Raw genomic sequence first — 144179 nt, 5'->3', positions numbered from 1 at the left:
CTTTTAAGTGATCTAGTTCAGCATGCATTGTGTCTTTCTGCACCTGTATTTTTTTGAGTTAATACCACCAATCTGTCTGGGTCAAGTTTGCAGTCTATGTATTGCATCAGCCAGTTAGGCTTTCACAGCTTTCTGACATATGCAGAAGATGGAGCTGTCTGGATCAGTATTCTACACTAACACCACCTAGGCAACACAACACAGAGCCAACATCATGATCCACACTTGATAAGCTCTGAAAGACTTCCATAGCTCTGCTACAAATGGCAATAAGCGAATCTATTTTGTGCCTTATGCTGAACTTTACAGGACTGCTGGAAAGATACTGGGAAGTAGGGAGGGACCATAATATTGAGTCAAATGAGGGAGTGGGGTTTAAAGCACCTGTCAACTTTTTAATGTCGCTGTTATTTTTCCATCAACGGCGAGGATGCCAAATAGCCCTCCCACCCTTATACAAACTGGGGGTCCTATGGAGCCAAGTAAAAGTTCCCTCCCATTTAGCTAACATTTTACTACCAGCAGTTGGGCACTCTCACATGGAAAGATTGTCAGGTAGACTCTGGTTACCTCTTTGAGGATTGGAGGTGTCTTCCTGATCGGTCACCAAAAGGCTAATGATGCGCAAGGCCTACCCGATAAAAAAGACTTCCTTGCTTTCATGACTAAGACTGACCACCCTCATTGCCTGACTAGCTGAGTGGCCTTGATGAACCCAACTCAACTTCATTTAATTCTAGGGCATCCTCCATGAATGTTGCTCAAGAAAGCACTGCGGTACTAGCAGCAGCATGAGGAACAGGGACCATTGCTAATACTATGGTGCTGCCAGCCATTACATGGACCAGCAATTCTTGTGAGTGGGACCTGGTCCATTAAAAGAATGATTACACCGACTGGAGCTGTTAATTGTCTGAAAAACATAAAATATAGCTGAACCATCCATGACCAGAGGGAGTGGTGACCCAGATATTCCAGATAGTAGACAAGGCCACCGCCTCGCTGCAAAATCCGAGCTTATCTTTTTCAACTGAGGTGCTGATTGTCTGACCAAATCAATGCCAAAGATTTAGTGGCACTTTTTCAATTAATAATTAACGTGAGTTGGTTGTTTCTTCCTTTTGTTATCTCTTTTTCCTTTTATTGTCATTAAGAGGTTTGGATCATTGCTGAAGAAAATTAGACTTTGAAATACATTTCCCCACAATTCTGACATGTGATGACAACTTGTCTCAACTCCAGAAATAACTTAGCATGTTTAATTCCAGTTTGCAGCTTTGTGTTTTCAATGGATTCATCTTCATTAACCTCTGTATAGACCTTAGACTGCATATTCAGAATACTACTTATTCCGAATTCTTCTGCCAATCCAAGTTTTTATCTTACACGATGACTAAAGTAAAGAATATTCATTCTCTCTGGGTCTTATCTCCACCATCTGTGTTTGTGACAGCAAAATGGGAAAAATGAGTGTTGGATATGCAGGATGCTGGCTTTGGCTCAGCCTCACTGTCATCTCCTCCTCTCCACCCACTGAGAGCTTTTGAATACCACTTCTGTGAAAAAAAAAGTGGGCATCAGTCCATTAACTGCTCTGTTAGAAGGCAGAAAGAAACGTCATGTTTTGATCTGCCAAATATTATTGGGTGTTCTTATATTCTGCATTGCTAATTTTCAGCATTATTAATGGCTGGCTTCAAACCACTATGCTGCTTATATACTGTTTTCATCTGTAAGGATCCTTGACCTTAGCTGAATTCTTGCAACAAGATAAAAAGGCAAAGAGTTTGGCTCAACCCAATTAATAGATTTTATTTTGTAAATGATTGGACAAGTATACTTAACAATAGGTGATGCATTCATGCTAAATTTAATCTTAGTTCCTGTTTGCTGCCTTTGTACAGGTGATGTTTGGTTCCTTTGGTTCCGTTCAATATTCCTCCAGTATTCTGCCTCTGCCTGGGTGAAGAGGTCTTGACATCCCTCCTTTCATATACCTCCAGGGGCTGCCTGTGTGCCTCTCTACATTTCATCTTTCTGCCAAGTGTGAGCTGGCTACTTGTTCCCTTGACTATGTGAGGCCATTACATCCCAGATCACAGGCTCTTTTTTTTGTGCTATTTGCTGACCACATGACCTTCTTTCACTCCAAATGACAGAAAGCAGCTTGCTGTGGAAAGTCTGCTCTTTAAAAAAAAACTCTTTAGATCCCTCAAAGCTGTAAAATTATAATTGAGTACCATGACATTCAGAACTTGCCTGTACATAACACAAACAATACATTAACTACAGCATCTTAATAAGTGACTTAAACAACATATTTACAAGTTTTCGCACACCAATTGATTTGTTAGTACTGTAAATGCCCCAATCTAACTATCACAATTAGAAAATAAATTACTCTTCACACGGGGAATACTTGTGTGTTATTTACTCTCAATGGTAAAACAAATTAAGAGTTGCCCTTCGGATATAGTTACATAAGTTTCTCTTTGAATAGACAGAGACCTTACTCTAGTTAACATCTTTGAATTGAGATGTAAATGAAGATGGCCATGGAATTTCATCCATTTTTCCATAGTTTCTTCCATTCTTCATCATTAGTCACTGCTGTAACAGCTTTGACCAGTGAGGAGTTTCCCTGCTGAACATCCTGTCCTGTTGAAGAAACTGTTGAACTCTTAAGATGCTTGAAGTACATACTCAATCAACATTTATTCAACAATGTCAGAAATCTGGTATATGCAGTAGAACATAGAACATAGAACATAGAACAATACAGCACAGAACAGGCCCTTCGGCCCACGATGTTGTGCCGAACTTCTATCCTAGATTAAGCACCCATCCATGTACCTATCCAAATGCCGCTTAAAGGTCGCCAATGAATCTGACTCTACCACTCCCTCGGGCAGCGCATTCCATGCCCCCACCACTCTCTGGGTAAAGAACCCACCCCTGACATCTCCCCTATACCTTCCACCCTTCACCTTAAATTTATGTCCCCTTGTAACACTCTGTTGTACCCGGGGAAAAAGTTTCTGACTGTCTACTCTATCTATTCCTCTGATCATCTTATAAACCTCGATCAAGTCACCCCTCATCCTTCGCCGTTCCAACGAGAAAAGGCCGAGAACTCTCAACCTATCCTCGTACGACCTACTCTCCATTCCAGGCAACATCCTGGTAAATCTTCTCTGCACCCTCTCCAAAGCTTCCACATCTTTCCTAAAGTGAGGCGACCAGAACTGCACACAGTACTCCAAATGTGGCCTAACCAAAGTCCTGTACAGCTGCAACATCACCTCACGACTCTTGAATTCAATCCCTCTGCTAATGAACGATAATACTCCATAGGCCTTCTTACAAACTCTATCCACCTGAGTGGCAACCTTCAAAGATCTATGTACATAGACCCCAAGATCCCTCTGTTCCTCCACCTGACCAAGAACCCTACCATTAACCCTGTATTCCGCATTCTTATTTGTTCTTCCAAAATGGACAACCTCACACTTGGCAGGGTTGAACTCCATCTGCCACTCCTCAGCCCAGCTCTGCATCCTATCTAAGTCCCTCTGCAGCCGACAACAGCCCTCCTCACTGTCCACAACTCCACCTATCTTTGTATCATCTGCAAATTTACTGACCCACCCTTCGACTCCCTCCTCTAAGTCATTAATAAAAATTACAAACAGCAGAGGACCCAGAACTGATCCCTGCGGAACTCCACTTGTAACTGGACTCCATGCTGAATATTTACCATCTACCACCACTCTCTGACTTCTACCGGTTAGCCAGTTTTCTATCCAATTGGCCAAATTTCCCTCTATCCCATGCCTCCTGACTTTCCGCATAACCCTACCATGGGGAACCTTATCAAATGCCTTACTAAAATCCATGTACACTACATCCACTGCTCTACCCTCATCCACATGCTTGGTCACCTCCTCGAAGAATTCAATAAGACTTGTAAGGCAAGACCTACCCTTCACAAATCCGTGCTGGCTGTCCCTAATCAAGCAGTGTCTTTCCAGATACTCATAAATCCTATCCCTCAGTACCCTTTCCATTACTTTGCCTGCCACAGAAGTAAGACTAACTGGCCTGTAATTCCCGGGGTTATCCCTATTCCCTTTTTTGAACAGGGGCACAACATTCGCTACTCTCCAGTCCCCTGGTACCACCCCAGTTGCCAGTGAAGACGAGAAGATCATTGCCAACGGTACTGCAATTTCCTCTCTTGCTTCCCACATAATCCTAGGATATATCCCGTCAGGCCCGGGGGACTTGTCTATCCTCAAGTTGTTCAAAATGTCCAACACATCTTCCTTCCTAACAGGTATCTCTTCTAGCTTATCAGTCCGTTTCACACTCTCCTCTTCAACAATACGGTCCCTCTCGTTCGTAAATACTGAAGAGAAGTACTTGTTCAAGACCTCTCCTATCTCTTCCGACTCAATACACAGTCTCCCACCACTGTCCTTGATCGGACCTAACCTCGTTCTCGTCATTCTCAGGTTTCTCACATATGCATAGAATGCCTTGGGGTTATCCTTGATCCTATCCGCCAGGGATTTTTCATGCCCTCTCTTAGCTCTCCTAATCCCTTTCTTCAGGTCCCTTCTGGCTATCCTGTATCCCTCCACTGCCCTGTCTGAACCTTGTTTCCTCAACCTTATGTAAGCCTCCTTCTTCCTCTTTACTAGACATTCAACCTCCCTCGTCAACCAAGGCTCCCTCACACGACCATTTCTTCCCTGCCTGATCGGTACATACATATCAAGGACACGTCGTATCTGCTCCTTGAAAAAGTCCCACATTTCCACCACATCCTTCCCTAACAGCCTATGCTCCCAACGTATGCTCCTCAAATCCTGTCTTACAGCATCGTAATTTCCCTTCCCCCAATTGTAAAATCTACCTTGTTGTGCGCACCTATCTCTCTCCATAACCAAGGTGAAAGTCACAGAATTGTGGTCGCCATCACCAAAATGTTCACCCACCAACAAGCCCACCACTTGTCCCGGTTCGTTACCGAGTACCAAATCCAATATGGCCTCCCCTCTGGTTGGACAATCTACATACTGCGTTAGAAAAGCTTCCTGGACACACTGCACAAACACCGCCCCATCCAATCTACTTGATCTAAAGAGCTTCCAATCAATATTTGGGAAGTTGAAGTCGCCCATGACTACGACCCTGTGGCTTCTGCACCTTTCCAAAATCTGTTTCCCAATCTGTTTCTCCACATCTCTGCTGCTATTGGGGGGCCTATAATAAACACCCAATAAGGTGACTGCACCTTTCCTATTTCTGACTTCAGCCCATACTACCTCCAGAGGCAGATCCCCCTCAAACTTCCTTTCTGCAGCCGTTATACCATTTCTAATTAGCAATGCCACCCCCCCTCCTTTTTTACCACCCTCCCTAATCTTACTGAAACATCTGTAACCAGGAACCTCCAACAGCCATTCCTGTCCCTCATCTATCCATGTTTCCGTGATGGCCACAACATCGTAGTCCCAGGTACCGATCCACGCCTTAAGTTCACCCACCTTATTTCTGATACTCCTTGCATTGAAGTATACGCACTTGAGCCCATCTCTGTGTCCGCAAGTAGTCCCTGTCAGTTCTTGGCTACTGAGTTGTTTGCCATTGACAGCGTGTCTCCCAGTGACACTATTCTTCATTTACAAATGCACATTGACAACAATAACTAGACAGTGTAAATAAATAAACCTAATGAGTGTTGCATAAAATAGTTAATACTGAAATAAGCTCTAACCATCACTGTATAAAAGGATGTTTCTGAGAGGAACTAGCCAGTATTTAAGGAGTTGTTCAAGTTGTTCAATTGTCTCGAAGTTGTGTACTGGATTGTTTCAGTAACAGCAATGTATGCTTATTCTTAAACTGAGCCTATTGTCTCACAGGAGATGTATGTATCTTTGCTGTAATGTAACTAGATAATAGGTAATATGTAATACATACATCTTTGATCACAATTCTATAGATTAGATTAGATTAGATTAGATTAGATTAGATTAGATTACTTACAGTGTGGAAACAGGCCCTTCGGCCCACAAGTCCACACCGCCCCGCCGAAGCGTAACCCACCCATACCCATACATCTACATCTACATCTACATCTACCCCTTACCTAACACTACGGGCAATTTAGCATGGCCAATTCACCTAACCTGCACATCTTTGGAGTGTGGGAGGAAACCGGAGCACCCGGAGGAAACCCACGCAGACACGGGGAGAACGTGCAAACTCCACACAGTCAGTCGCCTGAGGCGGGAATTGAACCCGGGTCTCCGGCGCTATGAGGCAGCAGTGCTAACCACTGTGCCACCGTGCCGCCCACTACTGACTAATCCTGACTTGAATGCTAGCCATTGTTAAAAAGCTTTCTTATGAGTTGAGTAAGACTGGCTAAGTTAGCAATAAACTTTTTCACTTGATTTACCAGCCGAAGAAGTACTGTACATTAATTCCTCACTCCAACATAAGAAAGTCACTGATTGCTCTTAATGTTCATGGATCCATTGTGATATATTGTTTCTGGATAATGTGTCCGGTATATAACCATCATTCTAGAGAATTAGCATTTCTCATTTTCGGTAAGACCTACATTCTGTAACACTGACCATTAACATTGACTTTTTAACATTTCCTGGAGCCTCTGATCATAGTCCTTTTTTCATTTTACCATGTCTAGGATGTGATCCATATGGCAAAAGGTTCCCCTTCTGGGATTCCAGACATTGTCCTTTGGAAACTTTATGGTGCAGAGGAGATCACAAATAGTAGTTGGTTGAAGCAATACCATTCAAATGGTGTAATAAATTCAATCTTAACTCTTGGTCTTGTAATATCTGCCAGAAACCACTGTTGACATCCACTTTTGTGAAAGGTTTGACTGTTGCCAATTTTGCCAAATTATCACCAACAGGCAAAATGACGTGGATTTCCTTTCTTACTCCTTTCTTTAACTCAGTGAGATCCACACACAAACGTAGCTCTCCACTTGTTTTGGGAATAGTTACCTGCTCTGGGCAACATTGTGTCAGCTGTGTCACTACCTGTGTGATCCTGATTTAATTATGCTGTCTAATTGGGATTTTACTTTTCCCATCGCAGGATGATGCATTTTTTTGGAGTGTTACAAGCAGATGTGTTCAGTGATCTTCTTGCAGGGGCATATAATATTATTGCCTCAATTTGCCTAAACCTTTCAATAACTGATCAAATTTCTCTTCTATTTTTATCCTGCAATATTGTATCCACTCTCTCAAAGAGACCAAGAAAAAAATTCAACTCAACAATAAGGTACTCTGCCTCCACATTTATGTAATATTTCACTGTCATTTTATCCTTTGTGATGAGGCTTCATGGAGAAAGTGAGGACTGCAGATGCTGGAGATCAGAGCTGAAAATGTGTTGCTGGAAAAGTGCAGCAGGTCAGGCAGCATCCAAGGAACAGGAGAATCGACATTTTGGGCATGAGCCCTTCTTCAGGAACGAGGAAAGTGTGCCAAGCAGGCTAAGATAAAATGTAGGGAGGAGGGACTTGGAGAGGGTCATTGGAAATGTGATAGGTGAAAGGAGGTTAAGGTGAGGGTGATAGGCCGGAGTGGGGGTGGGGGCGGAGAGGTCAGGAAGAAGATTGCAGGTTAGGAAGGTGGTGCTGAGTTCAAGGGTTGGGATTGAGACAAGTTGGGGGAGGGGAAATGAGGAAACTGGAGAAATCTGAGTTCATCCCTTGTGGTTGGAGGGTTCCTAGGCGGAAGATGAGAAGCTCTTCCTCCAACCGTCATGTTGTTATGGTCTGGCGAAGGAGGAGTCCAAGGACCTGCATGTCCTTGGTGGAGTGGGAGGGGGAGTTGAAGTGTTGAGCCACGGGGTGGTTGGGTTGGTTGGTCCAGGTATCCCAGAGGTGTTCTCTGAAACGTTCCACAAGTAGGCGGCCACATCGGGTGCAATGGATGCAGTAAATGGTGTGTGTGGAGGTGCAGGTGAATTTGTGGCAGATATGGAAGGATCCCTTGGGGCCTCGGAGGGAAGCAAGGGGGGAGGTGTGGGTGCAAGTTTTACATTTCTTGCGGTTGCATGGGAAGGTGCCGGGAGTGGAGGCTGGGTTGGTGGGGGGTGTGGACCTGACGAGGGAGTCACGGAGGTAGTGGTCTTTTCAGAATGCTGATAGGAGAGGGGAGGGGAGGGAAATATATCCCTGGTGGTGGGGTCCGTTTGGAGGTGGTGGAAATGACGAAGAATGATACGATGTAAATGGAGTTTGGTGGGGTGGTAGGTGAGGACCAGTGGGGTTCTGTCCTGGTGGCGATTGGAGGGGCCTGGGCTCATGGGCAGAGGAGTGGGAAGTGGAGGAGATGTGGTGGAGGGCATCGTCGATCACATCTTGGGGGAAATTGCAGTCTTTGAAGAAGGAGGCCATCTGGGTTGTTCGGTATTGGAACTGGTCCTTCTGGGAGCAGGTGCGGCGGAGACGAAGGAATTGGGAATATGGGATGGCGTTTTTACAGGGGGCAGGGTGGGAGGAGGTGTAGTCTAGGTAGCTGTGGGAGTCGGTTGGTTTATAGTAAATGTCCGTGTTGATTTGGTCACCCGAGATAGAAATCGAGAGGTCTAGGAAGGGGAGGGAGGAGTCTGAGATGATCCAGCTAAATTTGAGGTTGGGGTGGAAGGTGTTGGTAAAGTGGATGAACTGTTCAACCTCCTCGTGGGAGCACGAGGCCGTGCCGATACAGTCATCGATGTAGCGGAGGAAAAAGTGGGAGGTTGTGCCAGTGTAGCTGCAGAAGATGGACTGTTCCACATATCCTACGAAGAGGCAGGCACAGCTGGGGCGCATGCGGGTGCCCATGGCTACTCCTTTGGTTTGGAGGAAGTGGGAGGATTGGAAATAGAAGTTGCTCAGAGTGAGGACCAGTTAGGTGTCAGTGGAAGGGTACTGGTTGGTAAGGCGGGAAAGGAAGAAGCAGAGGGCTTTGAGTCCTTCGTGATGGGGAATGGAGGTGTACAGGGACTGGATTTCCATGGTGAAGATAAGGCGTTGGGGATCGGGGAAGCAAAAATCATGGAGGAGGTGGAGGGCGTAGGTGGGGAGTTCTTGGACTAAGGGGGACAGGACCGTGTCGAGGTATGCAGAGATGAGTTCGGTGGGGCAGGAGCAGGCTGAGACAATGGGTTGGCCAGGGCAGACAGGTTTGTGGATTTTGGGCAGGATATAGAAACGGGCGGTGCGGGTTTGTGGGACTGAGGTTGGAGGCGGTGGAAGGGAGATCCCCTGAGGAGCTGAGGTTATGGATGGTCTGGGAGATGATGGTTTGGTGGTGGGAGGTGGGGTCATGGTCAAGGGGGCAGTAGGAGGAGGTGTCCGTGAGCTAGCATTTAGCCTCGGCAGTGTAAAGGTTGGTGCACCAAACTACTAGCGCGCCTCCCTTGTCTGCCAGTTTGATAGTGAGGTTAGGCTTCATGGCAATTTGCCTACACACTTGAAGTCTGTGCATTCGGCATTTAGAAGTTGTTTGCTTGCTGTCTGATTCTCACAGACATCAACCATGGCAAGCAGTCTGGCAGTATTTAAACAGCATCTTTTGTGTTGAGTTTCAATTCTGTTTCAAAGCTTCATACGTACGAGTTGATAGTCCAGAATCTGTTTTGACTCTCTTTGATCTCCCCTAGGGTTGCTGTCTTCAGATTTTGTTTCGTATCTTTAAAAGTCTTGCAGCGTTTTTCAGATTACATTTTCTGTTGAATAGTGTGGATACAAAACACTTTTGATTCTGTCCTACTGTTTCAAGGTAGTTCTTTAGAACAGCACAGTTTGGGACCGACCAGAGAGCAGGTTATTTTAGGCTTGATATCCTGATGTAACAGGATTAATAAATGACCTTAGCGTAAAGGCATCCCTAGGTAGCAGCAACCACAATATGATTGCATTTTACATCCAGTTGAAAGGGAGGAGAGGGTGTAAGACTAGTATGTCAAATTTAAATAAGGACAATTATGTGACAATGAAAGTTGAGTTAGCTGTAGTGGACTGGAATGTTAGACTATGGGATAGATTAACAGAGTTAGTTAAGGAGCTATTTCAGAATTCTTAAGATAAGTATGTTCCTCATATTAAAAAAAACATTTGAGTGACACCCCACCATGTGTGGTTATCTAAAGAACTGATAGAAACCATATACTTGTTCAAAGCTGACTAACAGGTCAAATGATTGGTTAGAATATAAAGAATGGCTAAAAGGTTAATTAGGAGAAAGAAATTAAGGTATGAAAGGAAGCTCTTTTAATAAGGAAATGTGTAGGTAAAGTGAGTTTGTTCCTCTGGGGAGTTAATTTGGTCATGAAGTGAATAAATATTTTGCTTTTGTCTTCACTGCATATGTTACTCAAAGATTCCAATAACAACTTAAAATCACAATGTCCAATAAGAGAGAGGAACTTGGTGAAACCACAATCACTAGGGAAGCATTAATGATAAAACTGATGACACTGAGGGCTGACAAATTATAGACTTCAATCTTCGTTCTTGAAAGGAGAAACTAGTGAGGTAGTTGATGTATTGCTGTTAAATTTCTAAAATTTATTGTATTCTAGGGAAGTTATATCAGAGTGAAAAGTAACATATATAACTTCCCCTATTCAAGAAAGGAAGAAGGCAAAAACATGAAAACACGAGACCTTGGGCCAGTTAGCTTAATGTCTATCATGTGGAAAGTTTTGTAATTGATTCAGGTAATTGGGTAGAATCAGCATAGTTTTGCAAAATGAAAAACACCTTTCACCAATAAATTGGACTTTGAAGGAGTAACATGCACTGTGGATGCAGGAGGGGACGGGTGAGTCTGTAGATATACTGCAGTTAGATTTCTAGAAGGCATTTGACAAGATGCCACATAAAGGGTTATTATTCAAAGTAGGATATTATAGTGAAGCTGGTAATGTGTTAGTCTGGTTAGAAGATTGACTGGCATGTGGAAACAGTGATTATGCACAAATAGGCTTTTTTTCTGGTGCAGAGTGTGACAAGTGCTGTCCTTCAGGTGCCTGTCTTAGGGCCATCGATTTTAAACCAATGGCTTAGATGAAGGGAGTGACAGTATGGTCGCTAAATTTGCAAATGACACATGATTAGGTAGGAAGAGGATATGAGGATGCTTTGGTCAGATTTGGAAAGTTAGAATGAATGGGCAACTTCGGGCAGATGGAAGATAATCTGGGAAAATGTCATGTTCACTTTGGCAAACTGAATAAGAAAGCAGAATATTACTTAAAGAAGAATGACTTTAGAATTCTGAGGTGCAGAGGAATGAGGGTGTTCTCGTGCAGGAGTCTGTTAGTGTACAGGTACAATAAGGGGTAGATAAGAATGGCTAATGAGATGAATTGAACATCATAGTAAGGTAATTTTGCTTCAGATTTACGAAACATTGGTGAGGCCACATCTTGAAAACAGTGTGCTTGTTATTTAGTCTTATTTAACGAAGGATGTATATATGTTGGAGGTGGATCAGAGGAGCTTTACTCAGTTGAAATTTGGAATAAGCCTGTTGTATTATGAGGAAAGGTTGGATAGATTAGATTTGTTTTTTTAGCAACTTAGAAGAGTGTGGGATGACTTGATTAAAATATATAGTTCATGAATGGTCTCGACAAAGTGGACATTATTGTGGTTCTGTTCGCTGAGCTGGGAATTTGTGTTGCAGATGTTTCGTCCCCTGTCTAGGTGACATCCTCTGTGCTTGGGAGCCTCCTGTGAAGCGCTTCTGTGATCTTTCCTCCGGCATTTGTAGTGGTTTGAATCTGCTGCTTCTGGTTGTCAGTTCCAGCTGTCCGTTGCAGTGGTCGGTATATCGGGTCCAGGTCGATGTGCTTATTGATTGAATCTGTGGATGAGTGCCATGCCTCTAGGAATTCCCTGGTTTTGCTTATGTTGGGTAATGTAGTGTACAAAATCCCATGCAAGGACTGTACAAAACACTACAAAGGACAAACAGGAAGACAGCTAATAATCCGCATCCATGAAGACCAACTAGCCATGAAATGATACGACCAGCTATCCTTAGTAGCCACACACACACACAGATGACAAGCGACATGAATTCAACTGGGACAACACTACTATTATAGGACAAGCCAAACAGAGAACAGCCAGGGAATTCCTAGAGGCATGGCACTCATCCACAGATTCAATCAATAAGCACATCGACCTGGACCCAATATACCGACCACTGCAACTGACAGCTGGAACTGACAACCAGAAGCGGCAGATTCAAACCACTACAAATACCGGAGGAAACATCACAGAAGTGCTTCACAGGAGGCTCCCAAGCACAGAGGATGTCACCTAGACGGGGGACGAAATGTCTGCAACACAAATTCCCAGCTCGGCGAACAGAACAACAACAACGAGCACCCGAGCTACAAATCTTCTCACAAACTTTGAAAGTGGACATTGTGAAAATGTTTCCTTTTGTAAGTGAGTTGAACTAGAAGACACTATTTAAAAATTATGATCCATTCTTTTAGTACAGTGATAAGGAGAAGCTCCCTTAGTACTTCGCATGACATTGAAACACTCTGCTTCAGAATCTATTCGAAGTGAGGCCATTGAATATTTTTAACGTGTGCTAGGTTCTTTTCCTAAGATTTAGCATACCAGATGCAATTTGCAAACAGTTAAAGTTTATTAAAGCTTGTACAAGTTAGGTGACTCCCTTTGACCCTCTTTGCAGGCACACAAAGTGAGGCACTGAACAAAGAAAACACATCCCTTTTATACAGGTCAGTGGTAATGCTTACAGATGCTCTGGCCACTCCCCCACAGTCACATGCCACTCAGGATAACACTGAGTCACTCACAATCACATGTTACCCCAGGTACAATGGCAGGATGAGATCATCCTCAGAGATAATGCAAATACTAATGCCCTAATTCTGGAAAATCATCATGCAGATGATTTCCTGACTCAGTGATTTCCGAAAACATTGCAGGTGTGACATACCTCTGACCAGAAAGCATTTCCAAATGGAAGAGATTGAATGATAGTTTAACTTGACAATAGCAAGGGAGTAATAGCAAATGACTGTCTACATGAAGTGTAAATTGCAGTGGATAGTCATCCGTATTCTTTCATGGCTATCATCCCCACCCAAAGACAATACACTCTTTAATATTACATTAATGTCCAGAAAGATAGTACAATTTAACCTTTTAACATTACAGGTGGTGATAGATAGACAGATAGATAGATAGATAGATAGATTCTTGTTAGGCAATAGAATCAAAGGTTATGAGAGCTATATACACTTTTGCAATCCAAAATACAAATCGATCAGCCATGATCTTCTGAATGGGATGCTGGAGGAGATTAAAGGTGTGCTTTTGTTCCTAATTCATATGTTTATATACATTGGGAAAGAAAATTTATGAAAGAGTTCAAGACATTGTTAATGTTTTAATTATATTTTTAGGTCAATTCAAAGGTTACAGATCATTTATTTGTTTGAGCCACATCTGAACTGAGTTGATGTGTTCTGTTTTCAGCTACTTATAATGTCATATTTAAGAAACCATTGGACACTTTGGAGGTGTTAGATGATTCATTGTGTTCACTGCACTATTTACAATTCGTACATCAGTAATTTGTGCTGTAAAATTCATGGGTCACTCCACAGTCTCACCACTCTAACAATTTGTGAAACACTGTCTTAACCCTGTACCCCTTCGAAATGAATGACAATGTCCAATTTGCTGGATTAATACTGTTTTGATCATCACTGCCATTTAAACTGAACCAGATTGTCACTTGTGATACAGCAACACAGGACTCATCACCAAACCAATGTGATTTTTTTTTGCTCCAGGATTGATATCCTTTTAAATATTAGTTGTTGTTTTTAATTAGCTTTGCTGATTTACTTAGCTAATGCAAACATAATTATCTTCTCAGCTTATTGGCTGGCTGGAATGTTTTCTTTAAATGATACCGATTTTTTTTTAAAAGCTTTCAATGTTTGTCACATTTTTTAATGTCTCGTTCCAAAATGTCAATGGTTAACTTTAACATACCAAGCAGTTCTCTCTGAAGCCAAACTGATAAATAAATAGATTTAATTCTGTATAAATTGAATAACAATTTTGAGAGAAGAATTATGAAATTAAGGCAACTTTAGAGGCTATACGTCTGCAGCTGTTCTGAATTCAAAGCTGGTTATATCTGAGAAATAGATTATTAAAAAAAATTACCCCCTACAGATTTTGCATTGAGTTTTTAATATATTTGAATTGCAAAACAGAGGAAGCGTGCTTTGAAAGCGATTTGCCAACCGCCTTCTAAATGTGATTGTAATTTAGAGAGTTTAATTCAAGAACCTTACAAATTGGGATAGGAGTAGACCATTTGAGCCTGCTCTGTTATTCAATAGTTCTATAGCTGACCTTTCATCTCAACTCTGCATTGTCCCACTATCCCCATATTCCTGGATTCCCTGAGTGTCGAAAAATCTATGAACCTTTGCCCTGAATAGATTTATTGATTGAGTTCACTGAGACAGGAAATTCAGAACCGTTTGAATGAAGAAATTTCTCCTCATCTCAGCCATAAATTATGAATGGATTATTTTGAGACTACTTGCTCTATACTACTCAATCAGGGGAAACAACACCACAGCATTCCCATTGCCAAGTCCTCAAAAGTTTTATGTTTTAATTAGATCACCTCTGATTCTGCAAAAAAATCTCAGAAATATGGATCCAGTCCTCTCAATCTTGCTTCAGTTGAATGAACATTTTTGTTACACTCCTTCTCAGACAAAAATATTATTTCTTTGGTAAAGAAACCAAACCTTTAGTTTGGTTTTAAAAAATGTGATGTGGCAATGCATATATTACTCCCATAACATAAGCAACTCTATATGGACAATAAGGTATTGAAGAAACCATAACAAATTTATTACAGTCAATAATTACATACAAACATTGCCTAGTATTTAATTAGTATATTACACAAAGCAATATATCCTTATACTTCAAGTGATCCCTGGATAGGATGTTGTATGCAACTATACTTATTGTTTATAGCTGGTAACTGTGACAGGAGCAGGACAGCTCAACCCCGTGGAATACTGCTCCTGCAATATGTGGAAAATCAGAGAAACGTCCAGTGTCCATGGTGATTATGTATGCAGGAAGTGTGTTTAGCTGCAGCTCCTGACTGACTGTATGAAACAGCTGGAACTGTGGATGGACTAACTTTGGAGCATCCATGATACAGATGATATCATGGATAGCACATTTATTGAACCTTTCACACCCCAAGTAAGGGCTCCAGAAGCAGAAAAGCATTGGGTGACCACCAGAAGGCTAGTAAGTGTGGACAGGTACATGAGATTAGATTAGTGCAGGAGTCCCCTGTGGTCGTCTCCCTCTCGACCCTTGTTGGATATTGTTGGGGGGAAATCTCCTCCCAGGGGAAAGCAGCAACTGCCAGGTTTGTGACATCATGGTCAGCTTTGCTGCACAGCAGGGGAGGAAAAAGACAGGGAGAGCTTTTGTGATAGAGATAGGGAACTCACTGAAAAGGGCAGCTGACAGGTGGTTCTGTGGCAGAGAATGAGATTCTCAAATGGTATGTTGCCTCCTTGGTGTCAGGGTCAGGGATGCCTCAAAGAGGCTTTAGGATATTCTGAAGGGGGAGGGTGAACAGCCAGCAGTTGTGGTGCATGTTGGTATCAATGACATGAGTTGACAAAAATGAGGTCCTGTAAAAGGAGTTCAGAGAATAAGGTAGTAGATTTAGATAGTAGGTAGACTACTAAGGTTGTAATCTCTAGATTACTTCTGGTGCCACGAGCTACTGAGTATAGAAGTAGAAAGGTAGAACAAGATGAACACATGACTAAAGGGACGGTGTAGGGTGAAGGACATTAGATTTTTGGATCATTCTTCTGAGGAAGGTGGGACTTGTACAAATTGGAAGGATGCACCTGAACCAGAATGGATCCAATATCCTTGCTGGAAGGTTTGCTTGTGCTTTTGGGAGATTTTAAACTAATTCAGCAGGGGATGTAAAGTCAGGAGCAAGGTCCAATCAGACATAGATAGAATGTCCAACCTCTGGAGGATGTGAGCACGATAAAGCATACGGGAGGTCCGGAAAGTTAACTTGCATCTATTTTAATGTAAGGAACTTGGCTGATAAGGCAGATCAACTTAAAGCTTGGATCAGCATGTGGGAATAGGATATTGTTGAACTTCTGAGCCACAGCTGAATGAGAGGCAGGACTGAAAGCTCAACATTTCAGGGTATAGAAGTTTAAGTTCGATGGGATGGGAGTTGGAGTGACCTATGTGAAGTGGATGCATTGTATTATTACTAAGGAAAACCATCTTGAGGGACGATAGAGGATGTCTGAGAAGGCTGTACAAATGAGGTCATCAGGAGAAAATTTGAAATTAAAAAGTGGTGATTATTTTGCTGGGATTATACTTTGGCCTCCCAACAGTCAGAGGGAGATTGAGGAACTAACTTTGCTAACATTAACTGGGATTGCCTTAGTGTGAAAAGATTAGATGGGGTCAAATTTTTAAAATGCGACCAAGAGAGCTTTTGTGCCAGTACGTAAATAGTCCAGCTAGAGATTGGGAAATGCTAGATCTAATCCAAGGGAACAAAGCCAATAAAGTGGTTGAAGTTTCTGAGAGTGAGCATTTTGGGGATAATGACCATAACTCTGAGTTTCAAAGGCATTATGGCAAGTGATAAGGATCATGCAAAGGTTAGGTGACTAAACTAGGGGAAGGTCGATTTCAATATTTTGTCATAGAGTTCCCACAGTGTGAAAGCAGGCCTTTCAGCCCATTGAGTCCATACCAACCCTTCAAAAAGCAGCGGACCCAGACCCCCCCACACCGTATTATCCCTGTAATCCTACATTTACCATAACTAACCCCACCTAGCTGACATATCTCTGGATACAATGGACAATTTAGCATAGCCAATCCACCTGACCTGTACATTTTTGGACTGTGGGAGGAAACTGGAGCTCCTGGAGAAAACCCACGCAGACACAAGGAGAATGTGCAAACTCCACATAGACAGTCGCCCGAGGCTGGAATTGAACCCAGCTCCCTGGTGCTATGAGGCGACTGTGCTGCCTCTATTGTTAGCCGGGATCTGGCAAAGATTGCTTGGAAGCAGTCACTTGCTTTTGATGTCTATATTTGGAAGATGGGAGTCATCTAAAAGAAGCATAGAGAAAATTCAGAGCCAGTGTGTTCCTCTCAGAGTGAAGGGCAAGGGAAGCTTGATGAGATGTATCTCAGGGTGCTATGGGAGGCAGGGAAGGAGATTTCTCAGACCCCGGTGGATATTTTTAATACTTTGCTGGCCATGTGAAGTACCAGATGACAGGAAGATAGCTAATGTGGTTCTTTGTTCAAGAAGGACAGCAGGGATGAGACAGGAAATTAGAGCCAATAATAGGGTAATTATTGGAAAAAGCCTTGTGGGACAGGATTAGTCAACACTCACAAAGGCAGAGATTGATCAGGGATAGTTGGTATAGATTTGTTAGGGGGAGGTCCTGTCTAACTAATTTAACTGAGTTTTTTGAAATGGTGACCAAACATATTGATGAATATAGTGCAGTTGTTATGGTTTACATAGACTTCAGTAAGACATTTGACAAGGTCCCACATAGAAGACTGGTACAAAGCTGCTCATGGGATCCAAGGAAACCGGATCCAAAATTAGCTTGCAAATAGAAGGCAAAGTGTGATGGTGAAAGTTTGTTTTTGTAATTGGAAGCCTGTGACCAGTGGTATATCACAGGGATTGGTGCTGGGACCCTTGCCATTTGTTATATAAATTAATGATTTGGATGCAAATGTTTAAGTTATAATTATAATTAGCAGATGTCATGAAAATTGGTGGTGATGTTGATAGTGAGGAGGAGGGTCTCAGGCTACAGTCTAATACTGCTTAGCTGACAAATTGGGTAGAGTGATGGCAGATGGAAATTAATCTTGATGTATTTTGGGAGGTCTAATAAAGGAAGCACATAAACAATGAATGGTAGGACTCTTGGGAATACTGAGGAACTAAGAGACCTTGGTGTACAAATCTATTGATCCCTGAAGATGCCAGCACACATAGACAAAAAGGTGAAGAAGGCAAAAGGGATGTTTGGCTTCATTAGCTAGGGCATTCTGGTTACCATACTATTGAAGTATGTGATTGCACTGGAGCTGGCACAGAGGAGATTCACCAGGACTTTGCTGGGTATGAAAAGTCTCAGTTAAGAAGAGAGACTGGATAGGCTGGATTTATTTACCTGGAACAGGAAAGGGATTGGATTGAGTTCTACGAAATTATGAGAGGCATAACAAGGTAAATTGTGAAAATCTCTTCCATGTGGCAGATGTGTCTAATGTCAGAAGATATACATTTAAAATGAGGAGTAAGTAGTTTATAGTCGATTTGGGGAAAAAATCTTTTCCTTTCTTCATTGGCGTTGTACATAAAAACAAAGCAGTGTGAAAATCTTACCTTGACACTTAATATCACTGATTTGCAAGTATGTACCATACATTCCTCTCAACCATTTATGTGTGGATCAAGTTGTCATAGTCTTTCCAGACCATAGATTACTCTCCTATTAACCTGAGAGCCAAGGGTTGGGATTGAGAAGATGAATCCTTCACAATAACCTCAACTTGTGTTGGGAATTGAACCCATGCTATTAGCATCCAAGTGCTTTGCAAACCGCCCATCCAGCCAATTGAGCTAAATCAATCCCTTGTGTGTGGATAGTGAGGTAACAATGTGTTATGGATTATTCTCTACTTAGTGCACATGTTGTCAAACAATATGTCAGTGTACTGTGGCCCACAATCTGTTCTGAGATACTGAATAAACTGAAAAAAAGCAGCAATTATGATAGCAACGGCTGCACTCACTGTATTATTAAGTCGTCGAGCAATGGGAAATTTGGAGAAGTCATCCATCACAAGGATATAATCCCTTCAAAGCACTGTGAATCATATCCAGAAGATTTGTCATCATTTTGTGCAAGAGATTCAAAGGCTAGAAAGGCATCTTCATTAGATGTAATAATAAATGGATGAAACCATGTACTGTGCTTAATAATTAATTTCTGTGATATTAGCTGTGCTGGTAAAGCCAGCTTTTTTGACCCATACCTAACTGCGGTTGAAAACATAATGGTGAGCTGCCTTCTTGAAATGGAGTAATTCATATTGAATCCCCAAGTGCTGTTGGGAAGAAAGTTTCAAAAGTTTGACCTGCAGCAGTGAAAGAATGGCAGTATAGTTTCACGTCAGCTTGGTGTGTGGTGTGCAGGTGTGCCTTTGTCCTTCTACATGGTAGTGGTCATCAGTTTGGAAGGTGCTGTTAAAGAAGGCTTGCTGCTGTGTATTCAGTTTATGCCACACTACTGCCACAGTGCAGAAGTGGTGGAGGAAGTGCATGTTTATTGTGTTGGATGGGATAAGGTACAGGTGAGCTGATTTGTCCTGGATGCTCCCTCTATCCAGGTAGGTGAACTGCATTCCATCACATTCATGACTTTGTAGAAGGTGGACAGGCTTTGTAAAGTCAGGTGAATTACTTGCTACAGAATTCCCAGCTTCTTACTTTTTCTTGGAGCCACAACATGACTGGTACAGTCAATTCCCTGGTTGATGGGACCTTCAAAGTTTTGATGTGCTTTAAAATGAGAATTGGTAGCAAGCACTTTTCAATGAGCATTGGATGCACTGCTTTTAATAACCACTCACCTCACAGACATCTACTCTAAAGAATTCATCAACAAAGTTTGTGGTAAATTTGCCTCTGGAGGATCAGGAAGCACAACAAGCTAACTTAAAGCATTTGAAACAGACATCTTTAAAGCACATTTTGAGCTGTTGTTGACAAGGTGAGTTCTGATGAAATATTAATGTGTACTAGCTGGGATGGGCCACTCACCTCCAGAATGAGCAGAGGGAAAATACATAGTTAACAGCTGCACTTCCCATCGAACAGTTTTTGCCAATATTAATTGAATGTCACCACAATCAGGCTCACAAAGTCTTTTAAATTAGTATCTTAATAATCTCTTTTGTAACTATTGATTCAAAAGCAGTTGCAAATAATTGCTGGACATGGATGAAAAATAAATTGTACCTTGGATTTTAGGAAGGATTGACAGTATAGAGAGAATTGAGACAGTTTGACTGACTTACGTTCATACAGACTGAACACTTGATCAACACAAGAGTAGCAGCATAACAGCTAGTCACAGTACAATGACTGTAGGCTATTAAAGGACAGTATACTTGAAAATCTAATATGTTTTTCCATCTCTGTACAAAGTAATGCAGCAAAAATGACCTGCTACAATATGCAAGCTGCAAAATAAAACATTCCAGCTTCCTGATTGCGTGTCATTTGAAGACCTGACTGTAAAGAATATGAATAGGAACCCCATATGAATAGAAATCTGCTTTGAGGGACAACACCAGACTGCAGCAGCTGTCCACAGAATGTGGCTTGAAGCCAGTGGTAAGTTAATAATACAATTAATAGTGTCAATTTTCTCCTGTACTGAGACTGCTGTAATCCGAACAATACACCACGTCAAAACTTGCCTATCCTTTCCTGTGTAATTCTGTTGTAAATTAACAACATTCTCACCAATTTGGTTTAATAAAATTAAGTTAAAATGTTGAGGATAAAACCAACAAATGTGATGGAGACTAAATAACAACATTTTAGATTTGTATCAAATTAACATACATCAAAGAACATGGATGTCTTCATGTATGCAAGTGTCTTCGGTATGGCAAAAGGTTCAAGGTTTGGGGACAGTCGAAGGATTACATCCCATTTCATAGTATCACATAAGATCTCAATACTCTGTAATCTTTGTATTAGTTCCTCTAAGCTACTCAATAGGTATAATCCACTCAGCTAAGGTGGAGATACTTCACAAATAAAAATGAAGTACTGCAGATACTGGAAATCTGACACAAGAATAGAAAATATTTTAGAAACTCAGCAAATGTGGCAGCATCTGTGGAGAGAGAAACAGAGTTAATGTCTTAAGCCTGATATGATTCTTCTTCAGAAGTAGAAATTGCTGAAAAGTAATATTAGATTCAAAACATTAACTCTGTTTCTCTCCCCATAGACGTTGTCAGACCTGCTGAGTTTTTCTAGTATTTTCCATTTTTATGGAAATCCTTCTATTACTGATTATTTCAGGACGGTGGAATAAAACCTCTACAGAGGAACATAGGCACGTGGGAACAAGAATAGGTCATTAAGTGCCTCAGGCTTGTCTCACCATTCAGTAAAATCATGGCTGATCTATGGCCTAACTCAATATATCTGCCCTTTGCCCATAACCCTTAATATATTTTCTTAACAAAACATTATCCAACTTAAATTTAATCTAACAACTGATCTAGCATCAACTGTCATTTGTGGAAGAGAGTTCCCAACCTTTATCACTTTGTCTGTAGAAATGTTTCTGAACATCCCTCCTGGATGATCTGACCCTAATTTTTAGACCGTGCCCCCATTTTCGTATCCTCAACCAATGAAAATAGTCTATGAACTCTTTCTTTTCTTGTTAATATCTTGAAGACTTTGATCAGATCACTACTTAAGCTTCTAAAGTCTGGAGAAAACAGGCCCAATTTGTATAATCTCACCCCATTACTTAACCCCTGAAGTCCAGGTATCATTCTGGTAAACCTACATTGTATTTCCTGCAAGGCTAACCTATCCTATCTAAGATGTGGCACCTGTGTCTGCTCAAAGTACTCCAAATGGGATCCAACAATGGTTTTGTATAGCTGCAGCAAAATGTCTGCCTCCTTATACTCCAGTCGTCTCGATGTAAAGGCCAGCGTTTTATTAGCTTTCACGATTTTTTTTGCTGTACCTGGTCACGGCATTTTAATGAACTGTGCACCTGAACCCACAAGTCTCTTTGGGCATTCACTTTATTTAACTTCATACCATCTAGAAAGTACCCTGATCTATTCTCTACGGTCCAAAATAGATAGCCACACACGTGATCATGTTGAATTCCATCTGCAACAGTTTTAACCATTCACCTTGTCAATCGATGTACTTTTGTAATTTTATGCTATTATCTACACTATCTGCAGTGCCACCTTACTTTTTGTTTTCAGGAAATTTGGAGAGAAGATTTACTCTGCCGTTTTTCAAGTCATTAATAAATAATGTGAATAATTTGAGGCCCTAACACAGATCCTGTGGGACACCACTGGTCAAATCATGCCAATTTGAATACCTACCCATTATCCCTACTTCCTTTCACTTTCTAAATCCCCACATGGTTACATTTATAAAATACTTGGAGCTGCAGGGTGGCAGCAGACAACTGCATTGCAGTCAGCAGGGAGGGTGACAATGAGTGGCTGACAATCTGGTTAAAGATTTCTCACAGATGAAGCCCAGGAGCAGCCTCTGTAATCTGCCTCCTGAGGAACTGAAGTCACATTGAAGATGTTCAACAAAATTAAAGTTGTTATTGCTGTGCTCCTTTTTTGTTATTACTTGCGTGGACTCACTCCAAAATTGAAAAGTGGCATTCTTAAAAAACTCTTTTAAAGTCAGTTAACATGTGTTTGGACCCTACAGAAAACAAAAACTAGGGAATATTATATAAAATCAATATAAACTGTGGATGCTGTAAATTAGACGTTTTCCAGCAACATCTGTTTTTGTTAGGGAATATTATTCATTTCTTCCTGAATTTCTTGGTAATGGTTATTAAAAGTTTTATGAAATGCATAGAAGAGTGAAATCAGGAAATTCTTTGCATGCAATATTTCCATGACATTGCCCTTTCTGGCAGTGTGACTGTTGCACACATATCAGCACACGTTGAAGTTTAATGACCTGAATAAGAGATTTATAAATAACCATACAGCTATCTCAATGGAATGCCAATAATTAGTCATCAAGCCAAGAAGGGAACGAGTGAAGTAAAAACAGAAATTGCAGCAAATGCTCAGCAGATTTGGCAACATCTGTGGTGAGAGGAAAGGAAGTAATAGCTGAAATCCACTTTTGTGAGATAAAATGTGGAGGTGGTCTTAAGGGTGGGAGGGATTTCTATCCAGGTGGCTAAAGTTTGATTGTACAAATACATTCTTCTCAGCTCATTGAATATTCAGGTGTTAGAGATACTATAAACTGGGATGAAGTATACGTTTTTGCCAACCGTATAATCTGTTTTTTTTCTGTTCTGTGCTCAGAAATTCTCCTGCATCCTAGTCACATGTCTGTTTTCATAAAATGTATCATGTATTATTCAGATTGCTTAGCTGGTGAATGGAGTGAGTTGCAGAGTTATATGGACCGTGAGTGGCCCAGATTCTATTCCTAGATGATACTTTAGCTGAACGCAATAGGATGACAATAGAGATACTACAGTTAGTTGATTCACTTTGGGAACTCCAGTTTAACAACAACAATATTCGATCCATGATTCAAGAATCTCCTGGTGAGGATTCTGGGTGGAGGACGGGAAAACTATCAGGCTGTAACAGGCTGCTCCTTTTTTGAGGTATTTTAGGTGTTGGAGGTGATTTCCTTGAATTCCACGAGCAGCAGTTACTTTTTTTTATGCTGTTGCATTGTTTTGGAACTTTACAAAAAAAACAAGTCAAAACAACGGCACTTTTAAAAGGGAGAAGGACAGACAATAGGCAGCACCTGGTCAGGTCAGTGCAGGAGAGAGAGAGAGAGAGAGAAGGAGAAACCCACACTGCTAACTAAAACAACAGTGAACCAGCATAGTTACTGCCTTTGCTGTTTGAATTCATGTAACGCAGGACATCGGAGTGCATCTAGGAAAACTTAACAGTGAAATTCACAACTGATCTTGGAGGAACCTGGTTAGGAGAGGTGTCAGCACAGAAACAGATAAGTGAATAGTTTTGAGTCTAGTCTTGCTGTAAACCTATAATACTGAATAGAGGGAATTCTTTCTTGATTATATGTTTTATTGAGATATGTCTCTTTATTAAACTTAAAAATATAAGCCATAAGTATTAAGTTAGCCTGGAACAGTGTTTGAAGAGGTTGTGAATCCTATCAGATTGAATGGATCAATTGGAATGACAGAGGCAATGATGCAGTAAAAGGAAGAGAGAAAAGTCACAGATAAAGTCATAGATGGGTTAACTCCAGGAAAGGGAAGAGAGGTAGGCAGGTCATGCAGGAGTCTTCTGTGGCTATCCCATTTTCAAATAAGTATGCTGTTTTGGAAAATGGAGGGGGTAATGGATCCTCAGGGGAATATAGCATGAACAGACAAGTTTCTGGTATCCAGACTGGCTCTAATGCAATGATGGGTACATTGAGTTCCAAGAGATCAATTGTGTTAGGGCACTTTCTAGTCTCAGACATTTCTCTGGACAGCAATGAAAAATCAGAATGGTGTGTTTCCTCCCTGGTGCCAGGATCTAGGATGTCTCAGAGAGGGTGCAGAGTGTTATCAAGGGGGAAAGGGCCCAGCAGGAGGTCATTGTACAAAGTGGAACCAATGACATAGGAAGAGAAAAGGATGAAATTCTGAGGGAGGGTATTGAGAGTTAGGCAGGAATTTAAAAAGGAGGTCCCTGAGAGTAGTAATATCTGAATTACTCCTAGTGCTCTGAGCCAGTAAGGAATAGGAGAATAGGAGGATACAGCAGATGAATGCATGGCTGAGGAGCTGGTGTATGGGAGAAGGATTCACATTTTTGGATTATTGAAATCTCTTCTGGGGTAGAAGTGACCTGTACAAGAAGGACAGATTTCACCTGAATTGGAAGGGGACTAATATACTGGCAGGGAAATTTGCTAGAGCTGCTTGGGAGGATTTCAACTAGTAAGGTGGGGGTTGGGGTGTGGGACCCAGGGAGACAGTGACGAAAGAGATCAATCTGAGACTGGTATAGGTGAGAAAAGAAGTGAGTCAAACAGTCAGGACAGGCAGGAACAAAGCAGAGAACAAGGTAGGACTGTTAAATTTAAACTGCATTTATTTCAATGCAAGAGGCCTAACAGGGAAGGCAGATGAGCTCAGGGCATGGTTAGGAACTGGGACTGGGACATCATAGCAATTACAGAAACATGGCGCAGGGATAGATAGGACTGGCAGCTTAATGTTCCAGGGTAGAAATGCTACAGGAAGTTCAGAAAGGGAGGCAAGACAGGAGGAGGAGTGGTATTTTTGATAAGCGAGGATATCTGAGGGAGGATAATCCTGGAAATGCATCCAGGGAAGTTACTTAAGTGGAACTGAGAAATAAGAAAGGGATGATCACTTTCTTCTCTCCGTAGTTACCCTTTTGTCTTATAGACCCCATAATAGTCTACGGGAAATTGAGAAACAAATTTGTAAGGAGATTTCAGTTAACTTTCAGAATAATAGGATGATTATGGTCGGGGATTTTAACTATCCAAACATAGACTGGGACTGCCATAGTGTTAAGGGTTTAGATGGAAAGGAATTTGTTAAATGTGTACAAGAAAATTTTCTGATTCAGTATGTGGATGTACCTACTAGTGGAGGTGCAAAGCTTGACCTACTCTTGGGAAGTAAGTCAGGGCAGGTGACTGAGGTGCCAATGGGGGAGCACTTTGGGGCCAGCGACCATAATTCTATTTGTTTCAAAATAGTGATGGAAAAGGATAGACCAGATCTAAAAGTTGAAATTCTAAATTGAAGGAAGGCTAATTTTGATGGTATTAGGCAAGAACTTTCAAAAGTTGATTGGGGGCAGATGTTCAGAGGTAAAGGGACAGCCAGAAAATAGGAAGCCTTCAGAAATGAGATAACGAGAGTGCTGAGACAGTATATTCCTGTTCAGGTGAAAGGAAAGGCTGGTAGATGTAGGGAATGCTGGATGACTAGAGAAATTGAGGGTTTGGTTAAGAAAAAGAAGGAATCCTATGTCAGGATAGATTGAGTGAACCCTTAGAGTATAAAGGCAGTAGAAGTATATTTAAGAGGGAAATCAGGAGGGCAAAAAGGGGATATGAAATACTTTGGCAAATAAGGTTAAAGAGAATCAAAAGGGCTTTTACAAATATATTAAGGACAAAAGGGTAATTACGGAGAGAATAAGGCCCCTCAAAGATCAACAGGGCAGCCTTTGTGTGGAGCCGCAGGAGATGGGGGAGATACGAAGTGAATATTTTGCATCCGTGTTTACTGTGAAGGACATGGAAGATCTCGAATGTAGGGAAATAGATGGTGACATCTTGAAAAATGTCCATATTATAGAGGAGGAAGTGCTGGATGTCTTGAAACACATAAAAGTGGATAAATCCACAGGACCTGAACAGGAGTACCCTAGAACTCAGTGAAAATCGAGCGAAATGATTGCTGGGCCCCTTGCTGTGATATTTGTATCATTGATAGCTACAGGCGAGGTGTCAGAAGACTGAAGGTTGGCAAACGTGGTGTCACTGTTTAAGAAGGGTGGTAAGGACAAGCCAGGGAACTATAGACCAGTGAGCCTGACATCGGTGGTGGGCAAGTTGTTGGAGGGAATCCTGAGGGACAGGATGTACATGTATTTGGAAAGGCAAGGACTGATTAGGGATAGCCAACATGGCTTTGTGCATGGAAAATCATGTCTCACAAATGTGATTGAGTTTTTTGACAAGTAACAAAGAGGATTGATGAGGGCACAGCGGTGGATGTGATCTATATGGATTTCAGTAAGGCGTTTGACAAGGTTCTTCATGGGAGACTGATTAGCAACATTAGATCTCATGGAATGCAGGGAGAACTAATATGACTGGAGGCCTGTGACCAGTGGAGTGCCACAAGGATCGGTGCTGGGTCCACTACTTTTTATCATTTATGTAAATGATTTGGAAGTAAGCACAAGAGGTGTAGTTAGTAAGTTTGCAGATGACACCAAAATTGGAGTTGTAGTGGACAGCGAAGAAGGTTACCTCAGATTGATCAGATGGGCTAAATGGACTGAGAAGTGTCAGATGGAGTTTAATTTAGATAAATGCAAGGTGCTGCGTTTTGGGAAAGCAAATATTAGCAGGACTTATACACTTAATGGGAAGATCCAAGGGAGTATTGCTGAACAAAGAGACCTTGGAGAGCAGGTTCATAGCTCCTTGAAAGTGGAGTTGCAGGTAGATATGACAGTGAAGAAGGCATTTGGTATGCTTTTCTTTATTGGTCAGAGTATTGAGTATAGGATTTAGGAGGTCATGTTGCGGCTATACAGGACATTGTTTAAGCCACTTTTGGAACACTGCATGCAATTCTGGTCACCTTCCTATCTGAAGGATGTTGGAGGATTTGAGCTATAGGGAGAGGCTGAACAGGCTGGGGCTATTTTCCCTGGAGCGTTGGAGGCTGAGGGGTGACCTTATAGAAGCTTACAAAATTATGAGGGGCATGGATAAGGTAAATAGATAAAGTCTCTTCCCTGGGGTTTGGGAGTCCAGAACTAGATGGCATAGGTTTAGGGTGAGAGGGGAAAGATATAAAAGAGACCTAAGGGACAACTTTTTCACTGAGGATGGTATGTGTACGGCATGAGCTGCTAGAGGAAGTGGTGGAGGCCGGTACAATTGCAACATTTTAAAAGGCATTTGGATGGGTATATGAATAGGAAGGGGTTGGAGAGTTATGAGCTGGGTGCTGGCAGGTGGGACTAGATTGGGGTGGGATATCTGGTCGGCATGGATGGGTTGGACCAAAGGGTGTGTTTCTGTGCTGTACATCTCTATGACTCTGTGACTCTAAGTCATCTGCATATGTGAAGCAGGTTTAGCTGCCAGACATTTTCTGGTAAATTGGCTTTGGGACTGGAACATTATATATACACATACACTAAGGTGCATTGCAGTAACTGACTCATATTATAACATCCCTTTCAAAACCTGTTATATCTACTACCAAGAGGGACCACAGCAAATCTAAGTTCCATTCTTGCCTCACACACTATTCTAACCTGGATATCCATGATCATTCCTTCTCAATCATTGAGACAATATCGTGGATTTTCCAATCTAATGTCATTGGCTGACCTCATTCCAATCACTACAGGGCACTCTTTAAAGGAGAAGAGAGATGCGGAGATTTTAAGGGAATTAATCTCTGAGATTGTTACTTAGGAAGGGGGAAGCCAGAGTAGGGTGAAGCAAGGGTGAAGACTGAGAATGCACAGGAGACCAGAATTGGAGATATGCAGAGGTCTGGGAAAGTTCTAAGGTTGAAAGAGATTGCAGAGGAACTAGAAGGGTTTAATGACATGACAAATTTCTGCAGAAGAAGGAGGATCTTAAAACGATATCAGAGCTGTGTCCCAAGCTTCAGAAATTAAGGACATCCTAATTATCAAGGATTAACAGCAGTGAGTAATTCAGTTGAGCATTGAGTCACTGAGATCTACTGGTTTATTTCATTTTCATCTGTCGATTGTACAGCCTCCAATTAATTATGTGGGCTCCTGTCATATGATGTAAGCTGAGGTAATGTCATGTGGCTTGACCCAGTTTTGAATTTATACTTGACTGTATAATTTTTCAAACCTCATGTATATAGCTGCTTCATCCTACGTTTTCATACATCATACCCCGTTAAGTTTGCAAGTGAGCTTATGGTGACTGATCCTCACGGATTTCACAGAACTCCCCTATAACTGAGGTGGTTGTCCTATTTCCCAGGTAGCTCATTGCTGGAGCCCCATCTTTCCCATACTTCGGAGGCAGTGACTTGGATAACAGTCGTGAGTCTCTTCTTGCATTCTGAAGAGCCTCAATTTTCATGGGTGCACAGTACCCCTTTGTGTTAGACTTTGTCTTCTCGGTGGCTTATTGTCACAGTCCACTCTCCCCACCCACTGACACCACCCCACCCATATCATGGTCATGACAGCAGCCCATTCCTACAGACACCTCCCCTTCCCTCAAATTGAAGTGCTGTTTTTATTTTCACCCTGGACGGGTTGCTGACAGGATCCTATCTTCAGGAGAAAGCCTATCAGACCAAACTAGGCAGCAAGTATCTCTGACAGTTCCACAGTTCCAAAGGCTTTGATGTTCTTCCTCAAGTGTGGTACTTAGAATTGGATGCTGTACTCTAACTGAGACCTAATCACCTACAAGCACTCCATCTCAACATTCTAACACTAATAATGACCCAGCAGGGAAAAAGCAGAAAAACCTGCAAATGATGCACATACCAAAGTCACCCATCTTGTGACCTTCAAATTGGAGCTCAGGTTCTTTAATTTCTGAGTAATGCTGTCTGTTATACTGCTTTTACCCTCTGGGAAAGAACAGCATTATTTTTAGGGAAAGAAATGTTGTATTTATACAATAGTTGTTTATGTATTAGATAACTCCATAGTTCTTTACATGTGTGAAGTTAATTTCAAATTGCAATTTGTGTTGTAAGGAAAAATGGCAGTGATTTTACACATAGTGTGGTTCAACAAACAGCAATAAGTTGAGGGCATTTTGTATTACAAAGCACTTCTCAGACGCATGTTGACATAGAGAGAAAAAAAAAACAACCTTAGAAGAAGTGATCAAATATTTGTTCAAAGAGGTTGACTTTAGGGCAGGACATGCATCCACAAAGGCTGGTAACCCATCACCAAGTCACCCTTTATTTACATATGTATAACACAAGACAGCTAGCTCAGAGCCAACTCCTAAAGTGAGCAGAATGCTTGTTGCTCGCTTTTCTTCTTCTTTTTTTTCTTTTTTTTTGTTGTTGTGTGTGTGCAGGTGTGAGACACAGTGAGAGACACAAGGTGTATGAATCTTTATTCAAATTTCCACCACCAGGAAGAAAGGAAACACCCGAGTGGCCAGTGACAAGCAGTGCCCTTCACATCAAAGGGCAATGCTGCATGATAAAACAGTGAAGGGGAGGGCAGGGGTTAAATCAAAATAGAGTTGGAGGGGGAAATAATGCACTCCACTCCCTGAGGTGCCCACCTCCCCCTGAACAACTCCAGGGTGTTGGTGGAGACAGTGTGCTCCTTCACGCACCTGTTTATATCTGTCAGCCAGGGCTCCCTGATTGGATCAAGTTAACAGGCTCAATCAGGGAACTCATATTCTATGTTAGTGGGTGACAGCAATGAGGGCAGATGTTCTAGGCAATAGGCAGAGTGGTAAGTATGGGTCTTGGTGGGAGGTGGGTACAGTAGCAGAGGTACAGTGAGTGTGGGGGATTGTGGAGAAGATGGTGGCACATACACTGGCAGAGTGGAGAAGGTAATTGGTTGTCTTTATACAAAGGTTTAAACAAGGTGGTAATCTCAGACCCAGTTGGTATGGTCTGGTGCCATGGCCTCCACTGTAGATTCTAGAGGAATCTCATCCAGCAGGACCTCCAGGTCTTTATCCAGAAAGCTGGGATGCTGATATTCCCCTGCCTGCCACATCTTCGATTATAGTGCTTGCTCGGGTGCACAAAGGGCTTTTAAAGGTGGCACATCTTTAAATTGCCTGATGTAAGGAACATCAGGCAATTCTGGACTTGCTGAATGGCGAATTGTTCCAGAAATAGCACATGGTAAGGTGAGCAGAAATCAGATGTGAAAGATGCCATGGTGGTGGTGGGGGAAATAAGTTATTAACGAAGTGAATTTGGTAACATACGACAAGAGAACTCACTACGTTTTGTGGCAACAAAGCTTCCAAAAAACTCAGCACAATTCAAATTTACCTAAAAACACAAGATTCAGCCCAAGGCTTTTCCTGACAACTGTCTCCCTTCCACACTGATATGCTTGACATGAATAAGTCTACTTTTTATCTGTCCTTCTAACCTGTTCTGGCAGGACACATCTATTAATGTGCTGCACAATGACATTACAATGGAAATTCCAGGATATTGTCTCAGTGATGGAGAAGGAATGATCATGTCTATCCAGATTAGGATATGGGATCTATAACATAGACACCAATAATCCTGCATACCCTCCGGTTGCCTAATTAGGACTTGCCCCCTCCTCAAGGAAAGTATCAGCTCTGCCAAGCACTTGGTTTTGTCAGAATTGGAATGGTCCCAATTATAAAAATGTACTTGACCAAATGGAAATTTTGTATAAATACTGATCAGGTTCTGAAACCCAAATTGTTTGACTAACAGGTACAATTTAACTCTTTTCAAAGGAAAGACGGTACATTTAACATATTTACTGTTGAACTTCCGTAACATCCTGGAGTGTATTTTCTGAAATGCATTTCAGAAAATTTCAGAATGATACTCTTAGCAGTTGAATTGCAATAAAGTTCCATTGCTGCATTAGGAATTGGAAATCTGTCATGCTTGGATATCAGGATATAATTTGATAGAACAAAATCCAAAGATATGCAGGTTAGGTGAATTGGCCATGCTAAATTGTTCAGGGATGTGGAGGTTAGATGCATTAGTCAGGGGTAAAATGTAAAGTGGTAGGGCAGGGGAATGGGTCTGGGTGGGTTACTCTTTGGAGGGTTGGTGTGAACTTGTTGGGCCAATGGCCCGTTACCACACTAAAGGGATCCTATGATTCTATGATTCATCTCCTTTAACACCTTATTCCTTCTCTCATTCCAGGAGGAAAGCAGCCTACCGTACTATAAGAAAAATCAGGATAGTTGGTGGGCTGCCTGACATTTGGCTTCTTACCCTTTCTACGATGGGCATCCTGACACGATCTGCTCTGAGCAGAACTTGGACTTGTATTGGAGGATACTCTTGACTCACTGTGCTGGGAACCCCAATTGAAGGCTACCCCTTCCCCTTGCCTGAGGCTTGCTGACTACCATGACAAATGCCTGATGTGCCTGCACTAATTAGCACAGAAATACTGCAGGAGTGTGAGACTGGTAATTATGGCTGAGGTTATAAAGAGTGAAAAGGTAATGCAAGGCAGAGATTCTGTGAGCATCCAGGTAGGCTCAGAGTGATTGAGTACTATGATAGGATGCAAAAAGACTGGTGATGCAGTCCATGACCTGTCTGCAATGTGTCCTTGCTGCAGCATCACAATGATCAACAGTGGTGCAGTTCAAGGTGCAGCATTGAAGTAGTGAAGAATCCTGTAAAGGGACTGGAGATATATTATGAGGCTTCTTAGAGGGTAGCACATGTCAGATGCCAATGTTCCTGGATGAGAGATGCATGTGGTCAGTGTCCATGGAGTTTGCCTTGAGATGCTAGCAGCTAGTTTCCAATGCAGAGGCTGTTTGGAGCAAGCAGTGAGATGAATCTGCCAAGTGCTCATTCAAGTTTCCTTTTTGAGTTTTCCCAACATCGAGCTTGTTTGACAACTTTAGCAAGACTGAATATTCATGAGGCAAGTTGCGTCATTAACAGGGCATTTAACAAGTGTTAATCACTGTCAATTTGTATCTCACCACTGCCTAGTGAGAATCTTGCTTTGCTGCTTGTGGAAAGTATAAAAGATGGTGTGAGTTACTCCGGTTGAGATGGGCATTGATGTTCAATTCTGCCACATGTGTCACCACAGCCCACATCACTCAGACCCCTACAGGACTCCTCCCATAGACCTGAACCTTCCAGTCAGTTGTAAAGAGGATTGTTACCCTTTTATATTGGAGCAGCCAGAAACTCCCCTCCCAGTGGTAGTAAGGACTAGTGTTTGATGGAGGCAAAAGTGAGGACTGCAGATGCTGGAGATTAGAGTCAAGATTGGAGTGGTGGTGGAAATGCACAGCAGGTCAGGCAGCATCCAAGGAGCAGGAAAATCGACATTTCGTGCAGGAGACCTTCATCAGGAATGAGGCTAATGAAAGGATCCTGCCTGAAATGTCAATTTCCCTCCTCCTCAGATGCTGCCTGACCTGCTGTGCATTTCCACCACCACTCCAATCTTGACTCTATCGTTTGATGGAACCCAACAAAAAAAAGTGATCAGACTGAGATGTTGCAAAGTCATATCACTCTTGAGGTTATTAGAGCAAGGCCAATGGAAATTCTGCAGTAGTGGAATAAACATGGCTGTCTTCATCCTTCCTCCCCCTCCACTTCACCTCCTGGTCCCAATTACAGGTATTTCTTCTGTAACACAGTGGTTATGTTCTTGTGCAACCCCACATTGTAGAATAATCATGCTTTAGAAACAGTGCTTAAAGTGTTGGTGACGTAATCACATTAAAACCAACACATGTTTTATAAGTTCACACTTTAGAAACAATTTCCCTAATTCGTCAATCGCGTTATAGTGAATTTGCACGAACAAAACACACATTATAGCAGAACAACCTTCTCCTCTTTCAACATATTGTATGCCTAAATCACAGGCGCTAAATAGATCTGTGAGTAACAGTGTGGCAACTGGAATATTAGCCCATGTTTACACACTGACAAGACCTTAGTGGGACCACTGGAATAGGCTCCTACGGACCCATTTCTGATTAATCAATCGTTTCAGCCTATCTGGCTTTCTGGAAGTTGCAGTTCTTCTCCAGCTCTCAGTAGTGGCAAATACTTTAATGGTTTCTGCTATTGACACTGGAAGATCAGGGTCATTAGTGGGTGATATTTGTTCTAGAGCATGGATTGTGAACAATTGTCAAGTTTCTTCCAACTATTTGGAAAAGTGCATAAAGTCTCTCTGGTTTTCTCTTTGTCTACTTTCTTGTAAAACATCAGCCTTCAAAATCAAATTTAAACATAATTCTTTGTACTCACACTGCACCTCAAGATAATTCTTCAGTATAAAGGCTTTCAGTAGTTATGGAAAAGGGCAAGGAAGAATTGAAGTATCAACTAAGGGAGTTTAACCTTTTCACTTGAGTGAAATATAAGGTCTACAACTCTTTGAAATGTTAGCCTAAATGTTACATTTGTGTCTTGAGAGGGGATCTTATGATCTTACTGCACTGTCAATGTTGACACCAACCTGAGATCAGGGATAAGTGGTTAGATCTCCACACTTATTCAGGCAGGTACGGTGGAGGGTGGAGGGAGGTGGGGAGTTACTGTGGATTTCAATAACCCTGTGGTTTGCCACTAACTGCCTCCAGGGACCCAAGGATTTTCCGTGAGGTGGGAAAGGTCACTCTAATAGTGGAATGGCCCTTATTCCATTGGAAAATGGACTGTACTTAGGCCCTAGTGTCACTGCCAGCCTTCTTACTTGCACATCCAGGGAAGATTTCCTCGCAAGCAGGAATAAGACCATAAGACCATAAGACCATAATATTGTCCTCTGTGACTCCTCCCTATTTTCCTGGCTCCTCTTGACTCTGACCCCATTGTCATGGGGCTGAGAAGGTTTAGTACAACATTTCAGGTTAGTAAACTACCTGGAAAATGCTTGTAATGTGAGAAAGGGATAGGAGAAGAGGAGGAAAGAACAAACGTAAAGATATTGTGGGAGCCAGGAATGACCATATAACAAAAAGTTGGGTGATGACGACACAAAAAAAAGGAAACTATGCATCTGGTAGTCAGGCAAAATCATTATCAGGAAGGACTCTATAGAGAAAAAAAGATGGGTGCAGTGGTTATGATTTAAAGTGGATTAACTCAGTGTACAGTCCAGAAGGTGAATTCTCCAGAGATCTTTTGAAAGGTCCCATTTTGTTACAAGGCAAAGGTAATGAATCCCAAAGAACAGAAATCAGAACTCTGCTTCCAATTGGAACACAAAGGGGATGAATTTCTCTGAATACTTCAAATGCCTCAAGTCCCTGTTATATCCTTGTCCTCTCACTTTAAACTTATACCCTCTAGTTTTGGACTCCCTTACCCTACAAAATGACCTTGGCTTCTCACCCTATCCATGCTCCTCATGATTTTATAAACTTCTACAAGGCCACCTTTCAGCTTCTGATGGTCTAGGGAAAAGAGTCGAGAGTGTGGTGCTGGAAAAGCACAGCAGGTCAGGCAGCATCCGAGGAGCAGGAGAATCGGCATTTCAGGCAAGAGCCCTTCATCAGGAATGAGGCTGTAAGCTGAGGGAGTGGTGAGATAAATGGGAGGGGGGTGGGGCTGTGGGAGAAGGTGGCTGAGAGTGTGCTAGGTAGATGGAAGTGGAGGTAAATGTGATAGGTCAGAGAGGATGTGGATCGGATAGATGGGAAGTAAGATGGACAGGTAAGACAGGTCATGAGGGAGGTGCCGAGTTGGGACATTGGAACTGGGAAAAGGTGGGGGGAGGGGAAATGAGGAAACTAGTGAAGTCCACATTGATGCTGTGGGGTTGGAGGGCCCCAAGGCGGAAGATGAGGAGTTCTTCCTCTTGGCATCGAGTGGTTAGGGTGTGGCGGTGGAGGAGGCCCAGGACCTGCATGTAATTGGCGTAGTGGGAGGGGGGGTTGAAGTGTTCAGCCATAAAGTCATAGTCATAGAGATGTACAGTATGGAAACAGACCCTTCAGTCCAACCCACCCATGCCAACCAGATATCCCAACCCAATCTAGTCCCACCTGCCAGCACCTGGCCCATATCCGTCCAAACCCTTCCTATTCATATACCCATCCAAATGCCTCTTAAATGTTGCAATTATACTAGCCTCCACCACATCCTCTGGCAGCTTATTCCATACATGTACCACCCTCTGCGTGAAAAAAGTTGCCCTTTAGGTCCCTTTTATATCTTTCCCCTCTCACCCTAAACCTATGCCCTCTAAGTTCTGGACTCACCATCCCGAGGGAAAAGACTTTGTCTATTTATCCTATCCATGCTCCTCATAATTTTGTAAACCCCTATAAGGTCACCCCTCAGCCTCCGACGCTCCAGGGAAAACAGCCACAACCTGTTCAGCCTCTCCCTATAGCTCAAATCCTCCAACCCTGGCAACATCCTTGTAAATCTTTTCTGAACCCTTTCAAGTTTCACAACATCTTTCTGATAGGAAGGAGACCAGAATTGCATGCAATATTCCAACAGTGGCCTAACCAATGTCCTGTACAGCCGCAACATGACCTCCCAACCCCTGTACTCAATACTCTGACCAATAAAGGAAAGTATACCAAATGCCTTCTTCACTATCCTATCTACCTGCGACTCCACTTTCAAGGAGCTATGAACCTGCACTCCAAGGTCACTTTGTTCAGCAACACTCCCTAGGATCTTTCCATTAAGTGTGTAATTTCTGCTAAGATTTGCTTTCCCAAAATGCAGCACCTTGCATTTATCTGAATTAAACTCCATCTGCCACGTCTCAGCCCGCTGGCTCATCTAGTCCAGATCCTGTTGTAATCTGAGGTAACCCTCTTCGCTGTCCACTACACCTCCAATTTTGGTGTCATCTGCAAACTTACTAACTGTACCTCTTGTGCTCGCATCCAAATCATTTATGTACATGACAAAAAGTAGAGGGCCCAGCACCGATCCTTGTGGCACTCCACTGGTCACAGGCCTCCAGTCTGAAAAACAACCCTCCACCACCATCCTCTGTCTTCTACCTTTGAGCCAGTTCTGTATCCAAATGGCTAGTTCACCCTGTATTTCATGTGATCTAACCTTGATAACCACGGGGCAGTGGAGTTGGTTAGTGCAGATGTCCAGGAGATGTTCTCTGAAGCAATCTGCGAGTAGGCATCCTGTCTCCCCGGTGTACAGGAGACCACATCGGGAGCGACGGATACAGTAAATGACGTGTGGAAGTGCATTTTCCCTCCCCCACCTTATCTCAGTTTCAACCTTCTAATTCAGCACTGTCCTCATGACCGGTCCTCCCTATCTTTCCCACTCATCCGCTTCACCGTCCTCTTCCTCCACCTCCTCTGGCAGCTCATTCCAAACCCACACCACACTCTGCGTGAAAACGTTGCCCCTTAGGTCCCTTTTATATCTTTCCCCTCTCACCCTATACCTATGCCCTCTAGTTCTGTAGTCCCCCCAATCCAGGGAAAAGACTTTGTCTGTTTATGCTATCCCCTACTGCCCTCTCTTAATGCTGACCTGTTGATCAGGAATAAACAAATTGCTGAGGAATTTGAGCATGATTTAAAGGTATGTCACCGTTTACTATTCACTTGCTGCTGGAGGTTAGAAAAGGACTAACTTGGGGAGAATTTTTGTGCAGTTTATTAATACGTTACTGATTAGTCTATCAATATTCTTCTGTAAATTCTCTGAGAACTTTCTTTAAACAGAGTAAATGCTCCAAAAACATTCCAGAAGCTTGACACCATCCAGGATAAAGCAGCTTGCTTGACTGACACCATATACACAAACTCCACTCCCTCCATCATGGACGTTCAGTTGTAGTAGTGTGCACTATCTACAAGATACATTGAAGAAGTTCACCAAAGATCCTTAGACAGCACCTTCCAAACCATGACTACTTCCATCTAGAAGGACAAGGGCAGCAGGTATGTGGGAACACCACATGAAAACCTGCAAGTTCCCCTCCAAGCCACTCACCATCCTGACTTGAAAACATATTGCCGATCCTTCACTGTTACTGGGTTAAAATGCTGGAATTGCCTCGCTAAGGCATTGTAGGTCAACCTATGGACTGCTGTGATTCAAGAAGGCAGCTCACCACCACCTTCTCAAAGGTAACGAGGGACTGGCAATAAGTACTGATCCAATCAGTGCTGCCCATGTTCCATGAGTGAATTGTTTTTTTTAAAAATCTACATTTTAGGAGTCACAAAGAGGAGGGGAAGGCTTACTCTTTCTAGTTAAGAGTTGAGACCACTACAAAATTAGCTCTGATCCTCATGACCGAGCAGATGTGAAGGGCCAAATGCCTGCAGAGATTGCTGAAGAAATTCAGCTGGTCTGACAGCATCTGTGGGAAGAAAGTAGAGTTCACATTTTGCGTCCAGTGGTTTTTCATCCAATCCAGTGAGTGTGTAGAAGATGACAACTGTAGAAGATGTGTAAGGCTCAGGTGAATATTCAGCCTGTGTCCTGCATGGTAGCCAGTGGCACCATGTGAGTGAGGTAAATGTATTGAACACTGTGATATCTTGGTAACGTTGGTGTGTATGAAAGGTGATTTGACGAAATATTCATTGGCCTTGACCAGACACATGAAGTCATCAAACCTCTTGCAGTTCTGATAATGGGTCATAAAACTGAAACATGAATTGTTTCTCTCCTCAAACCTATTGTAAATTTCCAGAAGACTTTTGTCTTTATTCTATACCAGCTGTAGTATATCTGTTGGGAACTGAGGTCATAGGCCACACGTTTCCACTCCCTTTGGAGCCTGGTTGCCAAGGCTCTTCTGCACAAAAATGACCTCCCCTTCAAAGCTGGATGTGCAGAGCCTCCAATATGCATCACTCAATATTGGAAACCTTTCCTTTGTCTGGTGCGCTATTTTTCTTGAACTTCAGTGTTTCACAGTCAATTTCTGTCCCAATCAAATTCTGAGTTCAGTAATGCAGCTTCTATTCAATGGGGACAGTCTGCCATGAAAAGAAAGAAGTGTGCTGCAGTGAGTGCTAATGTCAGATGCTGCTAAGCCTGCCATTATCTTGCCAAGCTATCAGCAGCATGGCAAATGCTCAGGGCCATTCTCTAATTATGGAAATGAGTTTTGCAAAATGTACATACAGACTCCAATGGAAATAGTGTCGGTAGGTTCACAAATTGATGGCTCGGTAGCCAAAAGATACAACTAAGCCCGTTTTTAGTTCAATGTTTACATCCTTTCACAAACAATGGATGATGAGGATCCCATTTCTCAAGAAAATTTGCATTTGAGGTGTTGATTCAATATAACCCTTGTGGAGTGTTGCCAGCTGGTCTAATGGTGGAATTAGTCTTCCTGTTATAAGTCTACTGATTTGTGCACCAACTCCAAATCGTCGAGGAACGTCGATGGATGGAAACCTGGAATAACTGGGTTCTACAGCAACTTTTAAACTCTTGCCTATTCAGGCTCACTCCATTTCAGATCCAAGTCCCTGGACATATGGTTCCACTGTGAAGGGAAAATTGAGCCAGTACAATCTTCCTCCAGTGGGGAATGTGAAAGCAGCTAGACGTTAGATCCTGGCAAAATTCAGTGTGAAATGAACAGAAGGAAGTGGCACCAGTGATAGAAATAAGCCTGCAGAAATAAAACATCAATATTCAATTCACAAATGCAGTAAAATGCTTAAATGGATATATCCCTGGCTGCTTGAGTAGGATTCAGTAATGATAGGTCAATAACGGTTCAAAGCAGTGATGGGTGGCTTCTAAGTCCGGCAATGAGAATGGATTAATTGAAAACAGATTGAAATTAAATAGGGAATTATTTGTTGAAAAAGTAATTGCAGTGAGTTAAGACAGCTGATCCCATCCAGAATTCTCAATCAAGTCAGATAGTTACAAATTTGATAAAACTGCTACTTTCAGGAATTAATGAAATAACATTTGCTTTTATAAAGAAAATCGCTGGGGATAAAACACCCCTGTTCTTTCTGTATCTCCTAAAGGAGGGAGAGAGTTGAAAACTGAATTAAACAACGCCCAGTACCCACTAGATCCTTCATATTTATCAACATCACTCACAGAGAAAACTATAAGTACTATTACCTATCATTTAATTTGGATTTAAATTATTTTCCTGGCTGAAATCTACCAATATCATTGTGTGTTCAGGTTTATGATAATCAGATAGAAGCAGGTTGGGAAAGTGGTTTTCACTCTCATTGTCTGTTTATTTTCTGCTGGAATAGAATTGCTAATTAGCACATGAGCAATGCTATCTCCTGAGTAACCATGCTGCCTTATGCTGTCCGTGGTGGAACATTTCCAGCCTAGGAGCAATGCTTGAAGGTTGGACTGAGTGGAAAATGAGAACTAAATCCGTGGCCTGATGTTACCTCTGGGCAATCTTGCTGAAGGCAGATCATTAAAGCCAGCAGTAACAGGTATCCAATAATTGACAATTAAAAGTTGATTAGACATCAGTTTGAGTTAGATTGGATATTCTCAAGGTTGTATGAGCCCAATCTGTGCCTGAACCTTGGCAGCTCAACTGAGACGTCGGGACAGAGGGAAAGTAATTATTCAATGAAAGCTGAGTATTGTTATGTGTTTTAAAAAGGACAAGTAATTGGAATGAACCCTCACAGTTTCAGATATCCGCACTGTATTTATGGATGTTCTGACGGTGCTTCTGAGAAGAAAAAGCTCTAAGATTTTTCTTTAGCTGTTGCTCAGTTAGTAGTCATTGGTCCAGCATCAGCAAATCAAGGCTGACTGCTGGACCGCAATGAGCTGTGCATCTACTCACGGGGGGCACCAGTAGTTGGCAAGGATCATGGCAGAAAAGCTGGCTGTATCCAAGTGGAGTTGATAAACCATGTTTCTGCTCCCTCAAGCAGGTCTTGTCAAAGAATATTCCTGTTGTAATGGGTGGTGAACTGAGGCTTGAGAGGGGAGGTAGTCACCCAATAGATAGTCACCAATGGTTCCAGCTGCAGACTCCACTCTTTTCAAAATTCTGGATCATTTAAAATGTTAAGGACATTTTGAGAATTTCTCCATTGGCTGCATATTAGGCAAGTGACAGCTGTTAGGTGTACTCAGGTTTTTGACTTCTTTAAGTCCCTCACCAATTTCAACAAGGTGGTTAATGATAGAAGCTCCTCAGCTGCAGACTTGGTATATTGTGTCAATATGGCCATTAAGACACTGTCTGAGCAGACAGAGGCATTCAAGATCAGAAAGAGCTCCTGTTCACCAAATGTTCAACTATGATAATTGTAAACGCAACAGGCAAGTTTTCAGAAGATTCCCTGGCAGTGGTCATAAATTCCTCACTTTGCAGTTTGCAGAATGTTGATCACCATCGTGTGGCACTGGAACGTTTGTTGTTTGTGGACTATTTCAGTCACCCTCCATGGTCACTTCGGTTTGGGTCACCTTGGTTAGGTGCAAGGACCTTCTGCTGACATTACTGAGTCCTATGTTTAGCCTCTAGTGGACGGCATTTGTCAGCAGTCCTTTTTGACCGTTCTATAGGGAAGTCAGGAGATTTGCGAGTAAACAGTTATTTATGCAAACAAAACATCAGCACAATTAATGAAGAAGTTGCCTACGTATGGTCCTTGGTGAAATTCCTATAATTTGCATGACGTTTCTCCATGGTTACTGTTAGCTCCTTTTGGCTGAGGCTGTCACAGAAGCCATCTGCTGTGTAAAAGGAAATGTCTCTGGCTGCTGTGACCATGAGGGTGCTGCTGCAGACTGCTGCACCTGTGTAAGGTGTAGGGCATCCTTCAGACAGTGTGCGTGTGTGTGTGTGTCTCTGGCAGCAGGGCCGGGATGACAGTTCACCAGGAGGTGGCATTAAGAGGAGCCTGCCACCCTCAGCCCTTTCAGAGCACAATCTCACTTGTGTGCGGTACAGAAACAGGTGATATCTTGACAAAATATTCGTGTATCACTGCACTGCTCTAATCTGATCATCACAATAATAATGCTGAAGTCATCTTGCTGCATCCACATCCAATCATTGCCCTGGTGTTTATGCATGTTCATGAGCTGGTCAATCTTTCAGTGCAGTAATTAATGAGATTCTTTGTCTGAGTTATGACTTGACTTATTACATGTATAACCTCCTCAATCTTTTATCTGAGGACAAGCAAAGCCTCAGGGAATATTGTCAAGCGTCTACATGTTTCTTTTTCCTGTCTGTCTCACTCTTTCACTTACTCACTCACTCACTGTACCAGCCTTCATCACCTCCTCTGGCAGCTCATTCCATATACACACCACCGTCTGTATGAAAAAGCTATCCGTTAGCTATTTTTAAAATTTTTCTCCTCTCACCTATGTCTTATAGTTTTGGACTCCCCTGCCCTGGGAAAAAGACCTTGGCTATTCACCCTATCCATGCCCCTCATGATTTTATAAACTTCCATAATGTCACAGCTCAGCCTCTGATACTCCAGGGAAAATAGCCCCAGCCTATTCTGCTTCTCCCGATAGTTCAAACCCTCCAACGCTGGCAACTTGTTGCAAATCTTTCCTGAACCCTTTCAACTTTCTTAATATCTTTCCTATAACGAGGAGACAAGAATTGAATGCAGTATTCCAATAGTAGCCTAATCAACATCCTGTACAGCCGCAACATGACTCCCCCAACTCCTGTACTCAATGCACTGACCAATAAAGGAAAACACCTTCTTCACCACTTTGTCTACCTGCGACTCCACTTTCAAGGAACTATTTGCCTGCGCTCCAAGGTCCCTTTGTTTGGTAATTGGTCTCCAGTCTGAAAAGCAGCCCCGTGCTATCATCCACTGGAGACTATCAGCAAACTCCACTGTTAAGATGGCTGGGAGAGGGAAAGCAAGAACGTAAGGACTGCACTTTAAGTAGAAAAAGTACTTGCATTATTGTTATGAAGGTTGATACAAATATTTTTAAAAAGATTATGTTGACTCATTAATATTACTTTTAAGTTTTAAATCCGCAAAATGACAGTTTAAACACACAATGCAAAAAGCACTGGGGTACAGTTGTGAAACTTCTCTCAAACTTTCTCCCAAAACCCAATTTGTGGATGGCATAAGACCACTGAATTTTTGAACTCAGTGAGAGAGACTTGCCTCAAAAGCAATAGTCCATTGCTCCACTTCTGTTTCTTTGCAACTTCTCTCTGCAAACTGAGTTGAAAACTCACCAAAAGTTATCTTTACCAAGGCCAGTTCATGAAGTAGATTTTCTTGGAATTAACCTCAGAATCTGAAGCAAAACAAATTCACCCATCCACACCAGGTCCATAAAGACACCCCAGTAGCTTGTGTAGAATAATGCCATTTGGGACAATCAATGACTTATTATAAAAGGATAAGTTTAACTATTACTTGGATGAAGTAGTTTAAAGTTAATACTCTGAAAAGATTTCACTTTTTTATTGTTCTCCTCAGACATATATGTTTTAGTTCTGGCTTCACATTGGATAAGCCAAACTATTTGTCAATAATCGTTGCATCTTTGTTTGGGTAAGTTTTTTTTGTTGATAACAAACATTTATTTGTCACATGACCCATGTAAATTTATGGACAGGTCAGAGGTAGGTTGCAAGATGGAAGGCCACTTGGAAATTTTACAGGCCCTCCTGCCAGAAGCTCTCTGATTGAGGACATTAACATTCTGCCCGCTGCTTAGTTAAAGGGATCTTGTCTTTAACAATTGATAAGATGAACATTATTTTTTAATGTGAAAACTTGATGTATTATTGAGATATTTCCTGTAAGCATATGGGAGTATGTAGATTGCAACACCTCTTTCCTCCAAAGAAATGTCCACATCATTGATACTCATGCTGTCTTCACTCCAAATTCTGGTATAAGCTCCAAATCCCTTTGTTTTTCATCTCTCTAGTCATATTCCTAAGACATAGGAACAGAAGTAGGCTACTTAGACCAGTAAATTCACTCCGCATGTCCTTCCTTAAAAGTTTACATCAGAACTTGGGCTTGGTGGTGTCCCATTTTTAGGTTTGCTGATATCTTGCAATGCTTGAGAATGGCGGGGGCATTATGAAGAGCATCGGATGCAAAGCAGGACTTTACATGATTAGGTTCCCTACAGTGTGGAAACAGGACCTTCGGCCCAACAAGTCCACATTGACCCTCCGAAGAGTAACCCACCCAGTCCCATTTCCCTCTGACTAATTGACCTAACACTATGGGCCAATTTAGCATGGCCAATTCACCCGACCTGCACATCTTTGGACTGTGGGAGGAAACCCACGCAGACACGGGGAGAATGTGCAAACTCCACACAGACAGTCACCCGAGGCTGGAATTGAACCTAGGATCCTGGCTGCTGTGAGGCAGCAGTGCTAACCACTGAGCCACTGTGCTGCCCCTATGTTTTATAAAATGCTCATTCTAATCATTCATTTTGAACTTCAAATTACAAGGGCACAAATGGACGACTCATCCAACAGATTGTTATGCTTAATTGAGTTAGGTTCTTTTGTACTCATCTTTGTAGATTTAGAAAAGGCACTGATGTAAAATGATTACAAAAAATTAAAATGGCTACAGAATGAACAAGTTGAGAAGAAAAGAAAAATAAAATGATGAAAGTAAAATCTACAAGCAAAATCTCTGTCAATGAATGATTAATCAGAACCAGAATAGCATCAGAATGTTCGAGTGTGTTATTTTACTTCTAGCAAGTAAATGCCTTGCATCTTGTTTAAATGTGGTTTTACTATAATCTCTGGAAGTGGCCAGCCCCTCAAGTTGTAGATTGCTCTCCAATGATCAGTCAAACTCTCATGTGCTCTTAAGATTGTCTTTTATCAATTCCATGGATATCTCTTCCTTTGTCTGCAAAAAACCAGTTCCAACATATTCAACCTTTTATACCCTTTGCAAGGAATGAAGTTAGTTTACTCTATGGAAAAGCATATATATGAAACCGATTTTAAAAACACATTGTACACTTATGCTATACCCGTAATGCTTGAACCATGAGAATGCTATTAAAAGAGGAGTGAGTTCAGTGAGCGGAATGAATAACATGCTAATAATGTGGCCTGAAGTTAACAAAAACTATATTTACTGTGCTAAGAGTTAAAGTAAGGCAACAAAGAAAAGTATATTTCTTTCAGCCTTGGGCAATGTATACAAGCTCCGTTGTAGAGTAACTGATTAGTTAATTTGATAAACCAGTTCAATCTGGTTATTGCAATGTAGCTCCATCGAGTATCAATACATGGTCTCTGAGTAGCTTACAAGAGGAGTGGAGATTTCTAGCAGAATGTGTTTGTTGAGTTAGGTCAGTTGGGGGAGGATATGTTCTTATTCCCTTGTTTATTTACTTCCTTTACAATCCAATGTTTAGCTCTTACTTTAATGCAGTGTAAGGTGAGTCACCCTGCATATAATAAATAGCTGGTACAATTAAAATTGGGCAGGGCAGCTTGATTGAGTGTGGAATGCGGACCCATCATCTGTCCGAGAGCAATGGAGATGCAGCAAATGTCATACAAATCAGCACAAGCATAAACTCTGGGGTTTGAAACTTGAGCAGTATTTGGAGTTATTTTATGCATCTATGAGGCTATGTAGATTGCATATATGGGTGAGTAGTCATACCACAGTTTAGCGCTATGCAGGCAGGTAAGGAATGGGTGACTGCCAGGCAATGCAAAAGAACCAGCAGTTAATTCAAAAGTTCCCTCGCTCAAAACCTCACTCACTCACTCAGGTTCCCATATTGGATACTGGGGACAGTGACCGTTCCTCAGAGGAGTGCAGTCAGAGTCAAGTCAATGTCACCAGCAAGAGAGGAAGAAGTTGGAAGAGCAGTACTGATAGAAGATTCTTTAGTTGGGGAACAGACAGATACATGCGTTCCCAAATATGTCACTCTAGGATGGTATGTTGCCTCTTTGGTAATGGGGGTTAAAGATGTCACAGAATGGCTGTGGAATGTTCTTTAGGGGAATGGTAAACAGTGCAAGATTGGTCAAATGGATATCAATGACTTGGGTAGGAAAAGAGATGAGGTCCTCAAAGTGGATTCCAGTGACCTCGGATGAAAAGTGAATTGCAAGATCCCCAAAGCAATGATGTCAGAATTATTCTCAGTCCCACATGTCAGTCAGCATAGAAACGAGAGAATTGAGAGATTGAACACATGGCTGCCAAATTTCTGAGGCATTAGGACTAAGGTGGGTGGGGCCTGTACAGATGGTCAAAATTGGAGACCTCATGGCAGCGTGATAGAGTCCATACATCTGGATTGGATGCTTTAGTTCAGGTCCCACGGCAACACTTGTTGGCCATGGAAGGCACATTCGTAATGTGGTCAAAAGGTTAATTGTTGGCTATAAATCCTTCCAATATACCTGATGACAGATGTTGAGAGTGGGAGGGTTTCCTCGTTAGCCATCCTGCTGTAAGCAATGGAAAACCACTTTCGCTTTGCCTGGAAGTGTGTACCAATTCAATGGAAGTTAATGGCTCAAAGATCAAAATGGGGATGGAAGAAAAGATGGGCAAACTGTTCAAAATAATTTCAGCAACAAATTAAGTAGCAATTAAATAAATACTTTCTCAGGATCAGTATTTAATGCATTACTTCATGAGGAGTCGAGGTTCTGATGTTTCAAGTCATTTGTATTTTAAATCTAATATCCAAATAGCTGACATCAACTTACAGGAACATCAAATTATCACATTATCTCCAGCTGCTCCCATATTGTTTGAACATGAGCTGTTAGGAAAGGAGGTTGAAATTACATTGTATGCATAAAACCTTTTAATTTGACCAATAAACTGATGAGTAAAGGGTGCTACAACAGCAAAATGTAGCATAATTAACCACTTTTGATGTCCCTTCATCCCCGGGATCATTCTTGTGGACCCCCTCCAAGGTCAGTGTATCTTTCCATAGATATGGAGCCCATATTCCTAATGTGGTCTGCCCAGAGCCTCAGCAGTGCATCTCTGCTCTCATATTCTAGCACTTTTGAACTCCCTCTTTCTTTGGTTCCTCATTTGTGGTGTGCTGCATTCCTATTGTAATAATGCTGTATGTCACCTCATTTTGCTGAACTAGTATAACCTCCTGTCAACAGCTCTAGCAAACCCACTCACAAGGATGTTTGTCCCACTCAAAATCATAGGATTCCCTTGCTAATGTAGGGAGTAGGAGTATGATTGGCCTGTTGGCTCCTTGGGTCTACAATGTCACTCAATAGGATTATGGCTGATCTGATGGCAACCTCAATTCTACGTTTTACCTAACCTGACAACGTCTCACCCCACATGAATCTCTCGACTTCTGCCTTAAAAAATATTCAAAGACATACCTTTTGAGAAAGAAAGTTCAGAGCATTATAAGTCTACCTATACCAGCGAGACTGCAGTGGATCAAGAAGGTTACTCAGCAAAATCTTTGCCAGAACAATTAGAAATGGACAAAAAAATGATCTAACCAGCAAAGCTCATGTCCCATGAAATTATTTAATAACAGTTTACATTCATTAGCCAGTTATTATCCAAGCAAGTTGTAGTGATTCTATCGCATAATGTGTTTTATATATGCTAATTACGATGATGTAAGTGATGGATGCTTCACTGACATCAGAAGTAGTTCAGAAGTCACATGACACCAGTTATAGTCCAACAGGTTTATTTGAAATCACAAGCTTTTGGAGCGCTGTTCCTTCATCAGGTGAAGTGACTTCTGACTTTGTCCATCCCAGTCCGACACCAGCACCTCCACTTCATAACATCAAAAGAGCACACTTCCGCAAAGTAGAGAGAGCATGTGATGGGGAAAGAGTGGAACACTGTACTGAAGACCAGTATTCAATAACATCAAATCTAATGTAAATAAACTGTGTTACAGTACTGAGGAGGCTGAGAAACCTTTCCTTTTGAATAAGAATGAGCTTGGGACGCTAGGGACTAAGTGTAGTAAATAGCAGTTTGGTAAAACAGAGCAGCCTTGAAAAGACACTCAGTGTCCAGAGAACCAGGAGAGTCTAGATTATCTAATGGTTCCAACTCTCCTCTCCATTGCTGCCATGATGGTAGCAGTATTCACTCAAAGTAGATTATATGATTCAAAAAAGGAGTTCTCTCTTTTAAACCACAATCCACTACTCACTCGTCATCAATTCTAAGTACAAAGGCTTTAAGCATAATATTCATGGCATTCCCTGGCATTCCAGCCAATGCTGCCAGCTCTTACTGCCTCTAATACCCAGCTTTGGCAATACAGTTGAGCACAAACAAGGCCACCTTTCATTCTCTCTTGAAGAATGAGGTTTCAGAGACACCATAGACGAAAGCAGAGCAAGCTAGTTGCTGATAAGTGTTTCTGCATCTTTTAAGGTTGACAGAGGAGATGATGCTCCACATCATGGGCTGACAGTGACTTTGTTTCCTGGCTTATTGATTTTTCCATGCAACCCCATGGGATCATCAAATTTATAATTTTAGAGTATATGCCACCAAACAGATTTAGTGAATTTAAATGGATAAATGGGCAAAGGGGCAGCATTCGTAATAGCTGCACACTCAACATATACACAAAATCATATAAATGCAGATTATTGTAGCTTTTATTGTTAATTCTGTTTTCACAGAAGACAAAATGCAACAGTTTTAAAAAGCAATATAAACTTGATTCAACGTATCACTTCAGCTGCTACAATCCAAGAACTGCCCGGAGATGCTCCATTATCATGAAGCATGTTATCTAGGAAAGGATGCTGCTCCATACTTCGTGGATAGGAACCTAAAAGTTACACTGGACAGGGTGATGAAAGAGGGGAATACATTATCCTGCTGACCACAAAAGGATGCTAACCACTGATTTGCAGCTTTGTTCAGCATCATGGGTAAAAATAAACATGGGTAAATTTAAATGATCTTCTGTACATCATTGAAATTTGCATTGTACTTATAATGATAATTAGAATTTTATATGTGTCCTGAGTGTGCAACTGTTACAAATGCTGGCTCTTGTGTCCATTTAACCATTTTAATTTAATACATCTTTTTGGTGGTTTATCTAAGTTTAGATTCCCTAAAGGAGGAAAAGTGCTTTTAGCATATACCTTATCCAACTCATCCATTGGATACTGAATATGAACGCGATCACCTTTCATTTTCCTAAGTTCCAATGATCATAGGCCTAAGCTGCCTAGGTGTTTCTTAAAAGTTAACCCCTTCATCCAGGAATCAGCTCCTTGAACATCCCTAGGACAGATTCTTCGGCTAATATTTCCTCCTTTTAAATAAGGAGGCCAGAATGATACATTGCAGTCTAGGTACAATATCACCAGTGCTTTGCATGCATGACTTTCTTACTTTTAAGATTACCATTCCATGGTAATCTTAATGTTCTTGCTGGTGATTATTAATTTACATTATATAGCAACTTCTTTTTAATTAGTTAGTAAAATAAATGACAGACTCTGACTATTTCATGTCTCCATGGAGATTGCTGTTTTCTTCAGAAAATTTGTTCAAAAGCTTTGACATAAAACATTACAAATTGTAAATAAGTAACACAGTATCTTTTTAATATTTATAGAAAAGTAAATGCCAATTTTCTTATATTATTGTTTTCTTTAAAAATATAACAAGTAACAGCTATTGATTAGAGTTTATACTGACTTTCTAACATTCTTCAGGCAATGATCTGATAAGGTTAATTATCTGGCCCGATAAGTAATGCATAAAACCATTAGTTGATGATAGACAACAGGAAAGAGTAAAAGAAACCCCTGTGAGCTATTAAATAGATTAAGGTTTTGATTTGTGTGTTTTGCAGTGATTCCACTGATCTTAACATTGATGGGAAATGCATCATGATTTCTTAATGCTTGTCAGGCAACCATACATATCAGAACAGTACTTTTGGAGTATTAGCTCTCAGGCTTCATTTGAATTTTCCCCATTTCATTCTGGTATAGTTGGAGATAACTTTTAATTTAAAAGTTTATAACATTCTATAGCATTTTCTCTCATAATTCCTGTTGGAGAGCAATAAAGTAGGTTCACAACTCTCAGTAAAACTCCCTGACTGTAGGGGAGAAAGATCCATTACCTTGAAGCAATATGTAAATAGGCCAACCTGGCATTGGGGAATGAACCTGGTTAGGTGGTTAAAATTTCACTGGGGGAGCATTTTGGAAACAGTGACCATAATTCGATAAGTTACTTATGGATAAGGATAATATTTGTCCTTTGGGTGAAAATACTAAACTGGGAGAAGGCTAAGTGCAACAATATTAGGCAGGAACTGGGGAATGTAGATTGGGGGCTACTGTTTGAGAGTAAATCCACATCTGTCATGTGGGAATCTTTAAAAGGACAGTTGATTGGACTTCAGAAACAGCATGTTCCTGTGAAAATGAAGGATAAGGATGGCAAGATATGGGAACATTGAAAAACAACAGAAATTTGAGCTTATTCAAAAATAGAAGGGAGGCACATGTAAGGTTTAGGAAACTGAAGACAGACAGAGGCTTAGAAGAATATCAAGAAAGCAGGGAAGAAGTTAAACAAAGAGTTAGAAGGGCAAGAAGGGGCTACGAAATGTCCTTGGCAAACAAGATTAAGCAAAATCCTGGGGCTTTTTATACAAGAGAGCAGCGAGGGAAAGGGTAGGTCCACTCCCAGACAAATTTATGCTTGGAGCCAGAGGATTTGAGTGAAGTCCTTAATGAATACTTTGCATCTGCATTATCAAAAGACAAAGACCTGGTGGCTGGTGAGTCTAGAGAAGGAGATGTTGACATCATAGGATCTGTTGACATCAGAAAGAAGGTAGTGTTGGGTGTTTTGAAAAACAGTAAGCAACTGATGGCCCCTATCTCAGAATACTGAGGGAGGTGAGGGCCTTATACAAAATCTTTGCTCCCTCATTAGTCACAAGGGAGGTCCCATAAGATTGGAGAATAGCCAATATTGTTCCTTTGTTAAAGAAGGACAACAGGGATAATCTGCAAAATTATGTAAGTGGTAGCAAAATTATAGGAGAGGACTTTTAGGGACAGGATTTACTCACGTTTGGAAAATGCAGACTTATTAGGTATTCATAAGCAGCACAGTGCTGTGTTGGGAGTTTGTGTCTCACAAACTTGTTAGAGTTTTTTTGAGAAAATTACAAAGATAATTGCTGAGGGCAGGACATTAGATGTTATCTACATGGACTTTAGCAAAGCCTTTGATAACATTCCTCATGACAGGCTGACACAGAAAGTGAAGTCACATGGGTTGAACTGGTAAGGTGAATACAGAACTGGTGATACAAGACAGAGTAGCAGGGGAAGAGTGTTTTTCTGACTAGTCATCTGTGACTAACATTTAAAAGGCATTTGGATGGGTATATGAATAGGAAGGGTCTGGAGGGATATGGGCCAGGTGCTGGCAGGTGGGACTAGATTGGGTTGGGATATGTGGTCGGCATGGATGGGTTGGACCGAATGGTCTGTTTCCATGCTGTACACATCTATGACTCTATGACTAGGGATATTGCTCAGAGGTCAGCGCTGGAACCCCTTTAATATATAAAATACATATTAATAATTTGGAGGAGAATAAAGTACTACCAAGGGATACAGTATGATATAGATTGGCTGGAAACTTAGGTGGAGAAAGGCAGATGGAATTTAGTCCAGACTACTGTAAGGTCTAATATATGATGGAAGTATACAACAAATGGCAGAGGGATCTAGGTGCATATGTCTACAGTGTTCTGAAAGTGACAACATAAGTGGACAAGGTGATCAAGCAGGCTTATGATATGCTTGCCTTCACCAGTCAGGGAGTAGATTAAAAAAATTGGCAAATTACTTTGCAGTTGTATAGAACTTTAGTTCGACCACATTTGGAATATTGCACAGTTCTGATTGCCACACTACCAAAAGGCTGTGGAGGCTTTGGAGGGTGTGCAGAAAGATCTAGCAGAATGTTCCCTGGTTTGGAAGGTATAAGCACTGAGGAAAGATTCAACAAACTTGGTGTGTTTCCACTTACACATTGGAGGCTGAGGGGTGAAAGTAGTTTAAAAAATTATGAGTCTTTACTTGGGAAAATGTCAATTATTAGGAAATATAGATTTAAACAAAAAAGGGAAAGTTTAGAGGAGATGTGCAAAGCACATTTTTTATGAAGAGGGTGGTAAATGCCTTGAATGTGCTGCCAGAGGAGGTGGTAGATGCTGATACAATAGCAATGTTTAAAAAGCACCTAGACAGATGAACAAACAAGCAGGGAAAAGAAGGATATGGAGCGTGTAGAGGCAAAAGGATTTTAGAAAGGCTTCACATCTTGGTACAGGTTTAGTGGGTCAAAGGGCACGTTCCTGTGCTGTACTTTCTTTGATGTGGAGGTGCTGGTGTTGGACTGAGGTGGATAAAGTCAAAAATCACATGACACTAGGTTATAGCCCAACAGGTTTACTTGAGATCACAAACTTTCAGAGTGTAGCCTCTTCATCAGGTGAAGAGAGAGGGAACCACACAAATACAGAACTTATTGACAGAGAGATCAATAGTTGGCACAATCACCTTGATAAATTGTTATGATCTCTCTACCTTAATTTGTTTTTTAACAGTTTTAGATTACTTATTACTTTGGTTAGACCCATGAGGCACGTGACTCTTATACCGATCATGTTATCCCAGTCAAATAAAAACTGAAAGAGCTGTGGATGCTGTAAATCAGGAGCAAGGGCAGGAGTTGCCAGGGGCTCAGTGGGTCTGGCATCTGTGAAGAAAAATTAAAATTAATGTTTTGGATCCGGTGGCCCTTCCTCTGAATTTTCTTCACAGATGCTGCCAGACCCACTGAGTATTCCCCCAGCAACCCCTACCCTTGCTCCTGATTTACAGCATCCAAAGTTCTTTCAGCTTTCATTTGACTGGAATAACATGATAGGTATAAGAGTCACATGCCGGACCTGGCTTTTCCAGTGGCTTCTGTTTGTGTTCCATGTTATTTTAGTCATTTGGTTTGTCTCCAGCACCACCTTACTTTCATTTGTTTTGTAATTATCTCTCTGCTTCATTTCATTGGATTATAGGTCATCCCTTCAGTTGTTATTCAGCTGTTGACACTTCACTCACACCATCTGACACTCTTGGTCACCTGCAGAAACTTATTATTTAACACTCCACTCACACCATTTATCTGATCTTTTGATCTCTCTGCTCATAAATTCTGTGTTCATAGTTTGTGAGAAGATTTGTAGCTCGGGTGCTCATTGTTGTGGTTCTGTTCGCCGAGCTGGGAATTTGTGTTGCAGATGTTTTGTCCCCTGTCTAAGTGACATCCTCAGTGCTTGGGAGCCTCCTGTGAAGTGCTTCTGTGATGTTTCCTCCGTCATTTCTAGTGGTTTGAATCTGCCGCTTCCAGTTGTCAGTTCCAGCTGTCAGTTGCAGTGGTTGGTATATTGGGTGCAGGTCAATGTGCTTATTGATTGAATCTGTGGATGAATGCCATGCCTCTAGGAATTCCCTGGCTGTTCTCTTTTTGGCTTGTCCTATAATGGTAGTGTTGTCCCAGTCGAATTCATGTTGCTTGTCATCTGAGTGTGTGCCTACTAAGGATAACTGGTCGTGTCGTTTCGTGGCTAGTTGGTGTTCATGGATGTGGATCGTTAGCTGTCTTCCTGTTGGTCCTATGTGGTGTTTTGTACAGTCCTTGCATGGGATTTTGTACACTACATTGGTTTTGCTCATGCTGGGTATTGGGTCCTTCGTCCTGGTGAGTTGTTGTCTGAGAGTGGCTGTTGGTTTGTGTGCTGTTATGACTCCTAGTGGTCTCAGTAGTCTGGCTGTCAGTTCGGAAATGCTTTTGATGTATGGTAACGTGGCTAGTCCTTTGGGTTGCAGCATGACAACGGAACGAGGACATGCCACAACCCAAAGGATTAGCCACACTACTATTATAGGACAACACTACTATTATAGGACAAGCCAAACAGAACAGCCAGGGAATTCCTAGAGGTATGGCACTCATCCACAGATTCAATCAATAAGCACACGATCTGGACCCAATATACCGACCACTTCAGCGGAGAGCTGGAACTGACAACCAGAAGTGGCAGATTCAAACCACTACAAATGCTGGAGGAAAGATCACAGAAGCGCTTCACAGGAGGCTCCCAAGCACTGAGGATGTCACCTAGACAGGGGACGAAACGTGTGCAACACAAATTCTCGGCGAACAGAACCACAATAAATTCTTTATTCTGTGTGCTCCCCTCTCACTTCATTTGACAAAGGGACTATGCTCCAAACCTTTGTGATTTCAAATAAACCTGTTGGACTATAATCTGGTGTCATGTGACTTCTAACTTTTTATTTTCTTTGTTATCTCTTTGTACCAGTCTTTTTCCCCCTGCCTCACCATATTTACTTTAGTAAATGTAACAGTCACAAATATTTCAATTCCTTTCAGAAGCACTGCAGAATTTTGTGTTCTCAAGAAGACTTTTTTAGTAGTTCATTTGTCATGAAATGGGAGGTGATACACTATTGTGTGGGCTCAATCTCCATTGTGCATGCAACGGCAAAAGGTAGCTACAAAGATCATAAATTTGACCTTGTTATTAATGGCCTTCGATTTTCTGTCTACAGAAACTTTTACTGTGTTTCTGGATTATGATTTTAGAAATGCTAAAGAAAAATCATTTACCCTAATTTGAAAAATGAACATTAAAAGTCAATTCATTAAACATCCAGAAGTGACATCATTACTGTTATTTACTGAAAATTCCTTTGTATCCAGTGACAGCAAGCATGTATTCCAAAATGCTTGGAAGCAAAGTCCAATCTCGGGGAATGGTTTTAAAGGGTTTTTTAATAGAGATGTGTATGTGTGTGTGTGTGTGTGTGTGTTTCCAAATGGGAGTATGATACATTAAACTGATTGCCATGAGCTCCTATGTTGATTAGACCAATGAAAGTTTAGCTACCATAATCTGCCAATTAAAAATATTTTTCTTTGCATCATTTCTTAGCACTGCATTAGCTAGTACTGTATATTAACTGTGCCAAATACAGGACCAGTTTGGGGGAACAAAGTTTCAACAATTTTGGAATTATTGAAATGCAGAAAGCTGATCAAGATGTCACCATTTGCTTTTCCCAATTGAGGGCTTATTTCACACATCCTTTGAAGAAAGTGAGGAATACTTGAAGTCTACTTCCAGATGGCCATGGAGAAAGATTAAAACGGTGGGGGAATATCTGTGACAACATCCTGGGAATGTACAGCACTACTGTTTCTAATGATGCTGCAATAACCTGATCTCTCTTTGGATCGTTTGCCATTTTTAATTGATTTGGAATTCACTGTGGTCAACATGAGAGCAGGTTTCAGTGGAGCATCGCTGGATACTGATCCAGGACACGATTATCCCACTATATGATCACTAACAGCAGTCTAATCAACAGTCCTATTAGTGCTTATTCAATGTAAAGTCAATACTACAACTTTGATTTTGATAACTAGTTGGTCTGTTGATCCATTGTACCAATCGGTTTAAAGGATGGGGAAGGGAAAGCCAGAATACAATGTGAGCAGACTTCACTGCCTGAGTATGGGACGTCTGCTCCTGACTAGAAGGGAGCCCACACCCTGATCACCCCCTCAGGATCTTCTGACTAATCAGATTGTAGTGTGAGCAGATCCATGAAAGAGACTGTATGATATTGGTTAAATGAGAAGTTACTAAAATTCAAAATTTGAGGAGTTGTTTCACATTTCTCCCGTTCAAGCACAACTGAGATTGCTATTAGGCTATTTCTTAAATCTTGTTCTGTACTCATTACTATGGCTAATGTAGTGTGGCTCCTTGTTGAGTCCAGAACATATTGGGCTGGATATTATGTGACCTCATTGGGTGTGCTTTTAATGGATGGGCAGCTCACCATCTTCCTGCCTATTCCTGACCTCACCTCCATAATACATAAGGCAGCCCATTCACCATAGATAAATAAAGAGAGAATTATGACAATTGAGCTTGTTAAAAGCTGTTGATCCTGACCATATTCTGCCCGTACCAAAATACAGTTGGTGTTGACAGTTGGCAGTTTATTTCTTTAAAAGAGTTTTCAAAATGGTATGAAGAAAGTCGTTGTAAGACCATCTTTTGGTGTGGGGGGGGGGGGGGGGGTGTTCTTTATGCATAAAAAAAAGCCCCTGAAAATAATTCACCCTGTTCCCGCCCACACACCTGAACTCGTCTTCAAGACACTAAGATAGACACTGACAGTAAATTTGGTGAACCTATTTATGGGAAAAATACAGAAGACTAGGAGGAGACATTCAAAATGTTAAAGAAATAGGATGGTGTTGAGGATGTAAGTCTGAAGATGGATGAGGGAGATCCAGTAGATGTGGTGCACCTGGACTTTCAGAAAGCTTTTGATAAAGTCCCACATAGGAGGTTAGTGAGTAAAATTAGGGTGCATGGTATTGGGGGCAAAGTACTAACTTGTATTGAAAATTGGTTGGCTGATAGGAAACAAAGAGTAGTGATAAACGGTTCCATTTCAGAATGGCAGGCAGTGACCAGTGGGGTACTGCAGGGATCAGTACTAGGACCGCAGCTTTTTACAATATATGTTAATGATATAGAAGATGGTATTAGCAATAACATTAGCAAATTTACTGATGATACTAAGCTGGGTGGCAGGGTGAAATGTGATGAGGATGTTGGGAGATTACAGGGTGACCTGGACAAGTTAGGTGAGTGGTCAGATGCATGGCAGATGCAGTTTAATGTGGATAAATGTATGGTTATTCACTCTGGTGGTAAGAACAGGAAGGCAGATTACTACCTAAATGGAATTAATTTAGGTAAAGCGGCAGTACAGAGAGATCTGGGTGTTCTTGTACACCAGTCAATGAAGGTAAGCATGCAGGTACAGCAGGTATTGAAGAAGGCTAATAGCATGTTGGCCTTCATAACAAGAGGGATTGGGCATGGCAGGTTGGTTGGGATGGGATTGGTTCTAGGATGGAGTGAGGAAGAAATTTAAAAGGCTGACCTTTGTTCTCTAGAATTTTGTTTCAGTTGTCTTGTTAAATTTTAGGCCTTCTGGACTTCACCCTTGTACCCCATCACTTCCCCCAGTCACATTCCCACTCTCACTCGTTGAATTAATTCAGACTCAAGGGTCTAGTTAGAGGACGGAACTGTAAGAAATGAGTACATGTGGTACCACTGTAAACCAACAACTTCAGAACTGGGTCTTAATCAGCCCCTAGGATCCTGCTGTCACCTCACACTGAGGCCAAAGTCCAGCTCATGGCCTGCTCTCTCTAGTTGCCTTGGCCAAGGGCATGACATTCCTGAGGAGGGTAACATGTTGGTGCGAGGGAAGAAAACTTTGAGGAGATGTTTCACAACACCAGAATGTCCAGGTGGACTTCTGAGAATGTTGGGGAGAATGGGATCTAACCAGGATACTGACTCACAAACTTAGTCTGTAACCAGAGTTGAATCCTGTTGGTAGTTTGCAACTATTCCCCCTGTAACAGAAGCAATAAATGACTTGTGCTGACTTTTTAAAACAACTTCAAAGCTATGCAACATAAAAACACACAACACTGAAGGAACACAGCAAGTCAAGCAACATCTGTGGAGAGAGAAAAACAAAGTTGACGTTTCAAGTCCAAGATTTCAAAACTCGGCTGTGAAGAAGTTTTTGGAATCAAAATGTGAGCTATGTTTTTCTCCCCCCACAGATGCTGCCAGACCTGCTAAGTTTCTCCAGTTTTTTTTCTGGTTTTATTTCAGGTTTTACTGTCCGTAATATTTTGTTTTTAGTTAAAATTACAGGGAATGAAACAGGGAGGGTGTCCTAACTCAGAAGTACTGTGAATGCCAGACCACAATAAGTACAAGACCATAGAGGATGCTGGAGAAGAAAGTGTCAGATAAGGGAGGTTCAACCTGTAGCAGGAGAAAAATGCAGTGCCCAAAATTTATGGGACTGAAAGTTGTTGGGTCTTTAGAGCAATGAAAGTGATGGCTTCAGAGATCAAAGATACTTTTCCGATTTTGTTTCAAAATTCTATTAATTTTGTAGTGGTGCCCGCAGACTGTGAATGTAACCTGACTATTTAATAAAGGAAAGAGAAAATAGGACTAATGGAACCTTAGTTCTGCTCCAGTTCCCTAAGGAAAGATATATTTTCCATTCAGGAAGTGCATCAGAGGTTAACCACATTGTTTCTGAGGATGGTGGGACTGTCCTTTCTGGTGAGATTGAAGAGACTGGGCTTGCATTCTCTGGCATTTAGAAGGATGGGAGATGATCTCATAGAAAATTCTTGAAGGGATAGATAGAGTAGATAGTTTATTTTCCCTAGCTGTGGCACCTAGAACCAGTGGACAGAAATGGGGAACGGGGTAACAATTGGGCGGATGAAATATAATGTAAATAAATGTCTCGGTTTTGGTTGCAAGATTAGAAAAGCAATAAATTAAATAAGTATTACTGAGAAAGAAAATACATTTTGTCAAAGCTTTTTGTTCTGCACCCATCAGGACAGTTTACATGAATACCAATTCAAGGGGAAAATCAACATTTACGCTCCATGAGAGGAGACTGCTGATTTTGACTGGAAGATGTATTAGCATGGAGAATACTCCCATTAAATACTGATTGACAGTTAACTGTCATTTTTCATCATTACTCAAGTTCTGTGCGACCAAATGACTACTTATATATTGCGTAAATGAAGAAAGACTAGAGATTCTTGGGCCCAGTTCTTTCCACCTCCAGACAGTTGAGACTGGAAGCATCCTGAACCATCGGAAGTTCCAATTCATTGAATGCAAGGGCATTGGGAAGTTTAAAATTCTATTGGGCAATTACCCTGCATCCTGAACCCTCTGATAATGTCTGTAACTCTGGTTTCACTGCTTCAGATTCACTTGTCTGGATAGTTACACAAGAAATATTAGAAAGATTAAAATCAGTCTTATCTCTTGGGTGCCTATACTACTCACCCCACCTGACTCCTCATTAGAAATTCCCAACTTCACCCCTGACATGACCTTCTCCCCTGGCCAGATGCTACTGACCCACTAACTCTATCCCCTTGCCCACCTACCACCTTCCTCCTCACCCACCTGTTACTCTACCTGCCATACTTTCATGTGCCACCCTATCCCCATTTTCCCACATGATACCTTACCTTTTCACTCACCGGCCACCCTACACAGCTGTCTTACAAGTCTACCCTCATTCCTAGCCCCTCAAAGAGTATATGGGACCTTTAAACTGCTTAGGTACTGCCATACAGAAGTTAGTGCTGTAGGAAGGGAACGTGGTCGCCACGATGATTCTCAGCTCTGCTCCCTGTGCATGTTGCTGCATTGTATATGTTATGAAGGACCCTGTATTGGAAGCCCAACAACAAAAATGCAAGAAGGCAAGTAATTGTTGTCAGATCTGTGGTGAAAATAAAGATTCTGTGTAGACCAGAACATTTGGGCCCAGAGTTCCAAGGGCACCCTTGTGTTTGCATCATGAAAGCTAACATGCAATTACAGCATTAATTAGAAAGGCAAATAAGGTATTGGCCTTTATTGCAAGGAGATAAAGTATTAAAAAGGGAAGTCTCATTGCAGTTGTATACTGCAGTTAATAAGATTGCATTTAGAGTACTGTGTGTTGTTATGGTCTCCTTATTAAAGGAACAATATACTTGCACTGGAAAGAAGTTTCATTAGGTTGGTTCTCAGGATACAAGGGTTGACATTTGATGAAAGGTAAGCAGGTTGTGGTTATATTGAAACATAAGATGCTGAGTTGACTTCAGAGAACATATGTTGGGAGGGTGTTTCCTGCAATGGACAAATCCAGAACTAGGGAGAACCATTTCGAAAAGGTCTCCTATTTAAGCTAGAGGTAAGGGATAATTTCTTGTCTCAGAGATGTGTTAGTCTTTGGAATTGTCTTCTACAGAGAGTTGTGGAAGTTGGGTGTCCAAGATTACACATTGGTACCAAAGACGTAGGTGAAAAAAGGGATGAGCTCCTGAAGAGGGAATAGAGGGCGTCAGATAGGAGGTTAAAAAGCAGAACCTCAAGAGTAGTTATCTCTGGAGAGGAGAGGTAATGATGTTTTTGATTAGGGAAAACGTCGTGGCAATATTTAGAGAGAATACTCCTGGGGGTCCCCCAGTGAAGCTATATGGGTGGAACCGAGAAATAAGAAGCAGATTATCACTTTGATAGGATTGTACTATAGGCCCCTCAATAGTCAGCAGGAAATTGAGGAGCAAATTTGTCAGGAGATCACTGATAGCTGTAAGAATAATGGGGTTTTAATAGTCAGGTTTTAACTTTCCAAACATAGACTAGGACTGCCATAGTGTTAAGGGCTTGGATGAGGGCAGGGTGGGATGGAATTTGTTAGGTGTGCTCAGGAGAATTTTCTCAATCAATATGTAGATGTCCTGACTAGAGAAGGACAAAAACTCTGCCTCCTTTTGGGAAATAAAGCTGGCCTATTGACTGAGATGTTAATGGGGGAGCACTTTGGGACCAGTGACCATAATTCTATTAGTTTTAAAATAGTTATGGAAAAAAGACAGGTCTGGTTGACAAGTTAAAGTTCTAAAATGGGGCAAGGCCAATTTTGATGGTTTTGGCAGGAACTTTTGAAAGTTGATTGGGGGCGAAAGTTGTTTGCATGTAAAGGAATGTCTGACAATTGGGAGGCTTTCGAAAGTGAGATGGCGAGAGTTCAGAACCAGCATGTTCCTGTCAGTCTGAATGGCAAGGCTGGCAGGAGTAGGGAACACTGCATGACTAAAGATATTGAGGCTTTGGTAAAGAAAACTAAGGAGGCATATGTCAGGTGTAGAGAGCTGGGATATTGAAAAACCCTTGAGGAGTATAGGGGGTGTAAATCAATATATAAGAGGGAAATCAGGAGGGTAACATGAGTTAGCTTTGGCAGATAAGGTTAAGGACAATTCAAAGAGATTCTACAAGTATATTAAAGGCCAAAGAGTAACAAGGGAAAGAATAGGGCCCTTTAAAGATCAACAAGGCCATCTATGAGTGGAACTACAGGAGATGGGCGAGATTCTAAACGAATATTTCACATCAGTATGTACTGTGGAGAAAGCTAGGGAACTCGGGAAAGTAAATAGTGATGTCCTGCAAAGAGTCACATTACTGAAGAGGAGGTGCTGGAGGTCTTAAAACACAAAGGTAGGTAAATCCTTGGGACCTGATCACAAGCATTGTGTGAAGTTCAGGAAAAATTGCTGGACCCCTAGCAGAGATATTTGCATCATTGACAGCCATGGGTGAGGTGCCAGAAGATTGGAGAGTGTTGTGCCATTAATTAAGAAAAGCTACAAAGAAAAGCCAGGATACTACAGATCGGTGATCCTAACATCAGTGGTAGGTAAGTTGTTGGAAGGAATTCTGAGAGGCAAGATCTACATATATTGGGAAAGGCAAGGATAGATTAGGGACAGTCAGCATGGCTTTATGTATGGGAAATCATATCTCTCAAATCTGACTGAGTTGTTTGAAGAGGTGACCAATATGATAGATGAAGGCAGTGTGGTAGATGTTGTCTACATGGACTTTAGCAAGGCCTTCGACAAGGTTCCACATGGTAGTAAGGTCAGATCACATCAGATCCAAGAGAGCTAGCCAATTGGATACAAAATTGGCTTGATGGTAGGAGACAGAGGATGATGTCAGAGGGTTATTATTCAGACTGAAGGCCTCTGACTAGCAGTGTGCCACAAGGATCAATGCTGGGATTCACTGTTCGTCATTTATATAAAGGATTTGAATGGGAATATAGGAAGTGCGGTTAGTAAGTTTGTGGTTGACACCAAAATTTGTGATATAGTGAACAGTGAAGAAGTTTATCTAAGGTTACAATGGGACTTTGATCAACTTGGCCCATGGGCCAAGGAATGGCAGATGGAGTTTAACTTAGATAAATGTGAGGGTGTTGCATTTCATTAAGATAAACTAGGGCAGGACTTACACAGTTAATGGCAGGACCCTGGGGAGTATGGTCGAACAGAGTCCTAGGAGTGCAGTTACATAGCCCATGACATCAGAGGTAGACAGGGTGGCGAAGATGATGTTTGGTATGCATGCCTTCATCAGTAGGAGCATTGAGTACAGGAATTGGGACATCATGTTACGCCTGTTGCAATACCACGTTGGAATACTGGGTACAAAGTTGGTCACCCTGATATAGGAAGGATGTAATTAAACTACAAAAGGGTGCAAAAAGGATTTACAAGTATGTTATCGAGACTGGAGGCTTATAGAGAGAAGCCAAATAGGCTGGGACTGTTTTCCCTGAGCATTGGAAGCTGAGGGGTAACCTTATAGAAGTTTATAAAATCATGAGGGGCATGGATAGGGTGAATAGCCAAGGTCTTTTGCCCAGGGTAGCAGAATCAAAAACTAGAGAGCATAGATTTAAGGTAAGAGGGGAAAGATTTAAAAAGGGATCTAAGGGACAACTCTCTCATGCAGAGGTTGGTGCTGCCAGAGGAAGTGGTGGAGGCTGGTACAATTACAACATTTAAAAGGCGTCTGAGTGGGTATATGAATAGGAAGGGTTTAGAAGTATATAGGCCAAATGCTGGCAAATGGGAAACATTAATTTAGGATATCAGGTCAGCATGGACGAGTTGGACTGAAGAGTTGGCTTCCATGCTGTACAGCTCAATGACATTGTGACACTAAAAAGAGGCAAAGCCCCAGGGCCACATTGTTTTAAAGTAAAAAGTAAAAACATTGCAAATATATTAATTGCAATCTTCCAAATTTCTGTCAACTCAAAGCTCGTTCCCTTTGATTGGAAATTTGCACATGCCACTCCAATATTCAAGGAGGATGAGAGTTTGCTACAAAGGAATTAGAGTCTGATTAACCTAACATTTATGATCAGGAAATTGCCAGAGTTCATAATTAATGAGAGGATGACTGCACACCTTTAAGATTTTCAGTTTATCAAAAAGACAAAGCATGGACTTGCAAAGGGTAGGTCATGCCCGACAAATCTGATTTCATGTTCTGAAGTAGTGACTGGCATGACTGTGTAGTTATTACATTAGGCCATTTTGGAATATTGTGTTCAATTCTGGTTTCCCTTTACAGGAAAGATGTTGTGAAACTTGAAAGGGTTCAGAAAAGATTTACAAGAATGCTGCCAGGGTTTGAGGGTTTGAGCTATAGGGAGAGGCTGAATAGGCTCAGGCTGTTTCCCTGGAGTGTCAGAAGCTGATGGGTGACCTGATAGGGGTTTATAAATTCATGAGGCGCATGTATAAGTTGAATAGCCAAACTCTTTTTTCCAGGGTGGGAGACTCAAAAGTAGAGGGCATAAGGTTAAGGTGAGAGGGAAAATATTTAAAAGGGACCTGATGGTGCAACTTTTTCACAAAAAGGGTAGTGAGTGTGTGGAATGAGCTGCCAGAGGGGATGGTGGAGGCTGGTACAATTATAACATTTAAAAAACATCTGGATGGGTACATGAAGAGGAAGGGTTGAGAGGGATATGGGCCAAGTGCTAGCAAATGGGATTAATTTAGGATATCTGGTCAGCTTGGATGAGTTAGCCCAAAGGGTCTGTTCCTATGCTGTACCTCTCTATGACTCTATATCTTAAAGAGAAGGCCACTCATTCCAGAAAAATGGATGCAATATCCTGCAAAATGGCTTCAGAAGTCACATAATTATTTTTGTAGACACATTACAGCCAAAGAAACAGAGCGACTGATGTGCTATCTCAGCCTTAACTACAAAGGGAAATTTTGGAATCCAAATAACTCTTTTTAAAGAACATGTTGTATTGTTCAAGTGTGAGAATTCAAAGCTTCTGAGAAAATGAGAGTCTGCAAAGATGCTACAGGGAACTTCAGCACAAGTGACTTTACTTTATGAAACAATGATTCATCAAAGCTGAGTAACAGCCATTTTGCTTCAATTGCGACAAAATCAGAATTCTAAGAAGAACTCTGAGAGACACCATCTGGGAAAGAGTGATCTCAGTCAGAGGTAGAACAAGAAAAACTTTGAGAAACCAACTTCCATTCTACTGAAAAAGCCAAAGCAATTTGTGAACATTGTAATCACATAGTCCATTAAGAACAATAAGCCATCTCTCTCTCTCTCCTCTCAAGCCTGTTCCACCTATGGAGTTCATCTATGAAATAAATCTCTACCTATTTGACTACAAAAGCCATCACAACTTTTATTTCTGACTGTAGGTTTTAAACCCCTTCACTTCATCAAGCAAGGAGCAAGCCTGCAATAATAACAGATTAATCTTACCTTCAACCTTAAGTATATTGTATCTGTCCTAACATTTTAAGTTTCTTTATGCATTTCAGCTCTCCGAAAGAAAGACAGATTTACTTTCCTCATGGGCTATGGGTGTCACTAGCAAGACCTGCATTTACCTACACCTAATGACTCTTGAACTGAGTGGCTTGCTAAGCCAGTTTAGAGGGCTGTTAAGAGTTAACCACATTGTTTTGGGACTAGAGTCACATTTGTTTCTGTTCATTTATGTGGGTGGTGCTGGGTAGCATTTATTGCTCTTCCCTAATTGCCTGCAGAGCTGTCCTGTGACTGAGATGATTGACTGACTTCCATCTTCACAATTATGAATTAAACTTGCTCATTAAGATTAATATGAGAAGAAACATGCAAAGATTCTCTGGAAGGTGGAGGTTAAGAATGATTAAATCAAAGTTTTTAAGGTACTAAAGAGAACAGATAGGGAAGATAGAGAGAAACAGTTTCCACTTTTGGGGAGTGTAGGATTAAGGAGTACAATCTTTAAAAAAAAAGCCAGACCTTTCCGCAGTGGAATCTAGAAAATTTTTTTAGTAAAGGTTTTTAACTCTTCTTCAAGTGGAAACTGATTCTTGATCAACTATTTTAAATCTGAAATGGATGGACTTTTATCAACCAACAATTTTGAAAGTCAACATTACCTTCTCAAGGACAATTAGAGTTAGACAAAAAATGCTGTACATTTCCAGAAATGTCTTTCTCAAAATGAATGAAATTAGTGAGGGTGGGATGAAAAATCAATAAAATTAATGAAGTCCAGGAGAGACTGAAAAATAAGATTGTGTTAGAAGCACACAATCAGCATACAAGCAGAAGGAAGGGTGAAATGGCCTAATACTGTGATTTAAATAGTTTGTTTCTATGTCTCACAGGAGTGATTTTGACTCCTGGAATTTTTTTTTAGCTAGGCTGATAAGTTTAATTATGAATAAAACTGGTTCATTGGTTTTACAGAATTCTTTAATTCTGTATTCATTTAGATTAAGGGATTTAATCCTGGCTGCAAAAATTTCATTTTGAACAAACATATTCCTTCTGAATTACTCATCAAGTCCAGATTTTGTACTAATTTAAGACATGCAGTCATATATTGTACATCTTAAATGCCGATGGATTTGAAATTTGTCCTAATGTGTTGAACAGCTGACAACAAAATCTATTTTTGTGAGCTAGTGGGAGATACTTGTCTGGGCTGCAGTCTGAAGAAATTTTATTGCATTTGCTCAAGGATGCAATGGAAGCACAGCAGTAATGAGACGGCATTGTTATTATGCATTTTTTTCACACATTTTAGTTATATGAAAATGTTGGAATAATTTTTTATTAATTCAATTTACATTACATTGCATGCTCAAACATACATACGTTTGTTAATATTTTAACTTTGCTCATTTGGGATATTATAAAGAAAGCCATGATCATCCAACAAGCTCACTTTTCAAAAATAAAAATAAGAAAATGAGACTTATCAACTTTGCAGTGCCTATTAATGTATTTTTACAGGTGATTTAAGAGTAAGCCTAACCTTCAGCCTAACAACACAAGACTTGTCATCTAATTTACAAGGATGCTCAGAGCCTAGCAGGAATGACAGTGGAACAGCAATGGTAGGAGCTTCTGGGAGTAATTCAGGAGACACAGCAAAGATTCATCCCAAGGGAAAAGAAGCATGGTACAGGGATGGAGGCAACCATGGCTGACTTTGGAAATCAGGGAAAGCATATAAGCAAAAGAGAAAGCATAAAAAGTAGCGAAGTACAATGGGAAACCAGACGATTGGGAAGCTTACAAAGGCCAACAGAGGGCAACAAAAAAAAGGAGGGAGAAGATTAAGTATGAGGATAAGCAAGCCAGTAATATAAAGGAAGACTGTAAGAGTTTCTTTGGATATATAAAAAGGGCAAAAGAGAGGCAAAGGTAGACATTGGGCCACTGAAAAGTGTTCTGCACTACTATCTCTCCTGCATCAAAGAAATGGCTGAGGAACTGAATAATACTTTGTGTCAGTATTCACAGTGGAAGATACAAGTAATATCCCAAAAATTCAAGAGCTGATATGGTGGCCATCACTAAGGAGAAGGTGCTAAAAAAACTGAATGGCCTGAAGGTAGATAAATCACCTTCAGAGTTCTAAGGGAGATTCTTTCAGGAATAACTAGAATCAGGGAGGGTCCCTGACACCCCTGTTTAAAAACAGAGTAAGGCAGAAAATGGAAAATTACAGACCAACCAGCCTAACCTTGTCATGGATAAGATCCTGGAATCCATCGTGAAGGATGAGATTTCTGAATACTTGGAAGTGTATGATAAAATAGGCCAGTGTCAGCATAGTTTCATCCAGGGGATGTCATGCCTGACACATCTGCTAGAACTCATTGAGGATGTGACAAGCTGATTAGACCAATGGATATTATCTACCTGGATTTCAAGAAGGCCTTTGACAAGGTGTCACACAGGAGGCTACTGATAAGGGTCTATAGTGTTACAGGCAAAGTGCTAGCGTGAATAGAAGCTTGGCTGTCTGGGAGAAAGCAAAGTGTGGGGATAAAAGGGTCCTTCTCAGGGCGGCAGCTGATGACATGTGGTGTTCCACAAGGCTCAGTGTTGGGACAACAACTTTTCACTTCATACATTAATAATCTAGATGAAGGAACTGAGGGCATTCTGGCTAAGCTTGCAGATGATACAAAGTTAGGTAGAGGGACAGGGAACATGGAGGAAGTGGGGAGGCTGCAGAAGGATTTGGACATGTTAGGAGAGTGGGCAATGAAGTGACAGATGGAATACAATGTAGAAAAGTGTGAGGTCGTGCACTTTGGTAGGAAGAAGAAAACATGGACTATTTTCTAAATACGGGGAAAATTCAGAAGTCTGAAGTGCAAAGAGACTTGGGAATTCTAGTCCAGGATTTTCTCAAGGTAAACTTGCAGGTTGAGTTAGTAGTTAGAAATGCAAATGCAATGTTGGCATTCATTTTGAGAGGACTTGAATGTAAAAGCAGGGATGTACTTCTGAGGCTCTATCAGGCTCTTGTCAGGCCACATTTAGAGTATTGTGCACAGTGCTGGGCTCCATATCTCAGGAATGATGTACTGGCCCTGGAGTGGGTTCAGGGGAGATACATGAGAATGGTCCGAGGAATGAACAGCTTAACATATGAGGAATGTTTGAGGACTCTGGGTCTATACTCAGTGGAGTTTTGAAGGTTGAAGGGGATTTAATTGAAATTCACAGATTACTGAATGGCCTGGACAGAGTGGATGCTGGGAAGATGTTTCCATTGGTAGGAGAGACTCAAGGACATAGCCTTAGAATAAAAGGAAGTCCTTTTAGGATGGATATCAGGAGAAACTCCTTCAGCCAGAGTGTGGTGAATGTATGGAATTCACTGTCACAGAAGACTGTGGAGGCCAGGTCATTGTGTATATTTAAGATGGAGATAGATAGGTGCTTGATTGTAAAGGGGATCAAGGGTAATGGGGAGAAAGCAGGAGAATGGGGTTGAGAAACTTATCAGCCATGATTGAATGGCAGAGCAGACTTGATGGGCTGAATGGCCTAATTTCTACTCTTATGTCTTATGGTCTTATAACTCAAACCCTCCGGCTTTTATAACATAAGGAGAGCCTGGATAGGTTGGGACTTCTTTCTTTGGAATATAGGAGGCTGAAAGGGTGACCATGTAGAGGTTTATACAACATCTTGAGGGGCATAGATAAGGTGAATAGCCATGGATTTGTCCCCAAGGTAGGGGAGTCCAAAACTAGAGGGAATAGTTTAATGTCAGAGGGGTAAGGTTTGAAAGGGACCTGACTGCGTACATTTTCACACAGAAGCTGGTATGTATATGTAGCATGCTGCCCGTGGAAGTGGTAGAGGTGAGTACAATTATAATATTTAAAAGACATTTGGACAGGTACATGGATAGGAAAGGTTTAGAGGGATATAGGACAAACACAGGCAAATTGGACTAGTTCAGTTTAGGAAACATGGTTGGCATGACTGAATTGAGCCGAAAGGTCTTTTTCCATGCTGTGTAATTCTATGACTCTGTTATTAACCACTTGCATGATGATTTTTTTTGTAATTAGTAATGATACGACCAGCTCAGAGTGATGCAGCAGAAAGATTTACAAATGAGGTTGAGTCAGCTGACCTCAGTAGAAGCAGTGGTTTGGAAAATATTAGCAACAACAGCCAAAGAATCTCTGAGAGAATACAGTTTGCCAGGTCACCCTCTCCTCATAATTATTCAGCAACCCCCGCAAAAAAAAGGTGAAGCTCACCTACAGTGATGCTTCCTGCAGTCAAATAAAACAGCCATTATGATTTTTAAAGCTGGATACATACAATTTCCAGTAATTGGTGGTGCCAGAGGGAAGAGGTGGCAGATTAAAAAAAAACAACTCCCTGAGGAAAAGAGGAGGTGGGAGAACAGAGTGTGGATTTGAGAATACAGTGCAATTTTCTGTTTTGTGCAGAGTAAGAGCAATTTTTGGAGTAGATGGACTAGAAATGATTAAATCATTCACCCAAAGTTAGTGTTTAAAAGGTTTTGTGTTTTCAGATGTGATTTGAGGATAATTTTCTTTTTGTTACAGCAGTGTTGCCAGAAAATATTGTTCATCCTTAATTGCCCTTCAGAAGCTGAGACTGCAGCACTTTCTTGAACCACCATAGTCCATTTGGTCTGGTTAGACCCTTGGTGGTATTAGTGAGAGAATTCCACAATTTTACCCAATGATGGTCAAGGACCATGATATATTTCCAAGTCAGGATGTGAAAGGGAACATGTTGGTATTGTAAACTCTACTTCCAGTTCAAGCCTAGCCGGTAGAGAAAAGAAAACTAACGAACTGCAGATGCTCAAAATCAGAAACAAAAATAGAAATTGCTGGGAAAAACACAGTAGGTCTGGCAGCCTCTGTGCAGAGAAATTAATTGTTAATGTTTTCAAGGTGAAAGTGAGGACTGCAGATGCTGGAGATTAGAGTCGAAACTGTGGTGCTGGAAAAGCACAGCAGGTCAGACAGCATCCAAGGAGCAGGAGAATCGACATTTCGGGCAAAAGCCTTTCATCAGGATTTCTGATGAAGGGCTTTTGCTCAATTCTCCTGCTCCTTGGATGCTGCCTGACCTGCTGTGCTTTTCCAACACCACTCTTGAAGTTAGTGTTTTCAATTCCAGTGACCCTTCTTCTGAACTGATTCTAGCTCAGAAAAGGTTGGTATACCTGTATATGCCCAAATGAGCGGTGGGGGAGAGGGAAGGAGTAAATGACAGGTGGAGATGGAGCCCAGAGAGAAAGAAAAATAAATGGACAGATAAAGGTCAGCCTGGGAGAATCATTAGCTGCTAATGAGGACTACTTCTCCCTGACAGTGCATGCTATGTGGTAGCAATGCCTATGATGACAAGGCCTAGTTTGTCAGGGTTGGGACAAGAACATGGGAAAAGGTGCTCAAGCCCAAAAATATATTGAGTCCAGAAGGCTGCAGGATTCCCAAGTGGGAAAAAGGTGCTGTTCTTCCACATTGCAGCATGGTGGTGTTGGAATGGCAGACAACCAGAATCTCAGAATTGCAGACAGGTAATAGTTTTCTGCAAAGCTTTGACAAAGGGTCAGTTAGACTCGAAACTTCTGCCCTTTTCTCTCCTTACAGATGTTGCCAGACCTGCTAAGATTTTCCAGCGTTTTCTCTTTTGGTTTCAGATTCCAGCATCCGCAGTAATTTGCTTTTACCCAGTGTTCTGCAAAGTAGTTACCCAGTCTGCGTTTCAGCTTCCCAATGTACAGGAGACCACATTGTGAGCAGTGAATACAATAGACTAGATTTAATGAAATATGGGTCTGTCTCTGGCTCATGATTTTATCCTGTAATGCTATGCACTGGCCAAAGAGATTTGCAATTCTTGCACTTACGTCTTATCAATATGAGATGGACATTTTGCAGAGCTTTTCACCAAGAGGATCATTGTTCACACTCCATTCCTACTGTTTCAATTCCTTCACAGGTTGTGAGCATCACTGGACAGGCCAGCCTTCAATGCCCTTCCTTAATCTCCATTGGAGAGTATTGGTGACGAGTTACCTTCTTCAATACAACTGAGTGATTTGCTATTAAAATAGAAACTGTCAGAAATACTCAGTCTGAGAGTATCTGTGTGGGAGAATGGCTAACTAGACCATTTCAGAGGACAGTTAAGAGTCAATCATATTGCTATGGGTGTGGAGGCACATGTAGACCTTACCAGGTTTTGGTGCCAGGTTTTCTTCCAACAGCGCGTGCCAAATCTGAGCACCTATTGAATTCAGGTGCATACCATACAAATTAATGATAATTAGTCACATGCCTGCCAGTTTCTGATACATTGGACAAGCTCTCAAAGAAATGTACATTTAGTCTTAAAGAATAAAGGATCAATTTGAAGTAGATGGATAGATTGGTTCATTGGAGGCGATGGGAGAGAATTGCATATGGGTGAAGGGACAGAATACAAATAAAATGCCAAGGACAAGTCATTCAATCACAAACATTAAAAGCCAACACAAGGAGAAAGGGAGATATAAAACTGAAAACTCTAAATTGCCTCAGCAAGTAAAACAGCATTTCAGGAGGAGGAGGAAACAGGTAACATTTCGAGTTGAAGACGTTTTATCAGAAGTTCATTAATAAAATAATGTTGTTAAATACATTCATCAAAATATTAATTTAACTTCTATTTTGTCTGTCTCATCAATTAACTGTGAAGGATGTTCAAGTAATAAAACCTGTTGGGCCCTTTGAACCATAGGAAGGAAAATATCTTGTAACCAAGGCAATGGCTTTTAGCTTTTGCAGCTAATCCTGTACAATCCTCACTTACAATGAGTCACTCAGGCTGACTTTCACACATGTCCCTTTTCTCTCATTAAAGTCAACTCAGCAAAGCAACTGCAAAGAATGACTGGGACTTATTAATGCTTACCAACTGGCTGCCTAATGGAGTCCCTGTGGCTCAAAGTGTAATGAATCCCTGATACCTGACACTGGCACAGATATGGAATGAGAGTGCAGCTCCAATAAAGTTCAACTCAGAGGGGTGACTCACTCTGCGCAATGACAACCCAGTACATCCCCTCCAGCACTTAAAATGCAACCGAACACAAATCCAGGCATTAGCTGTCCAACTTGGTTAGTTCGCCAGACAGACTTTTGATGTCAAGCAAGAACTGACAATCAGCTGGCTTATAAGAATGTCAGGATTGATTAAAGATAGAGCAGCGTTTTCTATCATTCAATTCAATCTGGTTTCTTAACTCTCAGTCTAGTTGATAAGTTACTAATAGGTAATCCTCTGATTATTGTATTGAACTAGCTAGTTTAGATGTTTGTGAGCTCAATTCGTTTTGGGGAAATTAAACTTATTAAATTTTAATACTTTCTGAGATGGCATCTGGAGGTAAAAGATGTTGGATTATCATGAAAAAAAACCCACCTGGTCCCCTAACATCTTCAGCAAGCAGAACCTTTACAAAACTCTTTACCTATCATTTCAGTGTGAAATTATGTAGTTGATTTTCAATATACCATTTAAAAGTAGCCCGCATTAAAGGTGATGTAATTTTTTCTGAACTGGATGTGGCAGAAACAAGTGGGAGGGTGGGAAAAGAAGCTTATTTTACAACAGCGAACAACACGAAAGTGAGATGAAGCTGAGGAGAGAAACATATATGATAAGAGCAATCTGGAATGAAGTGATAATAACTTGTGGAATCTCACTAACAGCCGGATGCTCGAGCAAAGCAGAAATTCATTCGGTGTCCTGATGAAGACAACCACAGTTTGTGATCTGGTCTGAATTCAATCATCACCAGTGAGGTATGTAATACACTGTATGTCAAACATTCAAGCACGACCACGAGGGCATAATTGTGAGCAAGAAATAAAAAAATGATTACATACCTCCAAAACATGTCAGCTGTGATAAGTAGGTTGCCTCTCTGTCAAAAGGATGTGGCTATTGGACTTTAGCAGAAATATTTAGTACTGAATGAGTGCTGTCCTGTTGGATATAACATTTTGCAGATGAAATGTTAAGCCAAGGCGCTGTCCGTTATCTCAGGGAGACATGTATTATTCCATGTCACTATTTGAAAAAGAGTCGGGAGTTACTCTCAGAATCCTACCCAATATGGCAATTACTGCGTAGTTATTTGTCAGACCTTACTGTTCACCAGTTGACTGCTGTGTTTCTGATATTGTTATAGTGATTACAATTCAGAAGTACTTTATTGGCTGTAAAATGCTTTGGGACACTTGGTGGCCATGGAAGGTGCTATATAAGTGCAAGTCCTTCATACTTCCTTTTAAGATTACTCTTCTTTGGATGCAGGTTGCTTTCTCATACCACTGATATCGCTTAAATGCTATGCTACATTGATATTAGTCATTTTAAAATGTGCATTAGAATATATTAATGGAAATGGAAGGTTGGATAAACTAACTACACTGATGCTGTACTCTTCTCATGAGGAAGATTGCCTGCAAACCTCAATGAACCAAAGTACTCCAGCAGACCTCTGTTTCTTAATATCCCATGAGGAAGCGGCTGTGGAAATCTTGTGCATCTGTCCATCTCTGGATATGGAAGATAATAAAATTAGAATGTATGTACACACAGTTCTAAGCTGATTCATGGGTTGTATGGAAGTGTGTATCACTTTTCTTGCTATCAGCAGGTGGCAACCCTAGAAGAGTGAATGAAATGGAAGCAAGTCCTTAATGTGATTCATTTTATGTCTGTAAAAGGAAGATTACCTCAAACCAGAGGAACAGAGGAGAAGTAACCAGACATTTAAAGAGTAGCAAATAACCCAAGATACACCATACATTTTTGATGCAATGCGATTCCTTCATTAACATTCTGTAGCCCAAAGTTCCTCAATTGTGATGCATGGTAGTTGAGATGTAAATAAAGATTGATTTGACTGCATTGCACTGTGCTGTGATACCTACCTCTATAAAATACAGAAGCAACAAAGCTCTGGGTTTAGCAACACCTCTCTACACCTGCCTGACTTGGACATGCATCACTGTTGCCTTATCATTGTTCTTTTAGATTAGATTAGATTAGATTAGATTACTTACAGTGTGGAAAATTGAGTATCAGTGAGTAATTGATAATTGATGGTGATTGCTGATGTACAAGGTGCTGTTGCATCAAGACTGAAAATTTCCTGAATAAGCCATTTATAAAAATATCTCTACTCAGTGCTGAACAATGATACTGCTGCATCTTGTTCATATGTTGTTCAAGGTTTGATATCTCCACCTTTTCCTTTTTGGGCTGTCTGCTTGCAAACGTTGTTGCAGGGCCAGATTCTGAGTGCAGTACACAAAGCTATGACTATTTTTGACACTAATAATATGTCACAAAGAACCTTTTGTCCTGTTGTAGTATGCCAATGTGTTACTGTGTCCTGAATTTAGTTCAGAAGACAGCTTCATTCTAATATTCTTTTGCTTTACTCATGCTCCAATACATTGGGCTTGTAAGCCAGTGCAGTATTAGATTACTGTCATCACTGAGTTTTCAATCAGGCCACTGCCTTTGACCCTGAAAGAGGAGACTGCATTACTCCAAGTTAAATAAATTCTGACAGCTCCCTGCAAATAACAACTTACATTTGGATAGAACCTTTAAAGTTGCAAAACGTTTTAAGGTGCTTCATAAGAACCTTATCAAAAATAATGTTGACAACCAGACTCCAGTTGACAAGGTACAGCATCAACAAGTAGAAGTAAAGTCAACTGGAATCAGGGGTAAACTCTCTGCCCGTTGAAATCATACCCTGCACAAAGGAAAATAGTTGTGGTTGTTTGAGGTCAATCATCTCAACTCTGCAGGAGTTCCTCAGGCTAGGCCCAAGAATCTTCAGCTGTTTCATCAAAGACTTTCTCTCCACCAGAAGGTCAGAAGTGGTAAGGTTCGCCAATGCTAGCACAATGTTTAGCATCATTCATGTCCTGTCAGATGCAGGAACAGTCCATGTCCAAACTCAACAAGATCTGGATGATATCCAGGCTTGGGTTGACAAGTGGCAAATAACATTTGCACCACACAAGTGCCAGGCAATGGCAATTCCACTAAGAGGCAATCTAACCACAACACCTTGAGATTCAATGGTGTTACCAAGCCACTCACAATCCTGATTTGGAAATATGTCACTGTTCCTTCAGTTTTGCTGGGTCAAAATCTTGGAAAGCTCTCCCTAACTGCACTGAGAGTCTACCTACAGTACAGGACAGCAATGATTCAAGAAAGCAGCTCACCATCACTTCTTAAGGGCAACTGGGGAGAGACAATAAATGCTGACCCAGCCAATGATGTCCATGTCCCATGAATAAAAAAAAATGACATGTAGAACATTAGAAGATATCAGGTTAAAATTTTGTGAAAAGATGTTGGTTTTAAGGGGCATTTTACAGAAGAAAAGTAACAGAGAAATTTTCAGAGCAGAGCAAGAGACAATTGCATGAGACACGAGCTGGCTATAATAAATTGGGGAGTGTTACTTAAAGGGATGATGGTAGTTATGCAATGGCAAACCTTTTAAGACTGCATGGAACATCTGCAATGATTGTTCATTTCTGTCTGGTACAGAAGTAAAATAGGAAAGGTGACCCAATCATGGTAAACAAGAGAAATTAAGGATAGCATCAAAAGGGCATACAAAATGGACAAAAGATACAACAGGCCTGAGGATTAGGAACAGTTCAGATTTCACTAAAGTAGGACAAAGGAATTGATGAAGACAGGGAAGATGGAGTACAAGAGTAAGCTTGTGGGAAACATATAAATTGAATGTGAACTTCTGTATGTATGTGGGTAAGAAAGATTAGTGAAGACAAAATGTAGGTCCTTTCCAGTCAGAAATAGGGGAAGTTATAAAGAGATGACAGACAAATTAAATACATCTTTTGGTTCAGTTTTCATGATGGAGGACTCAAATAGCATCACAGAAATATTTTGGAACACAGGATCTAGTGAGCGAGAGAAAGCAAAGGAAATCAATATTAGCAGGAAAATGATGTTGAGAAATTGATGAGATTAAAGACTGACAAATCTCAAGCGCTTCATAATATGTAAGGGAATGGATGCAGTGATCATCATTCAAGATTCTATAGACTCTGGAACAGTTCTTGTGGATTGAAGGGTGGTTAATGTAACCTCACTGTTTAACAGAAGAAGTGGAAAGAAAACAGGGAGAAAGTCCTAGAGTCCTTTATAAAAGATTTAAGGGCACAGCATTGGGAAAACAGGGATGGAATTGGACAATGTCTTCATAGATTTATGAAAGATAAATAACCCTCAGCAAAATTAACTGTAATTTTGAGTATGTGACAAGTGGGTTGATAAGAGGGAGCCAGTTGATGTCATTTACTTACACTTGCAGAAAGTTTTCGATAAGGTTCCATACCAGAGGCCAATATGTACTTAAAGCGCATGGAACCGGGTGTGAGCTGTGACTAGGGTGCAGAGATGCTTCAGTGTGATTTGGACAAGTTGAGTGAGTGGACAAATGCATGGAAGATGAAGTATAAAGTGAGTAAGTGTGAGGTTATCCACTTTGATAGCAAAAATAGGAAGGCAGTTAATATTTGAATGGCATCACATTGGGAAAAAGAGAGGTGCAACAAAACCTGGGTATCCTTGTACATCAGTCACTTAAATTAAGCATGCAAGTGCTGCAGACAGTGGTAAGTCAAATGGCATGGCTTGTTGGTCTTCAAAGCAAGAGGATTTGAATATAGGAGCAGGAATGTCTTTATGCAATTGTACGGGGTCTTACTGGAACCACACCTGGAGTATTTTCCGAAGTTTTAGTTTCCTTATCTGAGGAAGGATGTTCTGGCTATGGAGGGAGTACAACAAAGGTTTAGTAGAAGGTTTAGTTTACTGGGTAGCAGTACTGATGTATGAAGGAGAATTGGATCACTTAGGACTATATTTATTGGAGTTCAGAAGAGTGAGGAGGGAATCTCACAGAAACCTATAAAATTCCAACAGGATTAGACAAGATAAACATAGGAAGGATGTTCCCAGTAAACAGTGAGTCCAGAACCAGGGGTCACAGTCTAAGATGTTGGTTGAGCAGTCCCAGCAGAGGTGGCAGCACATTGATATTCAGTCAGAGGGAGTTGCCTGGTAGTCCTCAACATTGACTTTCATGGCTTCAGGTTAAACATGGGCAAGGAAAACTCCTGCTGATTATCACATACCCTCCTCCCTCGTCTCATGGTTTAGTACTTCATGTTGATCAACACTTGGAGAAGCTCGGATGATGGTAAGGGTGCAAAATATACTGATGGTTGGGGGATTTCAATGTCCATCACCAAGAGTTGCTTGGTAGCAGTGTTACTGGTCGAGCTGGATGGGTCCTAAAGGACATTGCTGCTAGACTGGGTCTGCAGCAGGTGGCAAGGAACCAAAAGGAGGGAAAAACATACTTGACTTAATCCATACCAATCTGCCAGTTGCAGATGAATCTGTCCATGACAGTATTGGTAAGAGTGACCACTGCACAGTTTATGTGGAGACAAAGTCTCACCTTCACATTGAGAATAACCTCCATTGTGTTGTGGGCAATATATCCATGCTAAATGTGACAGACTTTGAACAGATCTAGCAATTCAAGACTGGGCATCCATGAGGTGCTGTGGACCATGAACAGCAAAATTGTACTCCAGCATATCTGTAACCTTATGGCTTGGCATATCCCCCACTCAACCATTATCATCAAGCCAGAGGAACAACCCTGGTTCAACAGAGAGCGCAGGAGGGCATGCCAGGAGCAGCACCAGGTATACCTGAAAATGAGGTGTCAACTTGGTAAAGTTACCGAACTTGCATGTCAAACAGTATAAGCAGCAAGTGATAGACAGAGCTAAGTGATCCCAGAACTAATGGATCAATCCATGCTCTGCAGTCCTGCCATATCCAGTCGTGAATGGTGGTGGACAATTAAAAGACTCGCTGGAAGAGTGGGCTCCATAAATACCCCCATCCTCAATGATGGAAGAGCCCAGCACATCAGTGTAAAAAATAAGGCTGAAGTATTCGCAACAATTTACAGCCAAAGGTGCCTAGTGGATGTCCATCTCAGCCTCCTCCAGTGGTCACCAGTGTTAAAGGTACCGGTCTTCAGCCATTTTGATTCAGTCCATGAGATGTCAGGAAATGGTTGGAGACACTGGATATTGCAAAAACCACGGGCCCTGACAACATTCCAGCAAGAGTACTGAAAGCTTATGCTCCATATGTTGCTGCTTCCCTGGCCAAGCTGTTCAGTACAATTACAACACTGGCATCTATCTGATAGTGTGGAAATTTGCTCAGATATACATAGAAAAATCCAACCTGGCCCCATCAGTCCAATTCACTCCTGCCCCAACAGTCTACTCTCAATCATCAGGAAAGTGATGGAAGGTGTCATCAACAATGCTATCAAGCAGCTCCTGATCAGCAATAACCTTCTCAGTGACACCTATTTTAGGTTCTGCTTGGGCCACTCAGCTCCTGACCTCATTACAGCCTTGGTTCAAACATGGTCAAAAGAGCTTAATTCCAGAGGGGAGGTGGAAGTGAAAGTCTTGACATCAAAACTGAGTGTGACATCAAGGAGCCCAAGCAAAACCAGAATCAGTGGGAATGGGTGTCAAACTCTCAGCTGGTTGGAGTCATGCCTGGAACATAGGAAGATGGTTGTATTTATTGGTGGTCAGTCATCTCTGCAGGAATTCCTCAGGATAGTGTCCTAGGCCCTACCACTTACAGGTGCTTCATTAATGACTTTCACTCCATCATAAGGTCAGATGTGGGGATGTTCACTGGTGTTTGCACAATATTCAGCCCCATTCACGACTCCTCAGATACTGAAGCAGTCCATGTTCAAATGCAATAAGATCTGGACCATATCCAGTCTTGGGCTCACAAGTGCCTGGTAACATTCGAGCCACTGAAACGCCAGGAAATGCTCTTCTCCAATAAGAGACATTCTAACCACAGCCCCTTAATATTCAATGATTCCGTCACTGAAATCCACCACCCCACCACCATTCCCTCCAACTATTAATATCTGGAGGCTTATCATTGGTTAGAAACTCACCTTCCCAGAGGATACAGTGGCGACGTGAGCATGTAGGAGGTTAGGAAAACTGCAGTGAGTAATCGACTTCCTGACTCCCCAAGTCAGGAGTGTCATAGCATACTCCCCACTTGCCTGGATGGGAGTGGCTCTCTCAAACACTCAAGAAACTTCACACCATTCAGGACAAAGCAGCATGCTTCAACGGCACCACATCCACAGGCATCCACTCACTTTATGACCAACACTCAGCAACAGTAATGTGCACCATCTCCCAATACCATGCGCTTTAATTTTACACACTAATCACTTGATGAATCTCCAAGATTTTGATGACAACACCTGTGTTTTCTTGCAAATGAGATAAACAATTTAAAGTGGGCTATGATCCAGCTGCTGATTATAGATAGGCAAATAACTTTGGAAAGTCTTCTTCGGGCAGCTGAAGAAATTTGGCATGACGGCAAATACTCTTGCCAACTCCTATAGGTGCGCTATTGAGAGCATTCTGTCTGGATGTATCACTACCTGGTATGGCAACTGTATCATTTAAGATCAGAGACAGTTACAGAGAGTGGTAAACTCGGCCCGGACGACACACAGGCCAACTTCCCATCTACAAGATCCATCTACCAGGCCCGCTATCAAGTAAAGGCCGCCAGCATTCTCAAAGATCCATCCCACCCTAGCAATGCTTTTCTACAACCTCTACCATCTGGGAGAAGGTACAGAAGCTTGAACACATGCACCAGCCGGTTTCTACCCTACTGTTGTTAGAATATTGAATGGACTCAAAAACTCTTAACGTTCGCCTGTACTTGTGTTTTTGTTTTTTGCCGCTGTTTACCTGTTATTTACTTATCTATGTTACTTAACTCTGTGATCTGCCTGTATTGCTCACAAGACAAAGCTTTTCACTGTGCCTCGATACATGTGACAATAAATTTAATTCAATTCAAGTAGCCAAGCAAATTTTTGAGGGAGTTAACAAATGGGATTTATTGACATTAATTGCTGGAAAATCTAACTTGTTAAGAAACTTTGGAGTGCCTACACTGATGATAAATTGTGTCTGTTTTAACCAATCTAGGGAGTCAAAAGGAGAACCAGCAAAGCTGCAGTAGACTGCAACTCTCTCCCTCTATTTCCTGAGTGTTATGGAACCTGCTAATGATTTTACATCTCAGTATTTTGACTGCCTTGTAAAACCCCGACAGAATGAATTGTGAATATCTTTCAGACACTTGGATCTAGCTTTACTTTCCTATCAGTTGAAGCCTTGTTTGGAAGATGTTGCAATGGCCTGTGTCTGTCAGAAATTCAATTTTGTCCTCGCGTAACATGCAACCTGGCCTGCAAGCTACACATCACTCTGACCTAGAAGTAGCTTGCTGTTCCTTCACTGTGGCTGGGCCAAAAGCATGGAACGCCCTTCTCAGTACACTGTGGGACTACCTGCATCACATGGACAGAAGGTGCCTCACCAGAATCTTTTCATAGGGCAAATAGGGATGGGCAGCAAATACCAGCACAGCAGCAACCACTACATCTTGTCAATAAAAAAACATAATATTGAATGTTAAGAAATTTACCTATTCACATTATGATTTTTCTGAAATTGCAAAAATTTTAATCAGCTGCTTCCCACTGTGTTTCGGTGAGAGAGGATCACTGAGGCACATGACATGCTATTTCTAGTGCTAGTAGGCTTGGCAAAGCTTAAAGAAAAAAATGAGGTAGCAGTGAGCTTTTTACTCTGTCTTATCATATCCATAATGGCGTTTGTGAAGTATTTCTTACTGTTTTACAGTCACGAGTAGCTTTTGCAGATATAGACTGGAACATGCAGTGATACAACTCCCTAGCCCCACATTTACGGGCTGTCAGTTAAATGCACCTGCCTGTGGTTTCTCATGTGCCACAGCCTCGAGAAATTGACAGCTATCAACTGAATTTCTCAGGCTTTGTATCAAAGACCACAAGAGGCATCGATGATCAGTGCAGGGTGCTATGAAATGTGTGATGTGGCTTCAAACCAACAGCTGCTAGTTAGTCAAAACATTGGAAAAACCACGTATTGTAGGAAAGATTGTAAAAAGGTATTTAAAAGATGTGCTAGAGCAAAGAGAAAAGCCTTTACACAGCAATCTAGAAAAGTAATTGCCAAGTATATAATGATTTTATCAGCTGTTTATTGAGTTTTAGGAGATTGCTTGATTTTACAACAATTTAATTTGAATTATCCAGCAAGGCTGATGCTTGTGCTTTTCAGCTGAGAAGTGTTTGCAGAATCCTAGGTTGCAAGGAGCTAGTTTCCTTGGGTAGGGGTGAAATGGTGAAAGCTAGTCCCTCTATTTGAAGCTTGTCTCTGATCATTGGGTTACAATTACATGTGTGAAAGGTCAAAGGTTATCAGTCAAAGCTGGAAAGTTGAAGATTGACCTAATACTGAACACCAAGACCAAGCACTGAGCATGGGATGCATTTGCAAATTTGAATCCAATGTATATGCAACTGAAAGGTACATTTTTTTTGTTATGTAACTATGAAAGTAGAAGGCTCTATGATGTTGTCCTGTGCTTTACTCTATTTGTTGATACCCTGTCCCCAGAAAGTCAAATGCAGATGCCACAAGTATGCATTTGTTCTTGTAGCATCAAGTTGTGTTGTTCAAACAGAGTTAGCTTCAATGATAATCAATAAGTCTGTTCTGCTCTGTCCATTTCACAGACAGTGACGATATCAAGTCAGTTGAGTGTGTCTTCAAAGTCTGACAAAACTGAAAAAGTTTTCTTGAATTCACTTGATACTGAACTTCACCCATAAAGGCATTCGGTAGTATTGAAACAGATCTACATGATTAAAAACAGCTGTATGATATGGGCTAAAGATCACTTCATTGCACTTTGGTTTTAATGAAGGCTGGAGTCATTAAATGATGTAGCTAGTTTTTGGATTTTAGAAAGTGGATGTTTGTTTGCAATAATACTGCAAATAATAATGTTCAGTTCGCCATTTCGGCTTTGTAATATGATTAGATTTGATATCATATTTGGTTCATTCAATGATTACGGAGAACTTCCTTGCGGTGGCAGGGGAAGGTGCCGGGTGTGGAGGGCTTGGGCTTATGCTCAAAATGTCAATTCTTCTGCACCTCGGATACTGCCTAACCAGCTGTGCTTTTCCAGCACCACAATCTTTAACTTGTATGTCCACTTCTTAATGTTTCAGCTCCTGTGGCATTTTGGCATCGATTGCAAACAGAGACGTGTTTGCTCTGGTGGGATTTTCAAGGTTGAATCCAAGCCCATTGAAAAGGCTTTCTCCAATAAGGCTTTGACCTTTGATTAAGCAGAACATAAACCTGTCTATGAGTCTGGAGCAGCGTGGCCAATGCATGGAAGCAGTTCCAGAGCAGCGGCCAATGCAGGGAAGTAGTCCTGGAGTAGCGGCCAGCACATGGAAGCTGGCCTGGGTGGAGGCTCTCTCGGGGGAGGAGGTCCCAGAGTAGTGGCTGACACAGGGAAACAGACCTAGACCTGCGGCCAATACCAGGGAAGCAGGCCTGGTGGAGGCTGGTGGGGGTGGTACAATCCTGGCACTTAGCTTGGAGCAGCTGAGAGCCAATACTCAGTGGATTGGAGACTTAGGTTGAGGGGGGCTGGTTATTGGGCTAGGGTCTGGCGCGGGCAGTCAGACCATGTGGGGAAGCCCCTGCACTGAGTTGCCATTTATATGGAATTTTAAAAATCTGACTGTAATGTCAATCCTTCGACTATGTCTCATCTCTAACATATTCTTAAAGTAATGCAACTACTTTTCTTCGTATTCCTCTTTTGTACCTAAGATTTATACATAGGTACTTGGACAGGTAGTTCTTCTATAACACAATGGTTATGATTTCATGCCACCCTGCATTATAGATAAATTATGCTTTAGAAACAGTGCTTAAAGTGTTGGTGATGTAATCGCGTTACATCCAATACATGTTTTAAAAGTTCACGCTTTAGGAACAGTGTCCCCAATGTGTCAATCACGTTACAGCAAAATTGCATTAATAAAAGCCACGTTGCTGCAGAACGCCCACTTTTGTGCTGGAGTATACCTGACAATAAAATGATATTCTATTCTATTCTTTTTTTTAGTAGTGTGCTGTGACAGTAATAATCTCCAAAAACAGATTACCACAAGCTTTAACACTCTCGGTCAAAGGAGTGAGAGAAAGTTGCAACAAATACCATTGGAAGAATTTGTTATTCAATATAGATACTTACACAGCAAAGTTGACAAAATGCCTATTACTCAGTTGAGAATTCCTTAAAATGCTTTATAGTTCATAATGACATATGCATGCTGTACTTCACTGTCCGGTCCAAACGAAGTCCATTTGGTAATCTGCATCTCTTTGTAAAATGGGAACGCTTTCAGCATGGGTTACAGCATCTCTTTGAAGCTGGAGATATGTTGTGAGTTGAAAATTTGCACAATTCAAGTATGATTTAAAATATCTGACCATGGTAAAGTATACAGAGATAAGGTCTCCTTGATGATTGGGTTGAGCAGGCTATGTCTGCGATCCTGAGTCTGCATTAAGATTGTCTCTGGGTTGTTGATAGAAAGTACTACATAGCCTTGCCAGCAAACATCAGCAACCTTTATTAAGCAGAATTATATCTATGAGATGACAGGATATCTGATTTCAGCCACATCTTAGCAAATGCAGTTCCATAAACAATTCGCCATTCAGTAGATATCTGCTAAAAGCTCAGCATCTTAAAAAAAACACACTGAGCATCCAGCAAGCACAGTTGAGCTGCCACGCATAGTTCCTGGCATTTGACCCAGCAAATGGGAGAAATTGGCATTCCCGCTTCATAGGCAGGATCTTAGGAGGTCCTGCTGTGCTGGGTGGGTGCACAGGTAGGACTTCTTCCCCAGGGCCAGCAATAGAGAGCATAAAATGAGACCATAGCAGCCTGGCCCAAAGTTGCTGCCCCCTCAGTCCAGCCCAGTTTAAAGCAGTCTCAGCTGCCTAGAGGAATACATGGCACTTGTGGAAGAAAGTCATTGTCCTTCTCCATTCCACTGATGTAAGTGGATACCTTCTCTCTGATATCTCACACTCACTCTCCCTCTGCTTATGTACCCACCTCACACCAAGACTCTTGCTCAACCACTCTCACTAATGCCTCCAACACCTTCCCTCACTCACGGTCACCTACACCAACCTCCAACACCACTCTCATGCTCTCTGGGCTGCCTACTCACTAGCTTGGGCTACCTCCCCACCCGCAGCAAAAGTAACAGTTGAACCACCCACTCTCAACTTGTTCAGTATGAGCCTCTCCCTCATTCCAGAGGGAAACAGCCCCAATGGGGCAGATAATGGGCTGCCTGCCATTTACCTCTTGACCCTTTATCGAGGGAGCATCCTGATTCTGACCACACCATGTGGCTGACTGACTGTATCCAAAGCATGAATTTGAATCATTGACTTACTCTACTGGGAGGCCCCCTGTGAAAGCTATCCCCTGACTTGACTGAGGCTTTACTGATCACCTCCTTGCTTTTTTGTCTGCTGTAAACAACAAGGCAAGATGGGGGTAATAAGAGCCTTGTCTCTCTCGCTGAGAGAATAAAGTACAAAAAGGCAATGCAAGGCAAGGCAACGATGCTGTGAGTACCCAGGTCAACTCAGAATGAATGAGTGAGAGCAATGAAAGCAAGCAAAGAGCTTGGGGATGCAGTCTGGTTCAGTCCATGAGCCAGGACCAAGTCCCTGAGCACACAAGATCGTTGCTGCCACATTGCAATAATAGCTGGATCAGAGATTGTCTTGAAGGTTCTTAAAGGCTGGCACATATTAGATGCCAATGGGATGGACATGAGGTGTTTGTGTCTGTGCCCATAGAGCGTGCCCTAAGATATTGATGCCCAATGATCAGTGTAGAGTTCCTTTGGAGCTAGTAGTGAACTGAATACATCAGGTACCTGGATTGATCTCCATATCCTTCGGCCCAACAAGTCCACAACCGACCCTCCAAAGAATAACCCACCCAGACCCAATTCACTCTGGCTAATGCACCAAACATTATGGGCAATTTAGCATGGCCAATTCACCTGACTTGCACAGCTTTGGACTGTGGGAGGAAACCGGAGCACCCGGAGGAAACCCAAGCAGACACGAGGAGAATGTGCAAACCCCACACAGACAGACAGTTACCCAAGGCTGGATTTTCTTAACATATAGGTTTTGGCATGAAAGGTGAAAATAAAATGGGAAAAAGAAAAGATTTTTTATGTTGAGAAAAAGTTTTTTGATTTTTCACATATGCCTTAAATGATGTAGGAGAGGGCAGACCAGATAAAATAGCACAAAACAGAAAGAATAGGCACCAAATAAAACAGTGTGAATGAGAATGCGCAGTCCAGATAAAAACACCAGAAAGAGAGCACAGATACAAGTGAGAAACAGCTGGCTAGATAAAGCAGCAATAGAAAGGGACCAGATACTAAATAAAGCAGCACTTGTGCAAGGGAGAGAGAAAGAACAGACGCCAATAAACAGTGTGAGGTGGAACATGGGAACCTGATAAATAGTCCGCACAACAGACAGATCACATTTCATAAAACAATGTGAGAGACCATGGAAATCAGATCAAACAGCACAAGGAGCGAAATAGTGGACTAGATAAACAGTGAGAATGAGAGTGTAGATACAAGATAAAAAAAGTGAACGAGATTGATTGGGAGGACATTGATTCCAGATACAACAGCACAAGGGCAGAGAGAGGCCAGCTAAAACAGTGCGAGGGGAAATAGAGCAGATTAAATAAAACACTGCAAGGATAGAGAGTGGACACCAGATAAAACAGTGAGAGAGAGTGAAACCAGCAAAATATGAAGGGAGAGAGAAGAGAACAGAAAAAACTGGGGAGAGAGAACAGACATGAAATAAAACAGCACAAGGTAAGTGAGCAGACCAGACAAAAATAACCAAAAAGGGGAAAGGAGAAAAATATTTCTCCATAAATTCACGGAAAAGTCATGAGCTGGTTTGGTATAGAATATCTGGTATAGCAACAGCGTTACAATTCAAGTAGTTTTGAAAAACAGATTTCTAAACTAGCAGAGGAAAATAAAATTTATAGCTATAAGAGAGGCAGTTGATTTATAGAGTCATAGAGCTGTACAGCACAGAAACAGACCCTTCGGTCCAACTCATCCATGCCGACCAGATATCCCAACCTAATCTAGTCCCACTTGCCAGCACCCAGCCCATATCTCTTCAAACCCTTCCTATTCATCCAAATGCCTTTTAAATGTTGCAATTGTACCAGCCTCCACCACTTCCTCTGGCAGCCCATTCCATACATGCATCACCCTCTGCATGAAAATGTTGCCCCTTTGAGCTCTTATCTTTCCCCTATCACGCTAAACCCATGCCCTCTAGTTCTGGACTTGCCCACCCCAGGGAAGAGACTTTGTTTATTTAGCCTATCCACGCCCCTCATGATTTTATAAACCTCTATAAGGTCACCCGTCAGCCTCTGATGCACCAGGAAAGACAGCCCCAGCTTATTTCACCTCTCCCTGTAGCTTAAATCCTCCAACCCTGGCAACATCCTTGTAAATCTTTTCTGAATCCTTTCAAGTTTCACAACATCCTTCTGACAGAAAGGAGACCAGAATTGCCCGCAATATTCCAAAAGTGGCCTAACCAATGTCCCGTACAGCGCAACATGACCTCCCAACTCCTGTACTCAATACTCTGACCAATAAAGGAAACCATACAAAACACCTTCTTCACTATCTTATCTATCTGTGACTACCTTCAAGGAGCTATGAAGCACTCCAAGGTCTCTTTGTTCAGTAACACTCCCTAGGACCTTACCATTAAATGTATGAGTCCTGCTAAGATTTGCTTTCCCAAAATGCAGCACCTCACATTTACCTAAATCAAACTCCATTTGCCACTCCTCAGCCCATTGGCCCATCTGATCAAGATCCTGTTGTAATCTGAGGTAACCTTCTTTGTTGTCCATTACACCTCCAATTTTGGAGTCATCTGAAAACTTATTAACTATACCTCTTATGCTCACATCCAAATCATTTATATAAATGATAAAAAGTAGTGGACCCAGCACCGATCCTTGTGGCACTCCACTGGTCACAGGCCTCCAGTCTGAAAAACAACCCTCCACCACCATCCTCTGTCTTCTACCTTTGAGCCAGTTCTGTATCCAAATGGCTAGTTCTCCCTGTATTCCTTGAGATCTAACCTTGCTAATCAGTCTCCCATGGTGAACCTTGTTGAACGCCTTACTGGCGTTCATATAGAACATGTCTACCACTCTGCCCTCATCAATCCTCTTTCTTACTTCCTCAAAAACCTCAATCAAGTTTGTGAGACATGATTTCCTACGCACAAAGCCATGTTGACTATCCCTAATCAGTCCTTGCCTTTCCAAATACATTCACATCCTATCCCTCAGGATTCCCTCCAACAACTTGCCCACCACTGACATCAGGCTCACTGGCCTATAGTTCCCTGGCTTGTCCTTATCACCCTTCTTAAACAGTGGCACCACATTAGCCAACCTCCAGTTTTCTGACACCTCACCTGTGACTATCAATGATACAAATATCTCAGCAAGGGGCCCACCACCACTTCCCTTGCTTCTCGCAGAGTTCTGGGTTACATCTGATCAGGTCCTGGGGATTTATCCACCTTTATGTATTTCAAGACATCTAGCACTTCCTCCTCTGTAATATGGACATTTTTCAAGATGTCACCATCTATTTCCCTACATTCTATATCTTTCATGTCCTTCTCCACAGTAAACACTGGTGCAAAATACTCATTTAGTATCTCCCCCACCTCCTGCAGCTGTCTTGCTGATCAATAAGGGACCCTATTCTCTCCCTAGTTTCCCTTTGTGCTTAATGCATTTATAAAAACCCTTTTGATTCGCCTTAACCTTATTTGCTAAAGCTATCTCATGTCCCCTTTTTGCCCTCATGATTTCCCTCTTAAGTATACTCCTACTTCCTTTATACTGTTATATGGATTCACTCGATCTATCCTGTCTGTACCTGACATATGCTTCTTTCTTTTTCTTAACCAAAACCTCATTTTCTCTAGTCATCCAGCATTCCCTACACCTACCAGCCTTTCCTTTCACCTGAACAGGAATATACTGTCTCTGCACTCTCGTTATCTCATTTCTGAAGGCTTCCCATTTTCCAGTCAACCCTTTATCTGCGATCATCTGCCCCCAATCAGCTTTTGAAAGTTCTTGCCTAATACCATCAAAATTGGCCTTTCTCCAATTTAGAACTTCAACTTTTAGATCTGGTCTATCCTTTTCCATCACTATTTTAAAATGAATAGAATTATGGTCGCTGGCCCCAAAGTGCTTTCCTACTGACACCTCAGTCACCTGCCCTGCCTTATTTCCCAAGAGTAGGTCAAGTTTTGCATCTTCTCTAGTAGGTACATCCACAAACTGAATCAGAAAATTGTCTTGTACACACTTAACAAATTCCTCTCCATTGAAACTCTTATCATTATGGCAGTCCCAGTCAATGTTTGGAAAGTTGATATTCCCCTACCATAACTAGAAATCTCCTTACAAATTTGTTTCTCAATTTCCCACTAACTATTAGGGGGTCTATAATACAATCCCAATAAAGTGATTGTCTCTTTCTTATTTCTCAGTTCCACTGAAATAAATTCACTGAATGTATTTCCAGGAATATTCTCCATCAGTACAGCTGTAATGTATCTCTTATCAAAAACACTACTCCCCTTCCTCTCTTGCCTTCCATTATATCCTTCCTGTAGCATTTGTATCCTGGAAAATTTGTGAGACAGGGTAAGGAATTTCTATTTTCTACTAATCTCCAGTTCATAGTTAATGGCATAAGAGATGGTTAAATTAAGTTAATGTAAGAAAAGCTAATTAAAGATAATATAAGTAAAGCAACTTAGAGATAAAAGATCAAAGTATGGCAGGGCACCACAGCCAAGAGGAATGCTATCCTGTGGCATGTTGTGCACATTTCTCATGACATTGATGAACCCATGTGCACAAAGTGTCATTTGCTGCACAATCAGGCAAGAGTTTCAGAGATTGACCAGTTGCTAGAGGCATTGACTTGAATCCATGAGGCAGAGAGCTTTGTAGATAACAATTTCAGAGAGTGGTCATACCACAAGTTGGGTGCATGCAGACGGGTAGGAAATGGATGACAACCAGTTAGTCCAAGAAAAAACAGACATTAGGGAGAAATGTAGAAAATTAGCCAACAGTGTCTGTCTGGAGTTTTCAGGGCCACATGCAAGAGAGTACAGAAATAGGAAAATAAACCAAATGAATGTGCCTGAAGGCAGCTGCAGAAAAGCTTTAGATTCTGGAGACATTGGGACTGACTTTGGAGCAAATGGCACCTATACAAGCCGGACATGTTCCATCTGACCAGATACAGAATATCAGAACCAGGAGCAGGAATAGACAATTCAGCCCCTTGAACTGAATCTGCTATATAAAACAATCATGGCTGAACTCATCTCGGTCTCAACTCCACTTGCCTGCTTGCTTCCCATAGACATTTAACCCATTGCTAATTAAACATCTGTCTGTCTATCTCCTCCCTTAATGTATTCAATATTCCACCATCCACCACACTCTGGTGCAATGAATTCCACAGATTCATGACCTTGTGAGACCCTCCTCTTTGTTTTAAATCTGCTGCTCCTTACCTTAAAACTATGACTTCTCATTCTAGGTTGCCTCACGAGTAAATATCTACAAAAAATTAAAGTCAGCCAAGATTAATATGCTGCTTTTTTAAAATGCCCTGATTATCTCTGGATTTATTCTTTGCCTTACTGCATAGGTCTTTCTAATACATATTACAAGTTATGAAGCAGATATCACAGCAAACCAATTGGTTTCTATTCAACTACCGACCAACTACAGGCTTACTAGTGTGCAGGATTGCAACTTAAGCCTCAGGTATTCTGCAAAGTGGCAATCACAGTCGCAGTGCTACTCAACGCTTAGTTTTTTGCATTAAGACTGAGCTCCACAGTTCCTACCAGAAATTCTGATTTTTTTGTAAATGTGAGGATATCCACATTCAATTATTCCCTTGTAGTGCAGGATAGTCCAGGGATGTCAAACCATGTCCCCTTTTTCACGGCAATGGATCCATATTCTGGTAAATTTAATTGTCTCAAGGCTGCATGTGTGACTATTCATTATCCCATTTCTAGCCTTTGTTTAGTCTGAATACCGCCTAACCATTAGCACCTCTGATAGTGATCACCGTTCCCTTAACCCCAATTGCCCAACAGTATTCACCTCTCCCTTACTCTGAAAGTCACCACCCTCCTCATCTCCATGCTGCTGATAGTGATCACTCCTCCTCCTCTCCAATCCTGACAATGGTCATCCCTGACAGTGATCTCACCTCCGCACCCCCCCCCCCCCACCTACAAAAAAGATAACAACACACCGCCTCATCCCTGACGACTCTTGGGGAACTGACCAGACAGGAGCTAGGAATTGTGGAAGCCGAGTTACGGAATGGGGATTTACGTCAGCAGATGGGTAGAAAGTATCATGGCTGGTGGGGCAGGCTGTGACAGAGGGATGTTGGATCGGGGGGCAATGTTCTCTCTAAGCTCCGTGCTCAGTTCTGCGCATGATGATCAGTATTCACATGCCGATGGCAGCTTTGATATCCAGTTCCAGAAATCGCTGTTATGCAGGGGAGAAAAATTAGAGGGACCTCTGATCTGGGGGCATATTAGAGAGGTGGCAATGGTCTTAGTGGTATTATTGCTAGAATAGTTACCTGGAGACCCAGTTAATATTCTGGGGACCTGGGTTCAAATCCCACTAATGGCAGAATGTGGAATTTTAATTCAATAAAAATCTCAAATTAAGAATCTATTGATGATCATGAATCGATTGTCAGAATAACCCATCTGGGTCACTAATGTCCTTTAGGGAAGGGAATTGCCATCATTATCTGGTCTGGTCTACAGATCACTCCAGACCCAGAGCAATGTGGTTGACTCTTAACTGCCCTCTGGGCAATTAGGGATAGGCAATAACAGCTGGCCAATAACAGTGACACTCACATTCTGTGAATGAATAAATAAGAATGACTGACAAGGAGAGTAGACTGTCAATCTGCCAGAGAAACACAATGGCATCGTGGGGTTTTGGATGTGATTGGGTTGGGTCGGGGTGGGTGAGGTGGTTCTGATAGCTTTTAGGCCTCCAGCATTACCTGGGTAAATCTTAGATTAAATGAGGTTATAGCCTTTGAATTCTCTGACTTGAATGGAGTCTTTGGAGGCTTCCAAACTGTGTTGAATTCCCCATTGGGAAATCCATTTTCCTTGTCATTTCCTGTGGACTCAGCTGTATTTGGGATTCCACATGATCCTGATACTCAACGCGAGTTTGAATAGTCCACTGGAATACCTGGGCCTGTGTATATACAGTACAGAACTTTATTTAAGGTAAACTCTGTTAAAGACAGAGCGCATACAACATACAAATTCATCTGTGTCCTTGTGCAGGTGAATCTGAATACATGGATGAATGTGTATCTAAATCTTTGTGAATCTGGGTTTATGAGTGCACCTGTACCTGAAAATCTAAAGCACAAACAAATTGCTGAAAAAGCTCAGCAGGTCTGTCAGCATCTGTGGAGACAAAGCAGAGATAACGTTTCAGGTCCAGTGACCCTTCTTCAGAAGACTTTGAAAAGAGGAAAAGTGGTTCTGAAGGGTCACTGGATGCAAAATGTTAATTCTGCTTTGTCTCCACAGATGCTGCCAGATTTGCTGAGTTATTCCAGAAATTTCTATTTTCTCTTTCTGATTTCCACAGTTTTGTTTTCTTTCCTCAAAGTTTATATGTCTTTCTGTATCTACTATTTCTATTAGTATGTGTGCATTTGTGAATGTATATGTGTGTGAGCACCTCTGTGCATCTGGTCGATGGGGTGGATTTATAAGTTGGGAGAAGGATCATGTTGCTTGCCACTACTTCCTACTGTTAGAAAAGTTGGTTGTGAACAAACTGACTTCAAACAGCAGTGAGTGAGTGGGGCTTTAACAAGCTCAGCATATGACCCCTGCCCTACAATCTTGCCATCGAGAGCTGTTGGTTAATCTGATTGTCTGGCAGCTCTTTAAGTCTGAGATCTCAGTCGTGAGCACTGCCGGGACTGTCAAGGATACTGGAAGAAATCAGGACGTCTGAGCAGCAAGGGATTGTGTTCAATGGCAAGGATGAGAGCAGGCTGAGGAGTAGAAGGGCAAGTCAGGGCAAGATACTGAGGTTATCACCTTGTGGAGGGCAATCTGTATGACTGTCTGTGTGTATGCCTGAGAGAGATAGAGAGAGAGAGAGAGAGAGAGACTATGAGGCAAAGAAAGGTGCTGGAAAAAAGTATGGAATACCATTGTAAATTCTATCCAGTATGTGCTAAACCCAGAATTCACCATGACAACTCAAGTCACAAGTAATGACAGAACATTTATAAATGACAACAGTCAGATATGATTGGTCGAAATAACATTTTCAATTAGAATGTTTACAATATTTTACGCAAGTCAAACAATTAAATTAAAATTCTGAAGTAGTGGTTTTGTTTGAGATGAAATTGAAGAAGGTTAATATTTACACTGTGGCTAGGAGATATTTATGAGAGAAACTGTTGGCATGGAATCTTTCAAATTGCATCAGAGAATCTGACAGACTGTTCATTCATCACTTGATCAGTCCAAGAGCCAGCTGGGTGCTGAGCTTTGGAGATTCAGTCACAGGTTGGCCTCTGTCTCACCCTGTGTACGATCTGTAAATCTACTTTGGGAAATAGGAGAAGAGGAGAAATGATTATATGGATACAAATAACAGGGGAAAGTTTTGAGGAAAGAATAAACTAACAAATAAATAAAATATGTTCATTTTAAACAAATAATACTAATCTACAGTGGGAGGTAAAGCAGAAAAGTAGATCTATAATTTATTGGAAATGTGGAACTTGGAGAGCAAAGAAGAAGTAATTACTTCCATCTCAAGGTGATAAGAACAAATCTGCATTAATAAAGTACCATGCCTGGCTTGAGGAAGTCCCAACGCTTTTTACAGTCAATTTTGAAGTCTTGTCATTATTATAACATCGGAGAACTTTGGCAGTTACTTTATACACAGCTAGCTCTCACATGCAGCATTTAGATCATGACCAGAAAATCAGATTTTGGTGACATTAGTTGAGGAGTAAAGTTTTGATCAGGACGTTGAATACTCCCCCTGCTCTTCAAATAGAATCACAGGTTCTCCCATGTCCACCTGAGAGAGCAGATGGGATATCAGTGTGATGTTTGTTAAATTTCTTGAATTTCTGTGGGAGAAATTCAGAACACAGCAAGAGAAACATCTTCACACAGAACTGAGGCTTTGGTTCAAGGTTAGTGCTTAATGCAAAAATGATAATAATCAAGATTAAGTTGGATAACTGAATGAAATAAAAGTGGTTGACTGAATATGGAATAGAGTGGATAAGTTTGATTAGGACTACTTGCTCATGTATGTATTAAACTCCAAAGGGACTGTTTATATGTTCTCTGTCTAATTAAAAAGACAGCAGCTCCGATAATGCAGGAAGTATCAGCATAGATTATAAATTTGATTCCTGAGCTGGAGAGGTTGAAGCTACAATTTTGTATAACGTCAGAGCCCAGGCTGAACCAAGGCTAGCACTTGGAAAAGCTTAGCCAACTGGTATGTAATTAATCATCCAACTCAGTACGCTACTCCTGCTTTCTCCCCATACCCTTTGATCCCTTTAGCCCTAAAACCTAGACTAACATCTTCTTTAAGGCATTCAATGTTTTGGCCTTAACTGCTTCTATGATTAACAATTCCATTGGCTCACCACTCTCTGGGTGATGAAATTTCTACCCATCTCAGTTCTAAATAGCCTACTCTATATCCTTAGACTGTGACCCTGCTTCTAGACTTCCTAGTCATTGGGAACTTCTTTCCTGCATTTACCTTGGTTAGTCCTGTTTGAATTTTAATGGTTTCCATGAGACCACCTATCATTCTTCTAAAGTCCAGTGGATATACTCTGAACTTATCCAGTGTTCTTCTTACAGCAGTCCTGCTATCCTAAGTATTAGGCTGGTAAATATTCTTTGCATTCCTTCCATAGCCAGAACATCTTTTGGGATAAGGAGACCAAAATGGCATTCAGTATTCCAGGTGTGATCTCAGCAAGACCATTAAAAATTACAGCAAGAAAAAATTATACCTGATCTTGTACTCCAATCCTCTCGTTATGAAGACCAACATACCATTTGCCTTCATTACCACCTGCTGCACCTGCAAGATTACTTAGTGACTGGTGTACAAGGACACTCAGATCCCAGTGTCCCCTTTCCTAATCTTTTACCATTCAAATAATAATCTACCTTCTCACCGTGTCTTGGTACATGTGACAAGAAATTCAATTCAATTTGCCTTTCTGCTTATGCTAACCTTCCATTTATCCACGTTATACTTTGTTTGCCATGACTTGCCCCCTTACTCAACTTGTCTAAATCCCATTTAAGCATCTCTGCAGAACAGCCATGATCGACTGGCATAGAGGACAGTGGGTTTCATTGCTATCACTGGATTCGCACAGGTGTATGGCATCATTGATGTCACCCATGCTGGTGATCAAATAACCAAAACCAGTCAGCCAGGTCTATCTACAGGAAATGTTTCCACCCCTTTTAATGTTCAACTGGTTTGTGACCACAAAAGGAAAGAGCTTCCTTTAAGTTTGCATTCACTATCTTGGCAGCTGTCATGACTTGCTCTTCCTCCAACAGTCCCACTTCCTGTAGTTCTTTATTCCATCCACTTAAAATCAACAGGTAGGTCTGAAGGGGTAGGTCAGATCTCTTCAATAGGTGACCACTCATCCTTCTATGCAAACAGCACAGAGATACCATAATAATGACAACAACTCACTATGACCACCATCGAGCTGACCATTATGGTTTTGATGAGGTGATTCTGATGGCTGGAGTAATCGGATGGCCCCTTCCAATACCTTCCTGAAAGGATCTCACCCATTGCAATGGTTTGCTATGTTCTCTATAACATGTCTGTCCAGACGAATTGATAGCAAGTCCATGGAAGCAGACAGTTCAGTTAGGAGGAACAGGGGCCAGAAGTGAGAATGAAGTGGTATGAGGGTAGAGGGACATTATGATGAATGAAGTGCTGCTCCAACTACAAAAACAGACTACCATGCATAGTTCAAGGCATAAAGGGCACATGTGAATGCCAAGACTTTCAGGGATCTCCTGATTCAGGGAAATTTCAGCTGAGCTCATCTGATCCAGGTTGAGGCTAGGGTGTCTGAGATCCCTCAGACATATACATGTAAGATGCAAACTGGAACATTTAATTCCTTACTGCAATGAAGGAAGGATATCTGCCCTGAGGCTTTGCCCTCATCAAGAAAGATCCCATTCTGTCTTTCACTAATTAGCCTGTCACAGCAGCAATAAAGTGTCTCCCTGATATGTGCATGTTGTAACTTCTATGTAAACTTTAGAAATAATGAGAATAGTTAATAGAGACAACAGAAAAACATAATAATGGCCTGTTTTATGCTCTCCAGGATGTGGTGGCCTCCCAGTCTGACTATTCCTATGCTTGGAGCTCACCTTGTGGGCTTGGGTTAGTGGAGACAGCCTGAGCATGCACATCTGCTTGTGGGTGAGGTGCCAATTAATGGGCTTTCCTATTATCAAGGTGCCACTGGGGCAGCCTTTAGAGATATTGTACAGGCATCCTCCAACATGGCACCAACGTATAGATGGTCTGTCAGAGAGGCTAAAGACACCGAGGATGATGAGGGTACCTTGTGAGGATTGCTGCTGGTCTAGGTACAGCCTCCTATCCTGTGCCCTCCAATATGGCTGTTTCTGTTCCCCATTTTTGAACTGATACTGACCACAGCTGCTCCTCTGCCTCTGCCACCTCATGTAATGACCACCCTGTGTCACCATATCTACATGTGTGAAGACTCACTGAGGTGAGGATATTTGCATTGTAAGGTGTGACAGGACTGCTACTTCTCCTTCTTGTAGGTCAGGGACCAGTGGGCGTCGAGGAAATGTGTGCAGTGAGGTAAATGTCAGCCTCAGTGAGAGACAGAAGAATTGATAGGAGCCAGTGTGGGAAACTGGTAGCCTCTGCAGTGCTGAGGTGACCCAATGTTACTCAGTATATGACATGTTGTCAGACAGGGTTTAATATCCCTACCCCTTTAATGACCATTTTTATCCTCTGAAATCTGCATGTATACCCAGAGCTGTAGTTTGCTCAAATCCAACCATCCTGGCCTCTTCCTCCATGAGGTTTATTCAAATAAACAGGTATTCTGTCTGAATGTTCTCTTTCACAACATGCGTGAGCTAGTCTGTGAGGACAAAACAGACCACGGTAAGGCACTGTGTCCTTCATGTCCACTGACAACTGCTGCTATCTATTAGGAGCACAGTGGTAACAGGTCCTCAGCAGTGCTCCGGCTCTGAGCTGTTCGGAGGGGGTCCATAATTGCTATGGGCACAAACCCCTCACAGCTTCATGAATGTACCCCCTGCGGCTCCTCATTTGTTGTAGCTACTGAATTGTCCTTGAGGCCTGTCCAAAGGTTGAGAGGGTAGTCACTTCACTAAAATGGTTGAGATTGTTGAATTCTTTCTGGATCCAGGGTCTCCATGGGTCTCACCTCTGCCTCTCCACTTGTCACCATTCTCCAGTTAAGCCTCCCCTTCCAGCTACCTTTTAAGAAAAGGACCTTTCCCACGTGAGAGGTAACAATGGTGATATGATCTATATGGATGAAGAGATCGGCAGCCCTACCCTCACTGTTGGTCCTGACTCTCTGATGTCATATCTCCTCTCCTTAGGTCAGTAGAAGGCTTTGACATGACATACTCTTCTTCAGCACAGCCAGGAGCCTCAGCGATGAGTCTCTAAATGAGTTTCACACTTGATCTGACCCATCTCCATTTCCACCCCACCAGCGTCTAATCAAACAGGAAACCTTATTCCATACCTGCATGCAGATAAGGACTTAAACAGTCCGACAACTCCCTCCCTCCAAAGGGTTTCTAACCCTGAAACAGACCCAACCTCTTTTTTTTCCTGCGTTCATGGCTAAAATAAATGCCAGTTCACCTATAGCCATCACTGCTTACTTCTTGTGAAATCCTACTCCTATTAAATTGTGCAGAGAATGTAAAGATTTGCACAGCAATGACACACGTTTTCCTCACTATAGTGACTGGAATTTTCACAGGCGTCCATTACAGAGTCTGAATCTAAACTAGCAGCTTCATGTTTTGTTTATATTTAGCCTGGTCAAATTCATTGAACAGCTGTGAATTCTTCTGGTGTGGGGGGGGTGGGTTAACAAGATCCTCTGGAGAGATCCTGAGTTGTTCAGCAATTCACTAGAAATACTTTGGAACGTGCATCCGGGTCATTCACAGCCTGAAAGGGGGTTAATAAAGCTAGATGCAATGATGTGTACAACACCTGCTACTGTAGCCTTGTCTGTGGGAAACTTGAGCCAGGATGCCAGGCATGGTTGATCGAGACATGATCCTGCATAACTGTCAGTGCTCTGTACTTCCTGTCTGTGCAGCTAATCCAGACAGCCTTCAGATTTTAGATTGAGCAACAGTACCAAACATTGTCACTGACTTGATAGCTTGTAGATAACTGATTTGATTTATTATTTTCACATGTACTGAAATACAGTGAAAAGTATTTTTTGTGCTAACCAGACAAATCAAACTTAACATAAGTACATGAGGGTAATAGAACAGAATGCAAAATATAACGTTACAGCTATAGAGACAGTGCAGAGAAAGATCAACTTTAATATATGAGTTTCATTCAAAAGTTTGCTAATAGCAGGGAAGAAGCTGTGCTTGAATCAGTTATAGAGTCATAGAGAAGTACAGCATGGAAACAGACACTTCGGTCCAATTCATTCATGCTGAACTGATATCCTAACCTAATCTAGTCCCATTTGCCAGCATTTTGCCCACATCCTTCTAAACTCTTCCCATTCATATACCCATCCAGAAAGCTTTTAAATGTTGGAGTTGTACCAGCTTCCACCACTTCCTCTGGCAGCTCATTCCATACATGCACCACACTGAGAAAAAGTTGCCCCTAAGGTCCTTTTTACATCTTTCCCCTCTCATCCTAAACCTATGCCTTAGAGTTCTGGACTCCCCCATCCCAGGGAAAAGACCTTGTCTATTTACCCTAACCATGCCCCTCATGACTTTATAAACCTCTATAAAGTCACCCTCCAGCCTCCGATGCACCAGGGAAAACAGCTTCAGCCTATTCTGCCCCTCCCTGTAGCTCAAATCCTCCAACTCTGGCAACATCCTTATAAACCTTTTCTAAAACCTTTCACGTTTTGCAATATCCCTTCGGATAGGAAGGAGACCAAGAAAATATTGCACACAATATTCCAAAAGTGGCCTAACCAATGTCCTGTACAGTTGGTATATATTTTCAAACATTTTATCTTTTGCCCAATGGAAGAGGTTGGAAGAGAGTATAACTGGGTTGGGAGGGGTCTTTGAGTATGTTAGCTGCTTTCACGAGGTAGTGGGAAGTGTAGACGGAGTCAATGTAAGGAAGGCTGGTTTTCATGATGCACTGAAATTTCTTGCAGTCTTGGGCAGAGCAGTTGCCATACCACACTGTGATTCATCCGGATAGGATGCTTTCTGTGGTGCATCTATGAAAATCGGTAAGAGTCATTATGGACATGCTGAATTTCCTTCCTTCCTTATTAGGTTAAAGGCATTAGTGTATTTTCTTGACCATAGCATTGATATAGAGGGACCAGATGGATTTTTTGTGATATTTACTCTTAGGAACTTGAAGTTCTTGATCATATCCACCTCAGCATCATCGATACAGACAGGGACATGTCCTCTACTCCACTTCCTAAAGCAGATGATGGCATTAAAGGAGAGATTTTTGTCTTTACACCATGTCACTAAGCTCTTTATTTCTTTATCATACTCAGTCTTGTTGTTAATTATGATTCAATACACTGTGATGGTGTCAAAAATTTGTAAATAGAATTAGAGCAGAATTTGGCCACACAGTTGAGAGTGTATAGGAGTATAGTAAAGGGCTGAGTACTCAGCCTTGTAGGGTACCGATGTTGAGGATTATCGTGGAGGGAGTGTTGTCGCCTATCCTTACTGATTGCATTCTGCTGGTCAGGAAGTCAAAGATCCAGTTGCAGAGGGAGAGCAGAGTCCTAGGTCTTAGGGTTTGGAAATGAGTTTGATTGGAATTATGGTGTCGAAGGCAGAGCCAAAGTCAAGAAATAACTGATATAATTGTGAGATAATTGAAAGTCTCTATAATTTAAAACATAAATCAATTCATTCTACAGAGAAAAGTATACCATTCATATAGGAGTAGACGTTCATTTGAGGTTAGATCAGCGGAGGTTGGTTCTAACCTCAGTGGAGGTCAGAACTCATGTGCCACCAGCTTGATTAACTTTCCACTGATTTGTGCTTTGTAGACAGAACTTGAGGAAGCAGTAGGTGTGTTATTTGCAGTAAAATTTCCAGTCTCTCACCTGGTCCTGTATCCACAGTATTTAAAGGACAGGTCCAGTCCAGTTTTAGCTCAATAAAAAGCTTCAAGATAGGGATTTCAGCACTGGTAGTGCCATTAGCTCCTGAGGGGAAGTGCTTTGATTTGTTTTAGATGCAGATGATCGAGAAGAAGCAAGTTTCTGTTACTGGGGATGAAAATCTTACTCCATTTTATGGTTTTCATTGGACAAGCTACATAGGATCGTTGCATGGTGGCTCAGTGGTTAGCATTGCTGCCTCACAGCACCAGGGACCAGAATTCGATTACAGCCTCAGGTGACTGTATGGAGTTTGCACATTCTCCCCATGTCTATGTGGCTTTCCTCCAGGTGCTCCGGTTTCTTCCCACAGTCCAAAGGATGTGCAGGTTATAGGAATTGGCCATGCTAAATTGCCCAGTGTTCAGGGATATGTAGACTAGATACATTAGTCGGGGTAAATATAGAGTAATAGGGTAGGGGAATGGGTCTGGGTGGATGACTTTTCAGTGGGTCGATGTGGACTTGTTAGGCTGAACGGCCTGTTTCCACACTGTAGGGATTCTAGGAATATTTGGGAATACTTTAGCACAAAAGTACCCCAATCACTCCATGAACTCAGTGCTATTTGTTTCCATATGTGCCTCCTATTCTAATCTAACTTTCCTATTTACTCTGAGTCACCTAATTTTCAAGCAACTAATTAATTAATCTGTGCAAAGAACACTTCACCTTAAGATATGTTGAGAGGAGCAGAGGCAAAGAAATAATACATCAGAGAAAGTGGACAAAAATAAGGGAATGAAGAAAGGGGAATGAGGAAACAGAAGAGTGAAATATGAGATGGAAAAGGAGAATGGTGACATTTATATATTTCAAAGTCTTCAGTGAAGGAAAAAGTGGAGTTTGCATTTGTTTGACATCTTTCACATCCTCAAGTTGCCTCAAAATGCTACAAACAAATAAATAAAATACAAAATGTAGTTAAAAACAGCAGCCATGCTGCACAAACATCATAAGAGCAACTTTTTGACTGAGGGATTTAGACATATCACTTCAAATAATGTTCAGGAATCTTCCACAAGTGTCAAAGCATTTTGGCGGAACCTTAGAATTCATACAGTGCAAAAACAGGCCCATCAAGTCTGCACTGACACTCAGACCTGACCCAACCCTCCCACCCCATCCTTCATCCCTCTATCCCATTACCCCATATTTACCATGGCTAATACATCCAGTCTGTATATTCCTGGCAGAATGGACAATTTAGCATGGCTCACCGCCGCTCTCTCACCACCAGATGCCTGGAGGAAGAACGCCTCATCTTCCGCCTCGGAACACTTCAACCCCAGGGCATCAATGTGGATTTCAACAGCTTCCTCATTTCCCCTTCCCCCACCTCATTCTAGTTTCAAACCTCCAGCTCAGTAACTGTCTCCTTGACTTGTCCGGACTTGTCCGACCTGCCTATCTTCTTTTCCACCTATCCACTCCACCCTCTCCTCCTTGACCTATCACCTTCATCTCCTCCCCCACTCACCCATTGTACTCTATGCTACTTTCTCCCCACCCCCACCCTCCTCTAGCTTATCTCTCCACGCTTCAGGCTCACTGCCTTTATTCCTGATGAAGGGCTTTTGCCCGAAACGTCGATTTCACTGCTCGTTGGATGCTACCTGAACTGCTGTGCTCTTCCAGCACCACTAATCCAGTATTTAGCATGGCTAATCCACCCAACGTGCACATCTTTGGACCATGTGAGAAAACTGGAGCACTCGGAGGAAATCCACACAGACATGGGGGGAATGTGCAAACTGTACACAGACTGTCACTCAAGACTGGAATCAAACTTGGGTCCCTGGTGCTGTGAAACCGAAGTGCTAACCACTGAGCCAACATGCCACCCAGTACTGGCTTAGTATTGACCAAAAGCTCAACTGAACTCACCAGTTAAATACTGTGATGGAGGGAGTAGATGCAATGCCAATCAAGTGGGCTGCTTTGTCCTGGGTGGTGTCAAATTTGTTGAGTGTTATTCAAGCTATACGCAAAGTATGGCAGGAGTCTGATGGAATAGTGGGGACTATTCTATCAGATTCCTGATGTGCGTTGAATATGGTGGACAGACTTTCGGAGTCTGGAAGTTAGTTAGTTGCTACCGTATTCCTAGCCTTTAATCTGCTGTTGTGGTCACTATTTACATAGTGAGTTCAGCTGAGTTTTTGTTCAAATACCACCAAGTTAGTGATAATGGGGGGACTCAGTGATGGTAAAGTCACTGAATGTCAAGGGCACTGGTTAGATTGTCTCTTATTGGAGATGTCATTGCCTGTCTTTTGAAATTTTGAACTTATTGCCTTTCCTTCATTGCTGCTGTATCAAAATCCTGGAACTCACTCTTATCAGCATTCTGGGTATCTCTATAGTCCAAGAGCAGAGTTTCAAGGAGGGAGGAAGTTCAACACCATATTCTCCAGGGCAATTAGGAATGCACAGAAAATGTTGGCCTGGCCAGTGATGCCCAACTCTATGAATGAATGAAAAAAAGTCCAAATCATGATGCAAATTACTGATTCACAAAGCTGAATAATTTACTGGGTGATATAAATCTGTTTCTTTGGGTAAGTTTTTACTGAAAGGATGGAGTTCCAGTCAATGGCTTCTGAGTGGGCTTTCCCAGTGATATTGCGGGCAGAAGCAATTTACAAGCTGGCAGGTGGGAAGGGGCAATCGATTAAGGACGGTGAAGCTAATGCTGCAACTGGCATGATCAGAGGGCCAGTCTTGCCAGTGCCACTGAGAGAGATGGCCAATGCTGAGGCAGCAAAGGAATGTGAAGATACCTCCATCTGAGGCACCCCTCACATTGGTGAGCATTAGACACATCTGACTTTAAGTCAGGGTGATGGAGAAATCTGCTGCTAGCAGACCCACCTGTGTGTCACAGAATGTCTTTCATATGCCATCCTCCCTCCCACTCTCAAAGGGAAGCTGCCTGCGCACACCTGGCAACTTGTACATGTTTCCAGGCATGGTGGGGTCTGGGTGAAGGGAGAGTTGGAGTGGCTATCTGCTGAAATGCTGGCACCCATAAAACTACCAATTGTTCAAATTGGTTGCCCTTCTTTCATCATTGATACCATGCTACTCCTCCCCCCTACCTGTTTTGTCATTTGCTAAACATTTTGGCTTGTTTCTCAATTGGTAAGTTTTGTTTAGCTCTATCAGTATCCAACAGTGGATATGCACTTGGGAACTGAAAGGAGGTCTCAATATATAGCAGAATAGGGTCACATGAGGTGAAAGGACTTGGCTACTTCACTGTCAAAGCCAAATGAACATGTTATAAAATAGAACAGAGAATCCACACAAAACTAGTAGAAAATCAGCCAAAATAATAAGACACTAGGGGCATATTAGGGACAAATTACACAAATGAGAGCGTCGTCTATTCAGAAAAATATCTGACTGTAGAAAAAGTGTATGCCCCATTCTACAATGCACACAGAATCAAATTGAATGGGAACTCAGTTTGAGTTGTTTATTAAAAATTGAGTTTGGAAAGGATATTTTTTCTATTTTATTAAGCTGTCATTCAATAATACTCAGGTAACCAGCTTTGGCTGAAATCGTATTCCTTCCAATATTGCGTCATTATATGGTTCCAAAGCCTTCCACTGTATTAGTTGGGCATTAGGTTTGTTTACACTAGAAATATCTTCCGTGTGGGCGAAATTAAAGAAAATTTATGTGACTGGGAATGACTGTGGAAGGAAGGAGGGAGACATCAAGTGTGAGAGGCAGGGCAGAAAAAGAGAAGGACAGGAAAGGGAGAGGGAGTGAGGGACAGAAAGGAATGGGGAAGATGGACAAGAAAGGAAATGGACAGAAGAGAAAGAGTAGGGTTTCTAGCAAATTGCAGATGTGAAATCTCTCTCCTGGATCTATTTAATTTTTTAAAAACACTTTTTCTTCATTTATTTTTTCCTCTTCAAACATTTCTTTCTTTAAGAAAAACAAATTGCTAGAAAGGCTTAGAGGTGTGGCAGCATCTGTGGGAGAAATCAGAGTCAACGTTTAGTGACCCTTCCACAATTTATTTAATTCTCTATTTCTTGCTTTATTTCTCTTTCTGCACCTAATTTCACTTTAATTCAACACATTTCCTTCTCCACCATTTGCTGTTTCTTTCACTGTAGATACAAATTATGGTCAAGGAAATAGACTTGTTCGGAGGTCCCAGATGGCCCGTATCATTATCAATTCACACTTTTGTGACACAGTTAATTGAGCAGAAGGTTGAAGAATAAAATCTAACTTCAGGCATTTACTGTAGGATACCTGCTCCAGCAAATTGTGGGTCACTATGTCTTGCCCTTTCTGATAGACCGCAGTCCATATCCTTTTCCTATTCAATGTGACAATTTACTGTGAGGTTACTAGAGGACACTAATGATCCTGAGACATGCAGCTGAATTTTATGACTGCAAATTGGGTGAATCACACCCACGATTTCTACATATTTCTGTAAAATGTACTATGATGACAATGGGTCAGCAACCTGATACCATCTTGCCTGGCTCCAATAATTGGGGGGGGGGGGGGGCAGTGCATTGAAATCAAAAGTCTGTCTGCCAATTTTACAAATCCAATTAACAAGTTATTGTCCTCATTAAAGACCAAATTAACTGTGACATTGTGTTGCTCAATGCATTTTTCAGCTGTCACTTAGGAACAATGTTGGGAATAAGTGAGGCCAAGTATGAGGAAGCAGCCCAATGGATACAAAGGCCTACAAGTGGGACCATGATTGTACGGAACAGCAGAATCTGCTGGTGAAGATGGTGGTGTTTGGATCTTATTAGACGTTATCTATTTTATGCTGGCACAACAAATAAGGAGACACTGAAAAGAAAGGAAGTGCAATGAAAATGATGTCCTGGTTGCTCAGAATGTCAGCAGAGGGACTGGAACCCACTGGTCGCCCATGGAGATTCTCTATTCTGGAGTAATCTTCTTCAATGAGGAGGGAAGGAGGAAGAGACAAGGAAGCCTGGTGTCCAGGGTAAGGAATACCCCATTGTATAGGTACTGAGGGACCTGCTGCTGCACAGGGATCTACACAACACATACACCAACAGCAGGCAGTCTGGTAAGAAGACATTAGACTGTGCAGAGACATAAAGGATGAAATACCTTCAGCTTTCAGAGCACCAGTCTCTCTCCAGAGAGACACTGACATACCTTTGTGAATTGCTAGTTGGGGAGGTCACTTCGAATTGTATTGGTGGTCACCGTATGCCTGTCACTCTCAACATAACATGGCCTTGAACTTTTATACATGGAGGGCAATCTGGAAACCTTTGTGCAACTCACTTTCACACAAAGGTAATGAAAGTTGCAATGCTTGGGTGAGCAAATAACTTCATTTCATTGACTACCAATGATGTTAGCCAAACCAAGAGAGCCAAAGACTTTGCATGTGTTACTGATTGCCAAGATACAAGGTGTCATTGATTGCCTGCATGTGGTCAAAGTTTCCTCAGGGCTACCTGAGGGATTTCTGAACTAAAAAGGTGTTTCTTTCTCTATCCATGTGTAACTTGTGAGTGTCCAATATCTTGGAAATAATCACAATTTCTATAACTGTAGGCATTCCCAGGTATCACAGATGGGTTCTGTCCATTGGCATTCGAGGTCTAACCTTTGGAGACAAGGGGTAGTACAAAATCTATGGATAGAGGCTGAGATGCAGAGAATGAGAGACTCATATCTACCAGTACCGTTCTTGAACAAACCAGTGATTTGTTTACAATGAGACTTTAATGTTTGGTCCATGCAGGTGGATGTCTGCAATTTTCCCCTCTGTTTGGTGTCTCACTAATTGTCATAGCCTGCTGCTCTGTTGACAACCTGGCATTCAAGACAGGGAAGGCCTTGGCAGACATGATTTAATGGGACAAGCCACATTCCCTGACAACAAGCCTCAGGATGCCTCCCAGGAACATTGAAGAGGAGTCAATTAGCAGTGCAACATGATGCAAAACAGGCTTTGAATGGCAGAGAAACATGGCGGTCTCTTTTCATGTGATGATTTAAAAAATGGAATATGGAACTCATTAAATAACAACATCTTTGCTGGACTCACCTTCTATTTTAATATCCTAAGCATCAATAACAAATCACCTGGTGTGCACTTGTGCAAGTGCCAACAATGAGGCACAACATGAGGCTGTTCAGAGATGCTGACCCAAGGATAAACTTTCAAACTCCCTGACTGTAGTCAGTCAAACTCAATCCAAACCAAGACACCACACATAAAACATCTATCCAGAAAAGAAAGCAGACATTAGGCACAACACTGGTAAAAACAAGGACTGCAGATGCTGGAAACCAGAGTCTAGATTAGAGTGGTGCTGGAAAAGCACAGCAGTTCAGGCAGCATCCGAAGAGCAGGAAAATCAACATTTTGGGCAAAAGCACTTCACTGTCATTTAATGCAAAATAGAAGTGATATAACCACAACAATAAAACAATCTATTCACCATCACTGTGGCATAATGTCCCCTGTTATTGCCAGCTCTTCCAGAAGCAGGCTGCTCTACATCTGTCCCTTTGCCTGGGATGACTTGGGCAGACCTACTTTAGTCAATTTCTGAGTGATTGGAACTCAGAGCCCAGCATGGTAGGAGTCCAGTAGCAGGAATTTTATTTATTACCACAAAACTTTGAGGCATTAGTATCAATACAGATTGGCAGAGGGGCAGCTTTCCCACCAGGAACACTAACAGGTGCCTCCTAAAGTGACAGCAGCTGCTCATTCATCATCCTTCGATTCATTTGGCACTTCCTCCTTTCTTGAAGGGAACCAGGATCTGGCACTTTGACCCCACTTAACTTGCCCCTAAGCACCTTAGTTCAGTGATAATATAATGGAGTGCAAGTCTGAATGTGTACTGAAATTCTATTAAGAGCTGCTGGGTTTGATCCTCCATGATGATTGCTAGTCTTTTGATGGAGGAAACATGGTTTCTGTAGAGTGGGTTATCACAGTGCTCATGGTCTGGATGGACTCTGCCACTGTTCATGTCAGAGTGTGCAAGTCATCTGAAAGCTCTGCCAAATCTCCATATACTTTACACTTGTCCAATATTTGCAGGCTGATGGACAACTCAGAAGCTCATCAGTCTGGGGCTTAGTGTCTGGAGAAATAAGGCAAGATGGGCTCAATTGTTCTTTCTTCCCTGCCAAGAGTCTCAAATGAGACTTTGCTGATGTAATAGACAGGCTCTCATCTGATGCATTGATGTCACCTACACATTTTGTCATCTTCCAGGTTTCCTTCAAACAACTTTATTGACCACATGTGAATGTCTCCTTGAGTTTCCCTCAACTTGATGCGCATATTCCTTTAGATTGATGCAATGACTAATTTCCAGTTCACAGTGTCACCTGTCTCCCACCCTGAGGGCTTGATTAGGCGCAGATACCTCTTCACCTGTCTCCCACCCTGAGGGCTCAATTAGGTGCAGATACCCCTTCACCTGTCTCCCACCCTGAGGGCTCGATTAGGTGCAGATACCCCTTCACCTGTCTCCCACCCTGAGGGCTTGATTAGGTACAGAGACCCCTTCACCTGTCTCCCACCCTGAGGGCTCAATTAGGTGCAGATACCCCTTCACCTGTCTCCCACCCTGAGGGCTCGATTAGGTGCAGATACCCCTTCACCTGTCTCCCACCCTGAGGGCTCGATTAGGTGCAGAGACCCCTTCACCTGTCTCCCACCCTGAGGGCTCGATTAGGTGCAGAGACCCCTTCACCTGTCTCCCACCCTGAGGGCTTGATTAGGTGCAGATACCCCTTTACAAATCTAATTGATCACCTGCTAGGCAGATGCTAATTGGGTGGCCAGGTCTTGATTTATGTTGAATCAAACAGAACGTCAGTGAGCTGACTGCAAACTTTCCGGTCTGCCAATCTCACTCTGCCAGAAATCAAAATCCACACCATGAAGACCAGAGGGCACCTTCTTACCAGGCATCCCATGACTGTCAACAGTTACAATGGCAGGCTGAGCTGGAGCCCGAGTTCAGGAATAGGCCATCAGTCTAATCACTATCTAGATACAACCCTGTAAGAAATGTGGTCATCTGTGAGATATGATTGGTTTTATGTATGATTTACACGTGTGGAGAATAGCTTTCTGGTATTCATTAATTCAAAAAGGTGACCAAGTGTGAAGGTGAGAGCAATGCAGTTGGTAAGGCTTTTGATAAGGTCCACATGAGCCCATGGCTAATTGGATTTATAAGTGTCTGAGTGTTAGGAAATAGAGGAAGATGGTCAAGGGGTGATTTTGTGACTGGAGGCCTGGGTTCAGTGGGATTCTGCAGGGATTAGTGTTGAGGCCCTTGTAATTGCTGGTATTTATAAATTATGTAGACTTGAATACAGGAGGGTTGATCAATAAGTTTTTAGACTATACAGAAATTGGTGTGGGGGATGGTGTAAATAGGGAGGAGAATTGTCTTAGATTATAGAAGAATATAGTTGGACTGGTCAGATGGGCTGATCAATGGCAACTAGAATTTAATCCAAAGAAGTGCAAAGTGATGCATTAGGGCAGGCCAAACAAGGCAAGTGAACACACGATGAATGGTAGGGAATCACTGAGTGGTCAGTGTTCTTGATGTGCATGTTTATGGCCCCTATGTTAGCGAGACATGTAGATAAAGTGGTTAAGGTGGCGTTTGGGATACTTGCCTTTATTAGCTGAGACAGAGAGTTTAAGAGCAGGGAGTTAAGCTGGAACAGTATAATATGTTGGTTAGGCCACAGTGAGAATATTGTGTCCAGTTCTGGAATCCACATTTAAAAGAAGGATGCAATTGCACTGGGAGAGGGTGCGGATGAATTTTATCAAGATGTTGCCTGGCTGGAAAGTTTTGGTTATGAAAGGAGTTTGGATAATCTAGAGTTGTTTTCCTTGGAGCAGAGAAAACTGAGGAGGGCAAGATTAAGATGTATCAAATTATGAGGAGCATAGCCAGGAAGAAAATGTTACTCTTGGTGGGGGGAATCAATGATTGGGGGGGCATAGATTTAATTGAAGGAGCGAGAGGATGCGAGGAAATTATTTTTCACCCAGGAGGATGTTGGGAATCTGGATCTCACTTTGTAAAGATAGCAGAGGCAGATACCCTCATAACATTGAAGAAGGATTTAGATGCGCACTTGCCACGCAATGGCATTCAATGCCAAGGACAAAGTGCTAAAAAATGGGATTAGAATATTTGGGTGCTTGTTTTTGAAAGTGCAGATCCAATGGACTGAAAACCTTTTTCGGTGCTACACCTAAGGAATCAAGCATTCTGGAAAAGCAAAAATTGCAACGGGACAATAGATTGCAAACTTATCACCTTCATAATGAAAGTTCTCTCTAGAAGAATCTCAAGCCAGTCTAACATAGTTAATGATAGCACACTGAAAGCAAAGTAATAATGCAAAATTAGACCAAAAGACATGAGATGCAGACAGACTATATAAAAAACATTAATAGTATCACACCGTGAGAATTTAAGAATTCCACAGAAAATAAAGCATCAACCATCCTACGCATGATCTAATATTCCATGACTCAAACTATAATATTTTTATAGCTCCCAAAGCTCTAGCAAAGACTGTAAGTGTGAGTAAGAATTTGAGAGTAGCAATCAGGAGAGTTTAAATGAAAGAGGCTTACACAAATTTGAAAGGAGGGGAACAATCTCCAAGTTCAGAAAAAAAGGTTAGCGTTGTGTTGGAATGCTGATAGAGGTGTTGGCAAAAGCAATTGGTTTTCTGCCTTGATCTAACAGCCCAGTGTTTCCACAAATGACAGAATGTACAAAGAAACCATGCTAATTCATCTTGTTGGCAGGAAACAATTATCATTACTGACAGTGAACTGCAAAACATAATATGAATTCATGTGCAGTCTTATCTAGACCGCCCAAAATACTGACCATTCAGGAATTATTTTTATTACAGACACTATTGTCCTGTACAACTAATATCTATGAATTAGAAAAAGTAGCTAGTCTGTATAAACCAGCATCAGGAAAGTTTGCATCTCTTTGATTTATGATGTGGCTTCTTTCAGAAGTGTGGTCTAATACTTCATCTGAAAAATAACAATTCTGACAGTGTAGCACCTCACAGTAGTGCAATGAGGGCTCAGCCTAACATTTGTAATTTTAAAAGTCTTCATTTTCACATGTAGGAAATCAATTCCTTTATCTGCATCCATAACAAATTTTATCAAGTAAGGTAAGATTTGAGGCAGATAGCTGTGTCATATCCTCGAACATCATGAGTAATAATAACTCAAGATTATAACTTAGGGTACGGTTACTGGGCAGGTGTTTCCCTGTTCACCATTGGTGGATTCACTGCTTATTTATTCACTTTCCAGCTTTTCTATGTAAAGCCTGTGCTTTTCAAAGTTGCAGAACCTGGTGCTATGTACGGCCATATAAAAATAAGACAAATTGGAAGTTTATTTCTAATGAGACTGAGGGAGTACAAGCAAATGTAAAGGGGCACATTGCCCACATGATGTGTTCTTGCTTGACAGCGCCAGCAACAGTTGGTGCTTAAACTGGGCTTGTATTCATTTAAGTATGACCTGAGGTGTTTAAGGTGAATAAATAGAAAAATGTTTCTTCTAGTGGAGGGATCATAACAAAGGGGCATAACCTTAAATTTGGAATTAGTTAATTTAACGGTGATGTCAGAAAGTTCTTCTCTAAAAGAATTTTGAAAATCTGCAACTACCTTTCCCAAAAAGCTCTTGATGCTCTGTCAATTGCAAAATTTAAAATGGAGACTGTTTGGCTCTTGGTAGGTAGAAGATGCTATGAGGTGTGAAAACAAAGTTGATAAGTAGAGTTAAGGTACAGGTCTGCCATGGTTTAATTGATTGATCAACTCTGCTCAAGGGACACACAGGCAGAATTAGTAATAAATCTGAGGATTGGAAAGTTTTTAGATTATAACAAAGGAGGCCTAAGAAAACTGACAAAAGGAATAGAATATAATTAAATTTAGCAAAGAATGCATGCTATGAATACTTATACAAGTACATAAAAATGAAACATTAGACTGGTCTGGATGTGAAATCATTAAAAACAAAGTTATGAGACTTTTATAACAGGTCTCCCATGGAAGATTGGAAAATAAAATTATAGGGGATAGGAGGTAAATGAACTTGGAGGTCTAAATGTAATATTTCCAAATTTGCAGCTGATACAAAACTAAGCAGGAATGCGAAAAACATTTTCAGGAAGGTTTGAACAGATTTAGTGATTGGGCGAGAGCATCAAAGATGGAATACAATGAGGAAAAAAACTTGAAGATATTGAATTTGACACAAAGAATAGAAGTGCAGAATATTTCTTGAATGGTAAGAGATTAGAAAGCATAGATATACAAAGGGACTTAGGTCCTTATCAGTTAGTCACTGAAGGCAAATAGGCAGGTGCAAGGCTAATGGAATGTTAGCCTTTATCGCAAATGGATTTGAACATGAGAGCAGTGAAGTCTTGCTCAGTAAGAAGCTCAGTAAGACCACACCTGCAGTACTGCATGCAATTTTGCTCTACTTATCTCAGGAAAGATATTAGTGCCATAGATGGAGTGCAATGAAGACTCTGCAAACTAGTTAACTCTTTGTGGACAATCTCACAATTCTCCATGCACCAGAAGTTTACACAAACACATATCAACAACAGTTACCGAGCAGTCATGTCCCAAAGTCTAAGGGGAGTAATACTTATTGAGGTCCATGGAAAGATCCATTAGTCAGGGGGCCATACACAGTAGGTCAAGGGGAAGCTCCCATATCAGTCCAAGGGTTGACCATGGTCAGGTGTCTGGCTGGGCATTATAGTTCAAAGTGTCTGTGCCTCTGCAGTTCAGGAAGAGATTCATGGTCAGTTAGCTCTGAAGTAGGTCTGGGAATTCATGGCTAACACAGTCAGGTAGATATATGTACACCAGTCAGGAATCTGGGCATATCTAAGCTATACCTTTGCAAATAGAGATAGCCAAACATTAGGGATGTTGAATAAGGATGGATAAATATATTATCATTATCAAATGACTTATTGTACATCGTTTACCCTGTTTCCAGATAGTGCAGTAGCTCTCAGTTTTGTTGCTTTGTGTCTCTTACTTCTTAAACATGAACATCACATTAACAGTTTTCCAATCCACTGGAACCCTCTCTGAATCCAGTAAATTCTGGAATAATTTGGTAAATACCTCTACTATCTCTGTAACCACCTTGGATCTGGATCATCAGATCCTGGCAACTTGTCTGCCTTTAGACCCATTAGTTTGTCAAATCCTGTGTCTCTAGCACGAGAGACTGTTGGAGACTTGCCTCCCATTGGCACCTTGCTTAACTGTTTTCTTTGGGATGTTCATAGTGTCCTCCATTGTGAAAGCAATGAGGAATATTGGTTCAGATGATCTGCCATTTCCAGGTTGCCTGTTATCAATTCCTTAATCAGATCCTCTAATTGTCCCATGCTCTCAGAGTGGCTTCGCTAACGTTTGAGTTGCAAATATTAAAGAGCATCAGGAAGTTACCTTGAGACTTTCCCAGGAGGTAGTCATACCCTTTAGGCTGGATACAACTTTACGCTGGGTCAATGTTCAGGACAGACTGTTGTGATGGGAGTCAGGCATGCATGGCAATCCAGCAGGTGGGAATAAGAGAGTCACTTGAATTTTTCCAATTGGTTTGGTACCTATATGGCTGGATGATGATCAAACTGACCATGGGATCATGCTGCATGATGCAATTTAAGTGGGTTGGGATTGGAGGAGGGGACAAAGGAATGCAATTACAGTAGGAGACAACATATTAAATAGAATTTATTATGCTCTTTGTGCTATTCGTCTGGTGCCACAATTAAATACATATCCTTATGTCTGGATGGAACCTGGAGTGGGAAAGGGATGATCCAGTTGTCATGCTCCACAGCAGGGGCCAGTGAAGAAATATGAATGATGCTCTGTGGAGAGAGAGCTCAAGGATCTGGGGACCGAACTAAAAGGTATAACTTCAATTTAATCCTCTCTGGATTGTTACTTAAGACACATGCCGATTGGCATAGGGTCAAGCTGGATGGATGGCGTGGGAAGAAGGAGTTTTGATTCACAGGGGCCTGGCATCAGTACACAGGAAAGCGAGGGTTGTTCTGCTAGGATAGGGTCTGCCTAAACCTGTGTCCTGACAAATTATATAATGAGGTCAATGAATAGAGCTTTAAATCAACTTGCAGATTGAGGACAAGGAGGGAGGGAAGAAGGAAGTGAGCCTTTAGGTGAAGGGTGATTTAGAAATTCAAAGAGAAAATTTGAGGCAACACCTTGTAGTAATGTGGGTCAAAACAAGTGGATTAGGACAGGAGTTATGCTTCAGGATAAAGCCTAAGCAAGAAATAATAGTAACTAAATGAGATTAAAGGGCCTTTAACTGAATGATGAAGCAATTATATCTTATCTGCAATAGATACCTTTTGTGACAAATAGAGCTAAATGGAATACATTAAATCACCATTATCTAATCACCAGACATTGGGCAGAAGACTAAGTAGGGTGAGTAAACCACTCCAGCTCTATTATTTATTTATTTATTTGCTGATTTCAGTGCTTAGTCTCATCATTGAAGTCAGTTTGTGGGTGACTATGAACTTGGTGGGCTATACAAACACTATATGCTAAGTATCCACTAGTTGAAAACACACCCAGTTGGAGCATATAATATCCAGTCCACAGTCACATAATAACCAATGTTGGAAAATAAATATTCCAGGGCAAAAAAAAAGTGGAAGAATAACCCTGGCAGTAAATCATGAGAGAAGGAAGTTAGTGAAGAAGGATCTTGGTTTAGCATAACCGTGGAGTAGAGTCAGTAAAGGTGGAGATTAGTAATAGCACTTCTGGTTTTTAACAGTCGTTATACAAGAGGACAAAGAATCAAACAAGAAATTACTGAAACATGTAAAAATGGAAAGGTAATAATTGTAGGGGTTTTATCACCATATAGACTGGACAATCAAATTTACCAGGATTCCCATGTGTGGAATTTGCACATTCTCTCCACGTCTGTGTGGGTTTCCTCTGGGTGCTCCGGTTTCCTCCCACAATCCAAACGCGTGCAGTTGAAGTGATTTGGCCATCCTAAATTACCCGTAGTGTTCAGGGATGTGTAGGTTAGGTGCATTAGTCAGGGGTAAATATAGGGTAGGGGAATGGGTCTGGGTGGGTTACTCTTCAGAGGGTCAGTTGTGGACTTGTTGGGCTGAAGGGCCTGTTTCCACACTGTAGGAATTCTAATGATTCTATGAAAAGCTACAGTGCCTGAGGATGTAGACATCATAACAATTCCAAGATTACCAAGTACTGATCTGCATGATCATTCGGTGACAGTCACATAAATTTCATAATCAGGGAGTGAAATCCTGCATACACCTTGTAAAATGCATTCAGGCTATATTACATATTAGTCATGACCTGCTTAAAATATTTCAGTCAGAGTTTACTTGTCCTCAATTTGTGGATATAAGGCCTTGCTCATTTTCTGTAATATTGGGGACTAGGACATTATCTTAGGTTCCCAGTCCGATGTCATGATGCTTGCCTGATTTTATTGATCTTTGTGAGGGATAGCCATCCAAATCAACCCTGTAAAATCCACCAGCATGATGACTCTAAACAAAATAGGGACTGAATATCCTCAGACATTCTACACCTCTAATAATTTCACCACAAGCGCATTGGAAAGTTAATTTAACAAATAGATGCGTCTCTGCCATAATGCTAGCAAACTCACATTTAAGCAGGAAATTTCCATGCACAGGCAATGTTACAGCTACTACTTACGTTTATGTAGCACCTTAAAGTAATGAAATGTGTCAAGGCAGTTCACAGGAACAATAAAGCCAAATATGATAGCACCAATTTAGGTCAAAATCTCGAACAAAGAGGTAGCTGTCAACAAGTGTCTTAAAGAAGGAAAGCAAAATGGAGATGAGGCAGAGGCATGGAAGAATATTGAGACAACTGAAAGCACAGCCATCAATGGTGAATTGATCAAAATTAAGAGTGCTCAATAGGTCAGAATTAGAGAAGTGCGGCTATTTCAGATGTTTGTGGGGCTGGAGGAGAATATAAAGACTGGGAATTGGGAGCGGTGGTGGTGAAGCAATGGAAGGATTTGAAAACCAAGAATGAAAATTTTTAACTCATGATGCTGCTTAGCCAAGCGCTAATGTTGGTCACCGAGGGTGGAGGTGATAAGAACAGAAATGATGTGAGCTATGACATGGAAAGCAGTGTTCACAGAGAGTAGAATATGGAAGACCAACCAGAGGTCTACTACATTCAAAAGGTAAGGAACACACAAATAGAAGTTGGGGAGACAGAGTTTGGGACAGTACAATGGCTCAGTGCTCAGCACTGCTACCTCACAATGTCAAGGACCCAGGTTTGATTCCAGCCTTGGGCAATGGTCAGAGTGGAGTTTGCACATTCTCCCCGTGTCTGTGAGAGCTTCCTCCGGGTGCTCTGATTTCCTCCCACAGTCCAAAGACATGCAGGTCAGGTGAATTGGTCATTGCCCATCCATTGTTCAGGGATGTATAGGTTAGGTGTCTTAGCCATGGGAAATGCAAGTTACAGGTATGGGGTGGGTCTGGGTAGGAGGCTCTTTGGAAAGTCAGTGTGCACTCGACAGGCTGCTTTCACACAGTAGGGATTCTATGATTCAAAAGTTTGTTGTGGGGACAGAAAGCTATAGTTTCTTGCCAATCTTTAATTGGGAAAAAAAATCACCTCATTTAGTACTAGATATTGGATAAACAGTTTGATAATTTAACAACAGAGGTAGTGGTGAGGTAGAGCTGGGTATCATCTTGTACATGTGATAGATCTTTTAACTGAATTTTCAGTTAGTGAAGAATCTTTGTTCTGAAGCAGTAATACTGATATCATCAATACTAATACCTTTGTACCTTCAAGGTCCTTTTCACAATTGCTGCTCTTAAATGAAAATAAATGCCAGCTTTTGCTGAAATAAAATAAAATTGTCAATTCTTTTGAAGAGAATGAAACCCTATATGTTCTCTGGCTCAGGATGTGAAGCATGAGTTTGATCATCTTTGTAAGAAGTGACTTGTGATGATGGCCAGAGAAGCTGGTGGAAAAGCCAGACTATTCGAGAAAGCTCAGCAGTATTGCCAACTTCATTGTTTTCTAAAACCACGTATGCACAGGGATGGAGTGTTATAACTGTGTGGTTGGGGCTTTGGAGAAAATTCTTCCCTGAATCTAATATGCCTGAGAGTCACAAAGATACCAGTCTTGAAGAGTCATAATCTTTCGATCCTCTATAACATTAGAGATATCGCTACTGATAAATGTTCTGTGACTAAAACAGTATAAGGTTCTACAGTTCTGGGGACACAAATTGTCGCAATTGTAACTCATGAAACTGCATCAAAAAGCCAGCTCAGTATGCCAACAAGATTTTACAGAATTCCCCTATTTGTTGATCCCTCTACCACACAGGATTTTCAGATGGAATTCTTGTAACTTCAAACACAGATTTAATCTACATTATTGCAGATGCATAGTTTATTGTATATGAAAGGTATGTGCCATCTCTGAAATATTTATCTTGTTTTTCTGGCTAGTAAGATGTTAACTTTTGTCATGGTTTTATCTGGCCATACCCAATGGATATGTCATCAACTGCATAAATAAATGAAGCACCGTGCCATCTGGTTTTAAAGATGTTCTTCTATTAGACTAATAATTGTCACCAAAAGATGAGGTACCAATATAAATTGAGACTTTAAACAAAATGTTTTCGATAATATCAAAAGGGATAACCTCTCAACTTACAGCTGCAAGTGACAACAATTGTATGGTGCAGCTGACACACCATAATTTACTTACAACCAATATGGTAAATTGTAATACTGAAGTGAGCTGAAGCAGCAGTGGGATTATTCAAAACTTCATGATATACCTATCTAGCAAAAGAAATAAATCTGTGATCTTTTCACTGGAATTTTCACAATTTAAGTATAATATCTGTGCATGATGTAATCAGTTAGTTTCTTGAGGTTGAAAAAAAGCACCCCAGTACCATTAAACTGTTGCAATGTTATTGTATCTATTTTTGATCTGTGTGGGAGACAGCAATTTGTCAATTGTAATACTCAGGGAACAGATAGTTCCAGAGAACAGATAGTTCCAAGGGGTTGCTAGGTGGAGACATTCAAAGCTGCCACTGAATAGGAGTGGGATTTGAGAGAAGACTTTTATTAGGTCACTCAGAACAATGCAAAGGAGTTCAGGGTCTGGAGTTAGTAAGGAGCAGGTGAAGAAAGTAACTAGCCCCAAGGCACTTAACATCTTATTGGACCTGAAACTAATTGGGCAAATTGGGAAAAGAGAAGCCTAAAAAATAGTCGTGACTTGCTGGGAAAGTTAAGCAAAGGAATGTCTGAGTTTAGGGGTGCTAAAAAGCTGGAATTCTTCCATTGTTTCAATACTGGGGGTTGGCATTAAGAATCCAGTAGGATGCAGTTTCAGGAGACAGGATAGAGGAACTGAGAGGCAATCATTCATTGAGACAGTTGATGACTAAGTGGCTTTTGATGGAGTTCTGAAAGTAGGTCTTTGAAAAAGAAAATTGGCATCCTGTGTTTGGTTAAATGAAACTTGCCAATCCAGAGTCTGAAAACTTTATTCTCTTTTTGCAAATACTTGGATCTTCAGTGTCTACTGTTAAAAAAAAGTCACTGGTCAGATCATAGCATAACTTTGGCAGTCTTATCCTGGATCATAAAAGTGTAAAAACCCTTATGATTCCACTGGTGAGCATACAGTAAAATCCTTTGGTAGAATCCTTTCAGTGTTTTACACTTACTGACTTTGTCAGTCTTCAAGTTGTTCAGCCTTTATGTCTTTGAATAGTTGATGCATTCAAAGTATACTGTACCCATTGTTGGCATTTGAACAACCAGCAATATTTAATTTCTCAGAGCTGATTACGCAGCATAAGACTGGAATTTAATTAAGCAGAGTTGGGAATGGTGGCTGGTTCCCCTCCTTGATGGATATTAAGAATGCAATTGAGGTTTTGTTCTAACAATGTTGTACCTTTCATTGTCAGCTTTTGGTTCCCAATCACAAATCACCAGACTTAATGAATCGAGTTTTGTAGTCGCATTTGAGCTAAGTGGATGGATTCTTCCTGGAGACGGGTGGGGGGGGAGGGAGGTGGGGGTGGGGAGGGGGTGCTGGGAGATTTGCATTAAATCCTGTTAGGAAAGCTCCCCGTTACCAACTTTCCCAAAGTAGAACTGTTACTGTAATTTGACAATCTTGTCCAAGAAAGTATGCAGGCAATCAATAAAATTAAAACCTGAATCAGGGGCCATATTGCAGGAATTTTCCCAGCATTACACAGGATCAGTACTTGTTGGGAGCTTGGCAACGCTTCAGAGCAGGCTCTTAGTTGGAATTCAGCAGAACACTGAAGGATGATGGAAATAGTGTTAACAGGTCATTCAAGGTTCGAAGAGGTTCAATCGTAGCTGCAGATACTCTTTGAGAGGCTTCGCCTCCATTCTGATGCCAATAATTCTGACATGTTATGTAAATGGAGTTTGCAAGCCTTTGGAAGTATCTTGATTCAACTATTACCTCTAGGTGTCTGTCTTCTTCAGCAGTGTTCACCTCTACTGGCCTGATAGCCAGTTAGGCCTTTAATTGGTGCTCCTTCTTCCCTGATCCCCCCTACTATCCTCAAGTGGGTGCAGACTGGGGAGCTGACTTTGTCCCAGAGTATCTACTGGGCTAAGAGTGAGGCCCAGAAATGGTTCCAATCCCCTACTTTTCATAAGTGTTGTAGATTCCAAGGGTAGAATCTTCCTGGTCTTGCAGATGTGGAGGGAAACAGTAAGGAAGAAGATAAGGGCATTGAGACAATGCCACAGTATGCTTGCATATCCCAGCAGCTTGCCACAGGCAGTCAACATTGTTATTGGAGATTGCAATCAGTTAAAGGATTAATTGAAGATATAGAGGAGAATTACATGGAGCTTATCCCAGCAATGGTGGGGACACCTGTTGATGCAAAGCCCAGCTGCTTCATGGATATGGATTCTTAACAATTAACCATCAGACATCTGGGCTCCACCCTACAATGGTACATCCCAAACTGTAGTCCAAGTGAATCATTTAAGAGATTTTCTCTCCACTCTGATCACTCAAAGTGTTTTGGACCCTTGTATTTTTCAAATTATATGAATGCTTGCAAGGGAATCTCTATTGTGAGTACCCATGTACTCTCATTTCTGATATTCTGCCACTCATTGGGCTTTTAGTTATGTTTAGTTGTTTTTGCATTACTGGGAAGCATTGGAGTCTGTAGTTCCTTGTTATCTTCTGCAAGGCGATGGCCTTGGCTAATCAGAGTTGACATGTTAACTAATCAATATCCATTTCTCCTTTGGTATAAATTGTCATGATCGTTTTGATATTTGACACTTGCATGTTTGTCCTGGTAAGTGTAAGTTGAAAAGCTTCAGCAGTGTCCTTTTCTAGGAATATTCGAATTCTGTAATACCAATCAACAGTTTATCTTCTTCAGCTCAATATACTTCTACACTCTTACTCACAAAAATCATCAATTGTCCCATCATCCATCATACTTTGGAAAGATAATTCTCAATTTCTTTTAAACTTGGTATGATGTAATACTTCTTAACTTTTCTCCTATATAGCCAAAGTTCTACCTTCAAGAACACTCTCCCTGTTCTGGATTCTGCCAGCAAAGAGAATATATTAACTTTATCAAACATATTAAAATATTTCAACACTTCAATTAGATCAACCCTGTAACTTTTACGATCAAACCTCAGTATCATACTTGCAAATCTGCTCTGCAACTTGCAATTAAATCCACATGTGACATTACAATGTCTTCTTGTTAAAGTACACTGGAAAAGAGCTGTTGTTACACTTGGTATATACAGGGGAAACAAAACTAAAATCAAATCTCTTCTCTCAAGGAAGCATAAGAAAGATTCACATCCCAGCCAGCTCAAGTCATTCTCTAATATTAGCTTCCAGGATGGGGATAAGGAAAGACCTTGGGGTGCTAGGCCACCATCGCTTGCACTGGAGAGTGATGGATATTGCCAAAGGGCCCACTAAAGAAGGAAATAATAGCAGGTTCAAAACATCCTGTTGCAGTTTGTACAAAACTTTAAAGAATCATTTATACAATCTGACAGATTGCTACCTCCTCTGTCAGTGAGTTGATCTTTACAAATCATCCTACCTCCAATTAAAGACTGCAACAATATATCTTTGTCACTCTAGATGAAAGGCTTACCGTTTTAATTTCTATTCCAGTAATCCCGCTGTTACTTATGACTGTAGCTTGTTTAAGAATCTTGCTATTTTAGAATGAGTAAAATACTTTCCACCAGTCAGCTAGTGCCATGACCAGCAAGTATTCAGAACAATCTAGAATGATTTAAAGTGCAGTCTCTTACTGAGGCATTAACATGTGAATATGGAATTGGAGATTACCATAATACCTAACTAGAACTCTACGTAGCTGTCCTATCTGTAATTCAGTATTTACTGGAATGGCTTTGACTAACTACACATGTCGAGAGGGAGTTGCTGGAAAAGCACAGCAGGTCAGGCAGCATCCGAGGAGCAGGAATCTCCTGCTGTGCTTTTCCAGCAACACACTCTCGATTCTGATCTCCAGCATCTACAGACCTCACTTTCTCTTTGCGACACACGCGATTAACACAATTCAGAGCAATGTAACCGCTTGATTGTCATCTCAAACACTTACCTAAGGATGCATCAGTGATGGATGGAACTGAATATTATGTAATCTTTTGCAACCATATACACTTGACTATAATGATCACATAATCCTTAAAGTGTGGAAAGAGAACATTCAGCCCATCAAGTCTGCACTGACTCCCCAAAGAGCATCCTGCCCAGATCCATCACCAAAACCCTGCATTAACTATTACCATCCCACTGTATATTTCTGGACAGTAGGGGGTAAAGATAATGCTGGGACCTAATTACAGGAGTGACCACAATTGTAAAGTACATCATTGTACACCATTTTTGTTATGACCATTTCATTAAGTGCTAAATGTACATCAGAACATCCTTTTTTGTTGTCTCTAAATGACTATTGTCCTTAATACTCTTTCATTTCCTAGAGCATCGATTTACATTTTGGGAGAGAGTCAGAGACTCTGATTAACATTTCTAATAGTGAGAAATCAAACACAATGTGTATAATTTATGCCTCCTCAGTGTCTTTCAAAGGTCTTACTACATTCATTACTGTCTACTCCAGATGCACTAAAAGAAGCTTTTCAAATTGTACAATACAGATAGTATAGGAAAACAACCCGAGTAGTGAAAAAGAGAGGAAAGAAAACTCATTATCCTTTTTGGATCATTTCATCAGAATTTAATGGAGTTCATTCCACCCCTTTTGCTCTGTACAGTAACCAATGAACCTGACATTCTATTTTTGCTCTGCTCCTTGTACTTCTTTCCTTTGTTTATACCTTTTTTTTTCTTCTTCTGCTCTTAATCATCTTACCCATTGTCATAGCTTGACCTTGTAATTCTTATATTATGCTTTCGGAGTACATGTACTCTTTAGAGCTTTTCTCTGACCAATCTCTAGTAAAGCAACCCAACTGCTTCTTTAGTCCTCCAAAACTCAGCATGCTAAGTTGAGTATGACTGGTCTAGTCTATTGTAGGTCAGCTGTCAAGTTCAGTTATGTTTTGTAATTGTAACCAATATGCTTCCTGACCTTCCCTTGTGTGATGATTTCAAGTATTTTATCCAAAACTGGAGTTGTCTCTCCTTTTGTACATTCCTGAAATAAGCTTCTCATTGGATCAAGCAATAGAACCTTGACCATTCTCAAGAAGTACAGTTCTTTGTTACTGCTCTCCCTATATCGTTCCCATTCTTTTGAAAGCACAATATTTTGACTTTCCTTGCATTTCAGCTCTACCATTGATTTGGTAGACCTCCGAAGTCACACACTTATTTTCCACAACTCTGAGAATATCATGCCTCTTGCCAACAATTTGGAATTCTAGGCCAGTTAATATATTCGTAATGGTGTTTGTATTTATTTTTGCACCCTCTTTTAACACTTAGCCCGCTTCTTGATGTGGTCCTATTCAATGTCCCCAATCCTCTTTTTCTAACTTTCTTTGTCAACTCACTCATTCTTAACCTACTCGAAGTCCACATTTTAAACATCTTCACCATGCATTGCAATTCTAGGCTATTTGTTGTCTGATTTTTAAATATTTATTTCCTCCTATATGGGTCAAAGTTTCCCCTCTCCAAAGTAATAAAAATGACTATGAGTAAGATAATTTAAATCAGGCAAGAATCTAAAAATCAGATGCTTGTGTTGAGATGCTTTTTCCTGTTTAAATGCTTGTGCCTTTGATGGAGAGATCGGAATCCTTCCGTCAAGTGGCAAGAAGCTTATTACCATGTATTTGCCTTTACTCATTCATCCAACTGTCTATATTAACATCACACATTAGTTTTCCTCTCTGCAACTGGGAAACTTGATAGTGCTCGATTGATAAAACTGAGTGGGTACCAGTTGACTTGCCCCTTCAGTACCCATTGCAGCTTATGCCAGTCATCTAGCCTCTTTCTGCATGGCAATGCTTTACCTGTGCTGGATGGCACAATTCTACCTGAACATCAGAGCTGCAGCAAGCACACTGTATATAGTTGAAGGAAATGGTGGGGTGTGAAAATCAAAGGGGACGAGTGTTTAGTTGGATGACAGTGGACTCTGGGATACTACAACAGTCATGGGGCTGGTCAAATTCCGAGGAATTGACCATGATCAGAATAAACTATCTCAAAGCAAGTGAGCCCCTCGGTAACAGTGACGATAATATAATTGAAATTTACATTCAGTTTGGGAGGGAAGAGTTTGGGCTTGAGACTATTTTTAACAGTTCAAATAAGAGCAATGACGGAAGCAGAGCTGGTTCCAGTGAATTGGCAAACTAAGGTAGAGGATAGCTCAATAAAGATGTAGAGGTAAACATTTTAGACCTATTAAGAATACAGAGAGTAAATACTATCCAATGAAGGAGGAAAATTCCAAGGAATTGACCTTTAACTAGCTAAAGAGAACATTGAACTTTATTGAAAAATGCAATCATGCAAAGACAGGAGACAGGTCACGAGATTGGACAGAATGGAAAGAGAAAAGTTTGACAAACAACAAGGAGGGCAAAATGAGAAGGAAAGAAATGCAACCAGAAATTAGATGGTCAGAGTTTCTATAAATACTTAATGAAGAAGAGGGAACAAAGTGAGCATTCGTCCGATAGAAGGTGAGACTGGAGAATTAATAATAGTTAACGAGGAATTGATAGATGAATTAAACCATCAAACGTCACGATAGAGGATGCAAGTAACATCCAGAAAGTGAGAAATCATGAAATGAAACAGACAAAAAAGCTCAATAAAATTTTAATCCAAAGAAAGTGCTACTGAATAAATTGTTGGAGCTGTGGGCTGAAATGTGCTTGGGCCCTGATGGACTTCATTCTTAATAGATGTGACCAGTGAGATAGTTGATTTTATTTTTCCAAAATGCCATTAATTCAGGGGCAGTCCCATTAGGTTTGAACATATCAAATATAATTCCTTTATTCAGAAAATCCTTTTCCAGATGTCCCCAGCATTACATATGCTAGACTTCAGCTTCACTCGATGTGAGATCAAGCAAGAGTTGGAGGCACTGGATAATGCAAAGGCTATGGACCCTTACAATGTACTGGCAATAGTACCAATGACCTGTGCTCCAGAATGTGCCACATCGCTAGCCGAGCTGTGCTAGTGCAGAATGCATCTATCTGATAATGTGGCAAATTGCCTAGGTATGTGCTGTACTCAAAAAGCGGACAAATCCAACCTGACTACTTACTGCTTCATTAATCTAATCTCGATCATCAATAAAGTGATGGAAAGTGTCAGAGTTATCAGGCAACACCAGCTCAGTAATAACGGTTTACTGACATACAGTTTGGATTCTGCCAAGGCCACTCACTGCTTGACCTCTTACAGACTTGGTTCTAAGATATGTACATACAAAAAGCTGAAATCTAGAAGCAAGAAGAGAGTGACAATCTTGACATCAAGGCTGCATTGGACCGAATTTGGCATCAAAGTGTCTGAACAAAATAGGAATCAATGGGTATCAGTGTGTAAACTCTCTGCTGGTTGGAGTCATACTTGGCACATACAAAGATTTGTGTGGTTGTTGGAGGTCAGTCATTTCAGCCCTAAGACATCTCTGCTGGAGTTCCTCAGAGTAGTGTCATAGGCCCAATCATCTTCAGCTACTTCATCAGTGACCTTCCCTCTATCATAAGTTCAGAAGTGGGTATGTTCGCCAATGTTTGCACAATGTTCAGCACAATTTGCGACTCCTCAGACACTGAAGCAGTCCATCTTCACATGCAACAAGCTTTGGGCAATATTCACAAGTGGCAAGTAATATTTGCATCACACAAATGTTGGACAATTACCATCACCAATAAGAGACAATCTAACCACTATCCCTTGGCATTCTATGAGATTACTATTACTAAAACCCCCACTAGCAACATCCTGTGGGTTACCATTAACCAGAAGCTCAAGTGGGTTCACCATATAAATATAATGGCTACAAGAGCAGGTCAGAGGCTATGAATACTGCAGCATGTAACTCACCTCCTGACTTCCAAATCCTGTCCACTATTTATAAGGCACAAGTCTGGAGTAGAATGGAATACTCCCCACTTGCCCAGATGAGTGTGTTCCCCACAGCACTCAAGATGCTTGACACCTTTTCGGACAGCCTGCTTGATTGGCACCACATCCACAAGCATCCACTCCCTCCACCACCAATTCTCATTAACAGCAGTGGATACTGGCTGTAAGATGCACTGCAGAAGTTCATCAATGATCCTAAGAAGCACCTTCCAAACCCACAAACATTACCATCTAGAAGGACTAAGATAGCATATATATGGGAAGACCACACCTGCAAGTTCTCCTCCAATCTGCTCACCATTATCAATTGGAAATATATTGCCGTTCCTTCAGTGTCAATTGAACAAAATCCTGGAAATCCCCTCCCTATCAGCATTGCATTCTACCTACTATACATGGACTGCATGGTTCATGAATGCATGTCATCAGCACCTTCTAATTGGTAATTGGAGATGAGTAATAAATGCTGGTTGGCTAGCAGTGCCCATGCCCCATGAGTGAGTAAAAAAGGAGAGACACAAAACAGTAAGTACTGGCTAGTCAGCTCAACATCTCAAAATGTCCAAAGCTGTTGTTAAAGAAGTTATAGCAGGATACTTGGATAAGTTCAAATTAATCACAGAGTCATTATGGTGTTGTGAAATAAAAATGACTTTTGACCAATTTACTGGAGTTTGAGGAGGTAACACCTGCTGTGGATGAAGTGGAACTGGTGGAGGAAATATAAATAGATTTCCTAGAAAGGTCCACATCAAACACTGTTGCAGTAAATAAAAGCTCATCATGAAAGGGTAGCACAGTCATAGATAGAAGATTAGTTGTCTAAAACAACGTAAGTCTATACGGATGTTTTTCAAGTTGGCAACATGAGACAACTGGAGTGGTGGGAACTCAACTATTTGTTGAAATATTCAGAAATTAGATTTGGGGTTTTGTATCACATGTACTCAAATACAGAAGGACAGGATTACAGCGAAAACTTTACAATGTCGCCCCACATGGTGCCATTTTGGTCCAAAAAACCTAGGTACAAATCTTAAATACAAAAATAGAGAAATAAAGAAAAAAGTTACCTTACAGAATAAGTTAGAAAGTTAAGAAATAAAGTTAAAAAGATAAACATTACAGTCTTTCTATAAAAGGGCCTGCAGTAGATTAATGCAGGGGGCTTCTAATGTGGTCTGGCTGGGCTCACAAAGTGCTAACCAGCTGCACCAGTCCACAGTCCAACAACTGTCCCTGCTTTACTCCAAACATGCTGTCCATCCCATTCTGCCTAGGCCTCCAGCCTACTCTGCGCCCTGCCTCCAGCTCGCTCTGCTCCGGCCCTCAGCCGCTCCAGTGTATGTTTTTCTTAAAAAAAGAAACACTAAAAAAAACTAACGAGAAGAAGAACAAGAAAAAAAGAAAAAAAAACTTCAGGGAAGGAATGGAAATTGGCACATTTGCTGACAACACAAAGATAGAAAGCAAGGTAAGTTGTTGAGAGGAGACAAGGCTAGAAAAGTATATTTATAAGTTAATTGAATGGGCAAATATGTGACAAGTGGTGTATAATGTGGGAAAATGTGAAAATGTCCATTTTGGCAGGAAAGATGACATGGTGAGAGATTGCAGAGCTCAGAAATGCAGAGGGATCTGGGTGTTGTTACACTAATTGCAAAAGGTTAGCATCTAGGTTCAGCAAGTAATTAGGATAGTTAATAGAATATTATCAGTTAATGAGATGGGAATTGAATACAAAAAAAGGGAAATTATATTTCAGTTATGCAGGGCACTGGTAAGATCATACCTGGATGACTGTGCACAGTATTGATACCCTTATTTAAGAAAACATGTAAATATGCTGGAGGCAGTTCAGAGAAGGTTTACTAGATTAATACATGGAATTGAAGAGTTGCTTATAAGGAAATATTGGACAGGCTCGACTTGAATCCATTGGAGTTTAGGAGAATGCAAGACGATTGATTAGAAAGTACAAATTCTTGAATGGTCCTGACAGTGTAGATGTAGAAAATATATTTCTGATGGGAGAATTTAAAACGATGGATTATTGTTAATCCAGTTAAAACAGAGATGCCCAAATCCCAAGAAAGAATAAAATGAAGAATAAACAAGACAAAGCATAGCAGATGCCTTATTAGCACAGAGAAAGGGAAGCCTGCAATGCAAAGGAGGAGAGGTTTGGAGGGAGGGGTGTGTTTCATGGTGACTTAGCCAGTGTAGCGTAGATCTTTTGGAGATCCACTGTGTCTCTGGTAAAGTCACATACAGTACCTCAGAGCTCCTTATCCAGACATGACAATGATCAATTTAGGAAACCTCCATGCCACACTGCACGAGGGCATAACATTCAGCTGAATGAAGAACAGATGATCAGTTACTGAAAGCAGATGTCTTTTATAAGCAATGATCATTTTCTCTCATGGGACCAATTGTGAAAACACAAATTGTTAACAATGCACTGGTAGACAAATAATTGGGTCTCCAAAAATATACTTTGTATTTCACCTTGCTCCAACCTTACATGGCATTCTGTGCTTCTTTTCCTCATCTTTTAAATGTGTATAGAAATAATTTGCAGAACTATTTTGTTATGTCAGCCTGGTCGACGGCTGCATCTGCTTTAATCAATAGTGCCGCGTAGCATCATTAAACCTGTAACTTGGAACTCAAGGACTATGTGAAAGCAACATCCACATGAATAATGAAAAAAAAAATCATCCCATTACTATCAGTAAAGGTCAATTCAAGAGCACAACTACAACATATTATCTTCCAATTCATTGCTGGGGAAACTGTGACTGACAGTATCTTTCAGCAGCAGTTAAAGGAATTGTATTGCAGGTAAAGAAATACAGATAATGTACAAAGGATTTAGCTTATTGTTTGATGAGAAGTCCAAAGGTTTCTAGATGTCTGACTTCAACAAAATGCTTCAAACAGACAAAGGCAATCGTTCCTCCTCTATGTCACTACCTACATTCAGCAGACGACTAACCCAGCAACTCCACATAATGTAGAAATCTACTCAATCATGTTCATTGCAGAGAGACCAGAGATGGAAATGTGCCAAATATCCACTTGCTAAATTAACAGAACATCAATTATCATATACTCTTCTTCCAGGAAGCAGAGACACCTTCGATGTTCAAATGGTTGATTAATGTCATATAGCCCTATTATTATATTTTACAGCACAAAGCTTATGCAAGTATATTACACTGACCTTTCCTTGTGGGATTTCACTACATGTCAAGTCAATGTAAATTGAAGTCGATAGTACACGCAAACACTTCAAAACTTTTGAGAAGCAGTAAATCTGTAACTGATGCATTGGCTCTTTCCTCAGATTTAAAACCAATAAAAATATAACTGAGCACAAATTCTTCAGAACTGTTGGACAGAACTCTATATTCCTGTCGAGGGATATGTTGAATAAAATCAAGTGATTTATTTTTGGCAGAAAAAAATCCAAGGTGTGGTGCAGAGGCAATGGAAAGAAAATGACTTTCAGAATCAACAAAATAAGTAAAGCCTTTAGAGTCAGAAATATACAGCATGGAAACAAACCCTTCAGTCCAACTTGTCCATGCTGCCCAGATATTCTAACCTCACCTAGTCCCATTTGCCAACAGTTGGCCCACATCTCTCTAAAAATATCCTACTCCTATACCCATCCAGATGTCTTTTAAAATGCTGTAATTGTATCAGCCTCCACCACTTCCTCTGGCAGCTTATTCCATACATGTACCATCCTCTGAAAACATTGCCCCTTAGGTTCCTTTTATATCTTTCCCCTCTCACCCTAAACCTATGCCATCTAGTTATAGACTCCCCCACCCCAGGGAAAAGACCATGTCTATTTACCCTATCCATGCCCCTCATAACTTTACAAATGTCTATGAAGTCACCCCTCAGCTCCGATGCTCCAGGGAGAATAGCCCCAGCCTATTCAGCCTCTCCCCATAGCTCAAACCCTCCAAAGCCTGGCAATATCCTTTAAATTCTTTCTGAACCCTTTCAAGTTTCACAACATCCTTCCGTTAAGGAGACCAGAATTGCATCCAAAAGTGGCCTAACCAATGTCCTGTACAACCGCAACAAGATTCCTACAGTCAATGCGCTGACCAATAAAGGAAAACATACCAAATGCCTTCACTATCCTATCCAACTGTGACTCTATTTTCAAGGAACTATGAACTTGCACTCCAAGGTCTCTTTATTCAGCAACACTCCCTCAGACCTTACCATTAAGTGTATAAGACTTGCTAAGATTTGCTTTCCCAAAATGCAGCACCTTGCATTTATTTAAATTAAACTCCATCTGCCACTCCTCAGCCCATTGGCCCATCTAATCAAGATCCTGCTGTAATCTGAGATAACCTCCTTCGCTGTCCACTACACCTCCAGTTTTAGTCTCATCTGCAAACTTACTAACTATACCTCTTATGCTCACATCCAAATTACATAAATGACGAAAAGCTGTGGACCCAGCACCGATCCTTGCGGTACACCACTGGTCACAGGCCTCCAGTCTGAAATACAACTTCCAACACCATCATCTGTCTTCTACCTTCGAGCAAATTCTGTATCCAAATGGCTAGTTCTCCCTGTATTCCATGAATCTAACCTTGCTAACCAGTTTCCCATGAGGAACCTTGTTGAATGCCTTATTGAAGTCCATATAGATCACACCTACTGCTTTGCCCTCATCAATCCTCTTTGTTACTTTGTCAAAAAACTCAATCAAGTTCTCAAGACATGACTTCCCATGCACAACGCCATGCTGACTATTTGTTGGAAGAGAAATGAACATTAAACATTACACTAGAGTGGCAGTGATACTATAATTAAAAATATGTAATTAATATAATTAGATATTTATAACAAATAGACATGACAGTCAGATTGTCAAGTGTTTTGCAGAAAAATTGTAGTGGACAGTAGGGTGACCAATCTGTGAGACAATGGAGTGATACATCTTCTGGGTTTTGAGGATTTAGTAACAGACAAATTGTCTTTAGTTAACTCTTACAATTTAAAATTTCTAGGACTTAAACAAGGCTGAAAGTGTAAATTTCTCTTAATTTGAAGTTGTTCAGTTGGAATTTGTGGATGATGCAAGATTTTCATGTGTGTAAAATAATTTTAAATTATTTGAAATTGGCTGCTTAAGCACAGTTCTGACAATAGATGCACGACCACAATTTTGTCCTGTGCATGAAATGTCAAACAAAAGCCAGCTTCCCAATTCGGTTGATGTTAAATAACTCTTGGCACTATTTCATACCTTGCAGTGAGCTGTCTTCGTCTTCTGAACAGCACTTCCCTCAGCCAATACATTAGTCAGTCATTCATCTCATTTCTGTTTGTAGGGCTTTCTTTTGCTCAAACTGGCTGCTTTGTTTCTTGCACATAGCAGTGATGACTACACTTCAACTCAGCATCTCAAGATGGCTTTCAATTTGTCCTCTGGCAAACTCTTAGTGCCTTCATTGCCATCTCTGCTTGCTCCTTTTCACATAAGAGCTGTGAGTTTTACTCTGCTCTTTGCTCTAATTCTGACACCTCAGCTAATTCTTTGAGAGTGGATACTTGTGCTCTAATAATCAATGTTGCTGAAATTAGTGATGTGTGATTCAAGTAGATGACGCATAGCCACAGGCTTTGTGAGTTATTCATCCTCAGCCATCCCTATGGATATTTTACTGGAAGAAAAATTTGCTATTATCAGGCAGCCACCTATTATAACACGTTTCACATTGTAACAGGACCCAATCTGTGCTGGGAACATTAATTATTTAAAATGAGAAAATTTCAGAAAATACCCTGGAGGAGTCCTTGTCACAGACTAGCAGGATAATGTGCAACAGTGAATTTACATTTTTAAAGCTTATTTCATTTTCTCCCAAAGTATTCATAGTTAATGAAATACTTCTGAAGTGTCGCCACTGTTCTCAATTTCTGGTGTCTGTATTATTGGGAAGCATCAATACTTTGACTTCTGTGGGAATTATCTGGGACTGTTGGCAAACAATTCCCCTGCTCTCCTTGATCCTTTGTAAAAGACAACGATTTTGCATTAAATTCAACGATTGTGAATGGTTCTGATACATTTAACTGCATTATTACCCAGAAAATATTGGGCAGAAAATGCCTTGTATAAAACCTGTGTAACTACAGAAATGACTCCAACCCCCAAAATCACTCCCAGTCCCTGAAACTGCTGTCTGACCCCTAACTCTGAAAAACCAACCATTCTCTAAACTGAGTGGCTACTCTTGGGCTCAACCACTGTTTGACCAAACCCACCCTCCCTATTGACCTGATCTGACCTGATTATCCCTGAACTTGACAACTCGTCCAGACCCAGCCCAAACACCCCCATCCCACCCATCAATTTCATTCACCCACTACCCGACTAATTCACTAACCCACCTCATCATTAATATCCACAACTAAATACTTTAAATGGTTAATGCTGTAGAGAGAGAGTGTAGAATAACTTTCCCCTGGTGTTCCAGAGTCACAATGGAAGGCTTTTAGTTGACCTGTATGCTCTGCTTTTCCAAAAGGAGTTGGACTCGGAAGACTCAGCCAAAAGAGCAGAGCAGAGTCAGGGCACGGAATGGCAATCTGATCATGATTGCTGCTTTGCAGAAGACTGCGGCTCACCTCTCAGAATTTACCCTGTTAAGCCCCTTCAAAATCTTCACAAATATCAGACCAGCAACAAAATCTGAACTAACAGTCAAATATTTATTCCCAGAGCTTTTGAACATTTCCTGAGCCAGGAGTCGGTACTTTGAGTGTTGAATTATGCAGGAGTACTTCATTTTCCTTTCAAGCTGCAGTGTTTTTGTCCAAAGTATTTTCATTTTACTTTCCCTTTTATTTATTGTATAAAAAAAATGACAAAGGCTCATCACTGGGTGTGTGAATTGTGATCCAGGCAATAAAAAAAATTGTACTGGCTGGTCATCTCCAGGATTGTAGGATGCAAATGTTCTGCTGCAATATCTGTCCAGATTGCTGAAAATGGCAGCAATTAAAACCAGCCTCTACTTCTCAGCCTACTTACATCCAGTAAAATGACGATGCTTTGATCAAACCTCTCCAAATGCTGATCTATACCATCTTTTCACATTGTTTTCCAATCATTTGACTTCCACAGAGCTTAGGTATTTTTAAACGGGCTCTCTCTTCATCCTTTTTTAAACAGTAATACAAACAAGCAGGTGAGTAGATGGAGAGGATTAAAAATGAATATCAGGATGCCCCATTTGCTCCCCTCAGCTTCCTGGGTTGCACTTAAAGAGTCAGAGCGAGACAGCATAGAAGCAGAGCCTTTGGTCTAACTCGTCCATACTGACCAGATATCTGAAATTAATCTAGTCCCATTTGCCAGCATTTAGTTCATATCCCTGTAAACCCTTCATATTCACATACCCATCTAGATACTTTTTAAATATTTTAATTGCACAGGCCTCTAACCACTTCCTCTGGTAACTCATTCCATACACGCACCACCTTCTGAAAAAGTTGACTGTTAAATCCCTTTTAAATCTTTCGCCTCTCACCTTAAAACTATACCCTGTAGTTTTGAACTCCCCGACTTTGGGGAAAAGACCTTGTTCGTTTATCCGGTCCGTGCCCCTCGTGATTTTATAAACCTCAAAGGTCACCCCTTAGTCTCTGACTCTCCAGAGAAAACAGCCCCAGCCTATTCAGCCTCTCCCTATAGCTCAAACCCTCCTACCCTGGCAACATCCTTGTAAACTTTTTCTGAACCCTTTCAAGGTCACAACATCCTTCCTATAGCAGGAAGACCAGAATTGAATGAAAAAGGCCTAACCATCTTCTGGGTCCAATGGTTTATCCACTTTTCTGGGTGCTAAATGTCTCATTATTTCCTCCCTCACTCTTTGTCCAATTCAATATTTCATAATACTCCTCCTTGATTAAATTCATAACAACAAAGCCCGTGTTTTGCACTTTCATTTGCAACTGACATTTTTGGTCCCTAATTAGCGGTACTCTACTACTCCAGTTATTCAGCTGCAGCAGGTCCATACCCAACACATTGTAAACCCCTGCTCCTGTCACTGACACTCTTCCCACATTTTTGCAGGACAGGGTGGGGTGGGAAACAGCAGGACGAAGCAGCAAAAACCCAGTAGAGCCAGATGCAGTTGCATGTCCTTGACCTTTTGGAGGAGTTAGTATTTTGAAGTATTGATGCACTACTGAAACAAACATTGCTGAGACAATCCAGCACTATGCACCTTCCCAAACTCAACCCACATTTTGGGATGAAGGCCAAGCTTCAGGTAATGTCTCCATTGATTTGTTTTAATCTAATGACCCTTTCCATCCACTTCACTTCCCACTTCTGCTCTCACACTTCCAGAGATACCAGACCTGCCAGGCAGCCAGCCAATGATGTGTGTGAGACTGAAGAATAAGAAGAGTCATCATTTGAGGAAGAACGACCTGAATGTGATCTGACTCTCACAACCAGAAGCTCAGATACTTTCAAAGGTTGGTTGTGAGTGGCTGGAGAGGAGTGGCAAGTCACTGGGCTGCAGCAGGGACAAGGTAAAGAACTGCTTGTGACAGCTCTCTGGAGAGTATGATTGCAGATATGTTGTGCAGCAGAGGAGTTGTGTGACAGAAGAGAGAGATAAAGAACCTCAATGAGGTGAGATAAAGGCAAGACATGGAATGAGTACCAAAATGTTTTGTGCTTTGACAGCCCTGATAGAAACCCTGCTGTCAACTTCAAGGCGCATGGAAGAGTCTGGCACCAGCATGGCACTGGGGTATGTGCGGGCCTTGGAGTCCATTTGTTCAGTGTAGAGGTGGTGGCCAACTCTATCACTGTACTTGTAAAATTTAGCCATTATGCTGCCCCCGATGGCCAGTATCTCAATTTCCATTGTAGTGCTTACACAAGTCACCCAGACTGCTGCATAGGAAGCTCAGGTTTTGGAAATGAGATACCTGTGCCATGAGATCAAGCTCAGTCCCATGCAGGCTCAGATGGCTGCACCTGGGACAGCAAATATCAATGCTCAAAGGGGCATGCAGGCTCTCACTGCAATCCAGCAATGTGTGCGCTCACGCAGCTTACAAAGATCACTAAAATGCCCCCTCCCCCCACTCCCCTGGGGTGTGATAGTGGCTCCATGAAGCTCAAACACATGATCTTTTCTCAGGATCCCAGCCACTCCACATTTGCTGTGGTTTATCAGCCATAGTTATCACTCATGTCAATGTGACACAGTCCAAAGTCTGGCTTTGAAGGTCCTGGTTTACTCAAGGGCTTCTTGCAAAGATATCTGCAGTCTTCCTCATTGACAGTCATAAACCTTGCTGTGGCAAAAGTGAGGACTGCAGAGGCTGGAAATCAGAGTCTAGACTAGGGTATTGCTGGAATAGCTCAGCAGGTCAGGCAGCATCCGAGGAGCAGGAAAATCGACATTTCGGGCCAAAGCCTAAACCATGCTGTAGCTACTGGGACTAGCATTGTGCAGTATCACGAGGCCACAGAATGACCAATCCTTCTGACAGTGCAATCAATTATTAAATGGTGCAGTTTCAACTATTTTGTTGAGCAGATGATTATCAAGCTCTCCAGCCACCCTGGAATGCCATTATTCCAGCCAAAACCTTCTCCACTCTCCCAACCACAAAAACTCCCCTGTATTTTATTTCCTTGGAGTTGGTCATCTTGTTATGCCAGATAAAGAGTGCACAATCAAATACTGCATGCATGATTTGATATGTTATCAGAGTGTCATTATCAAATTGTTGCCTTTTTTATTTCAACATTTTGGCCAAGAGAACTTGGTGCTGGTCTGAAACAGAGAAGTGAGAGGATGGCCAGTCATCCAGGGATTCGATAGGTGTATCAGTGTTTGAGGAGATGCTCAGAGTCAGCCTGTCTAGAGCACTGGTATTCTGGATGCCTTCCCCCTTCATCTCCCCTTGAGGTATTGGTAAAGACTTGTGACAAAGTTTGCACTCCCATGATTGCCAGTTTGTGGAGGACACAGCAGACCACCATGAACTTGGCATCTTATATATCTCAATTACATCTCCTCTCATTCTTCTCAACTTTTGGAAATATCGGCCTAAACTGCTCAATCTCTTCTTGTAAAACAATCCTTTCACATTTGGAATTAATCTTCAAGGGAGTGGACCAAACTGTATGCAGTATTCCAGATGCAGTCTCACCATTGCCTTGTCCAATTGCAACAACACTTGTCCACTTTTATACTTTATTTGAGCAATAAATGCAAAATTCCATTTGTCTTATTATCTGCTATACCTGCATAATAGCTTTCTGTGATTCATGTGTGAGACACCCAGATCTCTCTGCACCAAAGCATTTTGAAGTTTCTCTCCATTTTGATAAGTAGCAGCTTCTTGGTGCATGATGAAACTATTGTGACAGCTACCAGAGAGCAGAAATTCACCAAAATTGCAGCGATGGCAATGTGACACATACAATGTTAAAGGAGTGGAAACTCCATTGTCATGGTTGTAAAACACCTGTATGCAATCGCTGACTTCCTGCCCCAGTGTGAAGTGCATTACTTCACACTGATAAAGTGTGATAAAGCCCACTCTTCCTGTTTCTCTTTGCTTTGGAAGGCAGAAAGAAGTCTGCTTTTGTTGTGTGCAGGGCTTTAGTAACCTTCCAGAAACAGTGACAAATGGCAAAATATTGAATACATCAACTCCACCCTGGTATGGATCTGGCACCATAGAAATTAAGGACCACAGGTACCTTGACTGAAACTGGCAGAACCACCCGTGCCCTGCACTCCGACTGCAGGGCTGGTTGGAAGAGGTGGCACAATTCTCTGGTTATCTCCTTTCACAAGGTAAAAACAATGACTGCAGATGCTGGAAACCAGATTCTGGATTAGTGGTGCTGGAAGAGCACAGCAGTTCAGGCAGCAACCAAGGAGCAGCGAAATCGACGTTTCGGGCAAAAGCCCTTCATCAGGATCCTGATGAAGGGCTTTTGCCCGAAACGTCGATTTCACAGCTCCTTGGATGCTGCCTGAACTGCTGTGCTCTTCCAGCACCACTAATCCAGTATCTCCTTTCACAGCATTATCACCATAAAAACCATTCTTAACTGACTTAGGTAAAGTGATCTGAGAGTGCTGTGCTGGGTACAGCCTCTTGCTCAGAGTCTTTCCCCCTCCTCCTGAACAGCTTCTCCTCAAGCCTTCACTCGAGTTGACTATCAAACTGCAGTCCAATTATACCATAGGCTGTGACTAGGAACATGTATTCTATTCAGAGGTATTTGAAATCAAAATCATGCACCCCAAAGATTCGGTACCTCTCCTTCCTACCTGAAAGGACCTTCCTCAACTGTTTCAAAAATATTGGACACAGTATTTCGGCAAAACCAAAGAAAGATCTCATGTGCAGTTGAGCATATTGTTACACCAAGATCCTTTACAAAATTCCCCAATTTATTGTGGTTCTAAATGGGATTCAATCAATAAGGCCCTGAGTGAGGAGGGCTCGGCTGCACCCCTTTCTTTATTCACTCACCTCTTCATTCGATTGCAGTGAGGTTAACTTGAATAGGATCTCTTCCCTTGTAGATAGTTGTTTTTCCCCAATGAACTTATGTTTTAAAAGAAGCAATTTTAACTGGTGTTTCTTGAATTAAAAAGAGTGAATTCATAATAACACATTAGAAGAAATACAAAGGCAACGCTCATACATACAGGTTAGAATTAATAAGCGAGTCCAGAAAGATAAAAGTTTAAAAAATTCAAATTAGTATCTGAATTGCACTGAAGCTGTCACACTGGAGGCTGCCAGTAGCATTGCCATTGGTACTTGAACAGTCGGTTTCACAATCCTTACTTCTGAAGTTTAGCTGAGATTCTGTAGATCTAATTCCTTTCAATTAGGAGATAGTTGAAATAGAGGGGCACTCTACTCAAAGCATTACTCTGTTTTCTCTCCACAGGTGCTGCTAGACCTGTTGAATTTCTCCAATAATTTCTGTATTTGTTTATTCCTCAGACTATAATCCAGCTTCAAATTCACATTTTCAGCTCTGATCTCCAGCATCTGCAGTCCTCACTTTCTCCTAAATGTCAAGAAAACTATTGTTTGATTATTCTGCACTTCTGTAATCCAATTCAGTGATGATGGGTTTTCAGCAACCTGTCACCATTTATATTGAATATTATTTCATTGCCATTAACCATTAACTGAAATGCTATATTACAAATGCCTGCACTTGAATAATTAGTTGTAAATCTTCCGGGTACATCGTGGTCGCAATATGTGTTTTATCATCTTTTAAAGCTAATTTTGAAAACCTGGTTCTTATGTTTAATGGGTTAAAATTTGTATAAACCTTTAATTAGTCCACATTTCCAATATGCATTCTCAACACGCAAAGCTTTACATCAGCAGTGTTAAAGAACAATATGTGCCTCATCGTACGCACATAAAATTAACAGCCAGATAGTAATAAAGCTGCAGCTTAATCAAGTTCCACCTTTATAATTTATGATACCACCTGTACATTTCACATAAATTAGACTCTGACTCACTCTCAGGCATCTGTAATTATTTATATAAACGACCACAAAGCATAAATTGAATGATGAGGTGGAAGAATAGAGTTTGATTAATGTAAGTAATACATTGGTGGCCAACGTGCGTTTCAGAACCCGGTTGTGAAGTTGGATTGTCTTACTATCCTCTCAATAGGCATTCTACTTTCTGCCATTTATTTCATTATTAATGGCACAACAAGACCTGTCAAGAGGCCTGATTCAAAAGTGATTAGAATCTGCTTCCAAAACATATTTGGAGACTTGAACTTGGTAAATAATCCATTGGATATTCAAGGGAAACAGATTGTTCTATTTCAGAAAGCCAAGACATAAAGGATGGAACAAATGTTTACTTAGTTGTGGAAGCTTTTATTTACAGTAATACATACTTCCTAACCCAACTCCAGTTTCAAGCAGTTCCTATATATCTCTTAAGAACCTAGAAACATTGAGTGCTAGTCCACCGAAAAAAAAATTTGAAAGTAACTTATCAAATCAAATTAAATATCTACTCCTGGGATTGGAAATGCTGTCTAGTCCTCTAGCGCCCACTGGTCATGGAAGGTCTTTAACATACTGGCAAGTACCATGTTCCTCCTGTCTAAGAGCACCTGGGCATTGACAGAGGAGACCTAAACAATCAAGTCCTCCGGGTGCTCCGGTTTCCTCCCACACTCCAAAGATGTGCAGGTCAGGTGAATTGGACATGCTAAATTGCCCATAGTGTTCAGGGATGTGTAGACTAGGTGCATTAATCAGGGGTAAGTGTAGAGTAATAGGGTAGGGGAATGGGTCTGGGTTCATTACTCTTCGGAGGATTGGTATAGACTTGTTGGGCTGAATGGCATTTTTCCACACTAGGGATTTTATGATTCTGTGATAAGTCGAGTGACCCCTCAACACACTGCCGAGATGCATTAAAATTCCGTTCCTAAGTAGATGGTGGACAAGAATCCCCAGTTAATGCCCACCCTTAATACAATTCAAAGTTATTAATATGCAATTAATACAGTTAAGTAACTAGGCTGGATAGGGCTAGATTTGGATGGAGGGGAGTTTAGATTAGATTAGATTAGATTACTTACAGTGTGGAAACAGGCCCTTCGGCCCAACAAGTCCACACCGCCCCGCCGAAGCGTAACCCACCTATACCCCTACATCTATATCTATATCTACCCCTTACCTAACACTACGGGCAATTTAGCATGGCCAATTCACCTGGAGTTGTCGGATGGTAGGTCATTAATGGGATGTGGTTTATAAGAAGCATGAGGAAACTTAGTTAGCATTGGAGAAAGAAATCCTCCTTGAAACTCAACAAAACTGACACTTAACCAAAAAAAAGGATAATTTATAGAGTTCTTGAGATGATTTAGCTCAATCTGCCCATTCATGAATATTATGAAAGCAACTGCACTGGAAAGCACATCAGGAAGGTTACAATGTGAAGCATTGCTGCAATTACTAGTTTCTGTTAGTTAGACTCGAAACGTCAGCTCTTTTCTCTCCTTACAGCTGCTGTCAGACCTGCTGAGATTTTCCAGCATTTTTTCTTTTGGGACTAGTTTCTGTTCCGAGTTACTGAAATATGGAAACTTGAGTAAACATTAATCCAGATTTAATTTTTAACTATTTTATTTGTCCTTAAAATGTTCTTTATTTTAGAGCTTTTTTTAAAAACAAAACTCTTCCACAAAGTTAGCAAATTCTACTGTAAGTACCCAACCAGTTCAACCAAACAATCACATTTCAGAATTGCTTATTTGTCACAGCATCTTTTTGATAATTCTGTGCAGTTAACTGGGTAGGAAGTAACACTCTCTAATTAGATTGTTGTTGACAACTTACTGCAAATCTACTTTGCTTAATATCCAAACCAATACATTTTAAAACTCACAAGCCTCTCCCCTAGTTTTAAATTTCACTTCAATTTTATAAATCACATACAAGCCAGAAAAATGCATCAACATGTGTTGTGAAAATGTTACAAGATTCATTTTAAGGTATAGTAAGAACATATGAAACAATAGAAAGCCATTCAGTCCATCAAATCTGCCCTATCATCCTATAAGATCCACTTTCAAACAGATAACCCCAATATTCCTTGGCTGATCAAAAATCTGTTTAACTCAACCTCCAGCCTCCATTGCCCTCTGGGAAAGAAATTTCCAACGGCTCCCAACTGTCTTAGAGAAGCAATTCCTCCTCCTCTCTATCTTAAATGGGACATATTTTATTTTCAAATTATGTTCTCAATTCCAGGCTGCCCCATGGGAGGAAACTTTCTTTCAGTATCTACCCTGTTAGGGCCCTCAGAGTCTGATATACTTAATTAAATCCCCTCTGATTTTCTAAACTCCAACGAATACAAGCCCAATCTGCGCAACATTTTCTCATAAGACAACCCCTTCATCCCAGAAACCAGTGTGTGACTCTTCAGTAAACTATTTCCAATTTAATATATATGAGATTTTTTGGGTGACTGCTCCGGGTACCGAATAGATTTGCCACTGCTACCAGGATGTGGTACTGAATAAGAATAGTTTTACATCATTCACTCCCATTAATCCTCCTTTGACTTGGGCCTATCTAGTGATTAGCAGTAAAGGATCCACCACTATAGAGTATCTATAAAAGAAACACTGTTCCCAGATAACAAGGCAACTTATAACACTTTAGGAATAAATACACTTGGTAAGGCATAATTGCTAGGACCTTGAAGACTTGATAAAAATATATCTGTTTCCTTGAAAAGGTACAGTAGAACAAGTTGTTTCCAATCAAAGACTGTGTATGACATTAATACTGGGGTGGAACTAATGTAGGATGAATCTTAATCTCTTCAGAACTACTAATTCATACTGCTGTATGCTGTTCAAATAAAGAGTCCAAAACTGTACACAGTACTCCGGGTATATTCTCACCAATGTCCCATACAACGGAAGTAATACTTCCCAATCCCTCTTGCAATAAGGACCAACATTTCATTTGTCTTCCTTACTAGTTGCTGTGTCTGCATGCTAATTTTTATGATTCATCTTTAAAGGAAACCATATATCGTATTTACTTTTATCAGCTGCTTAGAGCTCAAGATTTTGTAACTAGCTCAATTAAGCTTGAGGAATAAACCTTAACACTTGACTTACATAATAGATAAATACTGTCATGCTATCATGATCTATTACAATACCAGAACCTTTCTATGGCCCGTGACTTTCCCTTTTATTGTACACTAAATGTGACTATGAGAACTTGTGACATAATTAGAAGCATCACTGTCGCTAAGTTGAAAGTTCAAGTTCAAGTCCCACTCCAGAAACTGATTATTCAACAACGTGACTCCATTGTGCAGCCAAACAGATTGAAAATTAACCTGCAAATCTTTCAACATACACAAACAACAGGCAGCAAGACTGAGACAGGTTCCTCATCAGCCATTTGATGGAATGGAATTTGTCACTATTCATTGATCCAGGCTACAAGTGAGAGTGCATCTTGCTATGATGGTTCAGATTCTTTTGGAGGTGGGTGTGTCTCAGTTGGCTAGATGGCCAGTGTGGAGAAGATTGGAACCAATAGGACTGAGTATGTACCCCATCATGGCTGGTGTGGATTTAGGACCTCCCACTTTGTCTTACCTGTCCTATCCATGAAGAACGGCACAGCACTTCTGAATAACAGAAGAAACATTACTTTAATACACTATATTGAACTCACTCTCTCAGAACATATTATACAAGGATCCAGTGATATCCAAATTTTGGCCCTCAGCCTTGATGATAAACTGTCTCCCTGCAGATAATATGCCGAAAAGTGAAATAATTGCAGCACCTTCCAAAGTAGAAGGGCTAAAACGCAGCATCGAAGTCAATTTGGGATTTTGTCCATAACTAATCGATACGATTATAGCAAACCAACTGTCTGAAATGAATTCTCTATATAAACTACCAATGCAAAGGTGGATGTCACCTTGCAGCCTAAAATATTAGACACAATTTCATTGATTATACATTGTTCCTGTCACAAAGTCCATTGCTTAAAAGACTTGCAGCATTGGTATTCATGACCATGCTGTTCATGTTTTCACATATCTTTGAACTAATCCATTATTAGTCAGAAAGTTCACAGGTACCTCAAAGCTGGTCTCTATCCCTTTCACAATCTGAGTTAACACAGTCTGAATTAACACTTTTGTATTTCTTAGGTATTCTTGTAGAAAGATTAAATGGTCACCACGTATGGGCCAAAGAGATTATGCAGACCTTTAGTTTCATGGCACCTACTTACAGTCACATGCTAATGGCTTATAATCATATATTACAGCATCCTTCAATATTTCTTTTTAAAGAGAGATTTTACACTTTTCCCTCATCTTTACTATTAACCTTATAGACTCTTTCATAGATAGATACATCTGCATCTTTCTACAGGATTTTTAACCTTTCAAGAGCAGTCTGAGCAAATTGCCTATCTGCCTTTCAAACTTCCAGATTATTTGTTTTCTTCTACTGATTTATTTCCGGATGCCCATTAATATGTTGCTATCACTTTAATGCACAAAATCAGATTTTGTAAGAGGAAACAATACTGTTCTGATTAAGTAGACTGCAGATCAACGAACTTCATAAAAAAACCCATGTCAATTTTCATTTGTGTCTTGTTCATAGGTTATTGCAACTCCAGAGATATCTCGCCAGGGACTGCACCTGCAATGTGAAAATGGCTTATTGCATCTACTTTAAATGGAACTACAGCTGTTTGGTGATCACAATGTGTTGCTGTCAACAAACCAAAAACAAATACCAATTCAGATTCCTTAATTTTATGTTGATCTTCATTACTTAGCAAATTCAAGATGAGATTTTAATCTAAATAAAAACAAAGAACTGTGGATGATGTAAATCAAATAAAAACAGAAATTGCTGGAAAAGCTTAGCAGATCTGGCAGTATCTGTGAAGAGAAATCCGAGTTAATGTTTTGGGTCTGAGGAAGGGTCACTTGACTTGAAACATTAACTCAGATTTGTCTCCACAGATGCTGTCAGACCTGCTGAGCTTTTCAAGCAGCTTCTGTTAAAGTTTAAATCTGTTTTATATAATTTTGATGCATAAGAACTATCCAGTACTGCAGATTTAAAGGAACCTACAACACGACAGGACTAAAACTTCCTGTGACCAATGAAGTTTCTTCAGATTGACATTATCTTCACCCTGTTGCTCAGAATTTTCTTTGCAATATGTTAATTTGAAGAAATTGTCTTTTCCTTTTGGACAATTCACCTCATAATAATACTTTGGATAATCTTGAAATATCTATTAAATATTCTTTGGAATTCTGAGAATCATCCAACCAGTATTTTTGGTCCAATTTTGTATTCTGCTATAATAATGAGAAATGTTAAAAGGTTTTACATCCTCACTTCATGTTTCATCATTCTTTTCTATTGATGCCAGCAGCTAGTATCTAAATTATTTAAAAATATTTTACAAAATCTGTGAAAGTCATAGCTATATTCTTCCATGGAATATGCATGTGTTTTCTTGAGTCTATCAAAGTTTGACCTGCCTCAGGTAATTTACAAATTATCTTTCTTATTGATTTCATCCAAAAACACTAACAAAAGATTCAATCTTTCATCATTTTTCAGTTATTAGAGACAAGTCTCCCAAATACTTTATTTCTGGTCTTATTTTACTACTGGTTCTGATGAGGGAGGATACTGAACACACAGCTCAAGCAGCAGTCAAACAGACCTGCAGTGGAAGAAAACCTGACTTTGGCAGAAAGCGATCTTATGGAGATAGGGAGCAACAGGCAAAGGGTTTCATCAACTGGATGGGAAACATAGGTTTTATTCCATATCAATATTACAATTTCCTAATTTAACTTAATTTCCCTTCAGACAGGTGAAGGCCAGATGCCTGTAGAACAAGGAATCCTGATTCATGATCTTTAGCCCATTCACGTGTTTAAATCTCATGTTTCACGTAGCAAGCAACAACCTCAAGACCGTTTCATGTTTTATCTGTGAATACAACCTACTTTCAACATATTCTTCCATTGGTCATATGTTTCAGAATCCATAAACATCAGAGAATATTCAAACCCCAATAAATACTTGTGTTCTGTCACTTTCCACAATAACTATTACAATTTTAGTTTTCTGTCTGTTTTGTTTTTAAACTTGATTTCCAACCATTATTTTCAGGCAAATATTTGTGGTGGAAGATAGAACTGGAGCCACTCTATGCAAATGTTTGAGAGTTCTTTTAATTTACAATAACACACATTACAAGTTACAAGTTGAGGAAAGATTAAATAAAGTGGGTTTGTATTCCCTAGAGCTTAGAAGAATGAGAAGCAAATCTTATTTAAGTATACAAAATACTGACAGGGATTGATCAGGTAGACACAGGAAGGATACTTCCCCTCATAGGGAGGGTAAAGATCTAAGGGACACAGTCTCAGAAAAAGAGGCAGATCACAAAGAATTCTGAGAGGTTGAATTTCTTCACACCAATAATATTGGGACTTTAGAATTTTCCATTCATAGAGTACGGAGTCTGACTATGATTAAGACTAAGAATGCCAGATTTCTATGTATTAAAACCATGAAGAAATACTGGGATAGTGTAGGAAGTGGTTTGAAGTAATTGATCAACAATGAACTTACAGAGCTGTGGAATGAGCATGCGGGAATGAACAGCCTAATACCACTCCTATTTCTTATGATTTTACACCTCCTAGCCAAGCCACCAAAGTTTCCTTCTGTCCCTATTTATAGAGTCACATGTGACTTTCCAGCTCATGGCCACCAATTACATATAATTAAACAGAATTAGTGTACAATTAACACAGAGGCTGCTAGGCAGCATGCAAAGAACAACACATTTCATTAAAAAGACATTGCTCTTTAAATAAATAAACTATTGCCTTCTGTCCCTTGCAGTTTGAGAGATGCTTACTTTGCATCCACCTAGTTTTCTAATTCAAGCACACCTAAAATTCCTTTCAGAGTACTCCTCCAACCTGTTTTAAAATCCCATTCAATAAAGATCAGGGGCAATGTTTGATCCTAGTCATAACACTTGAAGATCAACAAGTCGACAGAAATCACACAGTCACAACAGTGATAGTTATAGAGAAAGCCACAATGTGTAAAGCCATGTAACCACCAATAGGCAGATTGATATTTTACAATGTAGACCTAGCTTTTGAATGGTGAATATTGTTACATTGCATATAATTAATAAAGCTGGAATAGCTGCTTCAGTATTTTAGTAATTAAAGAGCTAAATCTAGTATTAAAGAACACAAATGGATTCATTTAATAATTTACAATCTTAATTTCAAATATTACTTATGAGATCACCAGGAGAATCTTGAACTAAGTGGGAAGGTGAAAGATTAATCTCCACATAGTCCCTCCATGTTCTTTTTCTCAGAAGGTATGAAACTTTGGAATTCTCTAGCACAGAAGACTGTGGAAGTCCAATATTTCAAGTAGCAACTTATAGATTTCTGATTACCAATGACATACAGGGCTTTAGGGATGTGTTTGATAAAAGACATTGAAATATTTGAACATTCATGATTGCATTGAATGCAGAACAGTCTACTCCTGGTGTTATGTTCAAAATACTTGTGTAACATCAGTAAAAGAATCATATTAAAAATTACATAACACCAGGTTATATCCAACAGGTTTATTTAGAAGCGATTGTGGTATTTGCCACCTTTCATCTTCCTTGACTGCTTCTAAGGGTCTATTTGGTATAGAGTGGCTGAGGAACAGCCTCTAGTGAATCAAAGCACAAAGAGACTTCTGTCTTAGCTGGATGTGGTTTATTGCATAATAGCAATTAGCTAGTTAGACATTGTTACCAAGACTGCTGGGAGACAGAGATGACATATCTCCCCTTCCAAATCT

General features: G+C 41.1%; 1 long non-coding RNA gene across 1 annotated transcript; it reads left to right on the top strand.

Annotated features, from left to right (window-relative positions):
• The first annotated feature begins 71068 nt into the window (after positions 1-71068).
• Positions 71069-141134, top strand: LOC140476777 (uncharacterized). Its single transcript, XR_011960602.1, has 4 exons — positions 71069-71176; positions 71616-71708; positions 132051-132238; positions 140916-141134. It is a non-coding gene; the product is annotated as an uncharacterized lncRNA (long non-coding RNA).
• The last annotated feature ends 3045 nt before the right edge of the window (positions 141135-144179 follow it).

The sequence above is a fragment of the Chiloscyllium punctatum genome, chromosome 5 (genome assembly GCF_047496795.1).
Source record: "Chiloscyllium punctatum isolate Juve2018m chromosome 5, sChiPun1.3, whole genome shotgun sequence".
In the NCBI taxonomy this organism is placed as follows: domain Eukaryota; kingdom Metazoa; phylum Chordata; class Chondrichthyes; order Orectolobiformes; family Hemiscylliidae; genus Chiloscyllium; species Chiloscyllium punctatum.
The sequence above is the reverse complement of the archived record's forward strand: the minus strand, read 5'-3'. Positions and strand labels throughout refer to the sequence as shown.